The sequence below is a fragment of the Acipenser ruthenus genome, chromosome 34, assembly GCF_902713425.1.
Source record: "Acipenser ruthenus chromosome 34, fAciRut3.2 maternal haplotype, whole genome shotgun sequence".
NCBI classification, from domain to species: Eukaryota; Metazoa; Chordata; class Actinopteri; order Acipenseriformes; family Acipenseridae; genus Acipenser; species Acipenser ruthenus.
Genome location: NC_081222.1, coordinates 9,402,953 through 9,547,131, shown reverse-complemented (window position 1 = coordinate 9,547,131; position 144,179 = coordinate 9,402,953). Strand labels below are relative to the sequence as shown.

The following is a 144,179-nucleotide window of genomic DNA, read 5'->3' as shown; positions in this document are numbered from 1 at the left end:
AGACAGAAAGCAGAGTGACATTTCTTTTATTGACTGCTCGCAGGCGATCTGGCTGGCTGTTGTACAAGGTAATTTGCACAGATTCCGGCTGCTTTTCTGTAACATGCTAATCAGACACTAGTGCTACAGTATGTAGATCTTCTCTGTAACTGAGCTGCAGTGACTCACTCAATCAAGGTGATAAATACTGCACTGGAAATAGAACACATCTACTGTAGAATATCAAGTAATATAATTGTAATTCTCATGATGAAATGTACAATATCAAGTAATATAATTGTAATTCTCATGATGAAATGTACAATATCAAGTAATATAATTGTAATTCTCAAGATGAAATGTACAATATGTTTCTGTGAAAACTTCTGTAAATTAGTGGGTGTTATCCTGTCTAGTTAAGGATCAGCAGGCTAAAGGAAGGGTCCTGATGGTGTTGAAGACTGAAGAGAATTTCTCACACAACAAAAGTCCAAAAACGGTTTTTATTTATTTGAAAAAAATCTTCACAAAGCAGAGAGAGCTCCTCAGGACCACAGCTGGTGTGGTTTAAAAGCAAGGGACAGCCAAAACTATTTACAGGCAAAACAGAAGACAAAACAAAACCAAAAAATAAAATTAATAAATGACTAAATAAATAAATGCATAGATCATGCATTCAAACTGGCCTGTAAGAGAAAAAAAAAACCTCTAGTAGTCACAGCACCCTTACAGCAGCAATAGCTCCCAGTCCTATTCCTATTCATCAATGGGCACACACCCCTGCAAGTCTAAATACCAGGGCGGACACACTCGTGCACACGTTCTTTCTCATGATCGCACTCAGCCCTCAGCCATGCAGCCAACAATACGAGAAGCTGCCACAGAAAAGAAAATGAAATGAAACTTAACTTTTAAAACACTGCAGAAAACATTGGACAGTCTTTATCAAAATAGATCTAGCATTTCATATCAATGCTACCCTTTTCCCATGTAATATCCCATGGTCTTGTTTAAACACTCAACTTTTCCCCTTCTTTTTTGTTTCCTTTACAAGGACACAGCCTGCAGGTCCTGCTGCTTCTTGTCAAGGTAAGTACTATTAGGTTTTATCAAATATCCTTACACTATATATACAAACTTATAATATGGCAAACAGCTTTATGAAAGATACACGTGCCGCATTATCATATTCTAAGTTAAATAATATTACTACGGAAATAAATATTTGTGTTTTTATTTTGTGACAAAGAAATGAAAGCGAGATGGGGTAAAGAGTCTATCAAGCTAGAATTTGGCAACAGCTCCGGATCGTGTTAGCTGTCTAGAACATAAGAACATAAGAAAGTTTACAAACGAGAGGAGGAAGGATCCCAGCATGTCAGCTTCAACAACATTACTGGGGAGTTGGTTCCAGACCCTCACAATTCTCTGTGTAAAAAAGTGCCTCCTATTTTCTTTTCTGAATGCCCCCTTATCTAATCTCCAGGTGTGACCCCTGGTCCTTGTTTCTTTTTTCAGGTCAAAAAAGTCCCCTGGGTTGACACTGTCAATACCTTTTAGGATTCTGAATGTTTGAATCAGATCGCTGCATAGTCTTCTTTGTTCAGGACTGAATAGATTTAATTCTTTTAGCCTGTTTGCATACGACATGCCTTTTAAACCCAGGATAATTCTGGTTGCCCTTCTTTGCACTCTTTCTAGAGCAGCAATATCCTTTTTGTAACGAGGTGACCAGAACTGAACACAATATTCTAGGTGAGGTCCTACTAATGCATTGTAAAGTTTTAATATTACTTCTCTTGATTTAAATTCAACACTTCTCACAATATATCCGAGCATCTTGTTGGCCTTTTTATAACTTCCCCACATTGTCTAGATGAAGACATTTCAGATTCAACATAAACTCCTAGGTCTTTTTCAGATTCCTTCTTCAAATTCACTATCTCCCATATGATATTTATAATGCACATTTTTATGGCCTGCATACAATACTTTACACTTTTCTCTATTACCTGGAATTTGCCATGTGTCTGCCCAGTTGTGAGTGCTGTCTAGATCATTTTGAATGACCTTTGCTGCTGCAACAGTGTTTGCCACTCCTCCTATTTTTGTGACATACTTAGCTGCTCCCAGCTAAGTATGTCCAATCCTATCTGTTAAACATATCTACCCCATCTGATACTGGTGTTCCAGGGGACCACAGTCATACAGTTCCCTATTCTATATGTGCACCACTAGAGACTTGTGCTCCAGGGGACCATGAGCTTAGCGAGCTGAAAGGCCCTGGCCTTGTAGGAAAGCAGACTGTCCTGTATCTACAGCCCCTACAATTTGCACCAGGAATACAGACAAAAGAAGAAGCTGCTTCCAACCTTAAACCCCTGTCTTCTCCTGGAACCCTCCCTCTGGATAGCCCATTTTTACAGGTATTCTTTTTCACGTAATTAAAAACAACACATAACATTGTTATTTCTTTAAATATATATGTAGCCCAAAGCCACAGGGCACATCAGTTAAAAGGTTTAATGGTGTAACCACTGTTGTATAGCATTTAACCATTTTTTTCTTCTAGATTCAGAAATAGACTGGAGGAATACTATAGTTTTAATTATTACTAATTCAATTGCAACACACAAGTGGGATTTGTTCTGGTAACAATTTATTACCTTAAAACAGAAAATGGCAGTTGTCAAAAAATAAAATCTATATTCTCATGTGCAGTGTGACGGACTGCTCGGGTGGTGACGTCAGACCAGGAACTAGACAGACAACTGAATGGTGATTGAATGCGCGAGTTAATTCCTGCAGCAGAAAAGCTGCTAAGGGCAATGCTGTCAGTGGGGCGAGTTCCTCTTCCCGTGGCACCACTAGCAGCGGAAATGCTGCCGGTGGCAATGCTGTCAGTGGAAAAGCCAACAGCTCCATGACTGGCTCCTTTAGCTGCAGTGGAAATGCTGCTTATGGCAATGCCGTTGGCAGAAATGCTGACAGCTCCAAAACTGGCTCCTCCAGTCGGGGCAATTCCTTCAGCAGAAATGCTGCCATTGGCAACGTTGGCTGCGGTAATGCTGGCAACGGCACTGCTGTCAGCAGACGTGCTGACGGAGGTGTGGCAGACTCCAGCAGAGGCCACAGCAAATCCCCAGGGGTCAGCTGCAAACGACCTCCAGGCGATGACGAACAGACCTTTCCAGGGGATGGTGAACAGGGCGTTTGTCAAGTAACATGGCATCACAAGCCACTGTTGACATTAGAAATAATTTAAAAGACTTCTTTCAAACACCAGTGGGAAAGGTACCATGGCAAGACACAGTGATTCAGAGGGGTTTGCAGCAACAATGAAATACTTGCATAATAACAAAGAAAACTTGAGATGAATCACTTATACTTAACAGTAGTTTTATTTTTAACAATATGTACATGGATTTTGTTTTAGTAAAATGGGCAGTATAATCCTTGTTTCATTTATACTTGTAACAAGATAACAAATATACAAAAATTGCTAATTAACATAAACATGTGAAAAGTCCTGCACTTTTTTTTTCTTTTCTTATTTTTTTCTTTTTAAAGAATCTTTGTCTCGATGTCAAATAAAACAAAATAAACCAAATCTGTACTTGTTGGAGTGTGGTAACAATATTATACCCAACACACCAAATAATATAGTTTTATAATTTTGTAAGTGAATGTCAACAAGTGAAAGCATTTACATTCCAATGATTAGTTTTTGTAGGATATTTATAAGTCAGTATAATGCCAATTTGTTCCATTTGGTAAGTGCAGACCGGTTTGGGAAAGATGCTCTTCCAAGGATTCCTCAGTGAAGTATGAAATAGAGGTGTGTGACGTACTGGAGTTTAATGGCACATTTGAGGGAGTATGCACCAAGGTCTGGGTTTAATCCATCTGCAACATGTCATACAGAAGCTGATGAATTCAGAACCTTGCCAGGGACCTACTTCACTCAGAGAGTTTGCTGAGAGAAACAGAGATGAATTTTGCAAAAGATTCATCCTCTTTTTTCTTTTAATGTATCTATATTTTTTAGCCTGTCTAGCAAAGCTTCTTGCACAGGATCTAAACTCTTTCTCTTCTTCCTAGTTGCTTTGCTATCCTGGGAGGCTGCTGTAACAAGTGAGTAATCTAGCTGAGCTACAGATGCACTTTCTGTGTTGCTGCAAATACTTTCACTCTCTTCAGTGTTGTCTGGTGGTGCTGGGTTCTGAAATAATAATCATAACTTCACAGCATAGTCTACTAGTAATAAAATAATAATCATAAGAAAAAACATTGTTAACAAAAGTTTCAAACTTCACTGTTATGTCATAAAGTACAGTATATTATTACTTTGAACTGAAACTGAATAATACTGAATAAGACATTAACATGACTGTATCTATCAAACAAGTCTAACAATAAGTTATCTTCAAGTTCATCTGTGAATGCATAATTATATATAGCCTTGTGGAAGGGTGGTGGGTAATTCACTGACACAGGACACAGAGAGATGAGTGAAAACACCGCACAGGTGCCCAGTTTTATTAGAAACTGATTTTGGTTCAGCCCGCAGAGGGCGCTGTTGTCTGTGGCCTGCCGTACCAGCTATGGTAGCGACAGATCCACAACTATACCAGAGCGGTACAGGGTACAGAGGTTGAAACAAAAAAAAACACTAATCAAAAGGCGAAAGGAACAGGGAAAACAAAACACAGTAAACAAAACTACAAAATAAAAAGTGCTGCGCTCGGCAGCTTCACCCCAACCGTCGCTACCCGCACGGCCCGGGTCTCCGTCCTACCCTAGCGGCTCCCTCAGCCTGCTATACACTTTATCGGGGCTGCCCAAGAGTTTTCCCCGCTACCGCTAATTCTTTGATTTCTTTCTTTTATTATTTCTTTGTCTTGCTGGGATTTTTTTTGTCCCGGCTAATTCGTCCTCCAGCGCTTCCGCACGCCGTTTACATCTCCGTGGGCAGACCTGAGGGAACAGCAGAATGAAACTTATAGGGTCAGCAATTCCCCCAAGACCCGCCTCCCAGCCACTCAGAGAGAAGGAAAGTCCGCACACCCACTCTCCCCCCTCTCCGTGTCACTGCCATGACTGACAGGCGGATATTGACGGGCTGCTGCCCTCTCCCTGCAGCACTATGAACACATCAGAAGAGTCAGCACAGGCCTCCCCCTGTTACAAGCCTATATATACAAACTTATAATAGGGTGTGACAGGGTAGCGTTGCGGGCCCAGGTGATATTGGCAGGCAAAGATACTCAGAGGCAAGGTAGCTGCAGTTTAATAAATAAACAAAAATTACAAAACAAAACACTACTGCTCACAGAGCGAAAATAAAACAGTTAAACAAAAAGAAAACTTTCACAATAAACAAGAACAAAATAACCAGCTCAAGGGCCAAAACAAAAGTTTAAACAAAAACAAAACTGTTCAGACTGAGCCTTCACTGAACTTTGTCAAAGCAACACAAATGCAGTGACACAGTGTTCACTCACCCAAAACTCCATCACCAAACAAAGGATTTCCCCCTTTATAATATCATGTGGCTGGAGCCTAATTATCATCAATGATTCAATTAGCTCCAGCCACATTCTCACATGTAGTTTGGCAGGGATAGGAAATTAACCCCATCCCTGCCAATCACCACAAAACAATATTATTTACAGGCAGGGCCCTGCCCTGCCACATATGGCAAACTGCATTATGAAAGATACACGTGCTGCATTATCATATTCTAAGTTTAATAATAGTACTACAGAAATAAATATTTGTGTTTTTATTTTGTGACAAAGACATGAAAGCGAGATGGGGTAAAGAGCCTGTCAAGCTAGAATTATTTTCTGATCATGAATATTTAACGTACGTGTTTATTTATTATTACTCCTACTCCTTAGTATTCTGTAAGTCACCTTGGATAAAGGCGTCTGCTAAATAAACATAATAAATAAATAAATAAATAAATAAATAAATAAATAATAATAATAATAAAAATAAATAAATAATAATAATTCCTTATGGCAAGCCTGCATATACTGTACTAGTTTTATTTATTTATTTCAATACATACCTCATCATCCTGCTCTGGCACATTTAAATCTGTCTCCCTGTGTTTGATAAATTCGGATAGCCAGCTCAAAAGTTCAATATATTTTGGTGTTCTCCTACTTCCACCAGTGTCCCCACTCTTTCCCCTCATTTTTTTCTTATTTTTAACATGTCTGTCGTGTATATACTTCCACTTCTCCCTACAGAGTTTGGCGTCGTTACCAATATGTGGCAAAGTGGTTAACAGTGTGCAGGTGCAGGTGATCAATAAACAGACAGACGATTATAATTCAGATGCAAGGTTGTTTTAATGGTTTGTAATCCAGTTGCCTGATGGCGTAACAACAGTTAATAATAAACAGTGTTAACAGGCAATACAGCAGTGCGTGTTGCTCTGTTTAAATCCACGGTTGGTTCCCAAATAATAAACAGTCCCATTCTTATTCACCCACACGTAACACAAACAAGTCCACAGTGCGTGCTCGAGTGCCCGTAGTGAATATACAGTCCTCAATGAAACAAAGTGCAGTGATGTTGTCCGGATTGGTGCTGTCCTTTGGCGACAGCTCCGGATCATGTTAGCCATCTAGATCATAAGAACATAAGAAAGTTTACAAACGAGAAGAGGCCATTCAGCCCATCTTGCTCGTTTGGTTATTAGTAGCTTATTGATCGCAGAATCTCATCAAGCAGCTTCTTGAAGGATCTCAGCGTGTCAGTTTCAACAACATTACTGGGGAGTTGGTTCCAGACCATCACAATTCTCTGTGTAAGAAAGTGTCTCCTATTTTCTGTTCTGAATGCCCCTTATCTAATCTCTAGGTGTGACCCCTGGTCCTTGTTTCTTTTTTCAGGTCAAAAAAGTCCCCTGGGTTGACACTGTCAATACCTTTTAGGATTCTGAATGTTTGAATCAGATCGCTGCATAGTCTTCTTTGTTCAGGACTGAATAGATTTAATTCTTTTAGCCTGTTTGCATACGACATGCCTTTTAAACCCAGGATAATTCTGGTTGCTCTTCTTTGCACTCTTTCTAGAGCAGCAATATCCTTTTTGTAACGAGGTGACCAGAACTGAACACAATATTCTAGGTGAGGTCCTACTAATGCATTGTAAAGTTTTAATATTACTTCTCTTGATTTAAATTCAACACTGCTCACAATATATCCGAGCATCTTGTTGGCCTTTTTATAACTTCCCCACATTGTCTAGATGAAGACATTTCTGATTCAACATAAACTCCTAGGTCTTTTTCAGATTCCTTCTTCAAATTCACTATCTCCCATATGATATTTATAATGCACATTTTTATGGCCTGCATACAATACTTTACACTTTTCTCTATTACCTGGAATTTGCCATGTGTCTGCCCAGTTGTGAGTGCTGTCTAGATCATTTTGAATGACCTTTGCTGCTGCAACAGTGTTTGCCACTGCTCCTATTTTTGTGACATACTTAGCTGCTCCCAGCTAAGTATGTCCAATCCTATCTGTTAAACATATCTACCCCATCTGACACTGGTGTTCCAGGGGACCACAGTCATACAGTTCCCTATTCTATATGTGCACCACTGGAGACTCCAGGGGGCCATAAGCTTAGCGCTTTGAAAGGCCCTGGCCTTGTAGGAAAGCAGACTGTCCTGTATCTGCAGCCCCTACAACTTGCACCAGGAATACAGACAAAAGAAGAAGCTGCTTCCAACCTTAAACCCCTGTCTTCTCCTGGCCCCTCCCTCTGGCTAGCCCATTTTTACAGGTATTCTTTTTCACGTAATTAAAAACAACACATAACATTGTTATTTCTTTAAATATATATGTAGCCCAAAGCCACAGGGCACATCAGTTAAAAGGTTTAATGGTGTAACCACTATATTATAGCAGTTAACCATTTTTTTCTTCTAGATTCAGAAACAAACTGGAGGAATACTATTGTTTTAATTATTACTAATTCAATTGCAAAACACAAGTGGGATTCATTCTGGTAACAATTTATTACCTTAAAACAGAAAATGGCAGTTGTCAAAAAATAAAATCTATATTCTCATGTGCAGTGTGACGGACTGCTTGGGTGGTGACGTCAGACCAGGAACTAGACAGACAACTGAATGGTGATTGAATGCGCCAATGCATGGATTTAATTATCAATTAACAAATAAAACCGTTGAACAAAACAAAAACACTCCAAATAAAATGGCACTATGGCCAAACAAACAGACAAACAAAACACTGACCTCCAAACAAGTAGCGGGCTGATGTAGACCCAGGACGCGTAGCAATTGTTAGTAATTTATTTATGTTTCTCCTGACTCTCTCCACACTGAACACCCAACCCCGAGTGAGTGATTTGTGCATCTATACACACACACCTGTGCCAGAATTCAATTACTTAGTTACCATTCACTTGAATCTCGGCACTTGAACTAATTTGAACTTCCTGTGCTACCATACAATTACCCATTTTAATCTGCACGTGAAGTGATTGTGCAATCCACATGGCCAGCTACCCCGCCCCCCCTTAAAAGCCCAAAAGCCCCATTCATATTCCTGGGCCAGAGACACAGAGACCTTGAGGGCCCCATGGGCGGCAATGTTCCCATACCAATGCTGTCAGCGGAAAGGCTGACAGCTTCCAGGCTGGCTCCACCAGCCGAGTTAATTCCTGCAGCGGAAAAGCTGCTAAGGGCACTGCTGTCAGTGGGGTGAGTTCCTCTTCCCGTGGCACCACTAGCAGCGGAAATGCTGCCGGTGGCAGTGCTGTCAGTGGAAAAGCCAACAGCTCCCCCGGCTGGCTCCTTTAGCTGGGGCAATTCCTGCAGTGGAAATGCTGCTAATGGCAATGCCGTCGGCAGAGATGTTCACAGCTCCAAGACTGGCTCCTCCAGTCGGGGCAATTCCGGCAGTGGAAATGCTGCCATTGGCAATGTTGGCTGCGGTAATGCTGGCAACGGCACTGCTGTCAGCAGACGTGCTGACGGAGGTGTGGCAGACTCCAGCAGAGGCCACAGCAAATCCCCGGGGGTCAGCTGCAAACGACCTCCAGGCAATGATGAACAGGCCTTTCCGGGGGATGGTTAACAGGGCGTTTGTCAAGTAATATGGCATCACAAGCCACTGTTGACATTAGAAATAATTTAAAAGACTTCTTTCAAACACCAGTGGGAAAGGTACCATGGCAAGACACAGTGATTCAGAGGGGTTTGCAGCAACAATGAAATACTTGCATAATAACAAAGAACTTGAGATGAATCACTTATACTTAACAGTAGTTTTATTTTTAACAATATGTACATGGATTTTGTTTTAGTAAAATGGGCAGTATAATCCTTGTTTCATTTATACTTGTAACAAGATAACAAATATACCAAAATTGCTAATTAACATAAACATGTGAATAGTCCTGCACTTTTTTTTCTTTTCTTATTTTTTTCTTTTTAAAGAATCTTTGTCTCGATGTTAAATAAAACAAAATAAACCAAATCTGTACTTGTGCGAGTGTGGTAACAATATTATACCCAACACACCAAATAATATAGTTTTATAATTTTGTAAGTGAATGTCAACAAGTGGCAGCATTTACATTCCAATGATTAGTTTTTGTAGGTTCTTGTAGGTTTTTGAAGTCAGTATAATGTCAATTTGTTCCATTTGGTAAGTGCAGACCGGTTTGGGAAAGATGCTCTTCCGAGGATTCCTCAGGGAAGTATGCAGTAGAGGTGTGTGACGTACTGGAGTTTAATGGCACATTTGAGGGAGTATGCACCAAGGCCTGGGAACAATCCATCTGTAACATGTCATAGAGAAGCTGATGAATTCAGAACCTTGCCAGGGACCTACTTCACTCAGAGAGTTTGCTGAGAGAAACAGAGATGAATTTTGCAAAAGATTCATCCTCTTTTTTCTTTTAATGTATCTATATTTTTTAGCCTGTCTAGCAAAGCTTCTTGCACAGGATCTAAACTGTTTCTCTTCTTCCTAGTTGCTGTGCTATCCTGGGAGTCTGCTGTAACAAGTGAGTAATCTAACTGAGCTACAGATGCACTTTCTGTGTTGCTGCAAATACTTTCACTCTCTTCAGCATTGTCTGGTGGTGCTGGATTCTGAAATAATAATCATAACTTCTTCACAGCATAGGCTACTTGTAATAAAATAATAATCATAAGAAAAAACATTGGAAACAAAGGTTTCAAACTTCATTGTTATATCATAAACTACAGTATATTATTATTTTTAACTGAAACTGAATAATTCTGAATAAGACATTAACATGATTGTATCTATCAAACACATATAACAATAGGTTACCTTCAAGTTCATCTGTGAATGCATAATTATATATATAGCCTTGTGGAAGGGTGGTGGGTAATTCACTGACACAGGACACAGAGAGATGAGTGAAAACACCGCACAGGTGCCCAGTTTTATTAGAAACTGATTTTGGTTCAGCCCGCAGAGGGCGCTGTTGTCTGTGGCCTGCCGTACCAGCTATGGTAGCGACAGATCCACAACTATACCAGAGCGGTACAGGGTACAGAGGTTGAAACAAAAAAAAACACTAATCAAAAGGCGAAAGGAACAGGGAAAACAAAACACAGTAAACAAAACTACAAAATAAAAAGTGCTGCGCTCGGCAGCTTCACCCCAACCGTCGCTACCCGCACGGCCCGGGTCTCCGTCCTACCCTAGCGGCTCCCTCAGCCTGCTATACACTTTATCGGGGCTGCCCAAGAGTTTTCCCCGCTACCGCTAATTCTTTGATTTCTTTCTTTTATTATTTCTTTGTCTTGCTGGGATTTTTTTTGTCCCGGCTAATTCGTCCTCCAGCGCTTCCGCACGCCGTTTACATCTCCGTGGGCAGACCTGAGGGAACAGCAGAATGAAACTTATAGGGTCAGCAATTCCCCCAAGACCCGCCTCCCAGCCACTCAGAGAGAAGGAAAGTCCGCACACCCACTCTCCCCCCTCTCCGTGTCACTGCCATGACTGACAGGCGGATATTGACGGGCTGCTGCCCTCTCCCTGCAGCACTATGAACACATCAGAAGAGTCAGCACAGGCCTCCCCCTGTTACAAGCCTATATATACAAACTTATAATAGGGTGTGACAGGGTAGCGTTGCGGGCCCAGGTGATATTGGCAGGCAAAGATACTCAGAGGCAAGGTAGCTGCAGTTTAATAAATAAACAAAAATTACAAAACAAAACACTACTGCTCACAGAGCGAAAATAAAACAGTTAAACAAAAAGAAAACTTTCACAATAAACAAGAACAAAATAACCAGCTCAAGGGCCAAAACAAAAGTTTAAACAAAAACAAAACTGTTCAGACTGAGCCTTCACTGAACTTTGTCAAAGCAACACAAATGCAGTGACACAGTGTTCACTCACCCAAAACTCCATCACCAAACAAAGGATTTTCCCTCTTTATAATACCATGTGGCTGGAGCCTAATTATCATCAATGATTCAATTAGCTCCAGCCACATTCTCACATGTAGTTTGGCAGGGATAGGAAATTAACCCCATCCCTGCCAATCACCACAAAACAATATTATTTACAGGCAGGGCCCTGCCCTGCCACATATGGCAAACTGCATTATGAAAGATACACGTGCTGCATTATCATATTCTAAGTTTAATAATAGTACTACAGAAATAAATATTTGTGTTTTTATTTTGTGACAAAGACATGAAAGCGAGATGGGGTAAAGAGCCTGTCAAGCTAGAATTATTTTCTGATCATGAATATTTAACGTACGTGTTTATTTATTATTACTCCTACTCCTTAGTATTCTGTAAGTCACCTTGGATAAAGGCGTCTGCTAAATAAACATAATAAATAAATAAATAAATAAATAAATAAATAAATAAATAATAATAATAATAATAAAAATAAATAAATAATAATAATTCCTTATGGCAAGCCTGCATATACTGTACTAGTTTTATTTATTTATTTCAATACATACCTCATCATCCTGCTCTGGCACATTTAAATCTGTCTCCCTGTGTTTGATAAATTTGGATAGCCAGCTCAAAAGTTCAATATATATTTCGGTGTTCTCTTACTTCTGTCCCCACTCTTTCCCCTCATTTTTTTTCTTATTTTTAACATGTCTGTCGCGTATATACTTCCACTTCTCCCTACAGAGTTTGGCGTTGTTACCAATATGTGGCAAAGTGGTTAACAGTGTGCAGGTGCAGGTGATCAATAAACAGACAGACGATTATAATTCAGATGCAAGGTTGTTTTAATGGTTTGTAATCCAGTTGCCTGATGGCGTAACAACAGTTAATAATAAACAGTGTTAACAGGCAATACAGCAGTGCGTGTTGCTCTGTTTAAATCCACGGTTGGTTCCCAAATAATAAACAGTCCCATTCTTATTCACCCACACGTAACACAAACAAGTCCACAGTGCGTGCTCGAGTGCTCGTAGTGAATATACAGTCCTTAATGAAACAAAGTGCAGTGATGTTGTCCGGGTTGGTGCTGGCCTTTGGCGACAGCTCCGGATCATGTTAGTCGTCTAGATCATAAGAACATAAGAAAGTTTACAAAGAGAGGAGGCCATTCGGCCCATCTTGCTCATTTGTTTGTTAGTAGCTTATTGATCGCAGAATCTCATCAAGCAGCTTCTTGAAGGATTCCAGGGTGTCATCTTCAACAACATCACTGGGGAGTTGGTTCCAGACCCTCACAATTCTCTCTGTAAAAAAGTGCCTCCTATTTTCTGTTCTGAATGCCCCTTTATCTAATCTCCATTTGTGACCCCTGGTCCTTGTTTCTTTTTTCAGGTCAAAAAAGTCCCCTGGGTTGACATTGTCTATACCTTTTAGGATATTGAATGTTTGAATCAGATCACTGCATAGTCTTCTTTGTTCAAGACTGAATAGATTCAATTCTTTTAGCCTGTCTGCATACAACATGCCTTTTAAACCCGGGATAATTCTGGTTGCCCTTCTTTGCACTTTCTAGAGCAGCAATATCCTTTTTGTAACAAGGTGACCAGAACTGAACACAATATTCTAGGCGAGGTCTTACTAATGCATTGTAAAGTTTTAATATTACTTCTCTTGATTTAAATTCAACACTTCTCACAATATATCCGAGTATCTTGTTGGCCTTTTTATAACTTCCCCACATTGTCTAGATGAAGACATTTCTGATTCAGCATTAACTCCAAGGTCTTTTTCATAGATTCCTTCTTCAAATTCAGTATCTCCCATATGATATTTATAATGCACATTTTTATTGCCTGTGTGCAGTACTTTACACTTTTCTCTATTAAATGTCATTTGCCATGTGTCTGCCCAGTTCAGAATGCTGTCTAGATCGTTTCGAATGACCTTTGCTGCTGCAACAGTATTTGCCACTCCTCCTATTTTTGTGTCGTCTGCAAATTTAACTATACTATACTATAACTTACTATACAAATTACAAACAGTATTTTTAGACACGACAAAACACTCACGATACTCTTTCACAATACTGGTCCTTCCGGGTCGTTCCTTAACCATAACTGAGGGAACAGATTACGTTGCTTCGACCCTGATTTGTACCGTCACGCATGACCCCTTGATAAACGATTGCAGCCGCTCCTCCAATCCACGGCTGCCACATCATTTCCCTTCCGGGTCGATGAGTTAGTGCACCAAAGCTCCACCCCCTTTCTAGATGACTGACTTCCTTTTAACCCTTTGCGGTCCTATGTTGGACCTGGACCGACACTGCAATTATTCTTATACGGTCCAATGTCGGACCCTGTCCGACATCTTCAAAAAAACTGATTTCTAGTGGTTTTTTCTCTGGAAAAAGCTGAGAAAACCATTCAATGGCCGAGTGGGAGCGACAGGAGCTGAGACAAGCCGAGAAAAAGGCGTATCTCATGATTAGTCATACTTTCCCCTGGCATCAGATAACGACGGCCATAAGAAAACAAGAGACTATCACGGACATTTGAAGAGCTTTTTTCAGATGTTATAGTAATAAAATAAAGACTTGGATCGCATTATTGAGGCGTTTGGTGATAAAATGAGTGATCAGGAGATGATTGATCGGTATGTACGACTATTATTATTATTTATTTCTTAGCATACGTGAAAGCTATAGCGAACGAAAGGGTGGGGTGGGGCTGGAGATGCCTAGTGAGTGCTTTGTTAATGTGCAGGGCCTTTAAAACACATTTGACTGTGGAAAAAAATACTTTTAAACAGCGCGTCTAAAATTAACTGCGCGTGTGAAAAAAATTGGACCTGACACGCCTGAGACGCACTTAATAAATGGACTGCAAAGGGTTAACCCTAGGAATAAATTGTCAGGCCAAACATTCCAGGGTACTCTGTTCCCATTACTTAGCACCCTCACAGGTCAGGAGGGAGATTTAATACCAAGAATCATTGCCTTTCTGTCACAAAATATTATTAGGAATTTCCTTCCATGAATTATTGCACATTTCACTGTCTTTGTGTTGTTTTAAAGAGGAATCGTATAGATGCCTGTACTTCCTAACCTCCTCAATTATCTTTTCTTCAAAATCGTCCATGGTTTCTGCTGTGGACGAGGAAGCGCCTCACGTAGAAAGTGCAAAAATTTCAACTTAACCATTTGATGCACATGTCTACACCTTGCGCCTCACACATCTCAAGACGCACACCAATTATTTTCCGATTGTTCTGGGAGTAGGTTGCGCGTCCTGGAATATGAATAGCCCTTAATGCTGCTGCTGCTCTGCTGACCTGTGAGTGCAGACTGTTTATTTATTTATTTATTTCTTATCCAGGGTGACTTACAATTGTTACAAGATATCACATTATTTTGACATACAATTACATTATTTTTTACATATAATTACCCATTTATACCCCCCCTTGCACATGAGACTGGAGACTGACAAGTAATTCTAGAACATCTGGTTCATCTTAAGAGGGTACTTGTTTTTCTCCTGGTTTGTCCTGTCAATCCTGTCACCTTAGCTGCTCCCAGCTAAGTATGTCCAATCCTATCTGTTAAACATATCTACCCCATCCGATACTGGTGTTCCAGGGGACCACAGCCATACAGATCCCTATTCTATATGTGCACCACTAGAGACTTGTGCCCCAGGGGACCGTAAGCTTAGCGAGCTGAAAGGCCCTGGCCTTGTAGGAAAGCAGACTGTCCTGTATCTGCAGCCCCTACAACTTGCACCAGGAATACAGACAAAAGAAGAAGCTGCTTCCAACCTTAAACCCGTGACTTCTCCTGGCCCCTCCCTCTGGCTAGCCCATTTTTACAGGTATTCTTTTTCACATAATTAAAAACAACACATGACATTGTTATTTCTTTAAATATATATGTAGCCCAAAGCCACAGGGCACAGCAGTTAAAAGGTTTAATGGTGTAACCACTGTATTATAGCAGTTAACCATTTTTTTCTTCTAGATTCAGAAATAGACTGGAGGAATACTATAGTTTTAATTATTACTAATTCAATTGCAAAACACAAGTGGGATTACTTCTGGTAACTATTTATTACCTTAAAACAGAAAATGGCAGTTGTCAAAAAATAAAATCTATATTCTCATGTGCAGTGTGACGGACTGCTCGGGTGGTGACGTCAGACCAGGAACTAGACAGACAACTGAATGGTGATTGAATGCGCCAATGCATGGATTTAATTATAAATTAACAAATAAAACCATTGAACAAAGCAAAAACACTCCAAATAAAACGGCACTATGGCCAAATGAACAGACAAACAAAACACTGACCTCCAACAAGTAGCGGGCTGGTGTAGACCCAGCACCCATAGCAATTGTTAATAATTTATTCATGTTTCACCCGACTCTCTCCCGTTCTCTCCATACTGAGTGACCCTGAGTGAGTGATTTTTGCATCTACAAACACACACACCTGTGCCAGAATTCAATTACTAATTAACCATTCACTTGAATCTCGGCACGTGAACTAATTTGAGTTTCCTGTGCTTCCATACAGTTACCCATTTTAATCTGCACGTGAAGTTGTAATGGTGTTCGTTCATGGTCGCCAAACTCTGCAACTGTGGTTTATCTAGAATGCAGAGTAAATATTTAACCCCACTGAAACAGAATTAATTCATATCTAAGCGTTACTAGGACTCAGCAGAACAATACTAATTATATAAATCGCTAACTCCTGTTTTAACCTCAATCAGAATTAATAAATCTAATGGATTACTCTGATCCAGTTATTACCAGCATAAGATTCAATATTTCAATATGAGCACAACTTTAATTTCACAGTATTAAACACTATCATACATGTTAGGATGTACAAAAAAAATCATTCAAGTTAATCAGTTGACACATTTATAAATATCCCAGATTAAGAGAAGAAAATGTTTCACAGCTATTATGCCATGCCATTTCTAGTCTGTTAAAACCCAAAAAAGGATAACTAGACAAATAACAATACCATTCTATACCCTCAGAAAGACAAATAACTAAGTAAATACTCAATATTTAGAAATGTCATGGCATAAATGCATTACATTTAGGAAGAAATAATTAAATAACAGAGCACCATACAATTAATATGAGGAAACATTTTAACCAACAACAACATTTGAGCAAGGATAATTATAGATGTTGTATTAACAAGTTAACATGATACATTAAAAAAAATGTGTAAACAGTTAATCAACAATAAAGTTATTAATTACAAATACAAAACAGAAAAATTATTAAGTTATTTATAGCCAGAAAAAACTATTAGCAGTGTTGGTTTGTCACCCTCCAATTAATAAAGTGCAATCGTGCATACAGTGGCTCTCAAAAGTATTCACCCCCCTTGGACGTTTCCACATTTTATTGTGTTACAACATGGAATCAAAATGGATTTAATTCAGAGTTTTTGTCACTGATCAACACAAATAAGTCCATAATGTCAAAGTGAAAAATAAAATCTACAAATGTGTTGAAAATTAATTACAAATATAAAACAGAAAATAATTGATTGCATAAGTATTCACCCCCTTTGCTATGACACACCTAAATAAGCTCTGGTGTAACCAATTGTCTTTAGAAGTCACATAATTAGTTGAATGGAGTCCACCTGTGTGCAATTAAGGTGTTTCACATGATTTCAGGTTAAATACACCTGTCTCTGGGAGGTCCCACAATTGGTTAGTACATTTCCTAACAAAAACTACATCATGAAGACGAAGGAACATTCAAAGCAAATCCGGAATAAGGTTCTTCAAAAGCACCAATCAGGGGTAGGATATAAGAACATTTCCAAGGCATTGAATATCCCCCAGAGCACAGTAAAGTCCATTATTAAGAAATGGAGAGAATATGGCTCAACTGTGAATCTGTCTAGAACAGGCCATTCTCAAAAACTGAGTATCTGGGCAAGAAGGGCACTAGTCAGGGAGGCCACCAGAGGCCTATGGTAACTCTAAAGGAGTTACAGTCTGAGCTGGGAGACACTGTGCATATGGCAACAATTGCCCGGGTGCTTCACAAAACTGGCCTTTATGGGAGAGTGGCAAAAAGAAAGCTATTGTTGAGAAAAAACACATCAAATGTCAGCTAGAGTTTGCCAGAAGGCATGTGGGAGACTGACACCAAGTGGAAGATTCTGTGGTCTCATGAGACCAAAATAGAGCTTTTTGGCCTCAACACTAAGTGCTATGTTTGGCGCAAGCCTAACACTGAACATCATCCTGAGAACACCATCCCTACCGTGAAGCATGATGGTGGCAGCATCATGCTATGGGGATGCTTCTCTGCGTCAGGGCCTGGAAAGCTCGTGAAGATAGAGGGCAAAATGGATGCAGCAAAGTATAGAGAAATCCTGGAGGAAAACCTGCTGAAGTCTGCAAGAGACCTGGGACTTGGGAGAAGATTCATCTTCCAGCAGAACAATGACCACAAACATACAGCCAAAGCCACATTGGAGTGGCTTAAAAACAAAAAGGTCAATGTCCTAGAGTGGCTCAGTCAAAGCCCAGACCTCAATCCAATTGAGAATATGTGGAAAGACGGAGCTTGAGCAATTTTGCAAAGAAGAATGGGCAAAAATTGCAGTGTCCAGATGTGCAAAGCTGGTAGAGACATATCCAAATAGACTCATGGCTGCCAATGGTGCCTCTACCAAATATTGACTCAAGGGGGTGAATACTTATGAATTCAATTATTTTCTGTTTTGTATTTGTAATTAATTTAGAACAATTAGTAGATTTTATTTTTCACTTTGACATTATGGACTTTTTTTTGTGTTGATCAGTGGCAAAAACTCCTAATTAAATACATTTTGATTCCATGTTGTAACACAATAAAATGTGGAAAAGTCCGGGGGGGGGGGGGGGGAATACTTTTGAGAGCCACTGTATCCCTGACACTTTAATACAGATGATCAGATAAACACAGAACATGAATGACAAAAGAGCATCACTTTCAATTAGTTGCAGCATTTAACAAGTAATAAGCATGCTATAAAGACAGTCCCTGTCTTCATAAATGACCACAAATATAGCGCTGAGTGACACATATAGCAATAGTCAATGTATCTAATCCAAATGAAAGAAACAAACAAAATTTAGCCGTTTAGCGTAAAGTAATTAGCCGTTTAAGTAATAAGCATGCTATAAAGACAAATATAATCAAGCAGTCATGTTATTGTAAGCCAAAAATCACGCAGCAGTAAAGCTTTAGATAAACAGATAAAAAAAGTGACGTCGACAGACAAAATGTAGAAAAAAAAACCCTCATTGTTGACAGTCTGTCAAAAGTTCACGACTCAGTGTTAATCCTGCGTAGATCAAGCATAAAACAAAACAGTCCCTGTCTTCATAAATGATCACAAATATAGCGCTGAGTGACACATATAGCAATAGTCAAAGCATCTAATCCAAATGAAAGAAATCAACAAAATTTAGCCATTTAGCACAGTTCTCAAAAACATAATAAAATGTCTTTCTTTTAAACCCTTTCAAAGTCTTCTTGCCCAGCTCTCACAAAGACTGACGTTGTTGCAACAAGTAAAACAGTTGATAGTCCCAGCTAATCCAGGCAATGCTGACCTGAACAAACAACTCCAAAAGAAGACAATCCAGACCGCATGAGCTCTAACAATCAGTTTACTCGATACCTCGATAATATTTCTTCTTAAACTGTGCATTAAGCTTTAGAATTAACCACTGCTACACAAAAAAACAAAATGTCTTTCTCTCATGTTCTTTTTCCTGCATGGTTGAACTGCTTGCTCATTTCGACAGCTCGCTCTCTCTCTCTCTCTCTCTCTCTCTCTCTCTCTCTCTCTCTCTCTCTCTCTCTCTCTCTCTCTCTCCTCTACTGGTCCTTGCAAGCTCCCTTCTGCTCTCTGTAGGCAGCTAATAAAGGAGACTAATTAAAGAGCCACTTCACATTTACTGATCACTACATCACTACCCCCCCCCCCCCCCCCATAAAGGCAGCTGGAACTTGGATGAACATTTTCCTTTATGTCCTCATCAGTAAATCCTAGAAACTCTTTGCTGTCACCTTCTTCCATCAAGATCTCCAAAACATTTATTTTCTCCTGCTCTTCAAGTTCAGCTGCAGTAGGATAACAAGGTTTAAGATTGAAAATGTGGACTGTTCTTAAATCTTCTCCTGTATCCTCCAGTACCACTTGGTAATTTACAGGACCGGTTTGGGGCCTTTCCATCTTTGCGCCAATTTAGCAGTAAAATTGTGAATTGCTAGATTGAGGATGGGTATGTAACCAAACTCAGTCTTTATTATCAAAACAGGTTTCTCTTCTGTGCTTGTTGGGAGGAAGATACATAGAACTGATAGTGAGTTCCCTTACTGGATCTTTTCACTTTGTGATAGACTTTGTCCTCAATGATCTCAAAGTCTGTAGCAATTTTAGGTTCTACAGCCTGGTCTGAAGAGAGAAAATGGTAAATTTCTTGAATTTCTGGATCTTCAGTTTGAGCTTTCCAAAGATCTTCATCAGTTAATGGAAATATTTCAAAGGCAGTTGATTTGCCATGTTTGTTAGTTTGTACTCCCAACAGAATATCCTCTTGGCAGTCCAGTGGCTCCCTAGACAAAGCTTCTGGGGCACAGTTCAATTTACCTTTCCAATATTCTATGGCAAAATTAAACTCTTGCAGATGTAACACCCAGTGAATAAGTCTAGAATTTGGATTTCTAGTATTAAAGACCCATAGTAAAGAGGAATGATCAGTCACTACTGTGAAGTGTTTACCATCCAGAAAGTGTCTCCATCTCTCCACTGCCCATACCACTGCTAAACACTCCCGTTCCACTGTGGAATAGTTCCTTTAAACCCCTGTTAGAGAGCGGCTAGCATAAGCCAGAACTTCTGAGGAGGAATTACAACAAGCACAGAAGAGAGTAGATGTTAAAACTTCATGCTGATTTGAACTCGGCTCTCGCCAAGATAAGCACCAACTAAGACGTAGCTTTACAGTAAACTAATGTGATCCATATGTGTCTCCATCCATTTACGTTTCCTTCCATATGATGATGTAGATATCCTTCTGTCTGGTGTTAATGGCTGAAGTGTAATGCTGGCTCCAGTGATCAGCTTATTTTGCCTCCCTGGTGCATCAGCATTAATCTGCATTAATATGGCACCCAGGCCATATTCACTAGCATCTGTGTAAACAATAAAGGGTAGGTTGAAGTTTGGATGTCCCAGAATCGGTGAAAAAGTCAAGCAATCCTTAAGATTTTTAAAAGCTGACTGACACTCTGGGGTCCATTTAAACTTTGTTCCTTTTTTTCAAAGCAATATGGAGTTCCGCGATCCGAGAGAAATGGGGTACGAACTGATGTAATCATCCTGCTAAGCCTAAGAATCTTTGAAGGGACTTGACATTGGTAGGTACTGAAAACTGCTGGATGGCCTCAGTCTTAGCTGGATCTACATGTACACCACCTCTTTGAGTCGCAATATGACTTAGAAACTTAATTTTCTGTTTGCAGAATTGACATTTCTTTAGATTTAGATTAAGACCAGCTTCCCTCAGTTTATTCAAAACAGCTTGAATATCTTGGTAATGTTGCTGAATACTAGAAGAATAAATTATTATGTCATCTAAATAGACCAAGCATATTCTCCCTCACAAATCTCCAAGAACCCTTTCCATCAATCGTTGAAATGTTGCTGGTGCATTTTTTAAACCAAATGGCATTACTCTAAAATGGTAAAGCCCACCAGGTACCAGGTAAGCAGTTTTAGATTTACTCTCTGGATCCATTTCCACTTGCCAATAGCCACTATTTAAATCAAGAGTTGTAAACACTCCTGCTAAGGATTCCAACATTTCTCCAATTGTTGGCATAGGATATGCATCATCAGTGGTCTGAGCATTCAGCTTCCTGTAATCAACACAGAAACATTGGGAGCCATCTTTTTTTGGACTAAGAACAATGGGTGAAGCCCATGCCGAATCCCAAGGTTCAATTATACCTTTCTTGAACATCTCTTCAATATGTTCCTGAACAACTTGCTGTTAACAGACAAGCGATATGGCCATTGCTTAATAGCAACTTCACTTATAGTGCAAATTTTATGTTTAACAAATGATGTTCGGCCAAGCTGGTTTAAGCCCATAGGCGTAGGAACCTATTGGCTTAGTCTGTAAATGCCCCTCCTCCACAACACACACTAGGCAGTGTCAGCGTGTGTAGAGAGACACAAAGTGTCATCTTTCAGGGTTCCCACGGAGCCTTAAAAAGTCTTATATTTGTTTTTCCATTTTAAAGTCTTTGAAAGGTCTTAAATATGACGGATTTGCAGCTGAAGGTCTTAAAAAGGTCTTCAATTTATTTGTATTCTTTTTAACACTGGATGCAAATGTCAATGTTCGGCGCCCAGCGGATCTGCTACTAGTGGTGCGAATCGGCGACAGGCAGCTGTACCTTTGACTAAAACAACAAGAAACTTGAAAAAATGTCACCACAATAAGCAGCAAAACTGCTGCTTTCGATTGGTCTATTAAATCTATGCTGTCATTCAAGTTTTTTTTTTTGTTTTTTTTTAGCAAATCACATTTGAAAGTGAAGTTGCTAACACAGCCAAACAAAACAGAGAAGGAAGCGATGCTTGGGCTGTGAAGTAATTGGTGCAGTCTGTTAGTATCTCTCATTAAGAATTGAGGTTAAGTTTCTGATATTTAATTAAATATAAACTTATTTTTTTATAAACAACGTCTGTCAATAAGATAGTATTGCTGGATAACCAATCAAGAAAATAACGTAGTAAGTTTTCAATGACTGTGTGACTGTGTGTGAAACAAGCAGCTTGTCAGAAGAGTGCCGCGGGAAACTTTACAGGTACGAAACAAACTCCCTCCTCAGACTCGGAGACGTGGGCTGTACTGCCTTTTTCTGTGATCACTTTTTGTAATTGCCATAGAACAAGAAAACAGTTAAGAAAATGTTTGGTGAAAATGCTGAAAATTGTTTTCGCTTAAGAAAATAAGATCGCACTAGCTTTGCATCATTTATAATTTTCCCCGTATATTTATTTCTCACACAATGTCACTCAATTACGTCCTCCCATCCTTGAAAATGTATTTGTATCGGATTGTGCGGTTGAGTACTTAAGATTTTTGTTTTTGAGATTGTTTCAAACATAAACATGTATTGATAGTATTTAGTCATTAGGAAATTATTTCTTATTTATGTTATTTCATGTTTACCTATATTGTCCGATTGTTTACCCATTTTTCAAATTGGATAATAAAACACAAGTCTGTTTACAACTAACCATGTTATCGCTTGCAAAAAAAATGTTGGTGAAAGACAGCATTCTACTGGAAAACAAGGTTTGCTAAGCAGGGTGTGCTGGAAAGCCTTCAAGTGAGAGTGCAGTGGTGGGGTTTTATTTATTTATTTATTTTAAGAATTTCCTGTCTTTCAGGTTTGACAGCTCTTAGGCTGGTACCAAATCAAAACTTTGACATCCCGCTAATCGCACTTAACAAAACTGTATTTAATAGCGTTTTCTTTTTATGAGTAGAAGAAATGATACAAAAAAAATAAAAAAATAAAATAAAACGCTATTAAATGCAGTTTTGTTAAGTGCGATTAGCGGGTTGTCAAAGTTTTGATTTGGTCCCAGCCTTAATGTCATTCAAAATTTCATAAATATATAATTGCATTCTCAAGGCTCAAATTTGCGAGCTGTGAGTCGCCAGGAGTGACCAAAATTAGTCTCTGCGATTATTTTTTTTAATATGCATTCACCACCCGCATCTGTGGGAGAGGGCTTGTCAGGTACGAAATAAAACCTGGTTTCACTGATTAGTTTTTTCCTCCCTGATTTTATGAAGCACTAGTTTTTGTTGTTAATGAATAAAAACGTTTACCTCAATATTCCATGCGTGGTTTGGTAGCCAGTTGTTCAGTATCCCAGCGGCACCATAAACAAATCAATAGATGGGTACTAGGAAAAATATTATTCATTTACATGGAGCTAGTACCTTGTACAAATAAAACGGTCCTGGTTTCCCTTTAACTACATGTTATAGGATACAAGTATCGGAAACTGTGTTTACTACTATACCAGTACATCATAAAATGTATTAGCAAACGTAATATAATTGTAATATCTGCTATAGCCAACGTGTTGTTGATAATCGTGCTTTGTTCAGTGACTTCAGTGTGTTCATAAAGTTTATTCAAAATCTGCTGTGATGAGCTACTGATATCAAGTTGTTTTATTTTTTACAAACTTGTCATTATTGTATTATATTTATGTTTTATTCAGGCGGATTGATTTGGAGCAGTGATTAAACAGTTTGAATACTGTATATTCGGGCCGGATTACAGTGGATTAAGGCATGCTTGTTCACCATTCAGGTTACAGGAAATCTCAACCATATTTTATACAGTAAATTATAATATCATGTTCTGCAACCATAAAATGCTAAACTGAAATCCAAAGTGTTTGGGGTGCAGGTTTATGTGACTATTAAGTAATTTTTAAATACATGTTGCTTAATAATGGGGGGAAACTGAAGTCACTGAAATATTTTAACTAAGAGTATTTAGTTGGCCCCTAAATTTTTATTTGGCGACCAAATTTTAAAATCTAGGAGCCAGATGCCCCTAAGGATTTTGGCCAACTTTGAGCCCTGGTTCTGTTTGATGATCAGCTGGAATGAAGTGCTGCTCTATTGATTAAAGAAAGATTGAATAACTCCCTTGTCATCAACTACTATTATCTCTGCATTGGTGATGTACAAGCATCAAAGGTTTGATTCTTTTACAATTTGTACAGCTTGAATAAAGGAGGCTGTGTGGTCCAGTGGTTAAAGAAATGTGCTTGTAACCAGAAGGTTCCCAGTTCAAATCCCACCTCAGCCACTGACTCATTGTGTGACTTTGAGCAAGTCACTTAACTCCCTTGTGCTCCCTCTTTCAGGTGAGACGTATTTGTGACTCTGCAGCTGATGCATAGTTCACACACCCTAGTCTCTGTAAGTCGCCTTGGATAAAGGCGTCTGCTAAATAAACAAATAATATAATTTTAGATGGTATTTTAACTAGTCACAATTTACATTTGGTATATTTGCTGTGAAAATGGGTCTTACAATTTCTAAAGATTCTTAAAAAGTCTTAAAAAGCCTTTTCAATGCACTGAAGAATGGACTGAGATGTTTTTTTTTCTTTAAAATCAGTCAAATGGTACAGTATAAACCCCCCCCCCAACTAATTTTTAGCCCTACTAATATTTTTTTGCTTCCTACGCCCATGTTTAAGCCAATCCCACTGCTACTGCTCAACAGATAATGTAACTGTTCAGCATCTCAACCCAATAGATCAGATTGTCCCACAGCTTGTTTAATAAGATCTTGGCTAATTGAAAGCAAAGACGGATGAGAAAAAACAGACGTTGGTGAATCCGCAGTGAACAAAGATGTGTAAGCCTTTTTACCGCTAACCAATTTTGTAGATAAAAGCCAGCTTGCCAAATGTCCCAATCCTGGCTGGAAAGTAAAATTATTTTTTTTTCTCATCAGTAAGTCTGGTTTCTTACATCAGTTATTAATCCTGTAAGAGAAATAAAATCCAGTCTCAGCACAAGAGTATAAGCAAGTTCAGAATCAGGTAATACTAAGGTAGGTACAATCCACCTAAACCCATGCATATGGTAGTCAAGATTAACATGGCCAAGGGGAGAACTTTCTGCTCCATTTGCTAAATACAAAGACACTTTCTCTTTAGTTTGCATCATTTACTGAGGCTCCTTGAATTTTTCCCAAAGCTTCTCATTAATTCTTGTATAAGTCACACCTGTGTCCAAAACAGCCTTTCCAGTCCACCCACGAATGGTAACTGACAATTAATTGACGAAGAACAAAATCAGGAGACAAGGTTTTTCCATCCTTTTGTTTCCCATCCTTTTGTTTTACCATAAAATAGGTTTCAGTTCCAGATAATTCCTCAGACACCGCTGACAAGGTGTTGTCTTTCCAATTGTTTTTTTCCTTTAGACTTTGAAGGAGTAAATCCCTTTTGTGTATTCTGCATAAAATGACTTTTATATTGAGGACAATGACCAGGAGCATGACTTGCATTACATATCCAACATAAATGGGTAGGCGGTTGATTGCTACCCACCGATTTAGCATCAGGTCTGGCAGGATTTGAATTTGTACCAGAAGACACTGTACTCTTCCCAAATTTAGCAGCCTTTCATTCATAGTTTTGTTGGTTTTGTCGGTCCTTCTCCAATTGTCCTCCTAACCTTGTCCTCCTAATTTGTCACCCTCCAATTAATAAAGTGCAATTGTGCATATCCCTGACACTTTAATACAGATGATCAGATAAACATGGAACATGAAAGACAAAAGAGCATCACTTTCAATTTAACAAGTAATAAGCATGCTATAAAGACAGTCCCTGTCTTCATAAATGACCACAAATATAGCGCTGAGTGACACATATAGCAATAGTCAAAGCATCTAATCCAAATGAAAGAAACAAACAAAATTTAGCCATTTAGCACAGTTCTCAAAAACATAATAAAATGTCTTTCTTTTAAACCCTTTTAAAGTCTTCTTGCCCAGCTCTCACAAAGACTGACGTTGTTGCAACAAGTAAAACAGTTGATAGTCCCAGTTAATCCAGGCAATGCTGACCTGAACAAACAACTCCAAAAGAAGCCAATCCAGCCCGCATCAGCTCTAACAATCAGTTTACTCGATACCTCGATAATATTTCTTCTTAAACTGTGCATTAAGCTTTACACAAAGAAAACAAAATGTCACTTTCATGTTCTTTTTCCTGCATGGTTGAACTGCTTGCTCATTTACAAACAGCTCTCTCTCTCTCTCCCTCTCTCTCTCTCTCTCTCTCTCCCTCCCTCCTTGCAAGCTCCTTCCTGCTCTCTGTAGGCAGCTAATAAAGGTGACTAATTAAAGAGCCACTTCACATGTACTGATCGTGTACAAAGTGATTGTGCAATCCACATGGCCGGCCGCCTCCCCCTTAAAAACCCCAAAGTACCGTTCATAGTCCTGGGCCAGACAGAGACCTTAAGGGCCCCATGGGTGGCAATGTTCCCTGTACCAATGCTATCAGTGGAAAGGCTGCCAGTGGGGCAAGTTCCTCTTCCCGTGGCACCACTAGCAGCGGAAATGCTGCCGGTGGCAGTGCTGTCAGTGGAAATGCCAACAGTTCCTTTAGCTGGGACAATTCCTGCAGCAGAAATGCTGCTAATGGCAATGCCATCGGCGGAGACGTTCACAGCTCCAAGACTGGCTCCTCCAGTCGGGGCAATTCCTGCAGCAGAAATGCTGCTAATGGCAATTACTAATTAACCATTCACTTGAATCTCGGCACGTGAACTAATTTGAACTTCCTGTGCTACCATACAATTACCCATTTTAATCTGCACGTGAAGTGATTGTGCAATCCACATGGCCGGCCACCTCCCCTTTAAAAACCCCAAAGTCCCGTTCATAGTCCTGGGCCAGACAGAGACCTTAAGGGCCCCATGGGTGGCAATGTTCCCCATACCAGTGCTGTCAGCGGAAATGCAATAGTAGACTTCAACAACAATACATTGTAAAATAATGTTTCGTGTTCGCAAGCCTTTGTTAGTTTATAAACACATTATGTTGATTAAAAATACTGATGCTTTGGTTAGATGCCTACAATCAATGATTTATGTTAAAACCAAATCAGTTGTTGCAGCTAATGTTAATCTAATTCGTTAATACAATTCAATGCAGCAGAATTCACAAGCTATTGTTTCGTTAATATGTCAAAGGGCTACTCAGATCTGCCGTCTACTTTTCTTAATATAGCAATTTTGATGTTAAAACCATATTATTTTTTTCTAATACAATTGCTCAAAGAAAAAGTTTTTTATTAACAAGTAATAACATTTTTTCTCAAAAAGATAGGCATCAGAATTATTGGCACCCCTAAAGATTCTTATAAATAATATGAAATCCATTTGTCGTCACCATGGGGAAAGGCAAAGAACTCACAGATGAAAAGAGACAAATGATTGTTGACCTTCATAAATCAGGCAGTGGGTACAAAACAATAGCTAAAAAACTATAAATATACCACTTACCACTATTAAGGCAATAATTAAGAAGTTCAAAACCACTGGAACGGTAAGTAAACTTGCCTGTTAGAGGACTCAAGTGTATCTTGCCCCATGCACAGTGAGGCAGATGGTTTGGAAGGCAAAGGGAAATCCAAGGGCCACAGTTGGAGAATTACAGAACTTGGATGCATCTTGGGGTCACCAAGTCTCCAAATCTACAATTAGATCCCACCTCCATGCCAATAGGCTATTTGGCAGGGTTGCCAGAAAAAGCCTTTATTGAGAGCAACCAATAAACGTAAGCGTCTGGAGTTTGCTAAACGGCATTGGCACTTCGATTGGAACCGGGTGCTATGGTCAGATGAGACGTAAATAGAGCTCTTTGGCCGGTTTAGGTCGGGGCTCTGACTGGGCCACTCAAGGACATTTACCTTTTTGTTTCTTATCCACTCCAGTGTAGATTTGGCTGTGTGCTTTGGGTCGTTGTCATGCTAAAAGGTGAACTTCCATCCCAGTATCAGCTTTCTTGCAGAGGGCAGCAGGTTTTCCTCAAGGACTTTTCTATACTTTGCTCCATTCATTTTCCCTTTTATCCTGACAAGTGCCCCAGTCCCTGCCGATGAGAAACATCCCCATAACATGATGCTGACACCACCATGCTTCACAGTAGGGATGGTGGTGCTCTTTGGGTGATGCGCTGTGTTGGTTTTGTGCCAAACATAATGCTTTGAATTTAGGCCAAAAAGTTCCATTTTAGTTTCGTCAGACCACAAAACTTTTTGCCACATGGCTACAGAATCTCCTGAGTGTTTTTTTTTGCATACTTCAAATGGGATTCAAGGTGGGCTTTCTTGAGTAAAATACAGGCCAGATTTGTGGAGTGCTTGGGATATTGTTGTCACATGCACACTTTGACCAGTCTTGGCCATAAAAGTCTGTAGCTCTTGCAAAGTTGCCATTGACCTTTTGGTAGCCTTTCTGATCAGTCTCCTTCTTGCTCGGTCATCCAGTTTGGAGGGACGGCCTGATCTAGGAAGGGTCTTGGTGGTGCCATACACCTTCTACTTCTTAATAATCGTCTTGATCGTGCTCCAAGGGATAATCAAGGCCTTTGATATTTTTTATACCCATCCCCTGATCTGTGCCTTTCAACAACTTTGTCTCTGAGTTCTTTTGAAAGCGCCTTGGTGCTCATGGTTGAATCTTTGCTATGAAATGCACTACCCAGCATAGGAAACCTACAGGAACTGCTGAATTTATCCTGAAATCATGTGAATCACTACAATTTAACACCGCTGGAGGCCACTAACTTGGTGTGTGATTTTGAAGGCGATTGGTTACACCTGAGCTAATTTAGAATTGCTATTACAAGGGGGGTGGACACTTATCCAACCAAGGTATTTCAGTTATTTTTAATTATTTTTTTACAAATTTCTAGAATATTTTTTTTCACTTGGAAGTTGTAGGGTAGGATGTGTAGATCAATGAAAAAAAACCTATTTTAATGCATTAATTCCAGGCAATAAGACAACAAAAGGTGAAAATTTTGAAAGGGGGTGTAGACTTTCTCTAGGCACTGTATATATATATATATATATATATATATATATATATATATATATATATATATATATATGTATGTACTGCAATTCAACCTCCCAGCCGCTTGTGGGCTGTGAATCAACCATGAGGTTCCCAACAAGGATCGCGTGATGCGGGACTGACGTCAGGGGGCAGAAGTCCTGGTTTGATTGACGGGAGGCTTTCGTCGTTGTCCAGATACAACGCCATCTTTGTTGGGGGCAGCAACCCGGGAACACACTGGAACATCCTCGAATCGGCAGATGATTAGAGCGCTGCTGATTGGGGGGCGTTCCCTTGTGTATATCAGGCCTGGGTTGTAACAACTCTGGGTTGGTTTGAGGAATGAGACGAGCACACTGCTTGCACGGGTGCTTGTTAAAAGAGGACTCTAACACTCTGTGTGGACTTTTTATCAAATAGATCCAGAGAGAGAGAGAGAAAATCCAGCGGGATGGTGACTCTTACCATGGATGAAGCCCTCCAGGAAGCTTTAAAAACTTTAACACAGTCTTCTTTTGTTTATTGTAAGTCCTTAGTTAGCAGTTCTCTTACGTTTAAGACTTTTTAATTTAACCAAACCGAATACCAGTGTTGGTAGGAGGGGAGGGTTTTCTTGGAGTTATTTTAGTGATTTATGTAAAGAAAATACGATCTTTAAAGGAACTTTGATTTATCAAAATAAGAAGAGATTTATAAACAAATGTGTGAACAGAAAGCCTGTGGAATTATGAAGATTTGATTTGTGATTGTGAAAGATAATAAACAGAAAAGAAGAGAACTTTCCAGAAACTCAATACTGCCTCAAGTGGTTTTATTTGGTAGTGCACCCCACACACCCACTGTCTGTGACATACAGACGTGCTCAAATTTGTTGGTACCCCTCCATAAAAAACTAAGAATGCACAATTTTCTCTGAAATAACTTGAAACTGACAAAAGTAATTGGCATCCACCATTGTTTATTCCATATTTAATAGAAATCAGACTTTGCTTTTGATTTTTTATTCAACGTAATATTGTAAATAAGAAAACAAATGAAAATGGCATGGACAAAAATGATGGGACCGCTAACCTAATATTTTGTTGCACAACCTTTAGAGGCAATCACTGCAATCAAACATTTTCTGTAGCTCTCAATGAGACTTCTGCACCTTTTAACAGGTAGTTTGGCCCACTCTTCCTGAGCAAACTGCTCCAGCTGTCTCAGGTTTGATGGGTGCCTTATCCAGACTGCAAGTTTCAGCTCTTTCCATAGATGTTCGATAGGATTCAGATCAGGACTCATAGAAGGCCACTTCAGAATAGTCCAATGTTTTGTTCTTATCCATTCTTGGGTGCTTTTAGCTGTGTGTTTTGGGTCATTATCCTGTTGGAGGACCCATGACCTGCGAATGAGACAGAGCTTTCTGACACTGGGTAGTACGTTTCGCTCCAGAATGCCTTGATAGTCTTGAGATTTCATTGTGCCCTGCACAGATTCAAGGCACCCTGTGCCAGGCGCAGCAAAGCAGCCCCAAAACATAACCAAGCCTCCTCCATGTTTCACTGTAGGTATGGTGTTCTTTTCTTTGAAAGCTTCATTTTTTCGTCTGTGAACATAGAGCTGATGTGACTTGCCAAAAAGCTCCAGTTTTGACTCATCTGTCAAAAGGACATTCTCCCAGAAGGATTGTGGCTTGTCAATATGCATTCTAGCAAATTCTAGTCTGGCTTTTTTATGTTTTTCTGTCAAAAGTGGAGTCCTCCTGGGTCTTCTTCCATGGAGCCCCCATTTGCTCAAAAAGCGATGGATGGTGCAATCAGAAACTGACGTACCTTCACCTTGAGTTCAGCTTGTATCTCTTTGGCAGTTATCCTTGGTTCTTTTTCTACCATTCGCACTATCCTTCTGTTCAATCTGGGGTCGATTTTCCTCTTGAAGCCGCGCCCAGGGAAGTTGGCTACAGTTCCATGGACCTTAAACTTCTTAATAATATTTGCAACTGTTGTCACAGGAACATCAAGCTGCTTGGATATGGTCTTGTAGCCTTTACCTTTACCATGCTTGTCTATTATTTTCTTTCTGATCTCCTCAGACAACTCTCTCCTTTGCTTTCTCTGGTCCATGTTCAGTGTGGTGCACACAATGATACCAAACAGCACAGTTTCTACTTTTCTCCATTTAAATAGGCTGAATGACTGATTACAAGATTGGAGACATGTGTGATACTAATTAAAGAAACGAAAATACTTTGAAATATCACTATAATCCAATTATTTATTATCTTTTCTAAGGGGTACCAACAAATGTGTCCAGGCCATTTTAGAATATCTTTGTAGAATAAGCAATAATTCATCTCTTTTTTCTTTGTTTTATTCTATGACATCCCAAAGGTATGCAAGTATACATGATAAAATAGCTTTTAATTTCATCACTTTTCAGGAGGAATGAAGCATTATTTCAATGAGCTGTAAGGGTACCAACAAATTTGAGCACGTCTGTACATGTTTATTTACAAATTATTTTTCTTTTAAGAAAAAAATGTAATAATAATGTCGCAGGTGACGCTGAACTAGTTATTCCATGTAGTAAAACATTGGACTCTATTGCATGGAGGATCTCAGTAAGCTACAGTGCACGGTTCATCAACTGATTCAGCTTCAGTTATGTTAAGTTTGCTACTGATGATGTAGAAAAGAACAGTAATTGGATACCAGAGAATATGAATAACAGCGAGTTTTGGCCTACCTCTGTATTCTGGATGGAGGGCGTACCTCGCAAAGTGACTTTGTGCGAGCAGAAGGAAATGTGTACAGATACAGAACTATTGTACATGGTGCAGAATTAACCCTGGCACATAAATTAAAACATAATCCTCTTGTTATGTGTGCATGTAATATGTGCCAAAGCAAGTCATCAGTAACTGGGCCCAAACTTTGTCCGGCCTGCAGTCATTTGGCTAAACACTGTAGAATCTTGTTTGAGCGTAATGATTCTGAAGGAATTTCTTTCTCTCATTTAAATGTAGACCCAAAAGATATTAAGAGGATTGAATACATGAATTGTGAAGGAGGTCACTTGGTTAAATGGGCACATCTAGGTAAATTGGAATGTGTAGAAGGTGCCCCAGCTAAACGTGTCCAAGTATCTTGTAGGTACGAAGTGAGGAAGATGTCGTCTCACACCTGTGATGCTAAACTTTGGATAAAGAGACCTGTGATCGTGTTCGTGGAACCAACCAGAGCTGAACCCGGCACAGAAATTGAATCCTGCTGGGAACGTGGGGATATGCTGGATATGGACTAGGCAATTTCAAATATGGAATGTACTTGAATACAAAATGAAGTGTTAGAGGTCTTTTGAAGGAGGGATAATGAGAGAGTATCCTTGTACCGCCAGTAGATGGCTCTCTTGCTCCATGTCCACTCTTGTTTTGGATTAGACATTTAATTAAATACTTAATAATTTGGGAATGTCTAAGAATATATATAATGAACGATTTACCACTTGTATATCTTATCTTCAGAAAGCATGACGCTTGATAAAAAGTACCATTCCAGCTAAAAAGTGAACGTTAATCTACAAATTTATGTTTTTGAAGACAAGATAACAAAGAGATATTTTATAACATATAAATTAACATTACCAGCCAAAGTCTTGAGAAAAAACCTGTCTCGGCTAGATTTTGTATGAACAAAGAACAGGGTCAAGCGTAGTTCAGTCATTATAAAAAACATAAGAGTCAAATGCAGTTATACTGGCCTGTATTTGGAATCACCAAAGAAATAAAGTGATATTATAAATTCTAGGAGCAATTGTTAAACTGAAGTAAATTAATTGAAAGTTTATACCACATTTATAGGTTCAGAGCTAATTGACACTGTTTATAGTTTATAATGATCAAAGAATAGGAATTAGACACGAAGGTATTATAAATGAATAAAATAAATGATCAACCCCTTTTTAGACAGCACGATATTTGAAACTAAAAATAATTATTTGATTTCATAAGATTAATAATATGTTTTAAGTATTTGCTATAATAAGAAAACATATTTAAAAACTGACAAGTATTATTGCTTGTTCATGACTTTACTGTTTTAATAAGATTAAAAACTGGAGCAGTTTTTTATTCTTTTGAACAACAAGACCTCTTGACATTATGATATCCATTGAATTATAGAATATAAAAGATGTTGTGTTATGTTTTTGTGTTAAGTTTGTAATAATATACTATAATGTACCTTGTTATTAATCCACTATACTATTGTCTAATGATGGTAGATGGAGTCCTTATAATGTGGTTCTTTGAAACTGCTGCAGTGAAAACAGGGCCTCTCTCCTTATCCAAAAAGGAGGAATGTCCTTGGGTTCCACTTCAGCAAAAAGCTGCAAATTTTTCAGATTCGGAATTTAGGGTTTATGGCTTAAATAGGTCATATATCTAAAAAGTGTTTGCACAGACTTTGGCTTTGGAAAAAAACAAGAGACTGTGGGTATTGCTTGCAAAGCACATTCCCAGAGTCAAGTACAGGTCAGAGCCTGGTTAGTGCATCTCTTAAGGGATAAATAATTCTAATGAAAACTATTACCACTTAAACTTAGTGAAACTAATTTACTTGAATACTGCATGAAACAATCTTTTGTCAAATACTCTGTTAGACAATGGTATATGGAATTAAAACTGACTCATTAACAAAATGATGAAACAATATGAGGTTAAAAGAAACACATACCTTTAATTTAGCAAAATATAATCAATTAGAAGATGATGTCACATATTAAGAACATCTCTCATATATAACACATATAAAAATAGTGTTTTGCATGCACATATAAACGGTAGTGTTTTTATATTATATTATAAACCAAGATCCTGAGAACTTTGGTTCACTTAACTTTTCAGATAAAGGAGGGGCTCGGAGGAAAGCAAGGAGTGAGATCATAAAGTTTGGAGTTAGACAAATGTGAAGTCTTGAATTTATTGAGTACATGACACCTATTAATTCTGAAAAGTTAGTCCAGATCTTTTGAAAACTATTATTTGTAAAAGGGATAAGAGCTGTCCCACTAGATTAATGATTGGAGTTAATTGAGGCGTCCCATGTATTCCAATGAGACGAAAAACCTATAAAACTCCTAACTAATTACAATAGAGTACCACACTCATCCCAGACAGGGTAAGGTGGTCCATCTTCTGCAAACTAACATAATTGAGCTGACTGAACTCAGTTTCATTTGCCTGGTGAAGACAGTCATATTCCTTTACAATTTATATTAAAGGGTAAGCATTAATCAATTATTATTTTATCTCACATGTATTGCATGTATTGCTATAAGGGACTCACGCTATGTTTAGAGAATAGGAGAACATTTGTTGAATGTGCTGAAATAGGCTACTGGGTGTTTTTAGTGTCGTGGTCATGGCCAGGCCTGCCGGCTGCACGAATACATAAAGATGTATTAAAGTGTTAACGTTAATATCTGTTAAGACACTGGACTGCCCAGAGCGTCTGTCAGCTGGGGATATGAAGTAGTCTGTAGTTACTCAATCCAATATTTAACCGTTAATAAACCGAAGGAGTACTGATCATACTCTGATTCGTAAAAAACACTTTAGATACATGAGTCTGTCAATTTCTTGGGTACTATATTAGTCATCTGGATATATTGTGGGTCCAGAGCACGAACTATACCCCACTAGGAGTAATAACATCTCTGTCCTCCTAACGTCTCCCCTGAGATAAGAGTGTGTGCTGAGCAAATAAAAAGAGTACGTAAGAAATCTGAATCCGCGGATTTCGTGACAATATTACAGGCTGCTATGAATCTTGCCAGAATTTCCTTTTTACAAAATATTACAAATATGAGTTTTATTAGATATGGGCTACATTGTGTTAAAAATATTTACTGCAACATAAACACTACTAACTAATTGAAGGGGATTGTGGGGGGTCATAATTTAGCAGCAGTAGGCTCTCTGGTGCCAAACTTTCAAAACAGTTTAGCACCAATTTTCTAAATGATTTGCACCCCTGACGCTGTAGCTGCAGCTCATCATGTCGGCCCCTCGCAATATGAGTCCTATGAAAATGCTGCAGAACATGCATGGAAACAGATGAGCTGACAGATCATTCCAGTGACGGGTGCTTCTGGGGAGCGCAGCTTTGCCAGGCTGAAAATTATCAAGACATATCTGCGCTCAACGAGGACTCAAAGATTGTCAAATTTGGCTGTACTGTCAAATGAGAGCGAAGCTGTCGAGAATTTAGAATAGTCAGATTTAATAAAAGACTTTGCTGCTGCTACAGCCAGGGAAATATCTTTGTAATTTATGTTCTTACATAATTTAGAATGTAAAATGAAAAAAAAGGATTTGATAATGCCTAGGGGTTCACGTGTTAAAGGGTACAGAAGGACATTTTTATTTGATGGTGTTACATGTTCCCATGTGTTTCTACAACTGATAATGTAAGGTGTGTGTATTGTTTGATTTATTTTATTTTTTTACATTTTGACTACTTTTTTAAACTTTTAAATTGCATTCCCTTCCTCAAGATGCGCTCGCTGCTGCCAGGGTGAAGTACTTCTCTGAAATCATAACTGTGGGACACAGTAAACCCAATATTCTCTTTAAGACCATCGACCAAGTCCTACATCCAGCCACCGATAGATCCATCTCCTGTTCATCCTCCTCTCTTACCTGTCATGATTTCACCTCCTTCTTTCAGAAACAAAATTGACAACATTTATTCTACGCTCTCCTGCCACAAACCCAGTTTTGTACTTGACCACCTTGACTAATTCAGAATGCTGCCGCCAGGACCCTACCAGATGTAAAAAATGTGAACACATCACCCCTCGTCTTGCCCAACTGCACTCGCTACTCTCAAGACCCACCTGTTCTCTCTTGCTTTCCATGCTCTTTAAGACATCTATTATTAGCTGTTGTGTCTTTGCAACTTCTGATTTTTCACTGTATCTTATTCTGTGAGTCTATAGTGTATACACTGGGGATCTGAGATCCATTTACTGTGTTCCATTAGCTAGCTCTCAGATGCCCAATACAGTACTGAGTTCTCTATACTAGACTGTATTGAATTAGCTGGCTCTCAGATCCCCAGTACAGTACAGTACAGTACAGAGTTCTCTATACTAGACTGGGCAGCAGTGTGGAGTAGTGGTTAGGGCTCTGGACTCTTGACCGGAGGGTCATGGGTTCAATCCCAGGTGGGGGACCCTTATACTGTACCCTTGAGCAAGGTACCTTACCTAGATTGCTCCAGTAAAAAAAACAATTGTATAATTGTATGTAAAAAATAATGTAATTTAATGTAAAAAATAACGTGCTAAATTGTAGGAATTGTAAGTCACCCTGGATAAGGGCTTCTGCTAAGAAATAAATAATAATAATAGACTGTATTGAATTAGCTGGCTCTCAGATCCCCAGTAAAGTACAGTACATAGTTCTTGATACTAGACTGTATTGAATTAGCTGGCTCTCTGATCTCCAGTACAGTATAGTACACAGTTCTCTATACTAGACTGTATTGAATTAGCTGGCTCTCTGGTCCCCATTACAGTAGTTACTTCTAAACTGGTTTAGCCTGCAGTACTACTTATATCCACTTGGGGGAGACAAAAGTCCTACCATCACAGCAAGTGTATTGCAAGCAAACGATAGACACTGGTTGATTTAGCCTTAAATTATGTTGTAGTTAAGGTTTGAACTAAGGTACTGTTTAAAGTCGATTTTACAACCAGCTCAAAAAGGAGGTAAAACCCCGCCAATATGCATGAAAATGTTTATGTGTGGTCGGATTGGCAGCTCATTTGGTTAAATACTTTTTAGAGAAACTGAGTGGCGTAAAAATCAGCAGTTTTTCATTTATTTTTTTTAATTTTTTGAAATTATTGAGATGCTTTTATATACACCTTTATCTCAAAGTATAGCAAATTAAGAAACCACACTTGGCATACACACAGTCCCTGGGTTGTGGATGTGCAACGGGGTATTAATATTTTTTGGGGGGTCCTAGTTTTACAGAAATTGAACCCCAAAGATAATGTTCTGATGTGCCGATCTATGAGGGGCCGTTCAATTCAAAATTTCAACTTTCTGGCTATAACATATATCAGAACGGGCGTAACATATGTTAGAATGGGTATAGCATATGTTAGAATGGGTATAGCATATATCAGAATGGATATAGCACATATCAGAATGGGTATAACATATATCAGAATGGATATAGCATATATCAGAATGGGTATAACATATATCAGAATGGATATAGCACATATCAGAATGGGTATAACATATATCAAACTTGTGTGGATATACAGCAAACTGGATACATCAAACTTTTTTTTTTTTTTTAAGAATTGACACGTGACACAGCAACAAATGCATGTGCTTCTGTAACCGTCATTTCATAATTATCTTCAGTAATGGCAGAGTCCGCGAAATCTGTAATTGATTTAGTCGACAAACTGGCAAGTGATAGGAGCCATGTAATGATTAATACATGATATAAACGTACCATAGATATTTTATATATATATATATATATATATATATATATATATATATATATATATATATATATATATATATATATATATATATATACAATTAAAGGGGTCGGAAAAGTGAAGTGCAGCGGCGAAGGTAATCCTAATCCTAGTCGTGTTTGAGACGCCTAGAGCAAGCGGAACTTCGTAGAGACATAATACTGATGGAAGTTTTGTTTCTTAAACTAGAGAGTCATCTCGAAATTATAGCAGCAATTCTTATTTATTTTTTTCTACGCTGATATTCAACATCTAAGTTTGATTTCCATCTTTGAACAAATTCACACAAATCTGAAATGTGCAGTTGAATCTTTACGCATTAATATTGACTCTATGCAAGTAAATACTTGCGACTCTACCTACAGAACCGTGGCAGCGAGACAAGGACACGTCGGAATACCAAGGTAATAAGTACAGCTTTCTTTACAAGGAAATGCACACATATATGAATGTACTTATTTAAACAATGAAATGCTGTGGAGTTACATGTTGACAATGCCCGGTATTCGTGTTTAGGGTTATCGGGACATTTCAAAAAGTTGTTTTTTTTAACTCTTTATAATTCTATCGTGTTCAGAATTCACATACACTTTTTGAATAGTACAAGCCATTATATAAATACGAATGTATTGGGATGGGAAAATATAAATATATCCATCGGCATCATTTTTAAGATTAGGGCCAATGTGCACTTGCCCTTACCCTTACACTTTACTTTACTATCATTTAGACCAGCGTGTGGTAGGTTTTGTCCCTGCCCCGATTTGTATTGTCTCAAAATTGCATTTTTTTTAATCCGAGTGTATTTCCTCACAAATCTATCTTTTGTAGACATATCACTCTAATCTGAACACTACTTATTTCTGTAAAACATAAAAAATACTCTTATAGGCTACAGGTTTTCTTGTAATACATTACGTAGGTGTAATAAGGACGTATGTATTAAGATAAGTATGTTTGTTATCTTTCCTGTATGAATGCCTAAGTAGACCTGCCTATACAGGCTACATACAAATTATCCATACACTTTGATCTTAATGGCCATGTGTTATACTGCCACACTAACATTAGTACAGCGACCCGCTAACAATATTGAATTCCTATTGTGTGTTTAGATTTTCAATCAGAAGTAACCAGATCGATTTTCTTCGGAAAATGGGATTTTCATGGAAAGCAATTGCAAAATGCCTGGGAGTCTCCGTTTCTACTGTGTATCGCAGAAGAAAAGAAATGGGAATGGATACCTCCCATCACAACAGATTTTCTGACATGAGTGATCACAGTCTTGATGATTAAATACAACACGTTTTGTCTCTTACTCCCAATGCTGGAGAAAGCTATGTCAGGGGCAGTCTTGTGCAGAGAGGAGTGAGAGTGCAAAGGTGGAGGGTTCGGGAGCGGCTTTCTATTTTAGATCCAGTTGGAAGAGCTGTAAGAAAACGAAGAGCAATTAGACGCAGAGTTTACAATGTGCCCGGGCCAAATCACTTATGGTATGCATATTCTTTTTAAACCATTTCCTGACATTGTCTCGCCCTAATATGTCATATAGAAAGTTTGCTGCTCGCAGGAGTTTAATCAAATACTACCAAACAAGATATGTAACACAACCTGTGCTGCATAGTTATTTAAAATAAGATCTTTTTATGTAGATCCACCTCTGCAAGCTTGTATGTGATAAAAGACCACCTAATGGTCAAGGACAGGTTAAAAATGCCACAAATATCTGCATAGACGTACAGTAGTTTACATGTAAGAAGTTTGTTACTGACTACCTTATCCTTACGAAAAATAACTTCATAATTAAAAATAACTTTATAATTCAAGTTGGCATTTTATTATTTTACAATATAGCACAACCCAAGGAGGACATTTGTATTATTGGAGCCACAAGAGATGGAAAATACTGATCTCAGCAGCATGCATGCATAATTATAAATATCCACGTTGAAGCTTGTATCTGTAATTAAATACTGATCTCAGCAGCATGCATGCATAATTATAAATATCCACGTTGAAGCTTGTATTTGTAATTAAATACTGATCTCAGCAGCATGCATGCATAATTATAAATATCCACGTTGAAGCTTGTATCTGTAATTAAATACTGATCTCAGCAGCATGCATGCATAATTATAAATATCCACGTTGAAGCTTGTATCTGTAATTAAATACTGATCTCAGCAGCATGCATGCATCATTATAAATATCCACGTTGAAGCTTGTATTTGTAATTAAATTGAGTTTCTATTGTTTCCACAGGCACATTGATGGTAACCACAAGCTAGTGTCATGGAGATTTATTTTCCATGGATGTGTGGATGGCTTCAGTCGACTTCTCATCTACTTAAAATGTTGCACAAATAATTTGTCCCAAACAGTTTTAACACTGTTTGAAGATGGAGTATCTAAATTTGGACTACCATACCGAGTTAGGGAGGATCTAGGGGGAGAGAATATTCGAGTTGCCCGCTTTATGATTACTATGAGGGGTGTAAATAGAGGTAGCTTCATAGCGGGAAGGAGTGTTCATAACCAACGAATTGAGCGGCTGTGGGCAGAGCTCAACAGAGTGGTCATACACTACTACAGTGACTTGTTTCACTGGATGGAAAATCAGGGAATATTAGAATCTATAAGAGGGTACCACATTTATGCTCTTCATTATGTTTATTTGGGCAAGATCAACAGATCTGTCACAGAATTTGTGCACCAGTGGAATAACCACACCTTGAGTACTGAAGGACATCGTTCTCCTTACCAGTTGTGGACTGAAGGAATGTTGCAGAACAGTACTGTTCTTCATGATGTGCCTGTATCAGAATATTATATCAATGGTGCTCAAAATCCAGACAATGATACCAATGACCATATATTGCATGAAAATACACTGCTGTCTGAAGAGCAAATAAACTACCTCCAGTCAATGGTAGATCCGAGCACTGATGATTTAAATTATGGAATAGATCATTATATGTTCACGTGTCATATTTTACAGAGCGTTTTTGGTTATGAAGCGTGATGTTTGAAGTCACATAGAAGTACAAAAAAATCTTTCTACTGCTCATCAAATATTACATTTAAAGAGTGGCCCAACAGTCACACACTCAGGATTCCTGAGTGTAAGACTGTTCATCAAATTGAACTGTATATGGTCACACAGAATGCACCTCAGATAGATGGGAGATTTTCAGGGTGATTTTTAAAGCTTTTTGCTCCACAGCAAAAGCTTCTCCAGATTTTCTGAAAGTAATTGTAAAAGTTTAAAGGTGCAAATCTAGCCGGAGACAATGTAAGTATGGAAGAGAAATAAAATTATTTTTTGAAAACATGCTTTTTTTCTTTTCTAAGTCATCTATATCATAGAACAAAATATGCCGTGGTTTTATTTTTGTGCATGTTAATAATGTCCATGTAATCCTGTATACCTTGCTTTTTATCTTCAGTTTGCGTGTTTATTTCCACTGTAACCATTTAATTTTAAATATTACACATTTTCTTCAGAAACAGACATGCATTATTTTTAAATGTAATAACATTCACATCTTACTTATAAGATGCCAATGGGCTCAGTAATACCTACCAAGTGAATTGCTAAATAAAATGATAGAAAACAAATATTGTAATGCAAAAACATTTACTTTAAAAATATAATAAATCAACTAGTCATTTTATTTCAAATTATTAATTTTCAAATATTCATGCACTTAACAAAATAACCTGTCAAAGTATGTGATCAAAATTGTTGCTTTTAATTCTCATTCAACATCTACAATTGTTATACTTTCCAGTTTTTGTAATAATCAAGTATTATTATTATTATTATTATTATTATTATTATTTATTTCTTAGCAGACGCCCTTATCCAGGGCGACTTACAATCGCAAGCAAATACATTTCAAGTGTTACAAGTAACCTCTTTATAATAACTATAACTGTGTTGACAAGTTAAAACACAACATTTTACCAGTTATTTCTACTGTTTTTATAATCTACAGTACCTAGTGTTCCATGCTGTGCTTCAGGTTTCTCCATATCCATGTTTGAGTTTCCTTTAGTTGCAATAGATTGGGGGGGGGGGGGGGGGGCTTGGGATTGGTAGCTCGCTGCTCACAATCCAGATACTGCCACAGGTGCTCAATCGGACTGATGTCTGGGCTTTGGAGCACCGAGGGGAAAAAAGTGGAATGCTTTGATTTGATTTCTCTTCCAGACTGGTCACATGTAAGGAGTGGTATGTAGCGCTATCCTTCTGAAGAGTATGGGCATCAAATCTTGGCACAGCAGTAGATTTTTCTTTCAAATGTTAATGCACCCTGCAGAATTGAGATATCCTTCAATAAACATCTAGTAGTGTGTCTTGTGTGGCCACAGTCTGAAAAGGAATGAAGGCATTGAACTTCTTCCATGGGTGCCCCACAGCCCAGACACAAATCCAATTGAGCACCTGTGTAAGTGCCTGGCTCGTCAGTGGAGATAAACCCATCCACATCCCACCCACCAATATGTTGGAACTAAAGGAGACTCGCACCGATCTGGAGAAACCTGGACCAAAGAATGACGCAACACCTAGTAGATTCAATGCAGGTTAGAGGCTCTTTGCACTGCAAACGGTGGCTCAACCAAGCGCTACAATAAAGTATATCGCTTTTGTTTTTATTAGTCAATTTCAGAACCAAACTAACATTAACTAACAATTTATCGGGATGGCCAAATTATTATAGCAGGACACCATGTATACACATGTAAACTTCTGGAGTATGAGCAAATTGTTTAGGTAACTAAATTCAGTGTGAAACAATTATTTTAAAAATAAAACAATACATTTCTGTGCACTTCCTGTTTTTGTTAAACTGCAATCGCGGGCAAACATTTGAAATCCATTTGCAGAAAAGGTAAATAATCTGATTGATATTGACTATCTATGAAGAAATTGTAATAAAATGAATTTGTCTTTTGAGACCATTTGTCTATAAGCAAATTTGGCAAACAGTCACATTACATTCCTTTTTGTTAAGAAAAGTTTGCATACCCACATCTATAATTATGAAAACGTATCTTTCATTAACTAATAATGTGTGAATTACATTGTTGACACAATTACATTTTGCAAACAAATAGCTGCTACTACACAAACATTTCTATGGTGGCTCACTGAGGACATGAGAACAATGGCAACCCTTTCTATAAACATGCAACTGCTTTCTGGCTGCAGGTGCCTTATAAAATCAATGAAGATGCTTATTAACTTGCATTTAGACTAAACAACCATGTGTTCAAAAACTGGTTTACAACCACATCTTGTTAAATTAACCAAAACAAAAAGAATTGTACAATAGTGTGGTTGTCCCAAACATTTGCACTGAACTGTTTTATACTTAAGGTGACCATATGACTCCATGTTCAGTGGGACAGTTCAGGCTTTTTAACTCACACTTCATTGCATTATGTTAAGTGCAGTACTACTTCTCTTAAACAAGTAATGAGGTACCCGAGATGTAAAACATACCTAAATGCATTGAGATGCGAGTTAAAAAGCCTGAACTGTCCCAAACTGTCCAACTGAACATGGAGTTGGTAAGAGTATGAAGGACTGCCTCAGGGGTGACCAAAGCCTGGAGAGTTGAGAATAGCAAAATCCATCTGCTTCTTAAATTCATCAAAGGACTTCAAAATTGGTAGCTTTAAAATATTGCAGCATGTGTTAGCTTGTGGAAAGTTGGAGATATATCCTTCATTATTCTCATGCAGGAACTCAACAGACGGTTGTGGTTGAAAACCAAGTGGTGGCTCTTTATCTGCTCCTGTAATGAATGCTAGAATCTGTCTTAATGACACGTTGGACTCCGCATCTGAAAATAAAAATAGTGAAAAATAAAAGTAAATAATTATATAAATGCATAAACAAGTGTTGTGCATCAAAGTTAAACTTTCTTTTGCAAAATTATACAGATGGATTACATCATATTCTTTAAAATCATTTTACATTCAAACAATTACCACACTGTAAAAAGGGATATTAAGGCATTTGTGGTATTTTTATATTCCAACACTTTATCTAAATATGAAAAATGTGTATTTATTTTTTTAAACGTTAAATATTCCTAAATTTTTTCCCCCCAAAGCTTGCTGGTGGCTGTGGTACAGAAAACAATTAATGTAGTGAAAATTGACGATGCTTTAGGTCTTGTCCCAGCCCCGCAACTGTCACCTTTATGAATACCATAATATAGTAAATGTCTTTCATATAGGTCTGAGCCAGAGTATATATCTCAGAATGGCAAGTCTGCAATTGATGGCCATGGCTAGTCACCTTAGGTGCAACAAACTTGATCCCTTCAATATGAAGGTAATTACTTGCTTATTAGCAGGTGTATATTATTAGGCTGCATGTTTGACTGCAAGCATTTTATCGTGTTTGGCTTATTACAGTTTTGGGGATTACGATTTTGGTATGAAAATTTGGTTCCTAGGACTCCTTCAGGTGACAAGTGACTCAACCTAGCTGTAATCAGGGATTTTGGGTGAAGGTAACCTTACACTTTCTTGCAGAAAAAGTACATATTACATTTAAACCATATCCAGTTTGTCAGCTGCAATGACCCAGCAGCCCTTCCACATTATTGCAAGTACATTATCTTTACCTTCCACATCCTGTAGGTAATCTCTCCAATAGCCCACAATTCGTTGTTCCTCACATCTTTTATTACTTCCAGCAGTGCTGAATGATATTTTGAACAATTCTGAAAACTGTTCAGATGTGAGCACTTCCTCCCTCCAGCAAAATGAATTGGCGAAAAGAACAGGATGTGCAACAATGGCGTCAAGCACACCAAGCGTCTTCAATCCCTCTTTTAACCTAGGAAACATATATAAAGTACATGAGAAACAGAATGCCTGCTTCTTTCTTCATGTTAGTGACCAGTCAACACATACCATACTAATAAATAAAGTTGGACATCAGTTCAGATATTTCTTACAAAACTACACAGAATATTTTCTACCTTTACTGTGACAGTGTACGTAACAACATGTTTTATAAATCTAAACAAACTATTACTCACAGTTCAATGTGAATATTGCTAATGTAAGCATTAATTAAATGGTTGAACAGGTATTTGCCACACTCTCACTCCATATTTAATATACTCATGTTTTCAACTGACAAGTATAAATATAGTAATCTACTGAAATGCATGACAAAATAAATGTACCTCTCCAGGGAATTTCTTGTTCAGCCACAAACATACCACTTCATGAAGTCTTGTACTAGTATATCTCTGTCAGATTTTGTAAATAGTGGTAACATCCTGCCACATGCAGAAGGTTGCAGTGCTTGGCTGCAACATCTTTAAGCCCCTCTAGTGTTGACACATTCTCCATCTGAAAAAGTCAAAACATAAGTATAAAACTTAACTCAGAATTGGTATGACAACATCATACCAGCCAAACCTTTATAAAAACTAGTGTGTGGGGGGAGTGTATGAGAATAACATGAAGCATGGCAATAGTCACAAACTGCTAACACACAACAAATCTATGTAAAGAGGAATATTTTCCAATAATACATTAGTATTATTATTAATAGTGATACACAGATTCTCATTAAATGTATTCAAGTTAAAACTTTGAACGCACCTCCAAAATTATCTCTGCAATATCACAATCACAGATGTCTTTCACAGAAGGTGTGACCTGCTGAGGGTCATAGGCTAGACTGTCATATAATGTCCGAGAAAAAAAGTTGGGGGATGGTCCGCCATGCACCAAAGATACGGCTATAATTCTTCCAGCCAGAAAGTAATCATCATCACGTAATGCTATTGAAATACATAAAAGAATGAAGCATGTGAAAAAATTATAGATGGGTGCATTGCAAGAAAATTAATATTAAAAAACAAATTAAATACCTAAAACTGCAATTACCTTGGGAATCGCAGGTCACATTTTTCCAGTCTTCTGAACCTTCACATATTTTACTGTTCTGTAGTGTCTGCATTAATAAAGTTAGAAATTCCCTTGTAGGACCACCTCGGTCCACAGCTCCTTCCGAGTTGCCATCTGAGTCAGTAAACATTACAGACATTCTATTTTCTGGCTTGTATGTTTTGCGCTTAAATCCACGAAGTGCACCATCCCATATATTTATTCTATCAATATTGAACTTTGAAACTGCATCTTCATCTATTTGTAGGGCAAGATTTGTGATAACATCATGAAGAGTTACTTGATCTCTATAAAAGAAAAGAACATTTAGGTAGTTAATACATTGTGCTTGTGAACACAACTTTTGCTAAAAATATAAAACACTATATTTTTTGTCTGTATACGATAGGGTTCACTTGAGCATTGCAAAAATATTAGTGGGAGAAATGCAATCATTTTGACACATTATAAATATTTTGAAAAAAATACCCATCATGTAAGCGGACAGATGAATTCTCAGCAAACTGTACTCCTTCTTCATCACTTGAAGAATTAAGCTCAATACAATCATAGATAAGTGATGTATACTGCCTAAAAGAAAAATAAATAAAAATATATTTTATTGAAACTCTTCTGCTTACATACACGTTCCTCCTAAATTCAATGGTAACAAAGCTGGTGTTACACTGGTGTTACATTTATGGTGACAAACTGAGAAAAATGAAGCAATATCTTACTTGTAACAATCTGATCCTTTTTTCTCCAGAACATTAGTTTCCAAAGTCATGGCAGATGTAGACTGAAACAGTGTAGTGTGTATTTTAGATGCCTCTACACCAAATGACACTGGTGTCTGTGTTAGTACAGAGTGTGCAGAAACACAAACATCCTGTACTGCATGAACATCATTACTATCCAAGCCTAGATAGTTTGGAAATGCGATTCCAGCATTATGCAGACCATCTGGATTGGAAGTCACAGGTTCAGAGGAACATCCAAGTATTTCATCTGCAACTAGTGTCTCTTCACGAATACAGTTAGGATCCTGGGAATTATCTGGCACATTAGTTTTATCCCAGTCTTCCTAAAATGGCAAAGCAATGAAATAAATGAATAAAAACTTAATTATGTATGAATATTCAAAATAGAAAATCTATTTGTTTTATTATACATTACATCAAAAGCATACTTATTTTTTAAAGTAAAAAATCTGTGGTATTATTTTCTTTAAACAGGATAAAAATTATTCCTGAAACAGAATTGTGTAACTGCATTACGATGACAGATGATGCCAAAGAATGCTTAATTTATTAATAAAGATGGATTCTGTTTCTCTGACATTTCCTCAGATGAACAGATAACTTATTACTGTCTCTGACAAATTATAGAAAAGTATAATATATGATTTGCATGTCATCTACCTAGAAGTAACACAGCAAAACTTCTAAACCCTAGTAACTTAATCCTAAAATAGACATGAGGCAAATATTTCACAAAACAAGAAAAATAAAACTTACAGGTTGTTGGTCCAGCCTTTGCAGATCCAAGATTTCAACCGAGGGGCGAATATAGACAGAGCGTTGCTTAAATATTTTGTTCATCATCCAACCATTGAGTGTTTGGTTCCTCATTAGAGAAGGAGCTACCAGTTTATTGTGGCAAGCCAGGAGTATTTCCAAACTGTAATTAAATAAGGTTTTTCTTGCATTAAATGTAAGATATTTGGATAGCGATCTTGCAAAACGTTTTTCAACAACCACCAATAAATAATTAAAGCAAAACATGTTTTAAAACACTTGTAAAGTGCAAGCAGTGTGGCGCTTTTTGTATTTATTTTTCACACATAATACAAGTGTAACAAATACACAGTGGATTTTAATATTAATAGTATAACTATTGTAAAAATCCACAGCACAACACTTTACCTATACAGCACTAAACTGCAGAACATCTATAGTACATCTTAACGTATATCTGCCCTGTAGCATTAGTAATAATAAACATGCATACTTAGCTCCTGGAGGAAGGTGACTGCTGAAAGATCTAATATTCTCTAGAAGTTCTTCAGCTGACCACTCCTTGTGGAATTCAAAGGCATTCATCACATGCCCACTTTCATAGAGTAATTGCTTGGTTCCGTGTTTTACAACTACATTGTTGTGAGGTCCGCCCAGCAATACTACCTCCTTTGTAAAAGTAGCAGGACCTTTGAAAGTTGGTCGCCTTCTTAAACAAAGAAATATATCACATTACTTTCATAACATGTACATTTATTTATTCATGTATATAGGCTTACTTTTGTGAAAATGTAGTACTCGTTCAAGTTACATTTCAGTATGGCTGTTTCAAGCATCCATTAATGTATACAAATATAAATTACTTAAAATAATAACAATAATATAACAAAGTAGCTCACATATAAACTTAACTTTTTTTCCATTACAAAAGCCTGTGAATTTATGAATTACCACTTCTTTTGGCATGCATGCAGGTATTTGGTTTATCGTGCCGAGGTGTATAGGACACTACCGTGTGGCCTACACACAAAATACGTGTTATTAAATTTAAAACACACTTGAAAATAATAAATATAACTAGGTAATGCTTACTTTTTGGTTGGTTGGGTTAATCTTTGTGGTGGTCGTATCGTTGACCTCATGAAATAAGATGATGCAAGACTTGACATGTTACTGATTTCGGAATGTGTAGGCCCGGCGGCAACTGAAGAAGCTGGTCTCAAAAAAATAGTTTTTAATTCTTTTTCCACATTATTTTCATTTATGACTTTGTGCATCCTGCGACCCCCGTTTTCTAAAACATTTGCTAAAGTTGTTAACAGGCTCCTATCACCTGCCAGTTTGTCGACTAAATCAATTACAGATTTCGCGGACTCTGCCATTACTGAAGATAATTATGAAATGACGGTCACAGAAGCACATGCATTTGTTGCTGTGTCACGTGTCAATTCTTAAAAAAAAAAAAAAGTTTGATGTATCCAGTTTGCTGTATATCCACACAAGTTTGATATATGTTATACCCATTCTGATATATGCTATATCCATTCTGATATATGTTATACCCATTCTGATATGTGCTATATCCATTCTGATATATGTTATACCCATTCTGATATGTGCTATATCCATTCTGATATATGTTATACCCATTCTGATATGTGCTATATCCATTCTGATATAAGTTATACCCATTCTGATATGTGCTATATCCATTCTGATATATGTTATACCCATTCTGATATATGCTATATCCATTCTGATATATGTAATACACATTCTAACATATGCTATATCCATTCTGATATATGCTATACCCATTCTAACATATGCTATACCCATTCTAACATATGTTACACCCGTTCTGATATATGTTTGTCACAAAGACGGCCAGAGTGGGTGGCGTCAGACCAGAGAGGAATACACAGACAGAGACGGTGGTGATGATGAGCTGAGTGCAATGGCTGCACTCAGCGTTTATTTAACAAATAAAAGGGTTGTAAACAGCACAAAACAGGACACGGCACTGGTAGCCAAAAGAAACATATAAACAAAACTGACTAAACACTTAACAAACGGTGCACGGAGACAAACAAACACGGTGAGTACAAACAACTATTATATTTACGATCTTTCTATTTACTTTACTTTTACTCCTCGCTCTCTCACCCGTTCTCCTCTTCCGAACACCCAACCCTGACTGAACGAAATGTGCGTCTATATATACTATTGTGCTGGGATTCAATTACTAATTAATTATTCACTTGAATCCCAGCACGTGAATTAATTCTGTGCAACCCCGTGCTCACATATTACATTTAACCAGCACGTGAAGTGATTTGTGCTCTCCTCGTGCCTAAATACAAATCTACACTTTAAATACACGTGAAACACAGACCCGTTTATATCCCGTGTACCAATGACTATACACCAACATTAACACACACACGCACGCAACATACAACACATAACACAAATGCACACAGGGGCGGGGCGCTTTGCCACATATACCCCCCCCTGTGCGCAGCACACATGGCCTCAACGGCCACCTCCCCCCTTAAAAACCCAGCAGTCCAGGACAAAGTCTCGGGCTGGGAAGGGAGGCTTCAGTGGGCCCATGGCAGGCCATGCTGTCAGCACCCCTGCCGGTAGTGGCACGGCTGACAGCCTGTTGGTCCCGTCCTGCAGCGAAAAAGCTGCGGGGGCAGGTGGTCCCCCGACCTCCCCCTTCTTCGTGGCCGGCAGCTCCCCTTTCTGGGGCTCCGGCCACCGTACTCCCTGCGGAGGTACGGGCAGCAGAGGCAGCTCCTGCTCCTCTGCTCCGGGCGGTGGCGGAGGCAGAGGCAGCTCCAGCTCCTCTGCTCCTGGCGGTGGTGGAGGCAGAGGCAGCTCCAGCTCCTCTGCTCCTGGCGGTGGTGGAACCAGCAGGCATTCACCCTCTGCTGGTGCAGGTGGAACCAGCAGGCATTCACCCTCTGCTGGTGGAGGTGGGACCAGCAGGTATTCACCCTCTGCTGGTGGAGGTGGGAGGGGCAAGCAGTCCTCCCACTGCGGTGGAGGTGGAACCAGCAGGTATTCACCCTCTGCTGGTGGAGGTGGGAGGGGCAAGCAGTCCTCCCACTGCGGTGGAGGTGGCGGAGGTAGAGGCGATGGGGCTGATGCTGGCCACTCAGAGGGAGGCTGTGGCGGTGCTGGCTCCCTCTGCTGTGGCGGCTGGGCATGTGCGCGCCGTGCTGCCTTCAGCAGCATAGCTAGAGGCTGCTGGGGGACACCAGCATCCTGCCCTTCTCCCCCCCAAAAATTTTCAGGGGGTTGAGCCTGTAACTCCTCCCCTTCTGGCTCTTGGGACGGCACCAGCAGGTATTCACCCTCTGCTGGTGGAGGTGGGACCAGCAGGCATTCTCCCTCTGCTGGCAGCTCGGGTCCTACGGCTGTGGAAGCCCCAACTTCCCTCTTTTTGGGCTGTGGACGCACCGACTCCTCCCTTTTGGGCTGTGGACGCACCGACTCCTCCCTTTTGGGCTGTGGACGCACCGACTCCTCCCTTTTGGGCTGTGGACGCACCGACTCCTCCCTTTTGGGCTGTGGACGCACCGACTCCTCCCTTTTGGGCTGTGGATGCACCGACTCCTCCCTTTTGGGCTGTGGACGTTCGGGCTCCCCCCACTCAGGCGTAGGACGTTCGGGCTCCTCCCACTCAGGCGTAGGACGTTCGGGCTCCTCCCACTCAGGTGTAGGACGTTCGGGCTCCTCCCACTCAGGCGTAGGACGTTCGGGCTCCTCCCACTCAGGCGTAGGACGTTCGGGCTCCTCCCACTCAGGCGTAGGACGTTCGGGCTCCTCCCACTCAGGCGTAGGACGTTCGGGCTCCTCCCGCTTGGGCTGTGGACGCTCAGGCTCCTCCCATTTGGGCTGTGGACGCTCAGGCTCCTCCCATTTGGGCTGTGGACGCTCAGGCTCCTCCCGCTTGGGCTGTGGACGCTCAGGCTCCTCCCATTTGGGCTGTGGACGCTCAGGCTCCTCCCGCTTGGGCTGTGGACGCTCAGGCTCCTCCCGCTTGGGCTGTGGACGCTCAGGCTCCTCCCGCTTGGGCTGTGGACGCTCAGGCTCCTCCCCATAACTGCGGAAGGGACAGTGGGCGAACAGGTGATCCTGGTCGCAGAGGAGGCACCCCGACGATGGCTTGTTACATCGCCGTGGATGCCTGGCCCTTAGGCGGCACTCCTCCTCCCTGTCCTTCACCTCTTTATCTGTCTCCCGCTTGGGCTGTGGAGGCAAAACCAGCAGGCATTCACCCTCTGCTGGTGGAGATGGGGACAGCAGGTACTCCTCTGCTGGTGGTCCTGCTACCTGGGCTGCTGTTCCGTTTATCGTTGCCTCCAGGTAGCTGAGGAGAAACTCCACACCTTCCTCCAAGGTGTTTGGGGTGTGTTCCTGCTGATAGGCCTCCCATCTCTCACTGTCCATCATCCACAGGGCCCGAACGACTATGGGCAGAGCCTGGGCCTCCAGCCCAGCATTCTCCAGGAACCAGTCCCGCCATTTTGTGGCGTCTTCTGCCATTATATATATATTTTTTTTTTTTTTTTTTTTTTTAAACAAAACCCCTCCTGGTCTGACGCTTGGAGGCGCGGCTATCCCACGATGACACCACGTGTCACAAAGACGGCCAGAGTGGGTGGCGTCAGACCAGAGAGGAATACACAGACAGAGACGGTGGTGATGATGAGCTGAGTGCAATGGCTGCACTGGTAGCCAAAAGAAACATATAAACAAAACTGACTAAACACTTAACAAACGGTGCACGGAGACAAACAAACACGGTGAGTACAAACAACTATTATATTTACGATCTTTCTATTTACTTTACTTTTACTCCTCGCTCTCTCACCCGTTCTCCTCTTCCGAACACCCAACCCTGACTGAACGAAATGTGCGTCTATATATACTATTGTGCTGGGATTCAATTACTAATTAATTATTCACTTGAATCCCAGCACGTGAATTAATTCTGTGCAACCCCGTGCTCACATATTACATTTAACCAGCACGTGAAGTGATTTGTGCTCTCCTCGTGCCTAAATACAAATCTACACTTTAAATACACGTGAAACACAGACCCGTTTATATCCCGTGTACCAATGACTATACACCAACATTAACACACACACGCACGCAACATACAACACATAACACAAATGCACACAGGGGCGGGGCGCTTTGCCACAATGTTATAGCCAGAAAGTTGAAATTTTGAATTGAACGGCCCCTCATACCGATCATCCCATATGTGAGGTATGACACAGGCCCGGTTTTTGGGATGGAACCGCATAACAGTCTCGCGTTTTGATTGGTCCATGTCTGTCACATGAATATGTTGTCACACGAGTGGAAAAGCTTGCAGGCATTTTTAACATTGTGATCAGAGAGAGAGAGAGAGAGTGGTCTGCTTTCCACAACCCAATTAAAATATAATGTGGTATTACGCTGTACTGATATAACAAACTATGGGTAATTACTTTATATAAATTATCATGTTATGCACGAATGTAAGAATTGGCTTTCTGTGGCGGTGTACTTTTTTCTTTCAAGTAGCATGTATCTATAATCGTTTTTGCGATATATTTTAATATAAAATGTATACTCTATTGCAGTTTTGTTAGAGGATACATTAGTTTATCTCTGATGTAATCACAGTTTTACATATAGACTGCCCCTGTTTTCATTTACGTCGCAAATTCTGGGCTGCTTTGCTTTTCAGATAATGTCCCAAATTCTGGGCCGATTTGGTTTGCAGATAACGTCCCAAATTCTGGGCCACCTTGGTTTTTAGATAACGTCCCAAATTCTGGGCCGCTTTGCATTTTCAAATTCAGCTCAGTTTTGGGGACTCAGCTGACAGCCGAGTTTACCATAAACTGGATCGTGAATTCATTTGAAAGTAACCCATAGTACATGAATCAAAGTTAATGTATTTTTTACTCTCCCCAGAAATCTTTTTTTTTTTTTAATGAAAAAACAGAAATAAAATGTAAATGTTAAAAAAACGTATTTCTTATTACATGAAGAAACTACATTGCACTGAAATAGATACGTGAAAATTAATTAAATCAGTCGTTTTCCTTTATTAAAGACTAATAGTGAAAATAAATGATTGTAGTAATTTTTCTTTTACCCTACCCTTCCCAGTCTTTTCCCCGCCCCTCTTTTGCGCAAAACCTGCACTCCAATTCCCCTCCACACACGTGTACCACCACCATTGCAAAATATATTTTCGGGTATTCAGCACCATTCATGTCTATGCTAGTGTTAAAAAACAAATTTTCAGTCATATCTCTCGAACCAGAGCACCTATAACCACCGTTCAAAGGGTTCTGGACCAGCTTGAATGTAACATGCTCAGTTTCGTAGCAATTCTTTGCAGAAAATATTTTCAGGGCGTTCAGGGTGTTCAGCCTCATTCATGTTTATAGCAGGGTTGAAAAACATATTTCAGGCATATCTCTCGAACCCGAGCACGTAGAACCACCATTCAAAGTGATATAGACTCAGGGGAGCACCCCAAACCACCCCCTAAAACGGTGTGGTGGTTCACCCAAAAACTCATGTCATGACGAAAAAATTCACTTTGCCAAGCCGTCCTGGCATCTGAACCATGAAAATGGTGACTCCTTGTGTGGGGCCCCATGGGGCCCTGCCACAAAAACAAAAATCAAGTTCCTAACCCCCACAGAACCTGAGATACGCCCTGTCAAAAATGTCCAAAAACTACCCTTTTCGAGGTCATATCTCCATGACCCTGGGGCCTAGAAACCGGGTTGAACTTCCGAGGGTCATGTCTGGGGGCCCTCTTTCACAGGGAGCCACCAGTTTTCAAATGCTACATTTTCAACAAATTTACACATTTTCAGCATGATGGAATGTCAAGGTTGCATTTCCAATAGCTTTTGAGCTCCAGGTTGGCAAAAAAAGTCTAAACTGGTGTCCTTTCTAGCTGGGGACACGTCGCTTGGAGGGATCGACAGGGGCCCTGAGGTGGACCTCCGTACTGATTTTCAAGTCTCGGGGACCCCCGGAACCCGAGATATAGCACCCTGAAAAATGTCTATGGGAAATCCCATTATAAAACCCCTTTGGGGCAACGCCCACCATCTGGCGGTGGGGTGGCGTATGAACCCAAGGCCTATGTCTTTCTTTAGCTAAGACTCTTGTGCACACAAAGAGTGCCCTTCTGAGTTCGTTGGCCCAGGGGTCGTGGAGAAGAAGGGTACGATAAGAGACCACCCCCTTCCCTATGGCAAATCCCATTATAAAAACACCACTGGGGTAAGGCTCGGCCAATGGCGGTCGTGGGTCATACGAACTCGAAGGAACCAATTTTCTTTAGCTAAGACTGTTGTGCATCTAAAGAGAGTACTAGCGAGTTTGTTGGCCCAGGATTTGTGGACTCATGGGGTACGACAGGAGGACCCCCCCCCCCCCCCCCCCCCCCAACCGCGATTTCTTATAGCAAAATACATACAAAAAATGTCCATTATATATAAGACCTGAAATGTGCACATTTTGTAGTGTATTTATGCAACAGAAGCACCAATTTAAGTCCATTCCAAGTGTTTTGTGATCACAGTATCAGCTGGAGTGTATTGGAGCATAGTTTTGCACCAAAAGCGAGCAGATGCAAAACAAAGCACTATATACCCTATTCTTTAAAATATCTCTTTGCAGTGCAAATTTGAGGAACACAACCACTTAGCAACTTGCAAATTGGTACTGCAATTTAAAGGCCTGTAGTGTCAGACTGGTAGTCCCTAACTGATTCAAGTGTTTTTGGAATGATTCCCACAAAGACTGATTTATAAGAAAAAAGAGAGATTGACAAACAGCATTTTTCTTTATATGCAGAAACGGGCAACTACAAGAGGATGTCAAACAAGCTGTGAATGTCCTAGGAGGCTACAGAGAACCTCTGGGTATGAATCCAGATGCTCACAGTACCTGTTCTTAGATGTCCGAAACCACTGTATCGCTGTATAACTGTATAACCTATAAATATCACTTTTTATTGTGTATTTGAGGAACACAACAAATTACAAACTTCAATTGAACTGCTGTGCTATCAGAATATCAGTGTATAACTTTGCTGGGTATTGCAGTGTATGCTGGGTATCAAAAAGCCTTCACTTTCACAAAAGGCTGTCAATTTAAAAAAGGCCATCAAAGTTAAAAAAAAATAGGCATGCTCCTAACCCAATACTTGTCTTTTTATTTCTGTGCATCCAAATACTTGTAGTTAAAAGTTTTAAGAATTAAGCCTACTGTTTGTTGTTCTGTCCTAAACCAGCAGTTTGTCACCCAAATTTATTAAATAAACAGGGGGGGGGGGGTCATCAGATTATTCTCCATTTTATTGTAACTGAGGTACCGTTCAGTTGAGCGAAAATTGTAAAGGGGTACTCGAGCTGAAACCTCCAGATAGAAGGGGTACAGTTTCAAAAAAGGTTGAAAACCCCTGACCTACAGTATAAACTATCAGGAATAGATAAGGGAAATGTTGACTAATACAATACAATAGGATTTATTTGAAGTTGTTGAAGGGCACTGGTCTCTTAAACCCAGAAGTTCTGATAAACCCCTACGCCTCACTATATATTGATGGACATTACATAAGCAAATGAGATGTCCTTTTTTTTTTTTTTTTTTGCTATACCATGTTCCTAAATGTTTTCTGGGGAGAGTAAAAATACATGATTCATGTACGAAGGGTTACTCTTAAATGAATTCACGATCCAGTTTATGGTAAACTGTGCATGCATGACTTAGAAACTCGGCTGTCAGCTGAGCAGAATATCTCAAAAACTGGCCTGAATTCGAAAATGCAGAATTCGGGACGTTATCTAAAAACCAAGCGGCCAGAATTTGGGACGTTATCTAAAAACCAAAGCAGCCCAGAATTTGGGACGTTATCTAAAAACCAAAGCGGCCCAGAATATGGGACGTTATCTGCAAACCAAATCGGCCCAGAATTTGGGACATTATCTGAAAAGCAAAGCAGCCCAGAATTTGCGACGTAAATGAAAACAGGGGCAGTCTATATGTAAAACTGTGATTACATTAGAGATAAACTAATGTATCCTCTAACAAAACTGCAATAGAGTATACATTTTATATTAAAATATATCGCAAAAACGATTATAGATACATGCTACTTGAAAGAAAAAAGTACACCACCACAGAAAGCCAATTCTTACATTCGTGCATAACATGATAATTTATATAAAGTAATTACCCATAGTTTGTTATATCAGTACAGCGTAATATCACATTATATTTTAATGGTAAGGTTGTGGAAAGCAGATCTCTCTCTCTCTCTCTCTCTCTCTCTCTCTCTCTCTCTCTCTCTCTCTCTCTCTCTCTCTCTCTCTCTCTCTCTCTCTCTCTCTCAATGTTAAAAATGCTCGAGGTATGACACAGGCCCGGTTTTTGGGATGGAACCGCATAACAGTCTCGCGTTTTGATTGGTCCATGTCTGTCACATGAATACGTCGTCACACGAGTGGAAAAGCATGCAGGCATTTTTAACATTGTGATCAGATAGAGAGAGTGATCTGCTTTCCACAACCTTACCATTAAAATATAATGTGGTATTACACTGTACTGATATTACAAACTATGAGGAATTACTTTATATAAATTATCATGTTATGCACGAATGTAAAAATTGGCTTTCTGTGGTGGTGTACTTTTTTCTTTCAAGTAGCATATATCTATAATCGTTTTTGCGATATATTTTAATATAAAACATATACGCTATTGCAGTTTTGTTACAGGATACATTAGTTTATCTCTAATGTAATCACAGTTTTACATATAGACTGCCCCTGTTTTCATTTACGTCCCAAATTCTGGGCCGCTTTGCTTTTCAGATAATGTCCCAAATTCTGGGCCGCTTTGGTTTTTAGATAACGTCCCAAATTCTGGGCAGCCTTGGTTTTTAGATAACATCCCAAATTCTGGGCCGCTTTGCATTTCCGAATTCAGCCCAGTTTTGGGGACTCAGCTGACAGCCGAGTTTCTAAGTCATGTATGCACAGTTTACCATAAACTGGATCGTGAATTCATTTGAGAGTAACCCTTAGTACATTAATCAAAGTTCATGTATTTTTTACTCTCACCAGAAATCTTTTTTTTTTTTTTTAATGAAAATAACAAAAATGTAAATGTTAAAAAACGTATTTCTTAATACATGAAGAAACTACATTGCACTGAAATAGATACATGAAAATTAATTTAAGCAGTCGTTTTCCTTTATTAAAGGCTAATATTAAAACACATTTTTGGGAAGGAACATGGTATTCCGAAAAAAGGACATCTCGTTTTCTTATGTAACGTCCATCAATATATTGTAGTGTTTCAGGTTCTTTTTGGACAGAAATGAGACTGCAACTGTGAGTAGATGAAGGCCGTTTATTTTGACAATAATTAAATAATCATAAAATAAAATCATAAAGTGAGGGAAAGGAGACTGGGAGTCGAAAGTGAAAATAAATGATTGTAGTAATTTTTCTTTTACCCTACCCTTCCCAGTCTTTTCCCCGCCCCTCTTGTGCGCAAAACATGAACTCCAATTCCCCTCCACACACGTGTACCACCATGCAACCCCTGCACGCATACACCCACCATGCAACCCCTGCACGCATACACCCACCATGCAACCCCTGCACGCACACACCACCATGCAACCCCTGCACGCATACACCCACCATGCAACCCCTGCACGCATACACCCACCATGCAACCCCTGCACACATACACCCACCATGCAACCCCTGCACGCACACACCACCATGCAACCCCTGCACGCACACACCACCATGCAACCCCTGCACGCATACACCCACCATGCAACCCCTGCACGCATACACCCACCATGCAACCCCTGCACGCACACACCACCATGCAACCCCTGCACGCACACACCACCATGCAACCCCTGCACACATACACCCACCGTAGCAATTCTTTGCAATATATATTTTCGGGTATTCAGCCCCATTCATGTCTATGGCAGTGTTATAAAACACATTTTCAGGCATATCTCTCAAACCCGAGCACGTAGAACCACCATTCAAAGTGATATAGACTCAGGGGAGCACCCCAAACCACCCCCTAAAAAGGTGTGGTGGTTCACCCAAAAACTCATGTCATGACGAAAAAATTCACTTTGCCAAGCCGTCCTGGCATTTGAACCATGAAAATGGTGACTCCTTGTGCGGGGCCCCATGGGGCCCCAACGCAAAAAAAAAAATCAAGTTCTAACCCCCACAGAACCTGAGATACGCCCTGTCAAAAATGTCCAAAAACTACCCTTTTCAGGGTCATATCTCCATGACCCCGGGGCCTAGAAACCGGGTTGAACTTCCGAGGGTCATGTCTGGGGGCCCTCTTTCACAGGGAGCCACCAGTTTTCAAATGCTACATTTTCAACAAATTTTCACATTTTCAGCATGATGGCATGTCAAGGTTGCATTTCCAATAGCTTTTGAGCTCCAGGTTGGCAAAAAAAGTCTAAACTGGTGTCCTTTCTAGCTGGGGACACGTCGCTTGGAGGGATCGACAGGGGCCCCGAGGTGGACCTCCATACCGATTTTCAAGTCTTGGGGACCCCCGGAACCCGAGATACAGCACCCTGAAAAATGTCTATGGGAAATCCCATTATAAAACCCCTTTGGGGCAACGCCCACCATCTGGCGGTGGGGTGGCGTTTGAACCCGTGGCTGATGTCTTTCTTTAGCTAAGACTCTTGTGCACGCAAAGAATGTCCTTCTGAGTTTGTTGGCCTAGGGGTCGTGGAGATACGGGTACGATAAGAGACCACCCCCTTCCCTATGGCAAATCCCATTATAAAAACACCATCGGGGTAAGGCTCAGCTAATGGCGGTCGTGGGTCTTACGAACTCGAAGGAACCCATTTTCTTTAGCTAAGATTGTTGTGCATCTAAAAAGAGTACAGAAGCACCAATTTAAGTCCATTCCAAGTGTTTTGTGATCACAGTATCAGCCTGAGTGTATCGGAGCACAGTTTTGCACCAAAAGCGAGGGGAGGCGAAAAAAAGCACTATATACCCTATTCTTTAAGATATCACTTTGCAGTGCAAATTTGAGGAACGCAACCACTTAGCAACTTGCAAATTGGTACTGCAATTTAAAGGCCTGTAGTGTCAGACTGGTAGTGCCTAACTGATTCAAGTGTTTTTGGAATGATTCTTGCAAAGACTGATTTATAAGAAAAAAGAGAGATTGACAAACAGCATTTTGCTTTATATGCAGAAACGGGCAACTAGAAGAGGGTGTCAAACAAGCTGTGAATGTCCCAGGAGGCTACAGAGTACCTCTGAGTATGAATCCAGATGCTCGCAGTACCTGTTCTTAGATGTCCGAAACCACTGTATCGCTGTATAACTGTATACCCTATAAATATCACTTTTTATTGTGTATTTGAGGAACACAACCAATTACAAACTTCATTTGAATTGCTGTGCTATCAGAATATCAGTGTATAACTTTGCTGGGTATTGCAGTGTATGCTGGGTATCAAAAGGCCTTCAAACTTTTACAAAAGGCCGTCAAAGTTACAAAAAAATAGGTGTGCTCCTAACCCAATACTTGTCTTTTTAATTCTGTGCATCCAAATACCTGTAGTTAAAAGTTTTAAGAATTAAGCTTACTGTTTGTTGTTCTGTCCTAAACCAGCAGTTTGTCACCCAGATTTATTAAATAAACAGGGGGGGGGGGGGGGTCGGGGGTCATCAGATTATTCTCCATTTTATTGTAACTGAGGTACCGTTCAGTTGAGCGAAATTTGTAAAGGGGTACTCGAGCTGAAACCTCCAGATAGAAGGGGTACAGTTTCAAAAAAAGGTTGAAAACCCCTGATCTACAGTATAAATGATCAGGAATAGATAAAGGAAATGCTGACTAATACAATACAATAGGATTTATTTGAAGTTGTTGAAGGGCACTGGTCTCTTAAACCCAGAAGTTCTGATAAACCCCTATGCCTCACTATATATTGATGGACATTACATAAGAAAATGAGATGACCTTTCTTTTTTTTTTGGTATACCATGTTCCTAAATGTTTTCTGAGGAGAGTAAAAAATACATTAACTTTGATTCATGTACTCTTAAATGAATTAACAGTCCAGTTTATGGTAAACTGTGCATGCATGACTTAGAAACTCGGCTGTCAGCTAAGCAGAATATCTCAAAAACTGGCCTGAATTCGAAAATGCAGAATTCGGAACGTTATCTGAAAACCAGAGCAGCCCAGAAATTGGGATGTTATCAAAGCGGCCCAGAATTTGGGACGTTATCTAAAAACCAAAGCGGCCCAGAATTTGGGACGTTATCTAAAAACCAAAGCGGCCCAGAATTTGGGACGTTATCTAAAAACCAAAGCGGCCCAGAATTTGGGATGTTATCCGAAAAGTAAAGCGGCCCAGAATTTGCGGCGTAAATGAAAACAGGGGCAGTCTATATGTAAAACTGTGATTACATTAGAGATAAACTAATGTATCCTGTAACAAAACTGCAATAGCGTATATGTTTTATATTAAAATATATCGCAAAAACGATTATAGATATATGCTACTTGAAAGAAAAAAGTACACCACCACAGAAAGCCAATTTTTACATTCGTGCATAACATGATAATTTATATAAAGTAATTCCTCATAGTTTGTAATATCAGTACAGTGTAATACCACATTATATTTTAATGGTAAGGTTGTGGAAAGCAGATCACTCTCTCTATCTGATCACAATGTTAAAAATGCCTGCACGCTTTTCCACTCGTGTGACGACATATTCATGTGACAGACATGGACCAATCAAAACGCGAGACTGTTATGCGGTTCCATCCCAAAAACCGGGCCTGTGTCATACCTCGAGTCTGCTGTATAGTAAACAAAGAAGAAGGGCGTTTCCACCTTCTGCGCAAAACGTAGTACTCAGTGAAAGCAATCACCGGTGTCCAGGTGCTGTTCTTACAATGTACTGGACATGGCAGCCATCAATTCCTTCGTTTTGTACAATGAATGCACCGGGGAAAATACCAGTAAGAGAGATCTCTTATGATGCTAGCCATGGAGCTTTGGCAGAAACAATTCGATCAGAAAACTGCAAAGCAGCTGGGAAACGCAGTGCAATCTGGATACAGTGCGCAGCCATAAAGTGACACAAGCAACAAAAAAACAATGCCAGGTAACTAAAGGCAATACAAATAAAACTTTTGATATCTGTGTCCAGTATGTGGTAAATGCACAGGACAAGTTCACAAGCGTTACATCTGTGTGGATTGTGCGAATATGGGGGCTACTTTGAAGTATGTTTCCCTGAAAGCGCATTCCCGTTACACAATGGGAAATTAGTTATTTTCTTTTTTATGTTATTGTTCTATAAATAATTATTTCGATTTTACAATTGTGTATGTAGGTCCAGTTTACAGCTGGTTACACTATTTTGTTTTGAAATGTTTATTTTATTATAGTTTTTCATTTTTTGAAGTCGTGCTATGCAGTAATGTGAAAAAAAAAAACAAACTTTTTATGTGATTTTTGTAAAAAATCTTCGTTTTTACAATTTTGTAGGTACATATAGCAGTTTACACCTGTTTACACAATATTTTCTTTTGAAATGTTTATTTTATTATAGCTTTTCGGTTTTGTAATTCAAGCATTAGGCCCTGCGCTAATTTCGAAAATAAAGCCTTTTATATTTATTTTTTCATTTAAATACGATGTTTCTGCTATGCAAATGTTATGATGTTCATAAATAAAACTTTTGAGTTGTATCTGATAGTTTATGGGGGGTGCACTTTGCAAGCGTATCTTTCATTAACTGGTTATTTCAGTTAAATAAAAGTATACACAGAACTGTTCAGAATCGCTTGCTCTATAACTGTTATTTTATAATTGTAGCTGATCAGCTTCTATGCAGTAATCACCATCTTTTCCACAGCTCACTGCTTCAGCCATAATCTTATACCTATTGAACCTTATCTTGTTACCTGTAGTATCCCACTATTAGAACAAAAAACAAAATATCGCTGTGTTTTACATTAACCAGCAGAAAAAAAAACAACCTAAGTTTGGCCTTTAACTACGGGGTGGTACAAGGTTGCCCTCTTGAGGTCGCTTATGACCATGAAAACTCAGCATATACCGCTTATTATTATTATTATTATTATTATTATTATTATTATTATTATTATTATTATTATTATTATTATTTATTTCTTAGCAGATGCCCTTATCCAGGGCGACTTACAATTGTTACAATATATCACATTATTTTTACATACAATTACCCATTTATACAGTTGGGTTTTTACTGGAGCAATTTAGGTAAAGTAACTTGCTCAAGGGTACAGCAGCTTCACAGCAACTGTGCCCAGTTTATTTTTTAACAGTGTAAAATTGACATTTTTTATATTTGAATTTTTTTTTCATAAAATTACTATAATCTCAGGGTGTAGAAAATTGACAGCCGGGGTATTTCAAATATGCAGCTGAAAGTTCCACAGCGCGAATTGCACTCCCACAACAAATCGCAAGTAGTTTCAAAATGAATACTAAATCGACATTTATAAAATACTAACCGTTATCCTGCAAAAAAAACACACACGATAAAATGATGCTTTCCAATTAACAACATGTTCGTCTGATTTCCATTTTCACGAGTCTCAAACCGTATCTTGTTCTGCTGTAAAGGCCTGGAAGCCTTCAAGTTGCCTGCAACTGCTAGCTATTATTATTATTTTTTCCTTCCACCCAAAATACAAAAGCCTGTAACTTTTAAACGGCTGCACCAAAACTCACGAAATTTGGCACGGATGTAGAGGACTATGGAATGTTGTGCCGTGGTCCATATGGCGGCTTTTGGTCACATGGTGTGGCAGCCATCTTGGATTTAATGAAAATATTGGGAAATTTTCAGATATCTTTGTAGCAGGGCAGGAGCCCTGCACATGAAGAGGGGGTTTGTGTGTATGCATTGTGAATACTGTCGGGGTGTAATTGTTGTTGTTTAATTTATTGCAGTACCTGACACTCCTGGGATCGCCTGCCTGCTGTGTGTGATTGCCAGCTGTGGATGATCAGCGGGTAGGTGTGTTCCAGCACGGCGTCAGGTATAAAGAGGTCCTGTTTGTTCACCTCGGGGCTGCTGCAAAGCCACGGACAACGGGCTGAAGATCGTCCACGCTACCCGAGCATAGTGAGAGAAATAAGTTGCTGAAATCCTCCGATCGCCGTGATGGTGAACCGGGATCGGAGCCAAAAGAAGCTGCCAAAACCGCCGACGGCTGGAGTCGGGGTTTGTGTTGATAGATAAAGATTAGTTCGGGGATGGTAGATCCCCTTAAAGTATAGCGAGGTGAGCAAGCGGGATCTCCATGCATTAGGGAGTAGCGCACGCCGTTTTTATGGCACCTTTTATTTTATAGTTTTTTGTATTGTGTTTTATTTAGTTTTTTCGTACGCTGGCCGTACGCACTCAGTGAGCTACCATGGTTGGTAGTGTCACGTGAGCTGTTCTATGTGTGTGTGTGTAAATAAATCCTGCGCGCGTGTGGGGCGTGTCAACATCAACCTCTGTCTGGATCTCCTGTCTGTCACTCAGCAGCGAATGCACGCACCCACAAGCAAGATCCCTTTCACAGTCTTCTTCTCATGAACGGTAAATAGTACAGCTGTGAAAATATTTGTACATAGTGCTCTCATGTCCACGATTGATTTTACTTAAGCAAGTTCATCGGTCACATGGTGTGGAAGCTATGTGCGATTTTCCATAAAAGGCTTGAACGACATCTCCTCATAAACCCTTTGGCCGATTGACGTGAATCTTGGGTATACGTTATCCTTGTAGTGTCCTCTAAAAAAGTTAATCAGGAAAAGTTCCTACATGAACGAACATGGCCGCCATAAGCCAATCAATATGGGTGACATGCAAATTTTGACCATATTTCACCCTGAAATGACACATTCCCACCACTGGGGACAGCTTTTGTGCTGTAAACACCTGGAAGCCTTAAAGTTGCCTGCAACTTCTAGTTATAATTATTGTTGTATATTTTAGCACAGAAGCAGTGTCCCCCACCTGGGATTGAACCCACAACCCTCCAGTCAAGAGTCCAGAGCCCTAACCACTACTCCACACTGCTACCCATGCTAGACCAACAAAGAACTAGTTTTCTGCTCACGGGCTAGATCATTTAAGTGTGTGTGTTTGTGTGTGAGTGTGAGAGTGTTGTGTGTGTGTGTGTTGTTAGCTACTGTCAGTAGCTACCATTAAATGTTTCAACCTCAGTGACTTTCTTTGATGCACTATTAATTTTAGGCAACTTCCAATAGGGTGCCTTTTGTGTCCCTGTGCCATATTTTGGTTAATATAACTGATTATATTCAAAATAATTAATACATCATAAAGTATTAAGTAATTCCTATACAAAACCACTTGTAAAAACACACTACATAGCATTTAAAGTAAAAAAGACAACAATATTTAAAGGAAAAATCAGCATTCTCCAATGTCCCTATTCATCTTTTTACGTTCTTTTAAGTTCTTTAAGAATATAATTAATTAAATCCTAATGTATTTTTTAAAATCTCACCAGTATTACAAAACACAACTTAGTACATTGTTTTTCAACTATAAAAAAGGGGAAAGAGTACAAAATAGTGTTTTGGTACAAAAAAAGTGTTTGGATATCCCAGTGAGCACAGTTGGATCAATAATCAGGAAGTGGATGCTGTCCCTGAATCCACTGTCAACCCTGTTACTGGAGATAAACCCCCTGCAGAACAATGAATTATTCCACAAGTCACATGATCTTCAGCATATGACATCATGATAAAGGAGGAAGACATAGGAAGCAACTTCAGGTATGTGTCTAAGCAGTTTTTCATATATTTTTTTTTAAAGCTACTTTGTCTGGGTTCATAAGGTACTTTATAAATGTCAACTATGTTATGCGAAATTAAGTAGAAAAAAACTATATATACAAAAATGTATAATTAGTTTAATAAACTCCAATAAAGCCTTCACCAGAAGCACACCATGTGCAGCCATGTGCTTTACCACATTGGAAATAAAGGGCTAATATATCGAGATGTTGGCTGCTTGTATTCAACTGAGAAAAAGCTGTGTCAGTGCTACAACACACAACATTTCGACTTCACAAATGGACCGGCAGCTGCATTTATTTCCCCAAAAACACACTGATTTTCATTTTTTTACAAGGTCCAAAAGGCACCCTATTGGAAGAATGACCCATAATATATATATATATATATATATATATATATATATATATATATATATATATTCATGAAACTTGTACTTTTTGTATAGATATATAAATGTCAATTGCTGTGGATTTAGACAAGGAAGCTACATGCCACCCATGTGTGCAATTCCATTCTATGGTATCTACCAAACAAACAGGAAACTAGAAATTTTCAAACAGGAAATCAAAAATTTCTAAACTCAAGCAGCACCTTCAGGTTTTCAGCGAAAGCTGGTCAGGCTTGGATGTAAGCTTAGAAAATGAATGTATTTCAACAACTGCGCAGTGGCGCAGCAGGCTAAGGTTGTGTGCTCTTCAAGGACGTCATGTTGCGAGTTCAAACCAGAGTTTTTTTGTTTTTTTCCTGTGATATGTGCTGTTTTAAAACATAAATAATGTGTTTAATATAAATGGTTTGGATATCAAACTGCTTGCATACCCTGCTCCCCAGAAGCACCCGTCACTGGAATGATCTGTCAGCTCATCTGTTTCCATGCATGTTCTGCAGCATTTTCATAGGACTCATATTGCGAGGGGCCGACATGATGAGCTGCAGCTACAGCGTCAGGGGTGCAAATCATTTAGAAAATTGGCGCTAAACTGTTTTGAAAGTTTAGCACCAGAGAGTCTACTGCTGCTAAATTATGACCCCCCACAATCCCCTTCAATTAGTTAGTAGCGTTTATGTTGCAGTAAATATTTTTAACACAATGTAGCCCATATCTAATAACACTCATATTTGTAATATTTTGTAAAAAGAAAATTCTGCCACATTCTCATCCATGGCAAGATTCATAGCAGCCTGTAATATTATTACATTTTTTTCTTAAAAGGAAAGTAATTTGTAAATAAACATGTATGCCACAGACAGTGGGTGTGTGGGGTGCACTACCAAATAAAACCACTTGAGGCAGTATTGAGTTTCTGGAAAGTTCTCTTCTGTTTATTATCTTTCACAATCACAAATCAAATCTTAATAATTCCACAGGCTTTCTGTTCACACATTTGTTTATAAATTTCTTCTTATTTTGATAAATCAAAATTCCTTTAAAGATCATATTTTCTTTACATAAATCACTAAAATAACTCCAAGAAAACCCTCCCCTCCTACCAACACTGGTATTCGGTTTGGTTAAAATAAAAAGTCTTAAACGTAAGAGAACCGCTAACTAAGAACTTACAATAAACAAAAGAAGACTGTTTTAAAGTTTTTAAAGCTTCCTGGAGGGCTTCACTCCATGGTAAGAATCACCATCCCGCTGGATTTTCTCTCTCTCTCTCTGGATCTATTTGATAAAAAGTCCACACAGAGTGTTAGAGTCCTCTTTTAACAAACACCCGTGCAAGCAGTGTGCTCGTCTCATTACACAAACCAACCCAGAGTTGTTACAACCCAGGCCTGATACACACAAGGGAACGCCCCCCAGTCAGCAGTGCTCTAATCATCTGCCGATTCGAGGATGTTCCAGTGTGTTCCCGGGTTGCTGCCCCCAACAAAGATGGCGTTGTATCTGGACTTCCGCCCCAACGGCGAAAGCCTCCCGTCAATCAAACCGGGACTTCCGCCCCTGACGTCAGTCCCGCGTCACGCGATCCTTGTTGGGAACCTCATGGTCGATTCACAGCTCACAGGCGGCTGGGAGGTTGAATTGCAGTACAGGATCGCTTTACCTTGTCACAATGTACTTAAAAAGAGGGCAGTTCAATTGTCATAATAATAATAATAATAATAATAATAATAATAATAATAATAATAATAATAATAATAATTATTATTATTATTATTATTCCATTCAGAAAGAGTATTTTACTGGGTAAAAAAAAAATCTAATTTACAAAATGATGAACGGTATTAGAAACGATCATGCTGTGTAATATCTATATCTATATATCTATATCTATATATATATATATATATATATATATATATATATACATACAGTGCCTTGCAAAAGTATTCAGACCCCTGACCCATTCTCTCATATTACTGAATTACAAATGGTACATTGAAATTTTGTTCTGTTTGATATTTTATTTTAAAACACTGAAACTCAAAATCAATTATTGTAAGGTGACATTGGTTTTATGTTGGGAAATATTTTAAGAAAAATAAAAAACTCAAATATCTTGCTTGCATAAGTATTCAACCCCCACACATTGATATTTGGTAGAGTCAACTTTCGCTGCAATTACAGCTTTAAGTCTTTTGGGGTAAGTATGTACCAGCTTTGCATACAGTGTCGGAGTGATTTTGGCCCATTCTTGGCAGATTTGCTCCAGGTTGTTCAGGTTGGTTGGGCGACGCTTGTGGACCGCAATTTTCAAATAGTGCCACAGATTCTCAATGGGATTGAGATCAGGACTTTGACTGGGCCACTGTAGGACATTCACCTTTTTGTTCTTGAGCCACTCCAATGTTGCTTTGGCCTTGTGCTTGGGATCATTGTCCTGCTGAAAAGGTGAATTTCCTCCCAAGCTTCAGTTTTTTAGCAGACTGAAGTAGGTTCTCTTGCAGTGGTGTGATGCAGCTTCCACTTCCTGATTATTGATCCAACTGTGCTCACTGGGATATCCAGACACTTGGATATTATTTTGTACCCTTTCCCTAATCTATGCATTTGTATTACTTTATCTCTAACGTCTGTAGAATGCTCTTTGGTCTTCATTTTCCTTCAGATTCACAGCCTGACCAATGATCCTTCAACAGTGGTGTTTTTATCCAGAAAATGTGACAGCAACTTTAATTGTTCACAGGTGGAGGCCAATGGTAAGGTAATTGTGTCCTCGTTAGGACAATTTCTTTCATCGGTGTAAACTGGGAGCTTCCACAGCACAGGGGTTGAATACTTATGCAAGTTTTTTATTTTTCTTAAAAATATTTCCCAACATAAAACCAATGTCACCTTACAATAATTGATTTGGAGTTTCAGTGTTTTGAAATAAAATCTCAAAAAGAACGACATTTCAATGTACCATTTGCAATTCAGTTATATGAGAGAATTGGTCAGGGGTCTGAATACTTTTGCAAGGCACTGTATATACAATGGCTATAGAAAGTCTACGCCCCCTTTCAAAATGTTCACCTTTTGTTGTCTTATAGCCTGGAATTAAAATGCATTAAAATATTTTTTTTCATTGATCTACACATCCTACCCCACAACTTCAAATTGAAAAAATATATTATAGAAATTTGAAGAAAAATAATTAAAAATAAAAACTGAAATAGCTTGGTTGGATAAGTGTCCACCCCCCTTGTAATAGCAATCCTAAATTAGCTCAGGTGTATCCAATCACCTTCAAAATCACACACCAAGTTAGTGGCCTCCACCGGTGTTAAATTGTAGTGATTCAAATGATTTCAGGATAAATTCAGCATGATCCTGTAGGTTTCCTCTGCTGGGTAGTGCATTTCAAAGCAAAGAGTCAATAATGAGCACCAAGAAGCTCAGGGGATGAGTAGAAAAAAATATCAAAGGCCTTGATTATCCCTTGGAGCACAGTAAAGACGATTATTAAGAAGTGGAAGGTGTATGGCACCACCAAGACCAAGACTGGTCAAAGTGTGCATGTGACAACAATATCCCAAGCACTCCACAAATCCGGCCTGTATTTTACTCAAGAAAGCCCACCTTGAATCCCAAAAGAACACTCAGGAGATTCTGTAGCCATGTGGCAAGAAGTTTTGTGGTCTGACGAAACTAAAATGGAACTTTTTGGCCTAAATGCAAAGCGTTATGTTTGGCGCAAACCCAACACAGTGCATCACCCAAAGAACACCATCCCAACTGTGAAGCATGGTGGTGGCAGCATCATGTTATGGGGATGTTTCTCATCGGCAGGGACTGGGGCACTTGTCAGGATAGAAGGGAAAATGAATGGAGCAAAGTATAGAAAAGTCCTTGAGGAAAACCTGCTGCCCTCTGCAAGAAAGCTGATACTAGGATGGAAGTTCACCTTTCAGCATGACAACGACCCAAAGCACACAGCGAAATCTACACTGGAGTGGATAAGGAACAAAAAGGTAAATGTCTTTGAGTGCCCAGTCAGAGCCCCGACCTAAATCCAATCGAAATTTGTGGCATTACTTGAAGATTGCTGTCCATCAACGCTCCCCAAGGAACTTGACAGAGCTTTAACAGTTTTGTAAAGAAGAATGGTCAAATATTGCCAAATCTAGGTGTGCAAAGTTGGTAGAGACCTATTCCGACAGACTCACAGCTGTAATTGATACCAAAGGTGCTTCCACCAAGTATTAACTTAGGGAGGTGGGGATTTATCCAATTATGATTTTTCAGTTTTGTACTTTTAATATATAATCTTTTTCTCAATTAAAACTGGAGTATGGGGTGTAGATAAGTGGAAAAAATCCTAATTTAAATTCCTATAACTCGGAGGCACTGACACAGCAAAATGTGAAAAAAGTTAAAGGGGGTGTAGACTTTCTATAGGCACTGTGTGTGTGTATATATATACAGTGTATATATATATATATATATATATATATATATATATATATATAGATATATATATATATATATATATATATATATATATAGTCAACTCCAAAATTATTGGCACCCTTGATAAAGATGAGCAAAAAAGACTGTATAAAATAAATAATACCAGTACTGAGCTATATTGTAATTTTCCAACATGTGAAATATATTTGACTTTATTAATGATTAAATGGAATCAACCAAAATTACACAGTTCTCATGGTGATGGATGACAAATGGATTTCATATGCGTGTTACCTCATTTTTATACCCCAGTGAAACAGGAAGCCATGGAAGGCCACAATACAGTTCCTTAAGACTGAGATGAACTTAAAGAAGTAGAATGTTAATGCAGATTTAATTTTGTTTGATATTATTTATAAGAATCTTTAGGGGTGCCAATAATTCTGACACCTATCTTTTTGAGAAAAAATGTTATTACTTGTTAATAAAAAACTTTTTCTCTGAGCAATTGTATTAGAATAAAAGAATATGGTTTTAACACCAAAATTGCTATATTAAGAAAAGTAGATGGCAGATCTGAGTAGCCCTTTGACATATTAACGAAAGAATAGCTTGTGAATTCTGCTGCATTGAATTGTATTAACGAATTAGATTAACATTAGCTGCAACAACTGATTTGGTTTTAACATAAATCATTGATTGTAGGCATCTAACCAAAGCATCAGCATTTTTAATCAACAAAATGTGTTTATAAACTAACAAAGGCTTGCGAACACGAAACATTATTTTACAATGTATTGTTGTTGAAGTCTACTATTGCATTTCCGCTGACAGCACTGGTATGGGGAACATTGCCACCCATGGGGCCCTTAAGGTCTCTGTCTGGCCCAGGACTATGAATGGGACTTTTGGGTTTTTAAGGGGGAGGCGGCCGGCCATGTGGATTGCACAATCACTTTGTACACGATCAGTACATGTGAAGTGGCTCTTTAATTAGTCACCTTTATCAGCTGCCTACAGATAGCAGGAGTGAGCTTGCAAGGACCTGTGGAGAGAGAGAGAGAGAGAGAGAGAGAGAGAGAGAGAGAGAGAGAGAGAGAGAGAGAGAGAGAGAGAGAGAGAGAGAGAGAGAGAGAGAGAGAGAGAGAGAGAGAGAGAGAGAGAGAGAGAGAGAGAGAGAGAGAGAGAGAGAGAGAGAGAGATGTTTGTAAATGAGCAAGCAGTTCAACCATGCAGGAAAAAGAACATGAAAGTGACATTTTGTTTTCTTTGTGTAAAGCTTAATGCACAGTTTAAGAAGAAATATTATCGAGGTATCGAGTAAACTGATTGTTAGAGCTGATGCGGGCTGGATTGGCTTCTTTTGGAGTTGTTTGTTCAGGTCAGCATTGCCTGGATTAGCTGGGACTATCAACTGTTTTACTTGTTGCAACAACGTCAGTCTTTGTGAGAGCTGGGCAAGAAGACTTTGAAAGGGTTTAACCCTTTGCGGTCCTATGTCGGACCTGGTCTGACATTGCAATTATTCTTATCCGGTCCATTGTCGGACCCTGTCTGACATCATCAAAAAAATGCAAAAAACGAGTTTCTAGTTGTTTTTTCTCCGGAAAAAGCCAAGAAAACCATTCAATGGCTGAGTGGGAGCGACAGGAGCCGAGACAAGTCGAAAAAAAGGGCATATCTCATGAATAGTCATACTTGCCCCTGGCATCAGATAGGGGCGGTCATAAGGAAACAAGCTGGGTGATACTGCATCAGCGCACAGAGAATATCATGGACATTTGCAGAGCTTTTTTGAGATGTTATAGTAATAAAATAATGACTTGGATCGCATTATTGAGTCGCATTATTATTTGGTGATAAAACGAGTGATCAGGAGATGATTGATCGGTATGTACGACTACTATTATTATTATTATTTATTTCTTACATAGGTGAAAGCTATAGCGAACAAAAGGGTGGGGCGGGGCTGGAGATGCCTTGTGAGTGCTTTGTTGATATGCAGGGCCTTTTAAACCCGTTTGACTGTGGGAAAAAAAATACTTTTAAACAGCGCGTCTAAAATGAACTGCGCATGTGAAAATATATTGGACCTGACGTGCCTGACACACACTTAATAAAGGGACTGCAAAGGGTTAAAAGAATGACATTTTATTATCTTTTTGAGAACTGTGCTAAACGGCTACATTTTGTTTGTTTCTTTCATTTGGATTAGATTCATTGACTATTGCTATATGTGTCACTCAGCGCTATATTTCTGGTCATTTATGAAGACAGGGACTGTCTTTATAGCATGCTTATTACTTGTTAAATGCTGCAACTAATTGAAAGTGATGCTCTTTTGTCTTTCATGTTCTGTGTTTATCTGATCATCTGTATTAAAGTGTCAGGGATATGCACGATTACACTTTATAAAGGGGCAGACACATGGCAAATGAAATTTAATTGAGAAAAGTGTAAAGTATTGCATGCAGGTATTAAAAATGTGCATTATAAATATCATATGGGAGATAGTGAAATTGAAGAAGGGAACTATGAAAAAGACCTAGGAGTTTATGTTGACTCAGAAATGTCTTCATCTAGACAATGTGGGGAAGCTATAAAAAAGGCTAACAAGATGCTCAGATATATTGTGAGAAGTGTTGAATTTAAATCAAGGGAAGTAATGTTAAAACTCTACAATGCATTAGTAAGACCTCACCTAGAATATTGTGTTCAGTTCTGGTCACCTCATTACAAAAAGGATATTGCTGCTCTAGAAAGAGTGCAAAGAAGAGCAACCAGAATTATCCCGGGTTTAAAAGGCATGTCATATGCAGACAGGCTAAAAGAATTGAATCTATTCAGTCTTGAACAAAGAAGACTACGTGGCGATCTGATTCAAACATTCAAAATCCTAAAAGGTATAGACAATGTCAACTCAGGGGACTTCTTTGACCTGAAAAAAGAAACAAGGACCAGGGGTCACAAATGGAGATTAGATAAAGGGGCATTCAGAACAGAAAATAGGAGGCACTTTTTCACACAGAGAATTGTGAGGGTCTGGAACCAACTCCCCAGTAATGTTGTTGAAGCTGACACTCTGGGATCCTTCAAGAAGCTGCTTGATGAGATTCTGGGATCAATAAGCTACTAACAACCAAACGAGCAAGATGGGCTGAATGGCCTCCTCTCATTTGTAAACTTTCTTATGTTCTTCTTATGTTCTTATTAATTGGAGGGTGACAAATTAGGAGGACAATTGGAGAAGGACCGACAAAACCAACAAAACTATGAATGAAAGGCTGCTAAATTTGGGAAGAGTACAGTGTCTTCTGGTACAAATTCAAATCCTGCCAGACCTGATGCTAAATCGGTGGGTAGCAATCAACCGCCTACCCATTTATGTTGGATATGTAATGCAAGTCATGCTCCTGGTCATTGTCCTCAATATAAAAGTCATTTTATGCAGAATACACAAAAGGGATTTACTCCTTCAAAGTCTAAAGGAAAAAAACAATTGGAAAGACAACACCTTGTCAGCGGTGTCTGAGGAATTATCTGGAACTGAAACCTATTTTATGGTAAAACAAAAGGATGGGAAACAAAAGGATGGAAAAACCTTGTCTCCTTTGTTCTTCGTCAATTAATTGTCGGTTACCATTCGTGGGTGGACTGGAAAGGCTATTTTGGACACAGGTGTGACTTATACAAGAATTAATGAGAAGCTTTGGGAAAAATTCAAGGGGCCTCAGTAAATTATGCAAACTAAAGAGAAAGTGTCTTTGTATTTAGCAAATGGAGCAGAAAGTTCTCTCCTTGGCCATGTTAATCTTGACTACCATATGCATGGGTTTAGGTGGATTGTACCTACCTTAGTATTACCTGATTCTGAACTTGCTTATGCTCTTGCGCTCGGACTGGATTTCATTTCTCTTACAGGATTAATAATTGATGTAAGAAACCAGACTTACAGGTTTTCCCATGATGAGAAAAAAAAAATAATTTTACTTTCCAGCCAGGATTGGGACATTTGGCAAGCTGGCTTTTATCTACAAAATTGGTTAGCGGTAAAAAGGCTTACACATATTTGTTCACTGCGGATTCACCAACGTCTGTTTTTTCTCATCTGTCTTTGCTTTCAATTAGCCAAGATCTTATTAAACAAGCTGTGGGACAATCTGATCTATTGGGTTGAGATGCTGAACAGTTACATTATCTGTTGAGCAGTAGCAGTGGGATTGGCTTAAACTAGCTTGGCCGAACATCATTTGTTAAACATAAAATTTGCACTATAAGTGAAGTTGCTATTAAGCAATGGCCATATCGCTTGTCTGTTAACAGCAAGTTGTTCAGGAACATATTGAAGAGATGTTCAAGAAAGGTATAATTGAACCTTGTGATTCGGCATGGGCTTCACCCATTGTTCTTAGTCCAAAAAAAGATGGCTCCCAATGTTTCTGTGTTGATTACAGGAAGCTGAATGCTCAGACCACTGATGATGCATATCCTATGCCAACAATTGGAGAAATGTTGGAATCCTTAGCAGGAGTGTTTACAACTCTTGATTTAAATAGTGGCTATTGGCAAGTGGAAATGGATCCAGAGAGTAAATCTAAAACTGCTTACCTGGTACCTGGTGGGCTTTACCATTTTAGAGTAATGCCATTTGGTTTAAAAAATGCACCAGCAACATTTCAACGATTGATGGAAAGGGTTCTTGGAGATTTGTGAGGGAGAATATGCTTGGTCTATTTAGATGACATAATAATTTATTCTTCTAGTATTCAGCAACATTACCAAGATATTCAAGCTGTTTTGAATAAACTGAGGGAAGCTGGTCTTAATCTAAATCTAAAGAAATGTCAATTCTGCAAACAGAAAATTAAGTTTCTAAGTCATATTGCGACTCAAAGAGGTGGTGTACATGTAGATCCAGCTAAGACTGAGGCCATCCAGCAGTTTTCAGTACCTACCAATGTCAAGTCCCTTCAAAGATTCTTAGGCTTAGCAGGATGGTTCAATCGGTTCGTACCCCATTTCTCTCAGATTGCAGAACCCCTTAATGCTTTGAAAAAAGGAACAAAGTTTAAATGGACCCCAGAGTGTCAGTCAGCTTTTAAAAATCTTAAGGATTGCTTGACTTCTTCACCGATTCTGGGACATCCAAACTTCAACCTACCCTTTATTGTTTACACAGATGCTAGTGGATATGGCCTGGGTGCCATATTAATGCAGCATATTTCTCTTCTGTGCTTGTTGTAATTCCTCCTCAGAAGTTCTGGCTTATGCTAGCCGCTCTCTAACAGGGGTTTAAAGGAACTATTCCACAGTGGAACGGGAGTGTTTAGCAGTGGTATGGGCAGTGGAGAGATGGAGACACTATCTGGATGGTAAACACTTCACAGTAGTGACTGATCATTCAGAAATCCAAATTCTAGACTTATTCACTGTGTGTTACATCTGCAAGAGTTTAATTCTGCCATAGAATATCAGAAAGGGAAATTTAACTGTGCCCCAGAAGCTTTGTCTAGAGAGCCACTGGACTGCCAAAAGGCTATTCTGTTGGGAGTTCAAACTAACAAACTTGGCAAATCAACTGCCTTTGAAATATTTCCATTAACTGATAAAGATCTCTGGAAAGCTCAAACTGAAGATCCAGAAATTCAAGAAATTTACCATTTTCTCTCTTCAGACCAGGCTGTAGAACCTGAAATTGCTACAGACTTTGAGATCATTGAGGACAAAGTCTATCACAAAGTGAAAAGATCCAATGAGGGAACTCACTATCTGATCTATGTATCTTCCTCCCTGCACAATGGAGTTTTATCTGTTTTTCATGACAATCTGCATAGTGGTCATTGTGGACATTTTAAAACCATAAAGCGAATCTATGAGGTTGCTTATTGATCTAAAATGTGGAAAGATGTGGTACAGTATGTCCGGAATTGCCCTGTGTGTCAGAAGTATAAACCAGAGACTAGGCGTCTTGCTGAGAAAATACAGTGCCTTGCATAAGTATTCACCCCCCTTGGACTTTTCCACATTTTGTAGTGTTACAACCTGGAATTAAAATGGAGTTAATTAGGATTTTTTGTCACTGATCTACACAAAATTGTCCATAATGTCGAAGTGGGGGAAAAAATCAACATATTTTTCAAAATTATTTACAAATAAAAAACTGAAAAGTCTTGATTGCATAAGTATTCACCCCCTTTGCTGTGACACCCCTAAATAAGCTCTGGTAACAACCAATTGCCTTCAGAAGTCACATAATTAGTTGAATTGAGTCCACCTGTGTGCAATTAAAGTGTCACATGATCTCAGATTAAATACACCTGTTTCTGGAAGGCCCCAGAGTTTGTTTGAGAGCATATCTAAACAAACAGCATCATGAAGACCAAGGAGCTATCAAAACAAGTCTGGAGTAAAGTTCTGGAGAAGCACCAATCAAGGTTGGGTTATAAAAAAATATCCCAAACTTTGAACATCCCCCGGAGCACCGTTAAATCCATTGTTAAAAAATGGAAAAAATATGGCACAACAGTGACTCTGCCAAGAGAAGGCCGTCCACCAAATGTAATTGTATGTCAAAATAATGTGATATCTTGTAACAATTGTAAGTCACCCTGGATAAGGTCATCTGCTAAGAAATAAATATATAAATAAATAAACAGTCTGCACTCATAGGTCAGCAGGCCAGCAGCAGCATTAAGGGCTATTCATAGTCCAGGACGCGCAACCTACTCGCAGTACATTCTAAAAATAATTGGTGTCTTGAGATGTGTGAGACGCAAGGTGTAGACGCACGCATCAAATCCTTAAGTTGAAAATGTTGCACTTTTTATGCGAGGCGCTTCCTTGTCCACAGCAGAAACAATGGACGATTTTGAAGAAAAGCTAATTGAGGAGGTTAGGAAGTACAGGCATCTATACGATTCCTCTTAAAAACAACACAAAGACAGTGAAATGTGCAATAATTCATGGAAGGCAATTCCTAATAATATTGTGTGACAGAAAGGCAATGATTCTTGGTGGTAAATCTCCCTCCTGACCTGCGAGGGCGCTAAGTAATGGGAACAGAGTACCCTGGACTGTTTGGCCTGACAATTTATTCCTAGGGTTAAAAGGAAGTCCGTCATCTAGAAAGGGGGTGGAGCTTTTGTGCACTAACTCATCGACATGGAAGGGAAATGATGTGGCAGCTGGGATTGGAAGAGCGGCTGCAATAGTTTACCAAGGGGTCACGCGTGACGGTACAAATCAGGGTCGAAGCAACGGAATCTGTTCCCTCAGTTATGGTTAAGGAACGACCCGGAAAGACCAGTATTGTGAAAGAGTATCGTGAGTGTTTTGTCGTGTCTAAAAATACTGTTTGTAATTTGCATAGTAAGCAAACTTTTTAAATTTGCAGACGACAAATTACATTTAATAGAGAAAAGTGTAAAGTATTACATGCAGGCAATAAAAATGTGCATTATAAATATCATATGGGAGATACTGAAATTGAAGAAGGAATCTATGAAAAAGACCTAGGAGTTTATATTGGCTCAGAAAAGTCTTCGTCTAGACAATGTGGGGAGGCCAACAAGATGCTTGGATATATTGTGAGAAGTGTTGATAAATCAAGGGAAGTAATGTTAAAACTTTACAATGCATTAGTAAGACCTCAACTAGAATACTGTGTTCAGTTCTGGTCACCTCGTTACAAAAAGGATATTGCTGCTCTAGAAAAAGTGCAAAGAAGAGCAACCAGAATTATCTCGGGTTTAAAAGGCATGTCGTATGCAGACAGGCTAAAAGAAATTGAATCTATTCAGTCTTGAACAAGGAAGACTAAACAGCGATCTGATTCAAACATTCAAAACCCTAAAAGGTATAGACAATGTCAACCCAGGGGACTTTTTGACCTGAAAAAAGAAACAAGGACCAGGGGTCACAAAATGAGATTAGATAAAGGGGCATTCAGAACAGAAAATAGGAGGCACTTTTTTACACAGAGAATTGTGAGGGTCTGGAACCAACTCCCCAGTAATGTTGTTGAAGCTGACACCCTGGGATCCTTCAAGAAGCTGCTTGATGAGATTATAGGATCAATGTTAAAAATAAGAAAATAATGAAGGGAAAGAGTGGGGACACTGGTGGAAGTAGGAGAACACCGAAATATATTGAACTTTTGAGCTGGCTATCCGAATTTATCAAATACACTGACACAGATTTAAATATACCAGAGCAGGATGAAGACGTATGTATTGAAATAAATAAATCAAACAAGTACAGTATATGCAGGCTTGCCATAAGGAATTAAGGAGTAGGAGTAATAAGAAATAAACAAGTATGTTAAATATATTCATGAACAGAAAATAATTCTAGCTTGACAGACTCTTTACCCCATCTCACTTTCATTTCTTTGTCACAAAATAAAAACACAAATATTTATTTCCGTAGTACTATTATTAAACTTAGAATATGATAATGCAGCATGTATATCTTTCATAATGCTGTTTGACATATGTGGCAGGGCAGGGCCCTGCCTGTAAATAATATTGTTTTGTGGTGATTGGCAGGGATGGGGTTAATTTCCTATCCCTGCCAAACTACATGTGAGAATGTGGCTGGAGCTAATTGAATCATTGATGATAATTAGGCTCCAGCCACATGATATTATAAAGGGGGAAATCCTTTGTTTGGTGATGGAGTTTTGGGTGAGTGAACACTGTGTCACTGCATTTGTGTTGCTTTGACAAAGTTCAGTGAAGGCTCAGTCTGAACAGTTTTGTTTTTGTTTAAACTTTTGTTTTGGCCCTTGAGCTGGTTATTTTGTTCTTGTTTATTGTGAAAGTTTTCTTTTTGTTTAACTGTTTTATTTTCTTTCTGTGAGCAGTAGTGTTTTGTTTTGTATTTTTTGTTTATTTATTAAACTGCACAGCTGCACTTCAACTGCAGGTTCCTTGCCTCTGAGTATCTTTGCCTGCCAATATCACCTGGGCCCACAACGCTACCCTGTCACACCCTATTATAAGTTTGTATACATAGGCTATATATAATTACGCATTCACAGATGAACTTGAAGGTAACTTATTGTTATACGTGTTTGATAGATACAATCATGTTAATGTCTTATTCAGTATTATTCAGTTTGAGTTAAAAGTAATAATACACTGTACTTTATGACATAACAATGAAGTTTGAAACCTTTGTTTCCAATGTTTTTTTCTTATGATTATTATTTTATTACAAGTAGTCTATGCTGTGAAGAAGTTATGATTATTATTTTAGAACCACCAGACAATGCTGAAGAGAGTGAAAGTATTTGCAGCAACACAGAAAGTGCATCTGTAGCTCAGCTAGATTACGCACCTGTACCAGAAGTCTCTGAGTCCCAGGTTAGCACAGCATCTAGGAAGAATAGAAAGAATTTAAATCCTGTGGAAGAAGCTTTGCTAGACAGGCTCAAAAGTATAGATACATCAAAAGAAGAAAAAGAGGATGAATCTTTTGCAAAATTCATCTCTGTTTCTCTCAGCTAACTCTCTGAGTGAAGTAGGTCCCTGGCAAGGGTCTGAATTCATCAGCTTCTGTATGACATGTTGCAGATGGATTGTACCAAGACCTTGGCGCATACTCCCTCAAATGTGTCATTAAACTCCAGTACGTCACACACCTCTACTTCATACTTCACTGAGGAATCCTCGGAAGAGCATCTTTCCCAAACCGGTCTGCACTTACCAAATGCAACAAACTGGCATTATACTGACTTATAAATATCCTACAAAAACTAATCATTGGAATGTAAATGCTGCCACTTGTTGACATTCACTTACAAAATTATAAAACTATATTATTTGATGTGTTGGGAATAATATTGTTACCACACTCACACAAGTACAGATTTGATTTATTTTGTTTTATTTATTTAACACTGAGACAAAGATTCTTTATAAATAAAAAAAAATTAAAAAAGAAGAAAGAAGGGACTTCCGGTTGGACTCAATCTAAGATGGCCGCGTAGTTTTCGACTCGCACATTTAATAGCCCAATTTATTGAATATTTTACTATTTTTACTAACTGTGGGCATTTTTCTACGGATAATTCTGCTTATGAATACCGCAGATAAAAGAACGTCTTTGGAAATGGAACCCCATACACCCTCCCCTTTGATGAAAAACAAGGGTAAAAAAGCGAGAAAACAGCTCACCATGTCGTCGGATACGTTGACTGACTCTAGCACGGGGCCGCATGGAGAAGACTTGCCTTGGTTACCTGGCTCTCAAGTGGAGCAATTGAAGGTCTTTTTCGCCGATTCCGTCAAGGATATAAAAGGTGCGCTGTCCGAACTCTCTGTTGATGTTAAAGCTATACACAATGACATGGATTTAATATCGGTCCAGACTGCAACAGGTTGAAAAGGAAGTGTCAACGCTGACCTCTTCGATACAGACGCATGGCAAGCATACAGATATTCTGCAGGCCGCTCAGAGGCAAAATAGAGATAGCATTAAGGATGCAAAGGCTGATATTACTCAGCTACAGGCACGTCTGGCGGAATTGGAGGATCGCAATCGTCGCTCTAATCTACGTCTTGTCGGTCTTCCTGAAGGAGAGGAGGGCGATGATCCAATCTCTTTTCTTCAACACAATTTGCCACTTTGGTTTCCCTCCCTGCCCTCCAAAGGTGTCATTGAGATCGAGAGGGCTCATCGGATTTATAGTGGAGCCAATACCCAAGGAAACAAACCACGCACACTGATTTTTAAACTCCTTAGGTATAATGACAGGCAAGCTATTTTGAAAGCATATAGGCAGCCTGGTACACAGATATCGCAAGGTCAGTCAAAGTTGTTACTGTTTCCGGATTATTCTAATTTCACAGCTGAGCACAGAAAAGCCTTTGCACCGATCCAATCGTCTCTTAAACAGATGAGCATCCAGAGCTTTCTTTTATACCCATCGAAGCTTAAAATAGTGCACAACGTCCAATCTAATGTGTACAGCTTCCCCCAGGATGCCCAGCAGTTTGTTCTGGAGCTGAAGCGGAATGCCTATCCTATGGGACGGGACTGCAGACTTATTGCAAGCTTGTTCTACAATCAGTCGGTTCTTTACTTGATGACTGGTCTGTCGCTTATTTGTACTTAATGGATGCCTGGCCTGAGGAATAGTGCCGCCACTATAGGATAATTCTGCCCTGGACAACTGTACGTTTGGACTTCTATGAGCTGCATTATTGGACATTTGCTTGTTTTAGGTAAGAGTTCGAATTTGCAATGTCTATCAGTCACCTGAGGGGGGAGCAAACGAACAACTATAGGTACGCTCATACAGGCTGTCATGGTGTACTTTGTTTATACTTTTTCAAAGACTTTTCTTTGGGACTTAAAGTTATTTTTCTGTTATTGTAATTGTATGCTTAATACGATCTTTATCATTATGGGCTGTTGGGTGTGTGTTGTCCCATCTTGGCTCGAAAGCCAAAGAAGTGCTGTTAATTTTGTTTTTGCTGGTCATGTGGGGCTGTAAGGATCTCTGGCCCCGGCTGACTAGCTTCTTAGAAATGTTTGTAGTTTCGTTTTGCTTTATTTACTTTGTTATTTGTAGTTCGTGTTCTACCTGCAATCGCACGGGGGGTTGTTGTATTTTTGCTGATTTTTTTTGTGATGCAGAAAGTAGATTTTGTTTTTTGATTATTACTTTCAATGGGACTAAATTGTGTCTTGCGTCTTTATATGCACCAAATGCATTTAATCCTCAGTTTTTAGAAAACGTTAGACTCAAATTATCTGAATTTCCTGATGCTGCAATTCTCTTAGGTGGTGACTTCAATCTTTAACCCGACGCTCGATACCTCACACAGCGCTGCAGAGCCTCGTGTAGCAGTTTCAAAATCTTTCCAGAACTTTGCACAGGATTTAAATGTATGGGACGCATGGCGCATTAGAAATCCGAATGTAAAAGATTTTTCTTTCTTTTCCCATCCCCACAAGACTTACTCTCGCATTGATTATATATTTATCTCCCCTAGTATTTTGCATTATATTATTTCCACCGACATATTACCAATCCTTATTTCAGATCACGCCCCAGTTTTGTATTCATTTAATTTTACTCCTGGAGCAGCCTGTGCCAAAAGATGACGCTTTAACTCCTTTCTCCTTCAGAACGAGGATTTTTTAAAGTATATATCCAATGGATTGAAAACCTTTTTAGAAATAAACTATGACCCTGATATTAACCCCCATTCGTTATGGGAAGTCACAAAGTGTTTCATCAGAGGCAGTTGCACTTCAATTGCATCTAACCTAAATAAAACTTGTAATAAGCATATTTCTCAATTAGAGGCTCAAATTTTACAGTTGGAAACATTACAAAAGGTTAACTTTCTAGAAACCAGAGCAAGACAGCTTGCTTCCCTGAAAGCAGATTTTAGAAATCTGACCAGATCTAAAGCAGAATTTCTGCTTCTTAAAACTAGACAGTGCTTCTATTGATGCTATTAAGGACTGCAATGGTACAATGCTTTCCCAACCCTCCCAAGTTAATAAAGTTTTTCAACATTATTACTCTCAGCTTTACAAATCTGAATCTGTTTCTGATTTGGATAGGACTAGGGAGTTTCTGAATTCACTGAATTTGCCTAACCTAGTGGCTGATCAAGCTGAACAATTAGACGCTCCTATCACTTTGGAGGAATTGAAAGCTGCAGCTGCGTCCATGCAAAAAGGTAAGTCTCCAGGTTTAGATGGCATTCCGTCTGAATTACTTTTGGCAGTCTGGGATATGGTTGGCACTTTAATTCTTCATTTCACAGAGATCAGAAGTCAGCTTTGATTTCACTACTTCTCAAAAAGGGTAAAGATCCACTGGAATGCTCCAGTTATAGGTCCCTTTCACTCTTGAATTCGGATTTAAAATTATTTGCCAAAGTATTAACCAAAAGATTAGAATTATACGTAGGTAATTTAATCCATTATGACCAGACAGGTTTTATGAAGGGCCGGCTCGCATCGGACAATATGCACAGACTTTTGCATGTTCTTGACTCGGCCCCCAATAAATCAGTTTCCTGTGCTGTGTTTTCTTTAGATGCTGAAAAAGCATTTGATCGCTTGGAATTGAACTGTTTATGGGCAGTTTTGGAAGGTTTTGGTTTTGGTCCCTCTTTTATTAATATGGTCCGCACTTTATACACCAACCCTACTGTGTGTGTGCAAACCGGCTCAGTTACGTCTCCTCAGTTTCCACTTGAAAGAGGCACACGGCAAGGCTGCCCGCTTTCTGCCTTGCTCTTTGCCCTTTCCTTGGAACCCCTAGCTCAGGCTGTTAGGCAAAACCCTGGCATCACCCCCATTGACATAAAGGGATCCAAACATCACATATCTCTTTATGCTAATGACATACTACTTTTTCTCTCTGACACTTCCAAATCAATTCCACAGGCTCTGAAACTATTTGATGAATTTGGCTCTCTGTCTGGGTACAAAATAAACTGGTCCAAGTCTGTCCTAATGCCCCTGAACCCAGCAGCTAAAACTGCCCCTCTCCCTCCTGACATCCCTGTTCAAATACAAACTTCAGGTTTTACATATCTGGGCATTAAAATACATCCTAATTTTCAACAGATTCGCAAAGACAATTTTACAGGTTCCTTGATTAAAATCAAAGCTGATTTGGCGAGATGGTCTCCTTTGCAACTTACACTGCATGGTAGAATTTCTATTATTAAAATGAATGTCCTTCCTCGCATTAATTTTCTGTTCTCAATGCTACCTTTATCACTCCCTCACAAATATTTGGAAGAAATTAATTCTATGTGCAGTGCTTTTTGTGGAATAGCAAATGTCCTAGAATTTGATTGTCTACTTTGCAACGTCCCAAAATACTTGGTGGTCTAGCCATGCCAAACTTAAAATTCTATTATTGGTCCTTTCAGTTGAGAGTTTTTAAGACATGGCTGGACCCAAGTGCCCCAGTTTCATGGCGTGCAATAGAAGAGGCTATAATTAAACCTATTAGGATCCAAGATCTCCCATTCTCTGGCCTTAAAAATAGGGCTATATCTTTACGAATGGGCCCCATTATTGCTAATTCATTAGACATCTGGAAGAAAGCTAATAAATTCCTTGGTATTTCTTTTAATTTTCATAAATTCTCCCCAATCTGGAATAATTTCTTTCTGTTGACAGGCTCACAGCCTTTCTTTTACCCACCCTGGTCCACTAGAAACGTTCATTTTTAGAATGATATATTTGATGATACAGGCTTACGCACATTCCAAGATCTTAAGGGGACTTACTCACTCCCTGGGTCCTCTTATTTTATGTATCTTTGGCTTCGCTCCACCCTTCGTGCTTATGGAGTTCCATGGAATGTGGCATTGTCCACTCACCCTTTAGCTCAATTACTTAGTTCAACTCCTGCCACCAGAGGTCTTGTATCATCTCTTTATAATAACTTTGTAACTCACAATATCAGTTCTCTTGCTGTAACTTCTGTTTGGGATAGGGAACTCAACAAGCTGGGTGTTAGCCCTGTCGGATAGAATTTGGGAAAATATATTCACATCTTCTAAAAACTTAGCACACCAATTGGTTCATTTAAAATTTGTACATAGATTTTATGCTACCCCATATCGTCAATCTCCATATGTTTTGGGAATGTCCACGTATCCAAAGTTTCTGGAAATTTGTAGCTACAGCTCTCTCAAAACTTATTAATATAGAGGTGCCTCTGTGTCCTGGTCTGCTCCTGCTTGGAGATGATTCTCAAATTGTGCTTAATTTACAGACAAGACGACTCTTTCTTGCGGGGCTGACAGCAGCAAAGAAGGTTATTTTGAAGGGCTGGTTGGAACCTGGTATAATCTATAACTGCGCATGGTTACACTTTCTTTTAGATATCTCACTTATGGAGAGGTCGACAGCAAGATTGCACCAGGCCAGTGCTAATACCTTAACTATTATTATTATTATTATTATTATTATTATTATTATTATTATTATTATTATTATTATTATTTATTTCTTAGACTTACAATTTTTTTTTTTTTTTACACACAATTACCCATTTATACAGTTGGGTTTTTATTGGAGCAATGGCGGTAAAGTACCTTGCTCAAGGGTACAGCAGCAGTGTCCCCTACCAGGGATTGAACCCACGACCCTCCGGTCAAGAGTCCAGAGCCCTAACCACTACTCCACACTGCTGGTCTACTGCTATCATTCTTATTAAACACCTTCATTTAAGTTTGAGACCAACAACTCACTAGAATGTGTGTATATATATATATATATATATATATATATATATATATATATATATATAAAATGTATGTGTGTATGTGTGTGTGTGTGTGTGTATATATATATATATATATAGATATATATATATATATATATATATATATATATATATGTATATATTTTAATATTATTTTTATATATAATTTGTTTTGTATTATGGTTTATTATGATTTTATGATTTTTAATGTATTTTTATTTATTTTACGCTTTATTTATGTTTTTATATATAGTATGTTTTTTTTTTTACAAAATTTATGTATTCAACTTTTCCTCCCCCCCATTGTAAAGATAAATAAAAATAAAAATAAAAAATTGTTAAAAAAAAGAAAAGAAAAAAGAAGTGCAGGACTTTTCACGTTTATGTTAATTAGTAATTTTTGTATATTTGTTTTCTTGTTACAAGTATAAATGAAACAAGGATTATACTGCCCATTTTACTAAAACAAAATCCATGTACATATTGTTAAAAATAAAACTACTGTTAAGTATAAGTGATTCATCTCAAGTTCTTTGTTATTATGCAAGTATTTCATTGTTGCTGCAAACCCCTCTGAATCACTGTGTCTTGCCATTAAACCTTTCCCACTGCTGTTTGAAAGAAGTCTTTTAAATTATTTCTATTGTCAACGGTGGTTTGTGATGCCATATTACTTGACAAACGCCCTGTTCGCCATCCCCTGGAAAGGTCTGTTCATCATCGCCTGGAGGTCGTTTGCAGCTGACCCCCGGGGATTTGCTGTGGCCTCTGCTGGAATCTGCCACACCTCCGTCAGCACGTCTGCTGACAGGAGTGCCGTTGCCAGCATTACCGCAGCCAACGCTGCCAATGGCAGCATTTCCACTGCCGGAATTGCCCCAGCTAAAGGAGCCAGACGGGGGAGCTGTCGACTTTTCCACTGACAGGACTGCCACGGGCAGCATTTCCACTGACAGCATTGCCCTTAGCAGCTTTTCTGCTGCAGGAATTAACTCGGCTGGTGGAGCCAGCCTGGAAGCTGTCAGCCTTTCCGCTGGTGCTTGGGCTTTTAAGGGGGAGGTGGCTGGCCATGTGGATTGCACAATCACTTCATGTGTAGATTAAAATGGGTAACTGTATGCAAGTGCAGGAAGTTGAAATTAGTTCACGTGCCGAGATTCAAGTGAATGGTAAATAAGTAATTTAATTCTGGCACAGTTGTGTGTGTGTATAGATGCACAAATCATTCACTCGGGGTTGGGTGTTCAGTGTGGAGAGAGTCAGGAGAAACATAAATAAATTACTAACAATTGCTACGCGTGCTGGGTCTACACCAGCCCGCTACTTGTTTGGAGGTCAGTGTTTGTTTGTCTGTTTGTTTGGCCATTGTGTCATTTTATTGTGAGTATTTTTGTTGTCTTCAAAGGTTTTATTTGTTAATTGATAATTAAATCCACGCATTGGCGCATTCAATCACCATTCAGTTGTCTGTCTAGTTCCTGGTTTGACGTCGCCACCCGAGCAGTCCGTCACACTGCACATGAGAATATAGATTTTATTTTTTGACAACTGCCATTTTTTTGTTTTAAGGTAATAAAAAATTGTTACCAGAAAGAATCCCACTTGTGTGTTGCAATTGAATTAGTAATAATTAAAACTATAGTATTCCGCCAGTCTATTTCTGAATCTAGAAGAAAAATGGTTAACTGCTATAATACAGTGGTTACACCACTATTTTTGTTTACACTATATTTTTGTTGATACTATTTTGTTTATTTGATTTACTGTTTTATTTTCACTGTTTGCTCTCTTTCTCTCTCACTCTGATGGAATGGGTTTAATTATGTGCAAGACTTATCTTTATTATTTCACCTTGTGAATGCAATTTATCCTTTTTGCATTGGTAGCCAAATTGAACTTTTCTTACATGACCAGACATATTTTATTTACAATCTATTTGAAAACCCAGACTTTTTTTTTGCTTGGTGTGCTTTTTATAAATAACTATTCTGCTATTACTACTTCACCAAGTCTCACCATTAAACCTTTTACCTGCAGTGCCCTGTGGCTTTGGGCTACATATATATTTAAAGAAATAACAATGTCATGTGTTGTTTTTAATTACGTGAAAAAGAATACCTGTAAAAATGGGCTAGCCAGAGGGAGGGGCCAGGAGAAGACAGGTGTTTAAGGTTGGAAGCAGCTTCTTCTTTTGTTTGTATTCCTGGTGCAAGTTGTAGGGGCTGCAGATACAGGACAGTCTGCTTTCCTACAAGGCCAGGGCCTTTCAGCTCGCTAAGCTTATGGCCCCCTGGAGTCTCCAGTGGTGCACATATAGAATAGGGATCTGTATGGCTGTGGTCCCCTGGAACACCAGTATCGGATTGGGTAGATATGTTTAACAGATAGGATTGGACATACTTAGCTAGGAGTAGCTAAGGTGAGAGGATTGACTGGAAAAAGCAGGAGGAAAACAAGTACCCTGTTAAGGTGAACCAGATGTTATTTTCCAATCTTTTTGCTTAATTTTATTTCTAAAGCAGCAGGGCACCTTTTTTGTTGATAAAACCTTTTATTTAGTGTCTTAAAACACATTCTATTTCTTTTTTCTTTTGTTCTCCTACACTTGCTTTGTTTGCAAGTGTAGGAGGGCAGCCATTTTGGCTTGTTTTTTTTTCCTTTGTTTGTTATGTTCTTTTAATTTTTACTTCCTTTAAACTAGTTTCTTTTCTTTTCTTTTTAATTTTGTATTAAAGAGCACTGTCTTTAGTTTGTTTTAAAATTATTTTTTAATCACTACACTGTTTTAGTTTTAGTTTTAAAAATCCTTTTGTTTTAATCCCCTGCTTCTGCCTTGTGCAGAGTGGAGGAAGGGCAGCCAAGGAGCACAGGCCATGTGCTCCTTTGTTTGCCCTTAGTTTGGTTTTTGATTTTCTTTTAAGTTTAAAACTCCTTTTACCTTTTACCCCTGCACCATTGGAGTGCAGGGGTGTGTGATTTTGTATGTGTTTATTTATTTTAAAAAATAAACAAATATGTTTGTTTGGTCAAATAAAAAAAAAATAAAAAAATCATCTTTTGTTTGGTTTTGATTTTTATTTTGTGCCCCTGTGCTATTGGAGTGCAGGGGTGCGTGTTTGTACTTTATTTTATTTCTTTATTTTAAAAATAAATAAATAAATACATTTGTTTGTCTTTTTGTGTACCCCTGCGCTGGAAACTGTTTTGCAGTGCAGGGGTGTGTCTGTCTTCTGTGTGTGTGTGTGTTTTGTTTTGAAAATAAAAACGAAATAAATAAACAAAACACTAAATAAAAGTAATAAATAAAATAAATAAAAATGAGCGGGCAGACACAACAGCCCCCCAAACAATGGGCAAAGGCGGCTGCGAGCAACGCGGCCCCCCGTTTAAAAACATCACCAGGAGGCACGGGGTCAGGTGCCTCCTGCGAGACTCCCTCTCGATCAAGGCGGTGGGACCATCTGCAATCGTGGCGGCCTCCAAAATGTACGGGAAAGCTGTGTTTTTCCTGAAATCGGAGGCCGCCACGAACACAGCGATCGAGAGGGGTCTCAGCGTGGGGGGCATGTTTGTCCCCATTGAGCCCCTCTCGGGACTGGGCAGCAGGGTCATCCTGTCGAATGTGCCACCTTTCATACAGGATGCCCTGCTCATGCCCCACCTGCAAGCCCTGGGGGAGATCAAGACGGCCATCCACCCCATCCCCCTGGGCTGCAAGGACCAGGCCCTCCGCCACATTCTGTCCTTCCGCCGTCAGGTGACCATCCACCTGGCGGGTCGGGAGACGGTGGAGGGCAGTTTCGTGGTCCTCTTCGAGGGGACCAATTATGTAATCTATTTCTCCTCGGAGGAAGTGCGGTGCTACCACTGCAAGGAGCTGGGGCACCAGAAAAAGAGGTGTCCCAAGCTCCAGCAGGGCGCAAAGCCACCCGTGCCCGCACCGCGCCCCTCCGAGTCCACCTCGCCCCCGGGGCCCTCCAAGAGGCCCACAGAGGGGGGCAAAAAGGCACCCTCCCCCCTCCCAGGAACATCTGAGGGGGGAAAGGGAGAGAAGGCCCCCGAGGTGGCCGGACCCTCCGCGCCTCCTGAAAGCGTGCGGGGGGAGAAGGCAGCCGAGTGGACCGTGGTCGCCCGCCGCAAGAAGGCGGCGGCGGTCAGGTCCACCGGGGCGGCCAAGCGGGGGGAGGCGGTGGGTCAGGGGGAGTCCCAGAGAAAGGGACTCCCTCGACGGCACCCCCCGCGAGGCAGGGTGGCAAAGCCGCCCGTAAAACCAAGCACCTCATCCCCACAGAGGGTGAGGAGAGAAGCGCTGCAGAAGCAGCGGAGCCCATGGAAGAGGCCCCTGCCGAGAGGCCAAAGGGGAGGGAGGAACCCGCGAGGGCAAAAGAAGCCCTTCGGGTAGATCCCCTCCCCGTCACACAACAGACCTCGGAAGCCGGCCCCGATTCTACCATCGAGGGGCCGGTCGCAGAGGAGGTCGCTGAGGGGGCGCAGGAGGGGCCCCCGAATAAAGCGGAGCCCATGCAGGCGACCCCCGCCGAGGGGCTGGAGGGGGGGGGAGGATACCGAGTCCACGCGCAGCGTGGGCTCGGAGGTTCCATCCGTCTCTCTCCCATAAATCCCTGTGGTGGAGTTCCATGAATTCTTGGAGGCCACCGTCCACCGCAGGGACAAGGTACAGCTGGCCCTGGACAAATGGGGGGACTTCCAGAGGATCCTAACCTCTGTGAGGTCCTTCCTCAGGGCCAGCCACGCCAATAAAACTTCGGGCTCGAACGTGCACATTCGGGCCCGCAAGTTACACGACCAGTTGGTGAGCTTCGGGAGAACTCAGGATCTCCCGTGAGCGTCACCGACAACTCCTGACAGAGGATCATGTATCACATCGGTACTGTGAACGTCAACGAGTGTAGGGACCCCTTCCGCAGGGCCCAGGTAATCTCCTACCTGAAAAAAGGGGGTTACTCTGTGTGCTTCCTGCATGAAACACACACGACCCCAGAGGCGGAAGCCAACTGGCTTCTGGAGTGGGGGGGGGGGGGGGGGGAGTGTCGTTCAGCCATCTCACCGGCACCTCTTGTGGGGTGGCGACACTCTTCTCCGGGTCCTTTCTTCCCACGGTACTCGATGTGGTAGACGTCGAGCCGGGCCTTCTGTTACACCACCGGATCCGGGACGGCGACAGTATCGTTCACCTGGTGAACGTGTACGCGCCGTCCACGGGTCCGGCGAGGGTCCAATTCTTTAGCCGGATGTCGACCTACATGAACAACATCAGCGCCGACGAGTGCGTGGTCCTCGGGGGTGATTTCAACTGCACCCTCGAGGCCGCGGACAGGGTGGGGGGGCAAGAACACTACCCTCTCTCGTCGGCAGCACTGAGAGAGCTGACCGCTCAGCTCTCTCTGGTCGACATCTGGCGTTGGCATCACCCGGACGTCCCCGCCTTTACCTTCACCAGGGTGAGGGAGGGGCGGGTGTCTCGGTCCCGGATCGACAGGTTCTACGTCACCAGGAACCACGCTCACTGCGTTCGCTCCTTCGACATAAGGCAGGCACCGTTCACGGACCACAACCTGGTGGCCGTGGCGGTGGCCCTGGTGCCAGTCGGGCACGCCTCTGCCTACTGGCACTTTAACAACGCCTTGTTGGAGGACGAGCGCTTTGAGCAGTCTTTCCGGGACTTTTGGACGGTCTGGCACGGCAGACGATCTCGCTTCCCCACGTGGCGTCAGTGGTGGGACGTAGGGAAAGCGCAGATCAAGATCTTCTGTCAGGAGTACATGAGGGGCGCGAGCAGGCGGAGGGACTCACGGATCGAGCGGCTGGAAAAGGAGCTGCTCGATCTGGAGAGCCGCCTGGCTCGCGAGGACCAACTCGAGCAGAGCGCGTACAAAGAGAAGAAGAGCACCCTGCGGGACCTGCAGCTCCAGCGGTCCCAAGGGGGCGTTTGTGCGCTCGCGGATCCAGTTCCTTCGGGAGATGGACCGCGGCTCACACTTCTTCTACGCGTTGGAGAAAAAGAAGGGAGACCGCAGGAACATCACCTGCCTTCTGGCAGACGATGGCTCCCTTCTGACAGTTCCGGAGAGCGTGAACAAGAGGGCCAGAGCCTTTTACTCTGACCTCGACTCCGACGCGTGCAGGGTTCTTTGGGACGGGCTTCCCACGGTCGGCGAGGGCGTCAGGGAAGAGTTCGAGGGCCGACTGACCCTGGCCGAGCTCTCTGGCCCTCTTAGTCTGATGCCCTACAACAAATCGCCGGGCATCGACGGGCTGACCGTGGAGTTCTTCAGAAAGTTTTGGGACTTGCTGGAGCCCGCCTTTGCGCGGGTCCTGGCGGAAGCCTACGAGACCGGGGAGATGCCCCTTTCGATGAGGCAAGCGGTGATCACGCTGCTGCCCAAGAAGGGGGATCACCGCTGCCTTAAGAACTGGCGCCCGGTCTCACTGCTGTGCATGGACTATAAAATCGTGGCCAAGGCCGCCTCCCTGAGGCTCAAGTCCGTGCTGGCAGACGTGATCCACCCCGACCAGTCCTACACGGTCCCGAACCGGACGATCTTCGACAACATCTTCCTGGTTCGGGACCTGCTGCACTACTGCAAGGGGACCGGTCGGTCAGTCGCCTTCTTGTCTCTCGACCAAGAGAAGGCGTTCGACTGGGTGGATCACGAGTATCTCTTTGGAACCCTGCGAGCATTCAGATTCGGGCCGAAGTTCATCGGCCTCTTCCGAATGCTGTACGCCTCTGCCGAGTGCCTTTTGAAGGTGAACTGGTCCCTGACTGCGCCCCTCGCCTTCGGGAGAGGAGTATGTCAAGGCTGCCCTCTGTCCGGACAACTGTACGCGTTGTGCATCAAGCCCTTCCTCTGCCTCCTTCGCAGGAGGCTCACGGGGATGGCGCTCGGCGCGCTGGACACGAGGGTGGTCCTGTCGGCTTACGCCGCCGACGTGCTCCTAGTGGCCACCGTCCTGAGCCCGCCCCCTGAGTTTGTGTCCAGGGTCCAGATGAAGCTGACGGACTTCTTCTGGGCCGGAAAGCATTGGGTCTCTGCGGGAGTGCTGAGCCTCCCTCTGGCCGAGGGAGGACAAGGGTTGGTGTGCATCAGGACTCAGGCCTCCAGACCCTGCAGAGATACCTGTACGCAGACCTGGCCCCGCAGTGGTGCGCCCTGGCCTCCCTCTTCCTGCGCCAGCTGCACCGCTTGGGCTACGACCGGCAGCTGTTCTGGCTCGACCTCCCGGGGATCCGTCTCCCCGAGCTGCCGGTCTTTTACAGGGACCTGCTCAAGACCCGGAGCATGTTCGACATCGGCCGAGACGCGGTTCCGACCGAGGGGGAGGAATTCCTTCTGGAGCCCCTGCTGCACAACCCCCATCTAGGTGCACAGGCGTTGGAATCCCCCGCGGTGCGGAGCCTATTGGTCTCGGCCAAGGTGACCAGAGTCTGGGATCTCCTGGACCACCAACGCTCGGCGTGGCTGACTCCCGAGTTGCTGGTCGCCAGGGCGACTCGGGGGACCCTCAGAACGGCCCGCCGAGCGATCCGGGAGTGCAAAGCAGCTTTGCACCCAGACTCTGTCGGGTATCTCGAGGGGGTCCTCAGGACCGGGGAGCCATCGTCCCTCCCTACCCCCAGCTCTCCGGTCCTGCTGATCAAACCAAAGGATCGGGCTCCCCCTCAGCCTCCCCTCGAGAATCACCTGAGCAGGATCTCGCAGTTCTCCTCGACACAGGAGGACCCTGTACGCGATGGCGCTCCACACCCTCCACATCCTCGCCCTCGTCTCCCGCTGAGACACTGCTTGGCGGGAGCCCCTCCAACCCCCGGAGGGCGAGAGTCCCCAGTGGGAGGCTTTGTACTCCCCGCTGGTCCCCAGAGGTGCTGGGGACCTGGGATGGAGGGTGCTACACGGAGCGCTCGTGTCAGGAGAGGTCCTGCGTCACTTCACCGACTCGGACCCCGCATGTCCTTTCTGCGGTGAGTCCGAGTCGGTGTTCCACATTTACCTCCTCTGCGCCAGGCTGCAGCCGTTCTTTGTGTTCCTCAAGAACCTTTTGCTGCAGTTCTGGCTGCATTTTTCCACTACCCTTTTTATTTTTGGGCACCCTGTTCGTGGCTCAACAAAGAAAAGGGACCTCCTGGTGAATCTGCTCCTGGCTCTTGGCAAACTTACCATCTACAAGACCAGGAAGCGTAAGATCACCGGGGAGGGTCTCCTTGACTGTGGGGCCATGTTCAGGGCCCTCCTTCGTTCCCGGGTGGCGTTGGAGCACGCCACCCAGAGTCCACTGGCGACATGACGGCTTTTGTCGACCAGTGGGCTCTGGGTGGCGTGATCTGTGCCACCCCCCCCTTTGTTTTGAACGTTTAATTTACAGTCCAAAAAAAAAAAAAAAAACATACTGGGTTAGTTAATGGCCGTTTTTTTGTTGGCACCCCCTTTTGATTAAGGGGTGCCAAACTGAATCTTTTCACCGGCTGCCTTTTTGTTACCGGCCCTTAAATAGGCTGTACCCCTGAGCTAGGTACTTTACCTAGATTGCTCCAGTAAAAGCCCAACTGTATAAATGGGTAATTATATGTAAAAAATAATGTAATTGTATGTCAAAATAATGTGATATCTTGTAACAATTATAAGTCACCCTGGATAAGGTCATCTGCTAAGAAATAAATAAATACATAAATAAACAAACAAGCAGTCTGCACTCATAGGTCAGCAGGCCAGCAGCAGCATTGAGGGCTATTCATAGTCCAGGACGCGCAACCTACTCGCAGTACATTCTAAAAATAATTGGTGCGCGTCTTGAGATGTGTGAAGCGCAAGTTGTAGACATGCACATCAAATCATTAAGTTAAAATTTTTGCAATTTTTAAGCGAGGCGCTTCCTCGTCCACAGCAGAAACCTTGGATGATTTTGAAGAAAAGCTAAATGAGGAGGTTAGAAAGTACAGGCATCTATACGATTCCTCTTTAAAACAACACAAAGACAGTGAAATGTGCAATAATTCATGGAAGGAAATTGCTAATAATATTGTGTGACAGAAAGACAATGATTCTTGGTGGTAAATCTACCTCCTGACCTGTGAGGGCGCCAAGTAATGGGAACAGAGTACCCTGGAATGTTTGGCCTGACAATTTATTCCTAGAGTTAAAAAGGAAGTCAGTCATCTAGAAAGTGGGTGGAGCTTTGGTGGACTAGCTCATCGACATGGAAGGGAAATGATGTGGCAGCCTCGGATTGGAGGAGCGACTGCAATCGTTTACCAAGGGGTCACGCATGACGGTACAAATCAGGGTCTTAGCAACGTAATCTGTTCCCTCAGTTATGGTTAAGGAACGACCCGGAAGGACCAGTATTGTGAAAGAGTATCGTGAGTGTTTTGTCGTGTCTAAAAATACTGTTTGTAATTTGTATAGTAAGCAAACTTGTTCAATTTGCAGACGACACAACAATAGGAGGAGTGGCAAACACTGTAGCAGCAGCAAAGGTCATTCAAAATAATCTAGACAGCATTCAGAACTGGGCAGCCAGATGGCAAATGACATTTAATAGAGAAAAGTGTAAAGTACTGCACGCAGGCAGTAAAAATGTGCATTATAAATATCATATGGGAGATACTGAAATTGAAAAAGGAATCTATGAAAAAGATCTAGGAGTTTATGTTTACTCAGAAATGTCTTCATCTAGACAATGTGGGGAAGCTATAAAAAAGGCTAACAATATGCTTGGCTATATTGTGAGAAGCGTTGAATTTAAATCAAGGGAAGTGATGTTAAAACTTTACAATGCATTAGTAAGACCTCACCTAGAAATTGTGTCCAGTTCTGGTCACCTCGTTACAAAAAGTATATTGCTGCTCTAGAAAGAGTGCAAAGAAGAGCAACCAGAATTACCCCGGGTTTAAAAGGCATGTCGTATGCAGACAGGCTAAAAGAATTGAATCTATTCAGTCTTGAACGAAGAAGACTACGTGGTGATCTGATTCAAGCATTCAAATTCCTAAAAGGTATTGACAATGTTGACCCAGGGGACTTTTTTTGACCTGAAAAATGAAACAAGGACCAGGGGTCACAAATGGAGATTAGATAAAGGGGCATTCAGAACAGAAAATAGGAGGCACTTTTTTACACAGAGAATTGTGAGGGTCTGTAACCAACTCCCCAGTAATGTTGTTGAAGATGACACGCTGCGATCCTTCAAGAAGCTGCTTGATGAGATTCTAGGATCAATAAGCTACTGACAACCAAACGAGCAAGATGGGCCGAATGGCCTACTCTCGTTTGTTAACTTTCTTATGTTCTTATGTTCTCGATTGCTAACACAATCCGGAGCTGTTGCCAAATTCTAGCTTGACAGACTCTTTACCCCATCTCACTTTCATTTCTTTGTCACAAAATAAAAACACAAATATTTATTTCCGTAGTAATATTATTTAACTTAGAATATGATAATGCGGCACGTGTATCTTTCATAATGCTGTTTGCCATATTATAAGTTTGTATATATAGGCTATATATAATTACGCATTCACAGATGAACTTGAAGGTAACTTATTGTTATATGTGTTTTGATAGATATAATCATGTTAATGTCTTATTCAGTATTATTCAGTTTGAGTTAAAAGTAATAATATACTGTAGTTTATGACATAACAATGAAGTTTGAAACCTTTGTTTCAAATGTTTTTTCTTATGATTTTTATTTTATTACAAGTAGGCTATGCTGTGAAGAAGTTATGATTATTATTTCAGAACATAGCACCACCAGACAATGCTGAAGAGAGTGAAAGTATTTGCAGCAACACAGAAAGTGCATCTGTAGGTCAGCTAGATTACGCACCTGTAACAGAAGTCTCTGAATCCCAGGTTAGCACACCATCTAGGAAGAAGAGAAAGAGTTTAGATCCTGTGGAAGAAGCTTTGTTAGACAGGCTAAAAAATATAGATACATCAAAAGAAAAAAAACGAGGATGAATCGTTTGCAAAATTCATCTCTGTTTCTCTCAGCAAACACTCTGAGTGAAGTAGGTCCCTGGCAAGGTTCTGAATTCATCAGCTTCTGTATGACATGTTGCAGATGGATTGCACCCAGACCTTGGTGCATACTCCCTCAAATGTGCCATTAAACTCCAGTACGTCACACACCTCTACTTCATACTTCCCTGAGGAATCCTCAGAAGAGCATCTTTCCCAAACCGGTCTGCACTTACCAAATGCAACACACTGGCATTAAACTGACTTATAAATATCCTACAAAAACTAATCATTGGAATCAAATGCTGCCACTTGTTGACATTCACATACAAAATTATGAAACTATAATATTTGGTGTGTTGGGTATAATATTGTTACTACACTTACACTGAGACAAAGATTCTTTATAAGTAAAAAATAAGAAAATAAAAAAGTGCAGGACTTTTCACATGTTTGTTAATTAGCAATTTTTGTATATTTGTTTTCTTGTTACAATACAAGTATACCTGAAACAATGATTATACTGCCCATTTTACTAAAACAAAATCCATGTACATATTGTTGAAAATAAAACTGCTGTTAAGTATAAGTGATTCAGCTCAAGTTTTCTTTGTTATTATGCAAGTATTTCATTGAGGAGCCAGTCTTGGAGCTGTCAGCATTTCTGCCGATGGCATTGCCATAAGCAGCATTTCCACTGCAGGAATTGCCCCAGCTAAAGGAGCCAGCCGGGGGAGCTGTCGACTTTTCCACTGACAGCACTGCCACCGGCAGCATTTCCACTGACAGCAGTGCCCTTAGCAGCTTTTCTGCTGCAGGAATTAACTCGGCTGGTGGAGCCAGCCTGGAAGCTGTCAGCCTTTCCGCTGGTGCTTGGCCTTTTAAGGGGGAGGTGGCTGGCCATGTGGATTGCACAATCACTTCATGTGTAGATTAAAATGGGTAACTGTATGGAAGCATAGGAAGTTGAAATTAGTTCACGTGCCAAGATTCAAGTGAATGGTAAATAAGTAATTTAATTCTGGCACAGTTGTGTGTGTGTATAGATGCACAAATCATTCACTCGGGGTTGGGTGTTCAGTGTGGAGGGAGTCAGGAGAAACATAAATAAATTACTAACAATTGCTACGCGTGCTGGGTCTACACCAGCCCGCTACTTGATGGAGGTCAGTGTTTGTTTGTCTGTTTGTTTGGCCATTGTGCCGTTTTATTGTGAGTATTTTTGTTGTCTTCAACGGTTTTATTTGTTAAATTATAATTAAATCCACGCACTGGCGCATTCAATCACCATTCAGTTGTCTGTCTAGTTCCTGGTTTGACCTCGCCATCCGAGCAGTCCGTCACACTGCACATTAGAATATAGATTTTATTTTTTGACAACTGCCATTTTTTTGTTTTAAGGTAATAAAAAATTGTTACCAGAAAGAATCCCACTTGTGTGTTGCAATTGAATTAGTAATAATTAAAACTATAGTATTCCGCCAGTCTATTTCTGAATCTAGAAGAAAAATAGTTAACTGCTATAATACAGTGGTTACACCACTAATTTTTGTTGACACTATATTTTTGTTGATACTATTTTGTTTATTTGATTTACTGTTTTATTTTCACTGTTTGCTCTCTTTCTCTCTCACTCTGATGGAATGGGTTTAATTATGTTGAAGACTTATCTTTATTATTTCACCTTGTGAATGCAATTTATCCTTTTTGCATTGGTAGCCAAATTGAACTTTTCTTACATGACCAGAACTATTTTATTTACAATCTATTTGAAAACCCAGACTTTTTTTTTTTTGCTTGGTGTGCTTTCTATAAATAACTATTTTGCTATTACTACTTCACCAAGTCTCACCATTAAACCTTTTAACTGCTGTGATCTGTGGCTTTGGGCTACATATATATTTAAAGAAATAACAATGTCATGTGTTGTTTTTAATCACGTGAAAAAGAATACCTGTAAAAATGGGCTAGCCAGAGGGAGGGGCCAGGAGAAGACAGGGGTTTAAGGTTGGAAGCAGCTTCTTCTTTTGTTTGTATTCCTGGTGCAAGTTGCAGGGGCTGCAGATACAGGACAGTCTGCTTTCCTACAAGGCCAAGGCCTTTCAGCTCACTAAGCTTATGGTTCCCTGGAGCACAAGTCCCCAGTGGTGCACATATAGAATAGGGATCTGTATGGCTGTGGTCCCCTGGAACACCAGTATCGGATGGGGTAGATATGTATAACAGATAGGATTGGACATACTTAGGTGGGAGCAGCTAAGGTGAGAGGATTGACTGGAAAAAGCAGGAGGAAAACAAGTACCCTGTTAAGGTGAACCAGATGTTATTTTCCAATCTTTTTGCTTAATTTTATTTCTAAAGCAGCAGGGCACCTTTTTTTGTTGATAAAACCTTTTATTTAGTGTCTTAAAACACATTTTATTTCTGTCCAATCCTTCTTTCATTATAAATCTCATATGGTAGATACTGAAATAGAAGAAGGAATCTATGAAAAAGACCTAGGAGTTTATGTTGACTCAGAAAAGTCTTCATCTAGACAATGTGGGGAAGCTATAAAAAAGGCTAACAAGATGCTCGGATATATTGTGAGAAGTGTTGAATTTAAATCAAGGGAAGTGATGTTAAAACTTTACAATGCATTAGTAAGACCTCACCTAGAAATTGTGTCCAGTTCTGGTCACCTTGTTACAAAAAGTATATTGCTGCTCTAGAAAGAGTGCAAAGAAGAGCGACCAGAAATATCCCAGGTTTAAAAGGCATGTCGTATGCAGACAGGCTAAAAGAATTGAATCTATTCAGTCTTGAACGAAGAAGACTACGTGGTGATCTGATTCAAACATTCAAAATCCTAAAAGGTATAGACAATGTCGACCCAGGGGACTTTTTTGACCTGAAAAAAGAAACAAGGACCAGGGGTCACAAATGGAGATTAGATAAAGGGGCATTCAGAACAGAAAATAGGAGGCACTTTTTTACACAGAGAATTGTGAGGGTCTGTAACCAACTCCCCAGTAATGTTGTTGAAGCTGACACCCTGGGATCCTTCAGGAAGCTGCTTGATGAGATTCTGTGATCAATAAGCTACTAACAACCAAACAAGCAAGATGGGCCGAATGGCCTCCTCTCATTTGTAAACTTTCTTATGTTCTTATGTTCTAGACAGCTAACACGATCCGGAGTTGTTGCCAAATTCTAGCTTGATAGACTCTTTACCCCATCTCACTTTCATTTCTTTGTCACAAAATAAAAACACAAACATTTATTTCCGTAGTAATATTATTTCTCTTAGAATATGATAATGCGGCACGTGTATCTTTCATAATGCTATCTGCCATATTATAAGTTTGTATATATAGGCTATATATAATTACGCATTCACAGATGAACTTGAAGGTAACTTATTGTTATATGTGTTTTGATAGATACAATCATGTTAATGTCTTATTCAGTATTATTCAGTTTCAGTTAAAAGTAATAATAAACTGTACTTTATGACGTAACAATGAAGTTTGAAACCTTTGTTTCCAATGTTTTTTCTTATGATTGTTATTTTATTACAAGTAGCCTATGCTGTGAAGTTCTGATTATTATTTCAGAACCCAGCACCACCAGACAATGCTGAAGAGAGTGAAAGTATTTGTAGCAACACAGAAAGTGCATTTTCAGGTCAGCTAGATTACTCACTTGTTACAGCAGACTCCCAGGTTAGCACAGCATCTAGGAAGAAGAGAAAGCGTTTAGGTCCTGTGGAAGAAGCTTTGCTAGACAGGTTAAAAAATATAGATACATCAAAAGAAAAAAAACGAGGATGAATCGTTTGCAAAATTCATCTCCGTTTCTCTCAGCAAACTCTCTGAGTGAAGTAGGTCCCTGGCAAGGTTCTGAATTCATCAGCTTCTGTATGACATGGAGCAGATGGATTGCACCCAGACCTTGGCACATACTCCCTCAAATGTGCCATTAAACTCCAGTACGTCACACACCTCTACTTCATACTTCCTTGAGGAATCCTCAGAAGAGCATCTTTCCCAAACCGGACTGCACTTACCAAATGCAACACACTGGCATTAAACTGACTTATAAATATCCTACAAAAACTAATCATTGGAATGTAAATGCTGCCACTTGCTGACATTCACATACAAAATTATAAAACTATAATATTTGGTGTGTTGGGTATAATTTTGTTACTACACTTGCACTGAGACAAAGATTCTTTATAAGTAAAAAATAAGAAAATAAAAAAGTGCAGGACTTTTCACGTGTTTATGTTAATTAGCAATTTTTGTATATTTGTTTTCTTGTTACAATACAAGTATACCTGAAACAATGATTATACTGCCCATTTTACTAAAACAAAATCCATGTACATATTGTTGAAAATAAAACTGCTGTTAAGTATAAGTGATTCATCTCAAGTTTTCTTTGTTATTATGCAATTATTTCATTGAGGAGCCAGTCTTTGAGCTGTCAGCATTTCCGCCAACGGCATTGCCATAAGCAGCATTTCCACTGCAGCTAAAGGAGCCAGTCATGGAGCTGTTGGCTTTTCCACTGACAGCACTGCCACCGGCAGCATTTCCGCTGCTAGTGGTGCCACGGGAAGAGGAACTCGCCCCACTGACAGCCTTTCCACTGACAGCATTGCCCTTAGCCTACAGATGCCTTGACCAGACTGCACCCAGCTACCTCCAGACCCTCATCTCTCCCTACAACCCCACTCGACCTCTCCGCTCCGCCTGCACTAGAAGACTGGCTCTACCTCCGCTACGCTCCCCTGCCTCCCGAGCCCGCTCCTTCTCCACCCTTGCTCCGCAGTGGTGGAATGACCTCCCTACAGATGTCAGGACTGCCCAGTCCCTGACCACCTTCCGACGCCTTCTTAAGACTCACCTCTTCAAACAGCACCTGTAGAACTTCTCTGTTGTATCCTGGGACACTATCACCCTTCATTTAAATATGCATTATTTTGCTCTTATCTGCCCCCTATTTTACTACATTTAATCCTGTACTTCAGAGTATTGTAATCTGCCAAGTGTTTAACCTGTAGTATTTTGCACTTAATCATATCCTGATGTAACTATCACTATCTAATCATATCCTGATGTAACTCTCACTATTATCTGCTGTATTATTGAATTGTGGTTTGTCACACTTGAAAAAATTATTGTATTTCTTGCTCTTATTGTATGACTTGTATTGTAACACTTGAATGTATTTGCTTGCGATTGTAAGTCGCCCTGGATAAGGGCGTCTGCTAAGAAATAAATAATAATAATAATAATAATAATAATAATAATAATAATAGCAGCTTTTCTGCTGCAGGAATTAACTCGGCTGCTGGAGCCAGCCTGGAAGCTGTCAGCCTTTCTGCTGGTGCTTGCGCTTTTAAGGGGGAGGTGGCCGGCCATGTGGATTGCACAATCACTTCACGTGCAGATTAAAATGGGTAACTGTATGGAAGCGTAGGAAGTTGAAATTAGTTCACGTGCCAAGATTCAAGTGAATGGTAAATAAGTAATTTAATTCTGGCACAGTTGTGTGTGTGTATAGATGCACAAATCACTCACTCGGGGTTGGGTGTTCAGTGTGGAGAGAGTCGGGAGAAACATAAATAAATTACTAACAATTGCTACGCGTGCTGGGTCTACATCAGCCCGCTACTTGTTTGGAGGTCAGTGTTTTGTTTGTCTGTTTGTTTGGCCATTGTGCCATTTTATTGTGAGTATTTTTGTTGTCTTCAACGGTTTTATTTGTTAAATTATAATTAAATCCACGCATTGGCGCATTCAATCACCATTCAGTTGTCTGTCTAGTTTTTATAGATTTTATTTTTTGACAACTGCCATTTTTTTGTTTTAAGGTAATAAAAAATTGTTACCAGAAAGAATCCCACTTGTGTGTTGCAATTGAATTAGTAATAATTAAAACTATAGTATTCCGCCAGTCTATTTCTGAATCTAGAAGAAAAATGGTTAACTGCTATAATACAGTGGTTACACCACTAATTTTTGTTGACACTATATTTTTGTTGATACTATTTTGTTTATTTGATTTACTGTTTTATTTTCACTGTTTGCTCTCTTTATCTCTCACTCTGATGGAATGGGTTTAATTATGTGCAAGACTTATCTTTATTATTTCACCTTGTGAATGCATTTCATCCTTTTTGTATTGGTAGCCAAATTGAACTTTTCTTACATGACCAGAACTATTTTATTTACAATCTATTTGAAAACCCAGACTTTTTTTTTTTTTTTGCCTGGTGTGCTTTTTATAAATAACTATTTTGCTATTACTACTTCACCAAGTCTCACCATTAAACCTTTTACCTGCTGTGACCTGTGGCTTTGGGCTACATATATATTTAAAGAAATAACAATGTCATGTGTTGTTTTTAATTACGTGAAAAAGAATACCTGTAAAAATGGGCTAGCCAGAGGGAGGGGCCAGGAGAAGACAGGTGTTTAAGGTTGGAAGCAGCTTCTTCTTTTGTCTGTATTCCTGGTGCAAGTTGTAGGGGCTGCAGATACAGGACAGTCTGCTTTCCTACAAGGCCAGGGCCTTTCAGCTCGCTAAGCTTACGGTCTCCTGGAGCACAAGTCTCCAGTGGTGCACATATAGAATAGAGATCCGTATGGCTGCGGTCCCCTGGAACACCAGTATCGGATGGGGTAGATGTGTTTAACAGATAGAATTGGACATACTTAGCTGGGAGCAGCTAAGGTGAGAGGATTGACTGGAAAAAGCAGGAGGAAAACAAGTAGCCTGTTAAGGTGAACCAGATGTTCTAGAATGACTGGTCAGTCTCCAGAGTCTCATGTGCATGGGGGGTTTCTTTAGTCTGTAGTTTGTTCAGAATCTACCATCAATTTTGAACCTGGACACACTGTCTGTAATCCACGTGAGCTGTTATGTTCAGAGCCTCACAACTCTGAAACTAGACTTTGTGTTCACAAACTTTGTATGCTGTTTCTTCTTAATAAAACTCTAAAAAGACAACCAGAGAGGTTTCGTGTTTCATCCAGGTCTGCAGCGTGGGGCAGCAGTGTGGAGTAGTGGTTAGGGCTCTGGACTCTTGACCGGAGGGTCGTGGGTTCAATCCCAGGTGGGGGACACTGCTGCTATACCCTTGAGCAAGGTACTTTACCTAGATTGCTCCAGTAAAAACTCAACTGTATAAATTGGTAATTATATGTAAAAAATAATGTGTAGAAATAATGTAATTGTATGTAAAAATAATGTGATATCTTGTAACAACTGTAATTCGCCCTGGATCTGGATAAGTGCGTCTGCTAATAAATAAATAAATAAACAAACAAACAAACAGTCTACATTCACATGTCAGCAGAGCAGCAGCAGCATTAACAGCCATTCATAGTCCAGGACGCACAACCTACTCGCAGAACAATCGAAAAATAATTGGTGCGCGTCTTGATGTGTGAGGCGCAAGGTGTAGACATGTGCATCAAAACATTAAGTTGAAATTTTTGCACTTTTTATGCGAGGCGCTTCCTCGTCCACAGCAGAAACCGTGGATGATTTTGAAGAAAAGCTAAATGTGGAGGTTAGGAAGTACAGGCATCTATACGATTCATCTTTGAAACACACAAAGACAGTGAAATGTGCAATAATTCATGGAAGGAAATTGCTAATAATATTGTGTGACGGAAAGACAATGATTCTTGGTGGTAAATCTCCCTCCTGACCTGTGAGGGTGCTAAGTAATGGGAACAGAGTACCCTGGAATGTTTCGCCTGACAATTTATTCCTAGAGTTAAAAAGGAAGTCAGTCATCTAGAAAGGGGGTGGAGCTTTGGTGCACTAACTCATCGACATGGAAGGGAAATGATGTGGCAGCCGTGGATTCTAAGAGCGGCTGCAATAGTTTACCAAGGGGTCACGCGTGACGGTACAAATCAGGGTCGAAGCAACGTAATCTGTTCCCTCAGTTATGGTTAACGAACGACCCGGAAGGACCAGTATTGTGAAAGAGTATCGTGAGTGTTTTGTCGTGTCTACAAATACTGTCTGTAATTTGTATAGTAAGCAAACTTGTTAAATTTGTAGACGACACAACAGTAGGAGGAGTGGCAAACACTGTTGCAGCAGCAATGGTGATTCAAAATGATCTAGACAGCATTCAGAACTGGGCAGCCAGATGGCAAATGACATTTAATAGAGAAAAGTGTAAAGTACTGCACGCAGGCAGTAAAAATGTGCATTATAAATCTCATATGGTAGATACTGAAATAGAAGAAGGAATCTATGAAAAAGATCTAGGAGTTTATGTTGACTCAGAAATGTCTTCATCTAGACAACGTAGGGAAGCTATAAAAAAGGCTAACAATATGCTCGGATATATTGTGAGAAGTGTTGAATTTAAATCAAGGGAAGTAATGTTAAAACTTTACAATGCATTAGTAGGACCTCACCTACAATATTGTGTTCAGTTCTGGTCACCTTGTTACAAAAAAGATATTGCTGCTCAAGAAAGAGTGCAAAGAAGAGCGACCAGAAATATCCCGGGTTTAAAAGGCATGTCGTATGCAGACAGGCTAAAAGAATTGAATCTATTCAGTCTTGAATAAAGAGGACTACATGGTAATCTGATTCAAGCATTCAAAATCCTAAAAAGTAATGACAATGTCGACCCAGGGGACTTTTTTGACCTGAAAAAAGAAACAAGGACCAGGGGTCACAAATGGAGATTAGATAAAGGGGCATTCAGAACAGAAAATAGGAGGCACTTTTTTACACAGAGAATTGTGAGGGTCTGTAACCAACTCCCCAGTAATGTTGTTGAAGCTGACACGCTGGGATCCTTCAAGAAGCTGCTTGATGAGATTCTGTGATCAATAAGCTACTAACAACCAAACAAGCAAGATGGGCCGAATAGCCTCCTCTCATTTGTAAACTTTCTTATGTTCTTATGTTCTAGACAGCTAACACGATCCGGAGCCCATCTCACTTTAATTTTTTTGTCACAAAATAAAAACACAAATATTTATTTCCATAGTAATATTATTTAACTTTGAATATGATAATGCAGCACGTATATCTTTCATAATGCTCTTTGCCATATTATAAGTTTGTATATATAGGCTATATATAATTACGCATTCACAGATGAACTTGAAGGTAACTTATTGTTATATGTGTTTTGATAGATACAATCATGTTGATGTCTTATTCAGTATTATTCAGTTTGCATTAAAAGTAATAATATACTGTAGTTTATGACATAACAATGAAGTTTGAAACCTTTGTTTCCAATGTTTTTTCTTATGATTATTATTTTATTACAAGTAGCCTATGCTGTGAAGAAGTTATGATTATTATTTTAGAACCCATCACCACCAGACAATGCTGAAGAGAGTGAAAGTTTTTGCAGCAACACAGAAAGTGCATCTGTAGGTCAGCTAGATTACGCACCTGTTCAAGACTCCCAGGATGTCCAATAAGCTAGAAAAGAAGAGAAAGAGTTTAGATCCTGTGGAAGAAGCTTTGCTAGACAGGCTAAAAAATAGAGATACATGAAAAGAAAAAAATGAGGATGAATCTTTTACAAAATTCATCTCTGTTTCTCTCAGCAAACTCTCCGAGTGAAGTAGGTCCCTGGCAAGGTTCTGAATTCATCAGCTTCTGCATGACATGTTGCAGATAGATTGAACCCAAACCTTGACGCATACTCCCTCCAATGTGCCATTAAACTCCAGTATGTCACACACCTCTACTTCATACTTCCCTGAGGAATCCTCGGAAGAGCATCTTTCCCAAACCGGTCTGCACTTAACAAATGCAACACACTGGCATTATACTGACTTATAAATATCCTACAAAAAATAATATTTGGAATGTAAATGCTGACGTTCACTTAAAAAATTATAAAACTATATTATTTGGTGTGTTGGGTATAATATTGTTACCGTAAAGTACTGTGAACTATTGCTGCTCTAGGGTGCTGTGACTCTACTTGGAGCAGTATTAGTAAAGCGCAAGTAAAACCTAATAGTACTTACCATGAGAAGAGGCAGGAGCAGCAGCAGGTCGTGTCCTTGTAAAGGAAACAAAAAAGGGGAAAAGTTGAGTGTTTTAACAAAAATGAAGACCATGGGATATTGCATGGGAAAAGGGTAGAATTGATATGAAATGCTAGATCTATTTTTGTAAATACTGTCCAATGTTTTCTGCAGTGTTTTAAAAGTTCAGTTTAATTTTCTTTTGAGTGGCAGCTTCTCGTATTGTTGGCTGCATGGCTGAGGGCCATGTGCGGTCATGAGAAAGAACGTGTGCACGCGTGTGTCCGCCCTGGTATTTAGACTTGCAGGGGTGTGTGCCCATTGATAGACAGGAATAGGACTGGGAGCTTTTGCTGCTGTAAGGGTGCTGTGACTACTAGAGTTTTTTTTTTCTCTTACAGGCCAGTTTGAATGCATGATCTATGCATTTATTTATTTAGTCATTTATTAATTTTATTTTTTGGTTTTGTTTTGTCTTCTGTTTTGCTTGTAAACAGTTTCGACTGGCCCTTGCTTTTAAACCACACCAGCTGTGGTCCTGAGGAGCTCTCTCTCTTTTGTGAAGATTTTTTTTTCAAATAAATAAAAACTGTTTTTGGACTTTTGTTGTGTGAGAACTTCTCTTCAGTCTTCAACACCATCCGGACCCTTCCTTTAGCCTGCTGATTCTTAACTATACAGGTTGACACTAATTTACAGAAGTTTTCACAGAAACATATTGTACATTTCATCTTGAGAATTAAAATTATATTACTTGATATTCTACAGTAGATGTGTTCTATTTCCAGTGCAGTATTTATCACACCTCAATTGAGTGAGTCACTGCAGCTCATTTACAGAGAAGATCTACATACTGTAGCACTAGTGTCTGATTAGCATGTTACAGAAAAGCAGACTGAATCTCTGCACATTACCTTGTACAACAGCCAGTCCAGATTGCATGAAAGTAGTCAGTAAAAGAAATGTCACTCTGCTTTCTGCCTGGCGTTAAACAGGACCTTTGGGACTGCTGATGTGCATTACATTTTTTATATATATCCAAAACCCTCGAGCGGGCTGTACAACGCCAGCTCTCTGCTTTCCTGTCCAACCACTCTCTGCTTGACCCTCTCCAATCTGGCTTCCGCTCTGCTCACTCCACTGAAACCGCCCTCCTATCTGTCACCAACTCACTTAAGTGTGCCCGAGCTGCCTCTCTCTCCTCTGTCCTAATTCTCCTCGACCTCTCTGCTGCCTTTGACACTGTTGATCACTCTATTCTACTATCATCTCTTGCTGACCTGGGGATCTCTGGCACTGCTCTGGCCTGGTTCTCCTCCTACCTCTCCAACCGCACTTAGCAGGTAACCTGGCATGGAGCAACCTCCGCACCTCACCCTCTCTTAACTGGAGTCCCCCAAGGGTCAGTCTTGGGTCCTCTCCTGTTCTCTCTCTACACCCGCTCCCTGGGCCCCCTCATCGCATCCTATGGTTTCTCATACCATTTCTATGCTGATGATGCTCAGATTTTCCTCTCCTTCCCCACCTCTGACTCCACCATCTCCTCCCGTATCTCTACCTGTCTGTCTGCTATTTCCTCCTGGATGCACTCGCATCACCTCAAACTCAACCTCTCTAAATCTGACCTCCTTTTCTTTCCCTCCTCCTCCCCCTCCTCTGATCTCTCTATCTCTGTTCCTCTGGAATCTACCACACTCTCTCCCTCTTCCTCCATTAAGAACCTTGGAGTCACCCTGGACCCCTGCCTCTCTTATTCCCAGCACATCTCCACTCTGGCACGCACTTGCCGATTCTTCCTGAGCAACATCCGAAGAATCCGACCCTTCCTCACCAACTACGCTACCCAGCTCCTGGTCCAGGCCCTGGTACTCTCCCGCCTAGACTACTGCAACTCCCTCCTGGCTGGCCTCCCTGCATCCGCCACCTGTCCGCTCCAGCTCATCCAGAACTCTGCTGTCCGCCTGGTGTTCTCTCTGCCTCGCTTCGCCCACGCTACTCCACTACTCCGCTCGCTCCACTGGCTCCCGATCACCGCTCGCATCCAGTTCAAGACTCTTGTACTAGCCTACAGATGCCTTGACCAGACTGCACCCAGCTACCGCCAGACCCTCATCTCTCCCTACACCCCCACTCGACCTCTCCGCTCCGCCTGCACTAGAAGACTGGCTCTACCTCCGCTACGCTCCCCTGCCTCCCGAGCCCGCTCCTTCTTCACCCTTGCTCCGCAGTGGTGGAATGACCTCCCTACAGATGTCAGGACTGCCCAATCCCTGACCACCTTCCGACGCCTTCTTAAGACTCACCTCTTCAAACAGCACCTGTAGAACTTCTCTGTTGTATCCTGGGACACTATCACCCTTCATTTAAATATGCTTTATTTTGCTCTTATCTGCCCCCTATTTTACTACATTTAATCCTGTACTTCTGAATATTGTAATCTGCCAAGTGTTTAACCTGTAGTATTTTGCACTTAATCATATCCTGATGTAACTATCACTATCTAATCATATCCTGATGTAACTCTCACTATTATCTGCTGTATTATTGAATTCTGGTTTGTCACACTTGAAAAAAAAAATTATTGTATTTCTTGCTCTTATTGTATGACTTGTATTGTAACACTTGAATGTATTTGTATTTGCTTGCGATTGTAAGTCGCCCTGGATAAGGGCGTCTGCTAAGAAATAAATAATAATAATAATAATAATATATATATATAGACATGCTCAAATTTGTTGGTACCCTTACAGCTCATTGAAATAATGCTTCATTCCTCCTGAAAAGTGATGAAATTAAAAGCTATTTTATCATGTATACTTGCATGCCTTTGATATGTCATAGAATAAAGCAAAGACGTTGTGAAAAGAGATGAATTATTGCTTATTCTACAAAGATATTCTAAAATGGCCTGGACACATTTGTTGGTACCCCTTAGAAAAGATAATAAATAATTGGATTATAGTGATATTTCAAAGTAATTAGTTTCTTTAATTAGTATCACACATGTCTCCAATCTTGTAATCAGTCATTCAGCCTATTTAAGTGGAGAAAAGTAGTCACTGTGGTGTTTGGTATCATTGTGTGCACCACACTGAACATGGACAAGAGAAAGCAAAGGAGAGAGTTGTCTGAAGAGATCAGAAAGAAAATAATAGACAAGCATGGTAAAAGTAAAGGCTACAAGACCATCTCCAAGCAGCTTGATGTTCCTGTGACAACAGTTGCAAATATTATTAAGAAGTTTAAGGTCCATGGAACTGTAGCCAACCTCCCTGGGCGCGGCCGCAAGAGGAAAATCGACCCCAGAGTGAACAGAAGGATAGTGCGAATGGTAGAAAAAGAACCAAGGATAACTGCCAAAGAGATACAAGCTGAACTCCAAGGTGAATGTCCATCAGTTTCTGATCGCACCATCCGTCACTTTTTGAGCGAAAGTGGGCTCCATGGAAGAAGACCCAGTAGGACTCCACTTTTGAAAGAAAAACATAAAAAAGCCAGACTGGAATTTGCTAAAATGCATATTGACAAGCCACAATCCTTCTGGGAGAATGTCCTTTGGACAGATGAGTCAAAACTGGAGCTTTTTGGCAAGTCACATCAGCTCTATGTTCACAGACGAAAAAATGAAGCTTTCAAAGAAAAGAACACCTACAGTGAAACATGGAGGAGGCTCGGTTATGTTTTGGGGCTGCTTTGCTGCGCCTGGCACAGGGTGCCTTGAATCTGTGCAGGGCACAATGAAATCAAGACTATCAAGGCATTCTGGAGCGAAACGTACTGCCCAGTGTCAGAAAGCTCTGTCTCAGCCGCAGGTCATGGGTCCTCCAACAGGATAATGACCCAAAACACACAGCTAAAAGCACCCAAGAATGGATAAGAACAAAACATTAGACTATTCTGAAGTGGCCTTCTATGAGTCCTGATCTGAATCCTATCGAACATCTATGGAAAGAGCTGAAACTTGCAGTCTGGAGAAGGCACCCATCAAACCTGAGACAGCTGGAGCAGTTTGCTCAGGAAGAGTGAGCCAAACTACCTGTTAACAGGTGCAGAAGTCTCATTGAGAGCTACAGAAAACGTTTGATTGCAGTGATTGCCTCTAAAGGTTATGCAACAAAATATTAAGTTAGCGGTCCCATCATTTTTGTCCATGCCATTTTCATTTGTTTTCTTATTTACAATATTATGTTGAATAAAAAATCAAAAGCAAAGTCTGATTTCTATTAAATATGGAATAAACAATGGTGGATGCCAATTACTTTTGTCAGTTTCAAGTTATTTCAGAGAAAATTGTGCATTCTTCGTTTTTTGTGGAGGGGTACCAACAAATTTGAGCACGTCTGTATATATATATATATATATATATATATATATATATATATATATATATATATATAACACACACACTGAGTGTACAAAACATTAGGAACCCCTTCCTAATATTGAGTTGCACCCCTTTTTGCCCTCAGAAAAGCCTCAATTCGTCGGGGCATGGACTCTACAAGGTGTCGAAAGCGTTCCACAGGGATGCTGGCCCATGTTGACTCCAATGTTTCCCACAGTTGTGTCAAGTTGGCTGGTAGTGGATCTCTACTCTGAATAGCTCATTCCATCTCATCCCAGAGATGCTCAATTGGATTGAGATCTGGTGACTGGGCAGGCTACTGCAGTGAGCTGAATTCACTGTCTTGTTCGTGGAACCATTCCTGGACAATCCTCGCCTTGTAGCATGGGGAATTATCCTGCTGAAAAAATCCATTAGCAGATGGATACACTGCTGCCATGAAGGGATGCACCTGATTGGCAATGATGTTCAGATATCCTGTGGCATTCAAACATTGCTCCACTTTTATCAAGGGGCCCAATGTGTGCCATGAAAACACACCCCACACCATCACACCACCACCACCAGCCTGCAATGCTGATACGCGGCATGATGGATGCATGTACTCATGTGGTTTTCTCCATACCCTAGTCCTCCCATCAGCGTGAAACAGCAGGAACTGGGATTCATCAGACCAGGCAATGTTTTTCCAATCCTCCAGTGTCCAGTGTTTTTGTTCCTTAGCCCACTGCAACTGCAGTTTCTTGTTTTTTGCTGAAAGAAGTGGAACTATGTTAGGTCGTCGGCTGCCATAACCCATTCGTGTCAAGGTACGACGAGTTGTGCTTTCTTTTATGGGTCTTTCGGCACCAATGTTGTACTGGACTGTCAGTTGACTACCTGTAGCCCGTCTGTTGCTCTGCACAATTCGTGTCAGCCTCCTTTGGCCTCTTTCATCAATGAGCCATTTTCGAGCACTGGCCTGCCGCTGGCTGGATGTCCTTTGGGTGATGGACCATCCTTGATGCACACGGGAAACTGTTGAGCGTGAAAAACCCAGCAGCGTTGCAGTTCTTGACACACTCAAACCGGCGCGCCTGGCACCTACTACCATACCCCGTCCAAAGGCACTTAAATCTTTTGTCTTGCCCATTTACCCTCTGAATGGCACACGTACACAATCCATGTCTCAATTGTGTCAAGGCTTAAAAATCCTTCTTTAACCTGTCTCACCTTCATCGACACTGATTTGAAGTGGATTTAACAGGTTACATCAATAAGGGATCATAGCTTTCACCTGGATTCACCTCGTCAGTCTATTTCATGGAAAGAGCAGGTGTTCCTAATGTTTTGTACCCTCAGTGTGTATATATATATATATATATATATATATATATATATATATATATATATATATATATATATATATATTGTATATATTGCTACCTCCTGCCCGTCCATCTCGGTCTGCTTACTCCGGGCAGGTCGCTGCGTGAGTCTCGCAGATTGTTGGAGGGTGGATGGAGACCAAAGGCTTGCTTTATTAGGTGGTGGGAAATAAGGCACTGACTCAGCCAGTTTAACTGAAACCAATTGTATGGTTTATTAACAAAGTAAAGCAGCAGTACAGAGGTTGTAGTCAGCAATGCAGGGTCGGTCCCTGTCACTAGGGCCCTCCGTTTAGTACACTCCCACAGTAGCGCAGTACAGCAGTACCTCTCCCTAACGCAGCTGGGAATCAGAGCACGTGAATACTCCCACTCCGAGTTTATATAGCCAGGCTCCTTCCCGCCACACAAAGGGAACAGCTTCAGAGACTGAGGAGGAGGAAGTGCTCTGAGTTTTCAATACATAAAACACAACCAATACATGCAGTAGAAAACATAGGAGATATTAACATACACTAGAACCCACTAGTATAACAATATATATATATATATATATATATATATATATATATATATATATATATATATATATATATATATATATACAGTGACTTGCGAAAGTATTCAGCCCCCTTGAAATTTGCGACCTTTTGCCACATTTCAGGCTTCAAACATAAAGATATGAAACTGTAATTTTTTGTGAAGAATCAACAACAAGTGGGACACAATCATGAAGTGGAACGAAATTTATTGGATATTTCAAACTTTTTTAACAAATAAAAAACGGAAAAATTGGGCGTGCAAAATTATTCAGCCCCTTTACTTACAGTGCAGCAAACTCTCTCCAGAAGTTCAGCGAGGATCTCTGAATGATCCAATGTTGACCTAAATGACTAATGATGATAAATAGAATCCACCTGTGTGTAATCAAGTCTCCGTATAAATGCACCTGCACTGTGATAGTCTCAGAGGTCCGTTTAAAGCGCAGAGAGCATCATGAAGAACAAGGAACACACCAGGCAGGTCCGAGATACTGTTGTGGAGAAGTTTAAAGCCGGATTTGGATACAAAAAGATTTCCCAAGCTTTAAACATCCCAAGGAGCACTGTGCAAGCGATAATATTGAAATGGAAGGAGTATCAGACCACTGCAAATCTACCAAGACCTGGCCGTCCCTCTAAACTTTCAGCTCATACAAGGAGAAGACTGATCAGAGATGCAGCCAAGAGGCCCATGATCACTCTGGATGAACTGCAGAGATCTACAGCTGAGGTGGGAGACTCTGTCCATAGGACAACAATCAGTCGTATACTGCACAAATCTGGCCTTTATGGAAGAGTGGCAAGAAGAAAGCCATTTCTTAAAGATATCCATAAAAAGTGTTGTTTACAGTTTGCCACAAGCCACCTGGGAGACACACCAAACATGTGGAAGAAGGTGCTCTGGTCAGATGAAACCAAAATCGAACTTTTTGGCAACAATGCAAAACGTTATGTTTGGCGTAAAAGCAACACAGCTCATCACCCTGAACACACCATCCCCACTGTCAAACATGGTGGTGGCAGCATCATGGTTTGGGCCTGCTTTTCTTCAGCAGGGACAGGGAAGATGGTTAAAATTGATGGGAAGATGGATGGAGCCAAATACAGGACCATTCTGGAAGAAAACCTGATGGAGTCTGCAAAAGACCTGAGACTGGGACAGAGATTTGTCTTCCAACAAGACAATGATCCAAAACATAAAGCAAAATCTACAATGGAATGGTTCACAAATAAACATATCCAGGTGTTAGAATGGCCAAGTCAAAGTCCAGACCTGAATCCAATCGAGAATCTGTGGAAAGAACTGAAAACTGCTGTTCACAAATGCTCTCCATCCAACCTCACTGAGCTCGAGCTGTTTTGCAAGGAGGAATGGGCAAAAATTTCAGTCTCTCGATGTGCAAAACTGATAGAGACATACCCCAAGCGACTTACAGCTGTAATCGCAGCAAAAGGTGGCGCTACAAAGTATTAACTTAAGGGGGCTGAATAATTTTGCACGCCCAATTTTTCAGTTTTTTATTTGTTAAAAAAGTTTGAAATATCCAATAAATTTCGTTCCACTTCATGATTGTGTCCCACTTGTTGTTGATTCTTCACAAAAAATTACAGTTTCATATCTTTATGTTTGAAGCCTGAAATGTGGCAAAAGGTCGCAAAGTTCAAGGGGGCCGAATACTTTCGCAAGGCACTGTATATATATATATATATATATATATATATATATATATATATATATATATATATATATAGCGCCTTACATAAGTATTCACCTCCCTTGGACTTTTCCACATTTTGTAATGTTACAACCTGGAATTAAAATGGATTTAATTGGGATTTTTACCATTTGATTTACACAACATACTTAACACTTTGAAGGTGCAAAATATTTTTTATTGTGACACAAAAGCTAATTAAATGAAAAAGAGACATCTGTTGGTTGCATAAGTATTCACCCCCCTGAGTCAATACTTGGTAGAAGCACCTTTGGCAGCAATTACAGCTGTGATTATTTTTCGGTAAGTCTCTACCAGCTTTGCACATCTGGATCCTGCAATTTTTGCCCATTCTTCTTGGCAAAATTGCTCAAGCTCTGTCAAGTTGGATGGTGACCGTTGGTGAACAGCAATTTTCAAGTGTTGCCACAGATTCTCAATCAGATTGAGGTCTGGGCTTTGACTGGGCCATTCTAAGACATTCAGGTTCTTGTTTTTAAACCACTCCAGTGTAGCTTTGGCTGTGTGTCCTGCTGGAAGGTGAACCTCTGCCCCAGGTCTCTTGCAGAATGAAACAGGTTTTCCTCTAGAATTTCCCTGTATTTGGCTCCATCCATCTTGCCCTCAATCCTGACCAGTTTCCCAGTCCCTGCCGATGAAAAGCATCCCCATGATGCTGCCACCACCATGCTTCACCGTGGGGATGGTGTTCTCAGGGTGATGAGCAGTGTTGGCTTTGCGCCACACATAGCGTTTTGCGCTAAGGCCAAAAAGTTCAATTTTGGTCTCATCAGACCAGAGAACCTTTTTCCACATGTTTGCTGTGTCTCCCACATGCCTTTTGGCAAAATCCAAACAGGATTTGATATGTTTTTTTTCAGCAATGGCTTTCTTCTTGCCAATCTTCCATAAAGCCCAGCTTTGTGGAGCGTCTGGGTTATAGTTGTCCCATGGACTGTTTCTCCCATCTCGGCTGTGGATCTCTCCAGCTCCTTCAGAGTTACCACTGGCCTCTTGGTTGCTTCTCTGACTAATGCCCTCCTTACCTGGTCACTGAGTTTTGGTGGACGGCCTTCTCTAGGCAGAGTCGCGGTTGTGCCATATTCTTTCCATTTTTTAACAATGGATTTAACGGTGCTCCGGGGGATGTTCAAAGTTTGGGATATTTTTTTTATAACCCAACCCTGATTGGTGCTTCTCCAGAACTTTACCACAGACTTGTTTTGATAGCTCCTTGGTCTTCATGATGCTGTTTGTTTAGATATGCTCTCTAACAAACTCTGGGGCCTTCCAGAAACAGGTGTATTTAACACTTTAATTGCACAAGGGTGGACTCCATTCAACTAATTATATGACTTGAGCTTATTTAGGGGTATCACAGCAAAGGGGGTGAATACTTATGCAATCAAGACTTTTCAGTTTTTTATTTGTAAATCATTTTGAAAAATATGTAGATTTTTTTCCCCACTTCGACATTATGGACTATTTTGTGTAGATCAGTGACAAAAAATCCTAATTAAATCCATTTTAATTCCAGGTTGTAACACTACAAAATGTGGAAAAGTCCAAGGGGGGTGATTACTTATGCAAGGCACTGTATGTATGTATATATATATATATATATATATATATATATATATATATATATATATATATATATATATATATATATATATATATACAGTACTGTGCAAAAGTTTTAGGCAGGTGTGAAAAAATGCTGTAAAGTAAGAATGCTTTCAAAAATAGACATGTTAATAGATTATATTTATCATTTAACTAAATGCAAAGTGAGTGAACAGAAGAAAAATCTAAATCAAATCCATATTTGGTGTGACCACCCTTTGCCTTCAAAACAGCATCAATTCTTCTAGGTACACTTGCACAAAGTCAGGGATTTTGTAGGCATAAAGTCAGGTGTATGATTAAACAATTATACCAAACAGGTGCTAATGATCATCAATTCAATATGTAGGTTGAAACACAATCATTGAAACAGAAACAGCTGTGTAGGAGGAAAAAACTGGGTGAGGAACAGCAAAACTCAGCTAACAAGGTGAGGTTGCTGAAGACAGTTTACTTTTAAAAGTCATACACCATGGCAAGACTGAGCACAGCAACAAGACACAAGGCAGTTATACTGCATCAGCAAAGTCTCTCCCAGGCAGAAATTTCAAGGCAGACAGGGGTTTCCAGATGTGCTGTCCAAGCTCTTTTGAAGAAGCACAAAGAAACGGGCAACGTTGAGGACCGTAGACGCAGTGGTCAGCCAAGGAAACTTACTGCAGCAGATGAAAGACACATCATGCTTAGTTCCCTTCGCAATCGGAAGATGTCCAGCAGTGCCATCAGCTCAGAATTGGCAGAAAACAGTGGGATCCTTGTACACCCATCTACTGTCCGGAGAAGTCTGGTCAGAAGTGGCCTTCATGGAAGACTTGTGGCCAAAAAGCCATACCTCCGACGTGGAAACAAGGCCAAGCAACTCAACTATGCACGAAAACACAGGAACTGGGGAGCAGAAAAATGGCAGCAGGTGCTCTGGACTGATGAGTCAAAATTTGAAATATTTGGCTGTAGCAGAAGGCAGTTTGTTTGCCGAAGGGCTGGAGAGCGGTACACGAATGAGTGTCTGCAGGCAACAGTGAAGCATGGTGGAGGTTCCTTGCAAGTTTGGGGCTGCATTTCTGCAAATGGAGTTGGGGATTTGGTCAGAATTAATGGTCTCCTCAATGCTGAGAAGTACAGGCAGATACTTATCCATCATGCTACCATCAGGGAGGCATCTGATTGGCCCCAAATTTATTCTGCAGCATGACAACGACCCCAAACATACAGCGAAAGTCATTAAGAACTATCTTCAGCGTAAAGAAGAACAAGGAGTCCTGGAAGTGATGGTATGGCCCCCACAGAGCCCTGATCTCAACATCATCAAGTCTGTCTGGGATTACATGAAGAGAGAGAAGCAACTGAGGCTGCCTAAATCCACAGAAGAACTGTGGTTAGTTCTCCAAGATGTTTGGGCCAGCCTACCCGCCGAGTTCCTTCAAAAACTGTGTGCAAGTGTACCTAGAAGAATTGATGCTGTTTTGAAGGCAAAGGGTGGTCACACCAAATATTGATTTGATGTAGATTTTTCTTCTGTTCACTCACTTTGCATTTTGTTAATTGATAAATATAAACTATTAACATGTCTATTTTTGAAAGCATTCTTACTTTACAGCATTTTTTCACACCTGCCTAAAACTTTTGCACAGTACTGTATATATATATATATATATATATATATATATATATATATATATATATATATATATATATCAGCCTCCTGAGCCCCTTTCCAATTACCTTTTTTTATCTAAACTCACCTAACTAAAGACAGAATAAGCAGATAGAGATAGCTAGAACAGTAGAGCAGCTCCTAAACACAGACCTATCAAACAATAAAGAATGACAATTATATTTGAAGCTTCTTACTGTTTGCACCTTTTTTATTAAGTTAACAAGCTCCTCCACAGACTTCTCGTTTTCCTCACAGTCACAAAGTTGTTGCTCACAGTCATTTTCAAACCAGTAGCATGCAACGATGGGTAACTCATCAGGGATCTCCAAGGGCCGGGTTCTGGAGTAGAGATCACTGGAGTCTGGTATGTCATATCGTGTTATTTTCCTAAATACAACCACAGCATCATAGGAATCTTAAAAACAAAACAAAACAGAACTTGTTTTTAGTTAAAAAAATGTACAACCCATCCACGTTTTCTACAGTCAGCACTCACATATCCGACCCTATAACACTTTGACTTCAGTGACAGATAAACGAGTGTGATGCATATCTGATTATTTCATCTGATTTGATGTGTATGTACACACACACATTTCACATGGAAAGAAAAAATATGTCTTGGGTTTGAAGAACTGTACAGGGAGACGTATTTTGTAGCGTGTTTTCTTTTCTCTGGCACTGTTGCTGTTTTCTTTCTTATTTTTTTCTTATATCTGACACATCACAAGAGATGGCTCATGAGGATGGTAGATCGTTCATGGAAGATTTGATTCAGCAGGGTCAAGGCAGGATATTTACAGCAATCTGTCTCGAATGTTTAACTATCTGAAGACAGTCCTCCTGTTAGTTTTATTTTTCATCAGGAGGGGAATAACACAGCAGTAAAAGACAAAAACGTGTCAGTTTTTTCAGGGAACACAAAAAAGATACAATGTCAAATACAGTAACTGAAAGGACTGTGTTTCGATGTACTGTAGTGTTTCGATGTACTTTAATTTAATATAGGATTTATTTATTGTGCTGTGATAATTTCTAGTGTATTGAAGTCAATCTCAGTACCAGCTCAACAGTGGCACCAGCCAGATTTAATTGAATTTACATTTTCGCTGCAGGGGGAGGTTGGATTATTTAAAGTGGCTGTATAAACAAGTGTTCAGTTGCTTCCTCTTTCTAGCAATAATTTGCCAATAAGAGACAATAACAAGGATTTGAAAGCCTTGGATATGAAAATTTAAAAAATGTAATATATTAGAGTGTCATCCATTTCCAGTTCAGCTATGTGACAGGTATGGTTATGCATTTTGCAGCTTTATTAAAGAGATGTTCAAGAAACATGACTAATATACTTACTGATATTTCCAGCACTATTCAGTGCACTCTTAATGTCATGAAAAACCCGGGTAACTTCATGAACATAGAGAAAAGACAGCTTCGGAATGTCAATACAAATGTCAATACAAACTGATCCTTGATATCCTTTTTCTTCAATCTTCCTTGTAAATTGTTTACAGATCTCTGTATTTTGTCCTCCATGTTCATGCACTAAAATTCAGAAACAAAAAGAAATATAGCCGACTGATTTAAATTTACAACAATTTCTTACAGCACAGCCAATTTCCTTTCCGCACCTTTCCTTTTAATAATTTTAATCAACTTTCCTTTTTACTATTATGTTCAGCCAGGGAGATGTATATTGGTCAATTATCTACATCCTCAGAATTGACTCTTGTTTTATTATTATATCTCCAGGATGTTTCTATTCCTGAGTCAGCTCTCCACCTGCCTTTGAATTTGGGCTTGATTCTGATCAGACAAGAAGGGTACATTTACACAGCTGAATCCAGCTACTCCAAAAACAAATCCAATATATTTTTATTTTATGACGTACATTTTAATGACACTACCTTTAAATGGTCCGGTTTGACCACCTGCCATTTTGTTCCTCCTCTCCTATAAAGAAAAAACACTCATTTACCCTCAATGCTAATCTTGAAGAATATATAAGAACATTACAACTCTTAACACTACTGAATTAAACTACATGCCATTCATATGAAATGCTACGTCTCTTTATTTTTGTAAAGACTGGCCAATATTTTCTGCAGTTTTTAAAAAAAATAAGTTTCGTTGTCTTTATCTTTTGAGCGGCAACTCACATTGTCAGTTAAATTATTTCTAAATGTATTTATTTGTCTCTATTAGACATAAACACTGTCCTTTATTACTTTACAAAACGAAAATAATTACCCAACTCTACTTGTACATTAGTAAATGATTTTTGTAGAGGTCGGTCATCATGCTACCCACATTGCTCCAGTAAAAAAATAAAAATAATTGTATAATGGGGACCAGAATTTGTATGTAAAAAATACTAATTTTAAGTCACTTTGGATAAAAGCATCAGCCAAATAAAATGTAATGTAAAAGAACGGCTGAAGCTGATCAGATGAAAACTTTTAATATATGGATAATACATCAGAATTATTTACAAATGTCTGTTAACACATGGTACTTGGTGCTCCATTTTGTGTTCATTCTCGTGGCATAAAGTGTGTCTGTACTGGAATCTGCACAGTCAGGGTTAATTCCTGACTTACATTATCAGGTTATTTATTTATTTATTTATTTATTTGCTACATATTACCACGTGTCACTGGTCTGGCTGTAAATTGTGGGGGTATTTGTTGTAATGGGGGAGCTCTGACCCGTTGCTGCTGTTTGTGTGTGTGTGTATGTGTGTGTGTGTGTTTGTGTGTGTGTGTGTGTGTGTGTGTGTGTGTGTGTATGCCTGTGGTCGTGACTGCAGGCTGTGCCTGTGACGTAAGCGACGAGGGACAGGCTGAGCACAGGTTGGCTGTGCAGCGGTTGCATCATAGGCTGAACCTGTTCATTGATGATTTTGTCGCTCGTGCATTTTCTGTTGTGTTCGTTTCATGAACCGGGGTTAGTTTGCAAAATCAGATGAAAACTTTTCAGGATAACACAACATAATTATTTACAAAAGTCTGTTACTGGTTAAAAACTGCCACACCAAATAACAAACATGATACTTGGTGCTGCATTTAAGAGCAACTTTTGTGTTCTCGTGGTGTAAATGGCGTATAAGGTCTGTGCAAAGGCTTCACAGATTTCTAAATTCCACACCAATTTCATGAGGAGCATAACTGTCACTATTTGCTGTGTTGCATTCTAATCTGATATTGCAATGTCATATTATACTGCATTCTGGAGAAGGGGTTGGAGCATTCTGTGGCTGGCCGGACGTCTGCAGCACTGTCATTCAGACCTGCGTAGTCCTCCAATGTGAAAAAAGAGGACGGCTTGGCAGCACCAATGTCCGAGGACGCGTGTGCTTGTCTTCTCCTCTCCCGAGAGTGCGGGGGTGCAGCAGTGAGCTGTACTAAACGGAGGGCCGATAATTGGCAATTCCAAATTGGGGATAAAAATGGGGTCAAATAATTGGACATTCTAAATTAGAAAAAAAAACAGCCAATACATATACTGTACATGATAAAGTACTTTGAATAACAATACTAACTGTGATATTTTCTTTCAATTTTCCAAGGGTCTGAAACACTGCTACTATCAGCCATTTACCTTAAAAGCCTAAAGAAAACAAAGACATGAGTATTATATGAAGCACAAACAGGGAAAGGATAATTGCACACCAACAGAAAGTCACCAAAAACAAACAGCTCAGTTAAAGAAAGTACAATAACACATTGGGAACCAGAGCAAGACAAACAACAACTGCTACAGCAGTACCACCGTGCTCAAGTCTATCAAACACCGCTGCGGGATGAATGGGAGAGACACGGAGGGCTGGTGTTGATTCAAACATACATACATAAAATGAACAGAACAGTCATGTGACGCTACCAACAATGGTAGCACACAGAGGACATACATCATGCTGTAGAAAAGGCAAAAATAAAACAATACAAAAACTACAAATAAAAGGTGCCATGAAGACGGCTAGTGCTGCTCCCTAAAACATACAGATGGGCATTAAATCCTGGAGCTATTCCCTGCTCTTACCCGACCCCAGATATACACTCGGTCACCAGCGGTTGCAGATTCTTCTGGTTAAACACCCAGCCATCAGACCGCAACTCCGCCAGTACACGGCCAACTGCTACTTAAGTATCGGCACAGCCAATCATACGCAGGCCTTTCCCCGCAACCAAAACACAACAGGTAGGTTGTCCACAACACCAAAACACAGTTTAAACACCCACAAAATACACACATTTTCCATGTGCCTGCTACACATCCCACAGCTAAAGCTAGAACAGCAGTGGAAAAACTACAAGTTTCTCCCCAGGCCTTTTCACCTGGGCTGGCTGCCCAGCAAGGTGGCTGTCGCCGCCTGGCTGAAGAAACCAGCTCCGTGAAGTTGGCCCCCCTACAAACAGTACAAACAGTCAGTCATATATCATTCGTTTGTGCTACGTTTGTGCCGTTGAAATGAACATCTTTGCTATTATTGTTTCTGAGATATTAACAATATTATTTTAGGGCAGTGACGTCACTCAGCCCCCCTACAATGCCAGAATTGAACCAAACTGTGTCATTTGTTTGTGCTTCCGACCTGTGTTGAAAAACAATTACTTTGAACAGCAAGGTGAGTCATCGTTGTATTGCAAATTATTTCTAAGTAGGTTGCGCAGATGTAGCAGTGTTGTGTTTTTATTGATTTATTTTTTTAATCCTATGAGTTTCGGCAAAGATCCCCCTGTATTGTAATATATACAGTTTATTGTTCAGTTGAAAATTACAAAAAAAGAAAAAAAAGAACGCACCTTTAACATTCTACTGTGCTCGCGTCGTCAGTGTCTCGTGTTGTGATAGCCACTGAGGATAAGGAGTAGTGCTGTGATAGCCACTGAGGATAAGGAGTAGTGCTGTGATAGCCACTGAGGATAAGGAGTAGTGCTGTGATAGCCACTGAGGTTAAGGAGTAGTGCTGTGATAGCCACTGAGGTTAAGGAGTAGTGCTGTGATAGCCACTGAGGTTAAGCAGTAGTGCTGTGATAGCCACTGAGGATAAGGAGTAGTGCTGTGATAGTCACTGAGGTTAAGGAGTAGTGCTGTGATAGCCACTGAGGTTAAGGAGTAGTGCTGCGATAGCCACTGAGGTTAAGCAGTAGTGCTGCGATAGCCACTGAGGTTAAGGAGTAGTGCTGTGATAGCCACTGAGGTTAAGCAGTAGTGCTGCGATAGCCACTGAGGTTAAGCAGTAGTGCTGTGATAGCCACTGAGGTTAAGGAGTAGTGCTGTGATAGCCACTGAGGTTAAGGAGTAGTGCTGTGATAGCCACTGAGGTTAAGGAGTAGTGCTGTGATAGCCACTGAGGTTAAGGAGTAGTGCTGTGATAGCCACTGAGGTTAAGGAGTAGTGCTGAGGTCGCTCCTGTTTATTTTATTTAAGAAATGTTTGTGTTATTCAATGTTTTATTTCACTACACATTTTTTTTTTAATTAGACTGAAGTATTGTTTTGAATTTAGAGTGTGTTACTGTTTGTATAAAGTTGTATCTTGATATTTAATATGTTAGAAATCAACGGTACTAACACACAACTTTGTTGTAATAGTTTTCGTTTTTCTGAGGAGAATATTTTTAATGAAAGTGTTTATTTGTACAGGAGAGTGACGCTCACGGACAGATCGAGTGAGCTTTTTGTGTTTTGTTTCAGTCTTTGCAGGTACGCTTTCTGAGTTTTATCTTTGTTTTTTAATTTTATTTTTATTCATTGCTTTTATTATAAAAATCTGACAGTTGACTGTATTTGAAAGTAACTCGACAAAACAACGTTGTGAATGCTACCATGTCACAAATGTAGACTTTAATAATGTTTAGACAATTTTGAATGAAAATACAAACAAACTTTTCAGTCAAAATATATAACTAGAAAAAACATGTATTTTTTAGAATAACAATTATTCAATAATTAACAACAGGTGAAAGAAACCTAAGACTAATTTTTTTTTAAATGTTTTATTTAGCAGACGCCTTGGCGACTTACAGAAACTACAGTGTGTGAACTATGCATCAGCTGCAGAGTCACTTACAACTACGTCTCACCCGAAAGACGGAGCACAAGGAGGTTAAGTGACTTGTTCAAGGTCACACATTGAGTCAGTGGCTGAGGTGGGATTTGAACCAGGGACCTTCTAGTTACAAGCCGTTTTCTTTAACTACTGGACCACACAGCCTCCTAATTAAACAATTACCTTAAGAAATACACAATTATGACCCCAGGTCTGCATTGAATGGATATGGGAATACTGTACTGGAAAAACACATGAATCCTTTGTGTAGAGCACAGCATGAGGGCATATCTTGACTTCTGAGTTTACTGGTATTACTGCCTTTGCCAAGTCATCATACTTCTCCCAGGTGAAATCATGCCTTTTGCAATATGCAATGTAGTGACCAAGTAAGTATTTGCTAGCAGGTTGACAAAAATCAATGACACCTCTGAATGTGAATTTCTCCCCATTTAATTCCATGTTGTGTGGAAATTCTGAAAGTCAACCTCTGTCTTTCTGTTCATTGCTCGAGCAATATCCCATGTCAGTATCAATACAAAGATGCTGTCCAGTTGTCAAGGTGTGGGTTACAGTCCCACTGCACAGCATATTCTCTGAGAGTGGTCAAATAATTGCAGTTCCATAGGGGTATTCTCAACATCCTGAACTTTTGCAAGACATTTGGATTGGCCTGGTTTAATTCCTTGCTTACCTGCCTCTGCTAGCCCTGTCACTCCTCTTGCCTTCAGTGTATCTACATTTATGGACACTAACGTGATATCACGTGAAGCTCCATCATGCCGAGGGCAATGTGTTGACGAGCATAGACTCTTTGCTACCACACTAGGCACTGTTATAAATGATTTTGAAATTGTAGGAGCCAATTTGCTTTTCTAGCTCACTGCACATGCGCAACAAAAGACTAAGAACGTAGAATGCAAAAATACCAGCAATTGACTTGTATTTGACTTGTACAAAGAGTGCAAGAACAATGGAAGGTTACAAAGTGTGGAATGTGTACAAAACTGTTACGGTTAAATAAAAGATACATAGATGAAGTGCCAGCACTGAATGATGCAACCCCTGTGTAAAATGTTCAAGGTTACTTATGCAAACTGTTAATATGCTAATAGTGTTATTGTGAATTTACTAACATAAATGCGTGCTGAATGCTGATTGGTGCGTAGTTACCACTGATTGGTACTAACAAAATGTATAAAGTATTCTCTTAAAGAACTATCTGGTAGAGGTACGATATGACGCTTTGCATAGTGTATGTCTGCTTCTCCAGAGCTCTGCTGTGTCAAATAAACAACTTTACTAATCAACTCTCGGAATCGAATCATTGTGTTACCTGATCGAGTCCTACAGAAAATTCAGATCAAACCTGATGTAAACCTTCTTTATTTCAACAGCACCAAAGATGTCCCTCAACATTTTTGCTCTGAGAAATATTTCAACTGTATCTGCCACCTGGTTGACATCGTTGCTGTAAGACCCACTATCGCAGAAAGCACAGGAAAGGCATTGACAGAATGCATCAAAGGCACAGGTATTTACTACACTCAGGTGTCTCTACACACCTTTACAGGGAGTAAGTCTCTGCTGTTGCCATTCCTCATCAGACCTACTTTAACCTTTTTTCCCAGAAACAGATGAATCTGTGTGCAACCACTCAGTACAAGGGGATAGATAGGATGATTTTCTTTGGTTTTTGGTGGAACAGCAAGTCCTCTCCAATTTTCTTTACAGCTGTCATTTGATGGATACACCATTTCATTATTAATTTTTTCAACTTCTTGCAATTTTCCAGAAGTCTTTTTCTCGTGTTTCCTTCTATGGATGCCATGTGGTGAATAAGGAACCTGTCCACTCTCATTGGCAAAGTTTCATGTTTGAGGACACAGTGTTTCAAATTCTTGAAATCTGCTTCGACACTGGCTGAGCTTGCAGTGATGTTCACAGTTTTGAATAGTGGAACCATTATGCTGGTCCAGAGTGGGAGTTAGTAAGAAAGCCCTCTCATGGCACTCTCATCACTTTCATATTCTGTCTCTTTCAATTTGGGTAACTGCTGGCTCTCCACACAGTCCAACCCCAATTCTTGCCACGCATTATGTCTGTTTGACTTAACAAATGTATATAAAGCCTTGTAAGATATTTTACAATCAAGCTGCTCACTCAGTTCTTTCCAAATCGTATCTTAAGGAACAGCGATCGTCCCAGCCCTCACTATACCTAATCTTCACTCTCTGATGGCTCTCACAATGTCTTCTTTGGGAACATTTGGCAATTTAGGCATCTGGGTTAAAAAAAAAAATTAAAGTGGGTATCCTAGCACTTAAACAACAAAAGGGTAACGCTTTAAAATAACTGTCTGTAATTCCAATGTAACTAACACATGATTTCCTACTGATTTCAAATGAAATTTCTATTGAATTCAAAAGTCACAAGCATGAGTTCATGACATACTTTTCATGACTTCATAACATGAAATAATCATGAACAGACACTTACTTAAAGTGTTATCTGCCACTGAACTTTTTAGGTCGCCTTTTTTCTCTGTGTTGCTTAAAGCAGTGATGCAAGTAGGACTGTTAGCTTGAAACTCCTACTTGAATTGCTGCTTTATGCAACAGTGTGTTGTCGTTTTTTTAAAGGAAAAGAAATATTAAACAGGCCTTTTTCATTATTGTTACGTGCCTGTCTTTATTGCTTTATTGCTGTCTCTCCCCCCTCTCCCTGCTCCTCCCACCCCCACTGTCACCTCTCGCCGTAACCTCCGCTCTCTCTCCCCCTCTGTCCTTGCCTCCACTGCTCTCTCTCACCTCCCTCCTATCGACTCCTTCTCACAACTCTCCGTAGACTCTGCTACCTCCACCCTCTTCTCCTCACTCACCTCCTCCCTCTGGCCCCTCCCCTCCCCATCCCTGGCTCTCCTCTGCGCTCCGCTCGGCAAGAATCACACTGCGATCTGCTGAAAAGAAATGGAAGAGAACCAAACTCCCTGCTGCCCTAGACCTTTACCGCACTCTCCTCTACTCCTTCTCCTCTACTCTCTCCTCTGCTAAATGTGCTTATTTCCAATCTGTAATCCAAGCCTCCACTAACAACCCACGTAAACTATTCTCTACCTTCTCCTCCCTCCTAAACCCTCCCCCCTCCTCCTCCCTCCTCTATCTCCCCTGATGACTTTGCCTCCTTCTTCTCTTCTAAAATTTCAGATATCCGCAAACTCTTTAACACCTCTCCCTCCCCCGCACCCCCTCCCGCTCCAACTCCTACACCCACTGCAACCCCTACTAACTCACCCTCCTTCTCCACCTTCTTGCCCCTCTCAGACTCTGACCTCTCCTCCCTGCTCCAGGGTCTCAAACCCACCACGTGTGCCTTGGACCCCCTCCCCACTCACCTCTTTCAAGCTGCTGCCCCTGCTCTACTCCCCTTCATCTCCTCCCTCCTCAACACCTCTCTACTTTCTGGTATCTTTCCCTCTGCCTTCAAAAAAGCCTCGATCACTCCCCTCCTCAAAAAACCTACCCTCGACCCCACCTCCCTCCAGAGCTACCGTCCTGTCTCCCTCCTACCCTTCCTCTCCAAAACCCTCGAGCGGACTGTACACCGCCAGCTCTCTGCTTTCCTGTCCAACCACTCTCTGCTTGACCCTCTCCAATCTGGCTTCCGCTCTGCTCACTCTACTGAAACCGCCCTCCTGTCTGTCACCAACTCACTTAAATGTGCCCGAGCTGCCTCTCTCTCCTCTGTCCTAATTCTCCTCGACCTCTCTGCTGCCTTTGACACTGTTGATCACTCTATTCTACTATCATCTCTTGCTGACCTGGGGATCTCTGGCACTGCTCTGGCCTGGTTCTCCTCCTACCTCTCCAACCGCACTTACCAGGTAACCTGGTGTGGAGCAACCTCCACACCTCACCCTCTCTTAACTGGAGTCCCCCAAGGGTCAGTCTTGGGTCCTCTCCTGTTCTCTCTCTACACCCGCTCCCTGGGCCCCCTCATCGCATCCTATGGTTTCTCATACCATTTCTATGCTGATGATGCTCAGATTTTCCTCTCCTTCCCCACCTCTGACTCCACCATCTCCTCCCGTATCTCTACCTGTCTGTCTGCTATTTCCTCCTGGATGCACTCGCATCACCTCAAACTCAACCTCTCTAAATCTGACCTCCTTTTCTTTCCCTCCTCCTCCCCCTCCTCTGATCTCTCCATCTCTGTTCCTCTGGAATCTACCACACTCTCTCCCTCTTCCTCAGCTAAGAACCTTGGAGTCACCCTGGACCCCTGCCTCTCTTATTCCCAGCACATCTCCACTCTGGCACGCACTTGCCGATTCTTCCTGAGCAACATCCGAAGAATCCGACCCTTCCTCACCAACTATGCTACCCAGCTCCTGGTCCAGGCCCTGGTACTCTCCCGCCTAGACTACTGCAACTCCCTCCTGGCTGGCCTCCCTGCGTCCGCCACCCGTCCGCTCCAGCTCATCCAGAACTCTGCTGCCCGCCTGGTGTTCTCTCTGCCTCGCTTCGCCCACGCTACTCCACTACTCCGCTCGCTCCACTGGCTCCCGATCACCGCTCGCATCCAGTTCAAGACTCTTGTACTAGCCTACAGATGCCTTGACCAGTCTGCACCCAGCTACCTCCAGACCCTCATCTCTCCCTACACCCCCACTCGACCTCTCCGCTCCGCCTGCACTAGAAGACTAGCTCTACCACCGCTACGCTCCCCTGCCTCCAAAGCCCGCTCCTTCTCCACCCTTGCTCCGCAGTGGTGGAATGACCTTCCTACAGATGTCAGGACTGCCCAGTCCCTGACCACATTCCGGCGCCTCCTTAAGACTCACCTCTTCAAAGAGCACCTGTAGAACTCCTCTGTTTGTATCCTGGGACACTATCACCCTTCATGTAAATGTGCTTTATTTTGCTCTTATCTGCCCCCTATTTTACTGCATTTAATCCTGTACTTCAGAATACTGTAATCTGCCAAGTTTTTAACCTGTAGTACTTTGTATTTAATCACATCCTGATGTAACTATCACTATTTAATCATATCCTGATGTAAGTATCACTATTACCTGCTGTATTATTGAATTGTGGTTTGTCAAACTTGTACTTTACTTGATCAAAAGTTATTGTATTTCTTGCTCTTATTGTATTACTTGTATTGTAACGCTTGAAATGTTTTTGCTTACGATTGTAAGTCGCCCTGGATAAGGGCGTCTGCTAAGAAATAAATAAATAAATAATAATAATAAACTTGGTGGAGTTATGCATATGTTTCATCTCTCTTTGTTACAGGGTGTGTTACAGTTATTTTCAAAGAAAAAACATTTGATTTACATGCATGTCTTTTTTTTTATTTGAATAGGTGATGGTAGTGCCTTTGTTGTGCAAAACAGTTGTTTATGGGAACACAGGAGTTATGCATTATATATATATATATATATATATATATATATATATATATATATATATATATATATATATATATATATATATATACAGTGCCTTGCAAAAGTATTCAGACCCCTGACCAATTCTCTCATATTACTGAATTACAAATGGTACATTGAAATTTCGTTCTGTTTGATATTTTATTTTAAAACACTGAAACTTAAAATCAATTATTGTAAGATGACATTGGTTTTATGTTGGGAAATATTTTTAAGAAAAATAAAAAACTGAAATATCTTGCTTGCATAAGTATTTAACCCCCACACATTAACATTAATATTTGGTAGAGCCACCTTTTGCTGCAATAACAGCTTTAAGTCTTTTGGGGTAAGTATGTACCAGCTTTGCACACAGTGTCGGAGTGATTTTGGCCCATTCTTCTTAGCAGATTTGCTCCAGGTTGTTCAGCTTGGTTGGACGAGGCTTGTGGACCGCAATTTTCAAATAGTGCCACAGATTCTCAATGGGATTGAGAGCAGGACTTTGACAGGGCCACTGTAGGACATTCACCTTTTTGTTCTTGAGCCACTCCAATGTTGCTTTGGCCTTGTGCTTGGGATCATTGTCCTGCTGAAAGGTGAATTTCCTCCCAAGCTTCAGTTTTTTAGCGGACTGAAGCAGGTTCTCTTGCAGTATTTCCCTGTATTTTGCTCCATCCATTCTTCCTTCAATTTTACCAAGTCAATGTCCAGTCCCTGCTGATGAGAAGCATCCCCACAACATGATGCAGCCACCACCATACTTCACTGTAGGGATGGTGTGTCTTGAGGCATGGGCAATGTTAGGTTTGCGCCACATGTAGCGCTTTGAGTTGCAAGGGACTGATTGACGTCACTGCCATTAAATAATATTGTTAATATCTCAGAAACAATAATAGCAAACACGCACTCGTTTCAATGGCGCAAACCGGCACAAACATCGCACAAACGAATGCAACAAGTTTGGTTCAATTCCGACATTGTAGAGGAGCTGAGTGACGTCACTGCCCTAAAATAATAGTATTAGTATCTCAGAAACAATAATAGCAAAAATGTTTGTTTCAACGGCACAAACCGGCACAAACGAATGCAATATGTTCGGTTCAATTCTGGTATTGTAGGGGGGCTGAGTGACGTCACTGCCCTAAAATAATACTGTTAATATCTTAAAAACTAGCAGCACAAACGTTTGTTTCAACGGCACAAACGAATGATATATGACTCACCGTTTGTGCTGTTTGTAGGGGGGCCAACTTCACGGAGCTGAAGAAACCCGATCCGTCCGTCTTGCAGATGCTAATGTGCCTTTAACAATAAGGATTGACTGCGCTTCTGTTCTGGCAAACTAGATCAGTTGTGTGTTGCTGGGTGTAAAAAGGACATTTAACCAATCAGAGAGTTGAAGGGGCGGGTTTTCTGTGTTAAGCACTTCAAGAGGCTAAAACATTAAAAATTACTGCTAAAAAAATTACCAATTATTTTCAAAGTAAAAATAGTGACAATGAATGCAGGGGGTCAAAATAAGCCGGTGATCGGTGCAATCCACCGCCTAATACTATATTAGCGCCAGGGCTACTTTATTAAAAAAAATATTAAGATTATTTCCGGGTATTATCATTCAGTCCAGTTTTTTGATGTATTGTAAGGTGATATATTGTACATAATAGCTATACATATGCACAAGAAAAAGCATATTCCTTTTGTTGTGATATCGTAACAATATGTACCCAGGTGCTTGTTAGAGATATTGGGGGTTCATATATAGAGACTGTATGCCTTTAAGAAGAAAGGCGCGATGGGATATCAGCTGAACACTGGTTTCATGCAACAGGTATCATGGTGACCAAACCTGTGTTCTGTTGTGTTAAAAAAATGGTTAAAATAAACAGTTACATTCAAAAAATGTAGAACGGTGAAAACTTAACATAAAGAAAACAATTTAAATGAAGCAATCAGCTCAATAATTAAGCTAAACAGGAAGTTTAAAGGTTACTGTTTTTTTGTGTGTGAACTCCAGTAACCCTACGTTGTCTGTCCCCAGTTAAATAATAGAGTGCCTAAATAAGCAGGTCATTTACCAGAATAAAAAACAGTAATGAAAAAGAAAATGTAGAACATAAAAAAGAGCAACAATATACACTTCTGGTCAAAAGTTTTAGAACACCCCAATTTTTCCAGTTTTTATTGAAATTTAAGCAGTTCAAGTCCAGTGAATAACCTGAAATGGTACAAAGGTAAGCGGTAAACTGCCAGAGGTTAAAAAAAAAAGTTTAGGTTACCAAAAACTGAAAAATAATGTACATTTCAGAGTTATACAAAAAGGCCTTTTCAGGGAACAAGTAATGGGTTAACAACTTACAGCTGTTCTGCAGCAATGGAAGTAAATTAAGCCTTGAAAGTTGATGCTAACAATTCCTACAGGTGTCCCAACTTTTGTTGATTACTTACAAACCCTCTGTCTGTATAAAAGCAGTGTTGGAACAGACTGTGTTACTACACCCTCTTAAGCATTATTTGGATAGTATTGTACTGCAGGAAGTAGTATATTGCTCTCATAATGGCGAGAAAAAGGCAATTAACAAAGGAAGACAGACAGACCATTATAACCCTTAAAAGTGTAGGTCTTTCCTTTAGAGAAATTGCAAAGAAAGCCAAGGTGTCAGTGAGTACCGTTTCCTACACCATCAAAAGGCACTTGGAAACTGGAGGAAACTGACAGGAAGAGGTCTGGCAGACCCAAACCACAACAGAATCAGAAGACAAGTTTCTGAGAGTCAACAGCTTGCGTGATAGGCGGCTCACAGGACAACAGCTTCAAGCACAGCTTAACACTGGTCGAAGTAAGCAAGTCTCAGTTTCAACTGTGAAGAGAAGACTTTGAGCTGCAGGTTTGACAGGTCGAGTGGCAGTAAGAAAGCCATTGCTAAGATGGCAAAATAAGAAAAAGAGGCTTGCCTGGGCCATGAAGCACCGCCAGTGGACTACTGAAGACTGGAAGAAGGTCTTATTGACCGATGAATCAAAATTTGAAATCGTTGGTTCATCACGCAGGGTTTTTGTTCACCGTCGAGTAGGCGAAAGGATGGTTCCTCGGTGTGTGACATCAACTGTCAAACATGGAGGAGGAAGCGTGATAGTCTGGGGCTCTTTTGCTGGATCCAGAGTCGATGACTTGCAGAGAGTGACTGGCACCCTGAACCAAAACTGCTACCACAGCATTTTGCAGCGCCATGTAATAATACCCTCTGGTATACGCCTAGTTGGTCAGGGGTTCATCCTACAGCAAGATAATGACCCAAAACATACCTCCAGGCTATGTCAGAACTACCTTAGAAGAAAAGAACAAGACAGTAGGCTTCAAATCATGGAATGGCCAGCACAGTCTCCAGACTTAAACCCCATCAAGCTGGTTTAGGATGAACTGGACAGAAGGGTGAAAGCAAAGCAACCTACAAGTGGAACACATTTGTGGGAACTTCTGCAACAGTGTTGGGAAGAACTTTCCGAACAATATTTGATTTCCATTGTAGAAAGAATGCCACAATTGTGTTCGGCTGTTATATCTGTAAAAGGTGGCTACTTTGATGAATCAAAAAATTTAGATTAAATTTTGTTAAACAAAACGATTCCATGATTTCTTTTTTTTATCTCCAATTGTTTATTTGTTCTATGCTTTAATTTCAGAGTACATTGAGACATTAAACTGCGTAAATTTCAATAAAAACTGGAAAAATGGAGGTGTTCTAAAACTTCTGACCAGTATAGTCAATGAAAGACAAAATTTATTCAAATTCTTTGTCGTATTATATATTTAAAGGCAAGGCAAGTTTATTTTTCTGTTGAAAGCAAGCCTGGCTATAATGTTCTGCCGCCCGGCTGTACAGAATTCCTCAGAGAAGCCTGCATTACATGACAATCCACAGCCAAAGCAACAAAAACAGCAACAATTGATCAATTTACCAATAATGTGTTTTAACTATCAGAATGTGGGCTTAAGGGTTAATTTACAAAATGTTAGAAGGCTATATCATATCTATCAATTACTGGACAATGGTTTCAATAGCTATTAACACTTGTATTGACATAGAAACTACATGTGTGAGACTGCTTATTGGGTACTCAACACTATCTTTTGTTTAGTAATGCAGAAGGAGGTTAAATCATTTTCATTGAGACATATATAACAACGGTGCAAGGAAGGGGCTTGGCTGCAAATAGTTTTGGCCAGATTTCTTCTAAAACATAAAAAGGGAGCATTTTTTTAGTAGGAACATTCCTGCAAGGTATCCAGAAGGACAAGACATTGCTGCTAAGAAGGAAGATTTGTTTCACCAAGGATTTGCACATGCTGGAATTAAGTAAATCTTAGTTGTATTTCTTTAAAACAGCACTTTGTCCCAGGAGTTGAAATACTTACAGATTGTAATAGTCACAATGATTACTTTAACTTAAGCACTAACTCAGCAGTGTTGAGTAGTGGTTAGGGCTCTGGACTCTTGACCGGAGGGTCGAGGGTTCAATCCCAGGTGGGAGACACTGCTGCTGTACCCTTGAGCAAGGCACTTTATCTAGATTACTCCAATAAGAACCCAACTGTAGAAATGGATAATTGTATGTAAAAATTAAATAATGTGTAAAAAATAATCTAATTTTATTTAATTACATAATGTAATATCTTATAATAATTGTAAGTTGCCCTGGATAAGGGCGTCTGCTAAGAAATTAATAATAATACTAATAATAACAACAACAATGTTATAGTGATGACCCAGAACCAAAAAGAAACAAGGCCAAAAAAATATATATGCTACAAACCCTGGCTTACAAACAACTAAAAAGAAAAAACAGTAAAGGCTGAACGAAACAAAAACATTTGACAGATGCAAAAAGGTGCTATGGCCAAAATAAATGGACTAACAAACAAACGGACAGAACAAACAAACACTGACACACGCACTGCCCCCACAACCTCCCCCTCACACACACACACTGCCCCCAGAACCCCCCCACACACGCTGACACTGACACACACTGCCCCCACAACCTCCCCCCCCACACACAGCGTCCACAACCTCCCCCCCCTCCCCACAGACACTGAGTTCACTTCAATTGTTAGTGAGATGGCCCCTGAAGCACAACCCCCCCCCCCCCCCAAACACACAGGCTACAAAAGAGCCCAGTGCCGAGGTGGCCATTCTCTTTGATTCAAATAGGAAATACCTAGACGAGCGGCGGCTGCTCCCAGGCCAGCGTGTGATGAAGATCAGGTGTGCAAACACAGAGAGAGCCCTGCAGCTGCTGACCAGGCCCACCCTGGGGAGCACCCGCACCATCCTCATCGACCTGGCCTCACAGTGGGAGGGGGTGGCCAGGTCAGTGAGGAGGGTGGTAGAGAGAGCCGTACAGCGCTTCCCCGACACCAAAATCATCATCTCCACCCTGCTGCTCAGACACGACACCCCCAGCACATCATCAATGGCATCAACGCAGAGATCTCCAGCACCCACCTGGCCCACCATCCCCTTTATCATGCACCTCAATCAGCAGGGCTTAAAGATCTTTGCCAAGACCATGAATGACTGCGCCCTGAGCCGAGACCCAGCCAGCCCCCCATGCAAGGACAGACGCAGGGCACAGCACAAGCAGAAGCCAGGGAGGTGACCCCCCCAGGGGAAACCCCCACATACAGACTGGACATCAGCCCACACTGCAACCCCCCCAGGGGAAACCCCCACACACAGACTGGACATCAGCCCACACTGCAACCCCCCAGGCCAGCCCAGCCCAGCCTAGTCTGGCCCAGCACAGCAACCAGCCACAGCACAGGTACAGATGTGCTGCAGCCCTCACCCAGGCAGCCAGCCCTGCCTCCACTGAGCTGAGGGAGATCAAGCAGCTCCTATACTTCATCTGCACAAGGCTGATGAACTAAAGACACCTGGTCCATACTGCTAATGTACAACAAGCCTATCAACGCACTGCATCAGATAGATAGATATAAAGAAAATGCTTAAAAAAACTAATTTAAACCAGTTCCATCTGGCATTATTCACTGTTTTGTATTTAAAATTCTTGTTGTTTCATTCTAAATAAAAAAAGTTAACTGAGAAAAAATAAATTCTATATATTGTATATATATATATATATATATATATATATATATATATATATATATATATATATATATATATATATTAAGAGGAACATGACGTTCTTGAAGAGCACACAACTACATCTATGCCTGACCAGCTTCCTTGTCTAAATCTCTGATCTCTGATAAATTGTAGTTCCTCATTTAATTAAAAATAAATAAAGGAATAATTTATTTGGTAGAAATAAATAAATGATTTAAACAAATGCATAGAGGAATAAATATATTTAGAAATAAATATTTTTAAATAAATAAATGTAGAAATGAATACACGTTTATATTATAAATGTATAAATTAATTAATAAATAGCAAGATGGAAAACGAAATGTCATATTAATTGATTTGGCTGACGCGTTCAGCCACAGCAATTGACATTTATATACCTATATAAAAAGTACAAGTTTCATGTATATATATATATCTGTAACAAAAACATTGTCAATGTAAAAAAACAAGTTAGAAAAACGCAACAGTCGTTTAAAGGGGTGATATCAAACACAAAAGCCCAAGTTAGGAGAAGCAATTAGGCCAGTCTTGCCAAGCATCAAGCAAATAGGTACAATTGAGAAAGGTACTGGGGCCCAAGACAATTCTTGCTTCTAACTTGGCGCCTTTTTTTGATCGCTTCGCTCCACTTTATCGCTCCACTTTATCGCTCCACTTTATCGCTCCACTTGAAATGCTCTTTGTATGACTTGAAGTGACTGAGACACACTCACACACTGAGACACACCCACACTGAGACACACACACACACTCACACACTGAGACACACGTACACACACACACTGACGCACACACACAATGACACATACACACACACGGAGAAACACACACACACTGAGACACAAACACTCTGAGACACACACAGACACACTCAAACACACACACAGTGAGACATACACACACATACATTGACACACACACTGAGACACACTTACACACACACACTTTCTGACACTGGGCAGTACGTTTCGCTCCAGAATGCCTTGATAGTCTTGAGATTTCATTGTGCCCTGCACAGATTCAAGGCACCCTGTGCCAGGCGCAGCAAAGCAGCCCCAAAACATAACCGAGCCTCCTCCATGTTTCACTGTAGGTATGGTGTTCTTTTCTTTGAAAGCTTCATTTTTTCGTCTGTGAACATAGAGCTGATGTGACTTGGCAAAAAGCTCCAGTTTTGACACATCTGTCCAAAGGACATTCTCCCAGAAGGATTGTGGCTTGTCAATATGCATTTTAGCAAATTCCAGTCTGGCTTTTTTATGTTTTTCTTTCAAAAGTGGAGTCCTCCTGGGTCTTCTTCCATGGAGCCCACTTTCGCTCAAAAAGTGACGGATGGTGCGATCAGAAACTGACGGACATTCACCTTGGAGTTCAGCTTGTATCTCTTTGGCAGTTATCCTTGGTTCTTTTTCTATCATTTGCACTATCCTTCTGTTCACTCTGTGGTCAATTTTCCTCTTGCGGCCGCACCCAGGGAGGTTGGCTACAGTTCCATGGACCTTAAACTTCTTAATAATATTTGCAACTGTTGTCACAGGAACATCAAGCTGCTTGGAGATGGTCTTGTAGCCTTTACCTTTACCATACTTGTCTATTATTTTCTTTCTGATCTCCTCAGACAACTCTCTCCTTTGCTTTTTCTGGTCCATGTTCAGTGTGGTGCACACAATGATACCAAACAGCACAGTGACTACTTTTCTCCATTTAAATAGGCTAAATGACTGATTACAAGATTGGAGACATGTGTGATACTAATTAAAGAAACTAATTAGTTTGAAATATCACTATAATCCAATTATTTATTACCTTTTCTAAGGGGTACCAACAAATGTGTCCAGGCCATTTTAGAATATCTTTGTAGAATAAGCAATAATTCATCTCTTTTCACAGCTTCTTTGCTTTATTCTATGACATACCAAAGGCATGCAAGTATACATGATAAAATAGCTTTTAATTTCATCACTTTTCAGGAGGAATGAAGCATTATTTCAATGAGCTGTAAGGGTACCAACAAATTTGAGCACGTCTGTATATATATATATATATATATATATATATATATATATATATATTTACATGAAACTTGTACTTTTTATATAGGTATATAAATGTCAATTGCTGTGGATAAATGTATTTATTCCTCTATGCATTTATTTAAATCATTTATTTCTTTCTACCAAATAAATTAAATAAATACATTTATTTTTAATTAAACGAGGATCTACAATTTATCAGAGTTCAGAGATTTAGACAAGGAAGCTACATGCCACTCTTGTGTGCAATTCCATTCTATGGTATCTACCAAACAAACAGGAAACTAGAAATTTTCAAACAGGAAATTGAAAATTACTAGAATCGAGCAGCACCTTCAGGTTTTCAGCGAAAGCTGGTCAGGCTTGGATGTAAGCTTAAAAAATAAACGCATTTCAACTAATGCACAGTGGCGCAGCGGGCTAAGGTCGTGTGCTCTTCAAGGACGTCATGTTTCAAGTTCAAACCACGGTTATTTATTTATTTTCTTTCCTCCTGCAATATGTGCTGTTTTAAAACATAAATAATTTGTTTAATATAAAAGGTGTCGATATCAAACTGCTTGCACACCCTGGTATGTTTTGACGTTGACCAACATGTGGAATCTCATGATTGGTAGATGTCCAGTTATTTAGCTTTTCTGTTTGAATAGTTGTTACACACCCTTAAAAAGCAGACGGAAGAGGAAGAAGAAGAAGGAGAATAACACTTTTACCTTAGTTTGACGACTTATATCTCATTGTGGGTAAGAGGTATGTACGTTTTTTTCCACATTTGAGGTAAGAAAGTTTCAGACTTTTGATACTCATACAGATGGTAATTCTAAGTGATTTAGTTTTGCCACTGCAACATGCTAAACTATTTGAGCTGTATAGAGACTCGGTAGTTTCAAACAAGTTTTTCTAACTTGTACGAGGAACTACCGTTCCTCTCAATTATATATATATATATATATATATATATATATATATATATATATATATATATATATATATATACACACACACATACACACACACACTGAGTGTACAAAACATTAGGAACACCTGCTCTTTCCATGAAATTGATTGACGAGGTGAATCCAGGTGAAAGCTATGATCCCTTACTGATGTAACCTGTTAAATCCACTTCAAATCAGTGTAGATGAAGGGGAGACAGGTTAAAGAAGGGTTTTTAAGCCTTGACAGAACTGAGACATGGATTGTGTACTGTATGTGTGCCATTCAGAGGGTAAATGGGCAAGACAAAAAATTTAAAGTGCCTTTGAATGGGGTATGGTAGTAGGTGCCAGGCGCGCCGGTTTGAGTGTGTCAAGAACTGCAATGCTGCTGGGGTTTTCATGCTCAACAGTTTCCCGTGTGTATCAAGGATGGTCCACCACCCAAAGGACATCCAGCCAACGGCAGGCCAGTGGTCGAAAATGGCTCATTGATGAAAGAGGCCAAAGGAGGCTGACACGAATTGTGCAGAGCAAACAGACGGGCTACAGTTAGTCAACTGAAAGTCCAGTACAACATTGGTGCCGAAAGACCCATAAAAGAATGCACAACTCATCGTACCTTGACACGAATGGGGTATGGCAAAACACAAGAACCTGCGGTTGCAGTGGGCTAAGGAACGAAAACACTGGACACTGGAGGATTGGAAAAACATTGCCTGGTCTGATGAATCCCAGTTCCTGCTGTTTCACGCTGATGGGAGGACTAGGGTAAAACCACATGAGTACATGCATCCATCATGCCGTGTGTCAACATTGCAGGCTGGTGGTGGTGGTGTGATGGAGTGGGGTGTGTTTTCATGGCACACATTGGGCCCCTTGATAAAAGTGGAGCAAAGTTTGAATGCCACAGGATATATGAACATCATTGCCAATCAGGTGCATCCCTTCATGACAGCAGTGCATCCATCGGCTAATTGATTATTTCAGCAGGACAATGCCCCATGCTACAAGGCGAGGATTGTCCAGGAATGGTTCCACGAACATGAAAGTTAATTCAGCTCACTGCAGTAGCCTGCCCAGTCACCAGATCTCAATCCAATTGAGCATCTCTGGGATGAGATGGAACAAGCTATTCGAAGTAGAGATCCACTGCCAGCCAACTTGACACAACTGTGGGAAGCACTGGAGTCAACATGGGCCAGGATCCCTGAGGAACGCTTTCGACACCTTGTAGAGTTCATGCCCTGACGAATTGAGGCTGTTCTGAGGGCAAAAGTGGGTGCAACTCAATATTAGGAAGGTGTTCCTAATGTTTTGTACACTCAGTGTATGTGTATATATATATATATATATATATATATATATATATATATATATATATATATATATATATATATATATATATATATATCTAACAAGGTGAGGTTGCTGAAGACAGTTTACTGTCAAAAGTCAAACACCATGGCAAGACTGAGCACAGCAACAAGACACAAGGTAGTTATACTGCATCAGCAAGGTCTCTCCCAGGCAGAAATTTCAAGGCAGACAGGGGTTTCCAGATGTGCTGTCCAAGCTCTTTTGAAGAAGCACAAAGAAACGGGCAACGTTGAGGACCGTAGATGCAGTGGTCGGCCAAGGAAACTTACTGCAGCAGATGAAAGACACATCATGCTTACTTCCCTTCGCAATCGGAAGATGTCCAGCAGTGCCATCAGCTCAGAATTGGCAGAAAACAGTGGGACCCTGGTACACCCATCTACTGTCCGGAGAAGTCTGGTCAGAAGTGGCCTTCATGGGAGACTTGCGGCCAAAAAGCCATACCTCCGACGTGGAAACAAGGCCAAGCAACTCAACTATGCACGAAAACACAGGAACTGGGGTGCAGAAAAATGGCAGCAGGTGCTCTGGACTGATGAGTCAAAATTTGAAATATTTGGCTGTAGCAGAAGGCAGTTTGTTCGCCGAAGGGCTGGAGAGCGGTACACGAATGAGTGTCTGCAGGCAACAGTGAAGCATGATGGAGGTTCCTTGCAAGTTTGGGGCTGCATTACTGCAAATGGAGTTGGGGATTTGGTCAGAATTAATGGTCTCCTCAATGCTGAGAAGTACAGGCAGATACTTATCCATCATGCAATACCATCAGGGAGGCATCTGATTGGCCCCAAATTTATTCTGCAGCATGACAACGACCCCAAACATACAGCGAAAGTCATTAAGAACTATCTTCAGCGTAAAGAAGAACAAGGAGTCCTGGAAGTGATGGTATGGCCCCCACAGAGCCCTGATCTCAACATCATCGAGTCTGTCTGGGATTACATGAAGAGAGAGAAGCAACTGAGGCTGCCTAAATCCACAGAAGAACTGTGGTTAGTTCTCCAAGATGTTCGGGCCAACCTACCCACCGAGTTCCTTCAAAAACTGTGTGCAAGTGTACCTAGAAGAATTGATGCTGTTTTGAAGGCAAAGGGTGGTCACACCAAATATGGATTTGATTTAGATTTTTCTTCTGTTCACTCACTTTGCATTTAGTTAATTGATAAATGGTAGTTCCTCATACAAGTTAGAAAAAACTGGTGGGAAACTGCCGAGATTTAGTTATACATAGGGCCACGGCAAATTCAAGGTACTGTTTCAAGAAATTCAGGAATGAAAATATAAAAAATACATTTCATGGATTGTCACGGAAGAGGCATTTTATTAAAACAAACAAAAAAAACACAATAAAAAAAAAGTTTCTATTGTAAGTTGCCTAGGGTCGAAACATTTAATGGTAGCTACTGAGTCAACATTTTACATTGTAACGTTTAAAACAATCTTTTAAAATGTAACAAACAAGGGTCATTTAAATGTGTTAGCTGAAAAAAGTAAAAAAAAAAGTTTGAATGACAAATTCGGCAACATTGTCGAGTTTTGTAAACATTTAAACCACATAACATTCAAATCTATACAAAATAATCTGAAGAACAAGAACAGGAAAAACAACACACACACACACACACAAGCAAGCACGCTCACACACACACACAAGCAAGCACGCTCACACACACACACACATGCACACACACACCACACACACAATTATCTGGCCCGTGAGCAGAAAACTAGTCATTTTTTGAAGGCCAGCATCGTGCATCTTGTTGCAGTTTCAACACTCATGGTTTGTCTTTGTGGTGTAAAAACCTGTCCATATGCAGAAACTGCTCGTTCTGCATCCACAGAGTTAGGTGGAATTGACAAAAAACAGCGTGCAATTTTTGTCATTTTTCAGAATCTGATTTCATACCTCACCCAGAAATCAACAATATTGACATTTTTCACAGTAGGCAGTCAAATACACAATTTTCGTGGCTCTAGTTATACAACGAGAGACTAGTGATCCGTCGCTTGCAGCATCTGTGTAGTAGTGGTTAGAGCACTGTGTTCTTGACTGGAGGATTGTGAGTTGAATCACAGGTGGGGGAACACATTGCTGCTTTACCTAGATTGGTCCAGTAAAAAACCTGACTGTATGAATTGGTAATTGTATGTCACAATTGTAAGTTGGCCTGGATAAGTGTGTCTGCTAATAATAATAATAATAATATGCGTGTTTGGTTGGTACTTGGATGGGAGACTGCCTGGCAATACCAAGTATTTCAAACTTTTCTTTGAAGTTTTACTTGTTTAATTAACAAATAGTAGATTAAACAGGAAAAATGAGCTGATTTACTTTTAATTTATTGATACCACCTCGCTTTGCTCGCCTTTAAAAAGGTACCCGGGTCAGCCCAAAAAAAGAGTCCCCTCAGCCAGCTGGTCCTGAAGATCACTACACTAACACACACTAACACTAACCAGCTTCAGGACAGCACTGCAAAAAAAAATGCCAATTAGAATCAACCAAATTGTAAAAGAAATCAAAAGGTCCTATTTGGAACATTGGGACAAAGAAACAAAACCCCCAAATAAACTTGATTGTTATCAGGCAAAAAAAAGAGACTTTACTCTAGCAGAATATCTCTTCACTGTCAGAGATACAAAGCAGAGGCAGATCCTGACCAAGTACAGAGTGAGTGACCACAGCCTGGCCATTGAAAAAGGTTAACACAGACAGACCTGGCTGGCCGAGAGAGAACAGGCTCTGTGGTCACTGTGAGACAAGAGAGGTCAAGACAGAGATGCACTTTCTCCTACACTGTGAGAAATACTCCCAAACAACGGAAAAATTCCTATAAAAAATTACTATTTCCCAATAACGCAAATTTAATTGAATCATAGATATAGTAAAAAAGTCAGCCTGAATTCCAACACACCTTTAAACAGAACATTCACAGCTCCTTATTGTGATCTTTCAGTTCCAAGAACTACGAGTAAAGACTTAGCTATTTATTAAGCTGTGATTGGATTTCCTATTTCTCTGCAGCTTGTGGTATTAACAATAACTGGTCTGTCCCGTTGAAGGATTTACGCTGATAAGAACATAAGAACATAAGAAAGTTTACAAACGAGAGGAGGCCATTCAGCCCATCTTGCTCGTTTGGTTGTTAGTAGCTTTATTGATCCCAGAATCTCATCAAGCAGCTTCTTGAAGGATCCCAGGGTTTCAGCTTCAACAACATTACTGGGGAGTTGGTTCCAGACTCCCACAATTCTTTGTGTAAAAAAGTGCCTCCTATTTTCTGTTCTGAATGCCCCTTTATCTAATCTCCATTTGTGACCCCTGGTCCTTGTTTCTTTTTTTCAGGTCAAAGAAGTCCCCTGGGTTGACATTGTCTATACCTTTTAGGATTTTGAATGTTTGAATCAGATCGCCACGTAGTCTTCTTTGTTCAAGACTGAATAGATTCAATTATTTTAGCCTGTCTGCATACGACATGCCTTTTAAACCCAGGATAATTCTGGTTGCTCTTCTTTGCACTCTTTCTAGAGCAGCAATATCCTTTTAGTAACGAGGTGACCAGAACTGAACAAAATATTCTAGGTGAGGTCTTACTAATGCATTGTAGAGTTTTAACATTACTTTCCTTGATTTAAATTCAACACTTCTCACAATATATCTGAGCATCTTGTTAGCCTTTTTTATAGCTTCCCCACATTGTCTAGATGAAGACATTTCTGAGTCAACATAAACTCCTAGGTCTTTTTCATAGTTCCCTTCTTCAATTTCACTATCTCCCATATGATATTTATAATGCACATTTTTATTGCCCGCATGCAGTACTTTACACTTTTCTCTTTTAAATTTAATTTGCCATGTGTCTGCCCAATTCTGAATGCTGTATAGATCATTTTGAATGACCTTTGCTGCTTCAACAGTGTTTGCCACTCCTCCTATTTTTGTGTTGTCTGCAAATTTAACGAGTTTGCTTACTATACCAGAGTCTAAATCATTAATGTAGATTAGGAATAGCAGAGGACTTATTACTGATCCCTGTGGTACACCACTGGTTACGTCACTCCATTTTGAAGTTTCTCCTCTAATCAGTACTTTCTGTTTTCTACCTGTTAACCACTCCCTAATCCATGTGCATGCATTTCCTTGAATCCCTACTGCGTTCAGTTTGAGAATTAATCTTTTGTGCGGGACAAAAGCTTTCTAGAAATCTAAATAAACCATGTTGTATGCTTTGCAATTATCCAATGTCAATGTTGCATCCTCAAAAACATCAAGTAGGTTAGTTAGACACGATCTCCCTTTCCTAAAACCACGCTGGCTGTCTCCCAGGATATTGTTACCATGATGTGCATTATATATTCTTTATTTCTCAGCCTCCTGAGCCCCTTTCAAACTTCACTTTTATCTAAACTCACCTAACCAAAGATAGAGTTGTGGCGAGCTGTAAATGTACACTCTCTCTTTAAATCTGTATCTTTAAATAGCTGTCTGGTTATAGAGATCGGGGCCACCTCTCATGTGTACTAGTACTTAACTGTATTTTGATATTCTGCAACCACTGTAAGTCTGCTAAGCAAATTAATAATAATAATAATAATAATAATAATAATAATAATAATAATAATAATAATAATAATAATAATAATAATAATGTATTTTTCATACAGAACTCCGCTGCTTGCCTGGTGTTCTCTCTACCTCACTTCTCCCACG

The 144,179-nt window shown here is 40.3% G+C and overlaps 1 protein-coding gene and 1 long non-coding RNA gene across 2 annotated transcripts; both read right to left on the bottom strand.

Annotated features, from left to right (window-relative positions):
- Positions 1-45,741: 45,741 nt before the first annotated feature.
- LOC131705077 (uncharacterized) lies at positions 45,742-46,515 on the bottom strand. The gene is made up of 3 exons (XR_009310169.1): positions 46,384-46,515; positions 46,136-46,237; positions 45,742-45,954 (listed from the first exon to the last, which is right to left on the bottom strand). It is a non-coding gene; the product is annotated as an uncharacterized LOC131705077 (long non-coding RNA).
- Positions 46,516-66,437: 19,922 nt separating this feature from the next.
- Positions 66,438-119,424, bottom strand: LOC131704996 (uncharacterized). Its single transcript, XM_059006841.1, has 9 exons — positions 119,385-119,424; positions 118,831-119,022; positions 117,681-117,892; positions 106,226-106,260; positions 105,639-105,668; positions 99,888-99,920; positions 96,070-96,108; positions 79,305-79,343; positions 66,438-66,791 (listed from the first exon to the last, which is right to left on the bottom strand). The coding sequence occupies exons 1-9, from the start codon at positions 119,413-119,415 to the stop codon at positions 66,737-66,739; spliced, it is 666 nt and encodes a 221-aa protein (XP_058862824.1). The 5' UTR covers positions 119,416-119,424; the 3' UTR covers positions 66,438-66,736.
- Positions 119,425-144,179: the final 24,755 nt, after the last annotated feature.

Excerpts from the sequence above, each read along its gene's own strand:
- LOC131704996 (XM_059006841.1), bottom strand. The coding sequence starts at position 119,415 with ATGGCAGGTGGTCAAACCGGACCATTTAAAG. Across the intron at positions 106,261-117,680 it reads TTGTTAACTTAATAAAAAAG|GACACGACCTGCTGCTGCTC; the intron begins GTGCAAACAGTA and ends TTCCTTTACAAG. Across the intron at positions 79,344-96,069 it reads TTCAGAGACTTCTGTTACAG|ATGCTGTGCTAACCTGGGAC; the intron begins GTGCGTAATCTA and ends TATTCTTCCTAG.